The sequence below is a fragment of the Pezoporus flaviventris genome, unplaced genomic scaffold (assembly GCF_033815535.1).
Source record: "Pezoporus flaviventris isolate CSIRO_AGI_PZ_B2104156 unplaced genomic scaffold, CSIRO_AGI_Pfla_v1 ptg000007l, whole genome shotgun sequence".
NCBI classification, from domain to species: domain Eukaryota; kingdom Metazoa; phylum Chordata; class Aves; order Psittaciformes; family Psittacidae; genus Pezoporus; species Pezoporus flaviventris.
In genome coordinates, this window is record NW_026892555.1 from 87,891,160 (window position 1) to 88,027,753 (window position 136,594).

Consider the following 136,594-nt stretch of genomic DNA (forward strand, 5'->3'; position numbering starts at 1 on the left):
AAAAGAACTTAATTCTTTCTACCCTGCAACAAGTTGCTGAGTGATGCAGTGACTTTCCTAGGTCCCATAACATTAGCTGGAACCCACAGTAAAGCATTCACAACTAGAAGTGAGATGCATTTCTGGGGATAAGTAGTGTACATCTTTGGGAAGCACTTCTGAAAAAAGTGACAGACTTATTAATTAGACTTAACAGAAGGTGCAATGACTTCCTAAGGAGGGCATTAGTTTCCTAGCTACACATGGGAACTTACCTTAAGAATATGGTAACTTAACAGGGAAGTACTGGAAAGTTTGCTGTGTCCCTGTCCCCAGGCTGCATCAAACTCAGATGCCCAAATGCTGCCAACTGTTATTACAGCTGCAATTTACTGAAGTGATCCCTATGCAAATGACAGTATTTAAAATATTTTTCTTTTAGAATAAAAACATAGAGGTGATACACATTTGAGCATCAGAGAAGCAGAAATGCCCAACAGCTGTCCTGGAATTCGCTAAAATGCTGTCTGCTGCTAAATATGCACCATCTTTGCTGGACTTGAAGGGAAGTGGGGGACACTTTGGATGGAAAGGTTCACACTTTGGAGATAATGGTATAATGAGACATTTCCCTCTGGTGCTGTCAAAACAGGAAACGGAGGCTACAAAGCTCTGCTGGAGACAGCAACATGAACTACATCCAAATGGGCTCAGACAGGGAAGTGAATGGCACAGAAGTGGCTGCTCCCTTTCCTCACCACCTGCGGGGTAAGTGCCTGCCTGGGAAACCTCCCTCACTGACCTCAGGGCTCTTGCACTTCCTCCCAGCCTCCAAACGTCCTTCCATAAGGCTGCTATAACATAACTTCTTGGTGGGCTGAGAGGGATGCAGGACAGCTTGTGCACTGGGCTCTCTGCCTGGGAGCCTGGGTTTTCCCCAGTGGAATCCCACACTGCCTTGCAGAAGGAGAGGGATGTTGCTCACCTCCTCTCTGGGATTGAGCCCTCCTCTCCCTCTTTAATCAAATCATCACTGCTGCTCTAAGCTGATAGAACCGAATAAATGAATCAGCAGCACAGAAGTTTCTCTGAACACTGGCTTCTCCAGTCCTTAAGGGACGACAGAGACCTCTTTCATGATGGTAATGAAGTCCAGTATAGCAAAAGGAGCACGTTTAGTCCATGCTGTTGGACACACCCTCACTTTCAAATTCTATCAGTAACTAAGTGGAAAAAATAGGGGGATAGTTGCAAAAGTGACTTCCATACTCTTCCCTCCCATCCCCGTGATAGCTATGCTCAAATCTCCTTAAAGATGCATTTTTTTCCCCTCCAAAACAAGCTTTCAAATACCTAGTATTACAGTGTTCCTTAACTAGTGCAGTTAAAAGAGCCATCTGCGACCTTGCTTTCACAAAGTGAACGCTTGGAGTAACCTCCACTTCTGAAAATAACATACTCAGTCTTGAATATTCTCAGCTGTGTCTCTGGGAAACTGAATATGAGCTTATTGCCAGATTCTGATTCTAATAAAGTTAATGGAAATTTTGCCAGTGACTTCAAATAGTCCAGATATTACTCTCAAGGCCAACTCCTATGAAATTATCCCAGTTCAAACCTAGAGCAATTGCGCTGATTTCAGCGGGGCTAGCCTGGATTTACTCATCCAACCCGAGCAAAATCCATTAAGTCAGAGATCAGCATATGGATGAGCTGCTCCCTGCTCAGCTTCTTTGCCGTTCTTAGAATGCTCGACGGTGATGGTGGTGGGGTTATGTTTTATGAAAAGGCTGTAATCACAGCTGCAACCTTAGCATTTGACTTTAGGAGTTGGTATGTTCTTTTACAGCGGTTCAGCCTGTTTCACAGTGCACAGACACAGGCTGGTACTTCATCAGTGGGGACTGGGTGTGGAGGGAGAGAGGTACCTGCACCATTTATCAGTGCTCAGTGCCTACTTTTGCTCGGTATTCCAGAAAAAGGGGCGGGATGCTGTAACCCGTTCAGATGAACGATAAGGTTTTTTTCAGATTCAGAACAGGTACCACTCCGCTTATTTTCAGGAGAAATAACCTACGAGCTCTAAGTGCTGGGAGCGGTGACCGAAATCCTCTTTTACGAAGGAACAAGCCAGGGGAACCGCCGAGGCCGAGGCGGCCGGCACCGCTATTTAGCGGAGCGCTGCTCCAGCTCAGCAAACCAATGATAACCGACGGGACTGGAGCTCCGGAACCTGCTCTGCCCCCCTCCATCCCCCGCCACTGTCCCGCCCGCCCCGCGGGGCCGCGCTACCTGCGCCCTCGCCCGCTCCCCGCCCCGGAGGAGCGGCCGCCCGCCCCGCCGAGAGGCGGGCGCGCTGGTGATTTGCCTTTGCCGGCAGCAGCCCCGCTCCGGCCAGCCCGCGGGAACCGGGGCTGCCGCCGCAGGAGCCGCTCGCTCGCTCACTCCGTGGCAGGGGGAAAGTTCGCTGCTCTTCCTCTTCTTCCTCCTTCTCCCCCGCACACGCAGACCCCGCGGAGCCCCCGGGCAGGGGCATGGCGGACTGACCGCCCGGCCAGGGCGGGGGGCGGCCCCGCCGCACCTGAGCGGCTGAAGGGAGGGGGGAGGCTGCCCCGTTGTGCCCCGGGGGCGGCCATGCGCGGCGGTGGGGCTGAGCGGTGAGCCCCTCTGGCTCTGGCTGCCCCCGCCGGCCCAGCCGATAGCCGCCGCGGGGGGGGGCAGGGCTGGAGGGCGGCGGGGAGCCTCCCCGGGGAGAGGGGGAAGTGGGGACCTCGCCTGCCTCCGCCCGGCCGAGCGCCATGCCGCGGCGGCTGGCCTGGCTGTGCTGCTGCTGGGCGCTGCTGAGCGGCGCCTGCCGCCCCGCCGAGCCCGCGCTGCCCGCGGAGGGCGGGGAGCCGCCGCCCGCGGCCGCCTCGGGCTTCCTGTACCGACGGCTGAAGTCGCACGAGAAGCGGGAGATGCAGCGGGAGATCCTCTCGGTGCTGGGCTTGCCCCACCGGCCCCGGCCGCTGCCGCGGGACCCGCCGGCCCCGGCGCCGGGGCGCCTGACGGCGGCGCCGCGCTTCATGCTGGACCTCTACCACGCCCTGGCCGAGGGCGCGGAGGGCACCGCGGGCGCGGAGCGGGGCCACTCGTCGCCCCCTGCCCCGCAGCCGCCGCTGCCCAGCTCGCAGGACAGCGCCTTCCTCAGCGATGCCGACATGGTCATGAGCTTCGTCAACCTGGGTGAGTGCCGCGGTGCGCGGAGCCCACGCGCACGGTCCGCAGACACCCGTACCCGGGGAGGGGAGGCGGACGGCTGCTCCCTGCGGAGCGCGGCTGGGTCGGCGGTCCGCGGGGTTTGCCGGGCGAGACCTACCTTGAGCTGCACGTATGTCGGCCAGGAGGGCAGCTCGCTTCGGTGAAGGGCAAACCTACCATACCTCTTGCCAATGAGACAAAACCCCGCAAAACCCGAGGGGTACAAAAAAGAAGGGGGCATGTTATTATCATCTTCATTAATAGCATTTTTGCACTTGTTATGCTGATAGCCATCAGTCCGTCATTCAGGATCAAATCCACCCTACTCTGGTTTCTGGGCAGCGGAGTCGCGTTCACTGCGGAGCGCAAGTTGCGTTCGCTCCGTCAGAGGTCCGGCGACGCACAGATGTCTTTCGGGCTGGAGCGAAGTACAGTCGCCCCGTGCTGTCCCGTCTCCTCTTTTCTCTGAGGAGCTAAGCTAACATGGTGATGAATATGTGATTCCGTGTAGGATATTCTGGTGATTGAACCCAGGAATGTGATAAAAAACAATATGTATCTTGTTGGAATCTTGAAATAAGCTCTGGTAGACATCAACCTGTTCTTCGAACAAATCGTACTGTCAGCGTGTTACTGATGTGAAGGGCTCCAAGTTACCATGTCAGTGGGAAAGCCATTAAGCTTTTTACTTGAAGGAGCCCTCAATACTAGACTGCAATTGTAAAGAAATGGTGTAATTAGATTCAACCTAATGTGGAGAATGAAAATATTTCAGTTGGCGAATTGCAGTTCCTTTTCTAGGGAATTCCTGTGAAGCTCAAGTAGCTTAGCCGGTCGTCTGAAAACTGTCTTTTCACTAGTGCTGCCAGAGCTATGTGCCAGAACGATGACACCTGTGAACAGCTTGTCTTGTTTAAAGCAAAATACAAGTTGTGCATTTCCTCATCTACAGCAGTGATAAGTCACTGCAGTGGGAAGTTTCTCTGAGCTCCCATAACGGGTAGATGTGTTCAATAGCTTTGTGCCACAGTGTATGTGTTCAGTACAAGAGCTGGGTGGCTTTTGCTCTTGATGAAAATCCTGTAGTATGGTGGAAATGTGCCACTTCTGCTGCAAATGGTTGTTGAAGGATTTGTCTATGTTGAGATTGTGGCGACTGCAACTCATGCAGGCACAACAGAGGTGCCTGGGGTGCTCAGCCCCTGCAGCAGTGCACAGAGCCCTGTGGACTCCACGTACTGCAGTTACCCCTCTCAAGGTCTCAGCCTCCCATTTAAAATTAGCTCAGAGATGTTTAGTTGGTGCTGCTGTCTCGGAGCTGTGATGCTTTGGATTGAGGCATCCTCAAATCATCCTTCAATGAAGCCAGCGTGATCCTCATTTGGCTTGGACTCCAGGGTGTGGGAATACCATAAAGGTTTTGAGTCCAAAGAGCAGCTGCTTCTCTTTTTCTCCCCTCCCAGTTTCCCCAAACCTCTCTGTCCTCTGAATACACAGAACTGTTGCCACACTGTTCCTTGCCTTGGGGAGTTCCAGGACCTATGCTTGGAGCTGTGAGTTTAAGAAGTATGGTGTTGGCTGTAGATGCCTGTTAGAAATCCCTGTAGCACATTTTATTTAAAGGATGCAGAGCAAGGTACTTGCAAAGGGCCTGGGTGGTACCCAGAGGAGCTGATTTCAGGGAGAAATGTGAACATGTGGTGTTTTAGAAGGTATTTCACTGCCTGCTTTATAAAGCACCAGGAGAGAAGTATTAGACAGTAACCTGAAACTATGTTTCTTTTAAAAATAAAAAAACCTAAAATCATATGATTCAGATCAGTTCTGATAATTTTGGATCTAGACACTTATGTAACAACAAGGAAAATTATTCACGTAATGTAGTAAAATAGCATGATTGAAATGCTAGTTATGAGTCTCAGGAAGTATGAATCAACTGCAGAAATTTCTCATCAACTTCCAAGTTCCGAGTCATAAACCATAATGTCATTTAACGTGATTGTTTGTTACCAGAGTGTTGGCAAATCGAGGGGGTGAGACTGAACATCTGTTCAGCTGTTTTCTGTAGCTCCTCTGACGTGTCAGGGATTTTGGGGGGTCTTTCACATGTGTATTGACGTTTGCTTTTCCATTGAACAATAATTCATTCTATTGCAACGTAGAAACCAAAGGTGTGATAGGAAAGAGCCAGCCTGGGATCTATTAAAGCAGCCTATTAGATGTAGTCTAGGAAATGCAGCAAGAGATGGTGGGATTACAACAGAAAGGAGAAGCTCCTGACCTCAAGGACACTGACTATTCCAATGAAGTGTATGCTATGTGACCCTGAAATCCCACAGCTGGAGTCTCCTTATAAGCAGACACTGCTAGAATTATTTACTTGGGGTTTTCTGCATGTGATCAGACCTATAATAACTTCTGCTTCATTAAAATCGGCTTCTGAAGAGCTTTGCCTGTGTTCAACATTAAAGACTTCCCTTTCTACTACTGAAGGGCAGCTAGCAAAGTGGTGTGAGGAGCCCTTGGTGCTCCCTTGGGGTCAGGAGTGTATGGTATTATATGGGCAATACCTGTGTACAGGTGCAGGCTACCCTGAAGACGTGTGGGGCTGCATGGGTGTGAAGTCAGTGTGGGTGACCTACCTTCAGGTGCTGATAATTGCCTCTGCTGCAGCCCAGAACATTTGATGCGCCTGGTTGTGCTGGAAAGCCATCAATCTAGGTCAGCTGTGCAGAGAAGTCTTGCTTTGTCCTGAGAGTTTGCAAGTGTTAATGTTCTTTTAAAAGTGTGATTAAATTTTCCAGCCCTGTAGCCCCAAAAGAGTCAGTAGCTTGTAGTCACTGCTGATCTTAATGTGCAGTGCTCCAGCCCTTACTGACCAACACATATATCCCTTCAGTCTGGGGCTACAACTGATGTGTTTTCTGTCTGGGGAAGGCTATGCTTCCATATGTGCTCAGGGTACCAGTCCTCCTTGTCAGTGTCTTGTGAAGCCAAGGGACACTGGTGAGGCCTCAGATTATTCGGACAGCTCAGACTTGTCCCAGGCTCCAAGGTGATGTCCTGGGAAAGCTTCTTTTAAAAATAAAAAAAAAGAAATAAAATTTAAAAAGGAGGGCATAGAGGCATGGATGCTCTCCAGCTGCGGGGAGCTGCTGTCTTACATGAAGGACAAGAAACATCAGTCTTTGAAGCGCAGAGTCTGGGATTTGTCTTGCCTACCTGGTGATGTCTGCACTGTAGTATGGACTTGAGAGGTATGGGCAATGATTCCCAGTGGGGCTGACTATAGGAGAACTTTGAGTGTTCAAGGTTTCTAGGAGATGCTTAGCACTTTGTTTTATAAGGCACCTGAAGAGATGTATTGGGGAGTAGAGATACGTGTTCTGTTACAAGTAAAACCACATGTAAGATACGACCAGTTCAGGTAATTTAGATAATAAATTTAATTTATCAGCTTAGATACCAAAAAATAATTTGACAGAAAATATCATCTATCTTCAGTAAATTTGGTCCCTATTTTTGGAAGATGATCCTAAAAGTGCCTATTTTGGATATTTTCACTAGTTTGAGGCACCTGAAAAGTGCCTGTTTCTTTCCATTTCCCACATAGGAAGTCTGGATACTAGTACATGTAAGTAGACGGATATAAGGTGGATATAAGGTGCTGTGGAGCAGTCCTGTGTCAAAATGAGGAAGAAACTTTCCTGGTGATCACCCATGCCTACCTACCGTGGCATCCACACCAAGAGAAAAAAGCCACATGCTTCCCACAGGAAAACCCAAGGAATCCAGTGAGAGTCTTTGCGGGTTTCTGCTATCACCCAGATCTGGAGCTGCTGACAGGTGGATGTCTGTGCAGGAAAAGCCTGAACCCAGCAAACCCTCCAGGGGTAAGGACCATAAAAAGTGTGCTTTTTGGGTCTGGTGCCTGGTTGTCCGCAGTGTTGTGCCTTTTTGTAGTGGACGAAGAGCATGGATTCACTGTATCCCTGTATTTTTGGAGAGCGGGTTTCCCCTCTAAAGCAAGACCTACAGGTCTCCTGGGAGGACTTCAGGCAAAAGAATGAGGGAAAAGCACAGCTGTTTGCCAAGCAGTCCTACAGGCAGCCCTGAAGCTTTTCCATGTTATTAAAGTTGGGATCATGGTGAAAAGCCTCTTTGATCTTTGAATCCCCAAGCCCTAGGCGATCCCTTTCTTCCCTGCAAGACTTCAAGTATCTGCTGGGGCAAGAGTGCTCCCTTTCAGTGCAAAGAAGCCGCTCAGAGGTCAGTGTAAGGCTTGCTGTGCAAATGCTCTCTCTCCCATGGCCTATAAAGCAGCACCTTCTGGACGCGATGTCTTCCAAGCAGGCTTTTCATCTTTTTGGCAGCCATCACCTACCAGATTTCCTTCTAGGAATGAGCTTGCACAAATCCATGGCAACTTAGGCGAAAGCAACATGCTTTCGCTCCACATGGCCTTTCACAGGGGGGAAGCAGCACTACAACATCCTTATGTATGTTTCTAAAGCAGGTGAATTTTTTCATCTGAAGGATTTGATCGGCCCACCTGTCTTTTTCCTGGTATCATGCTTGCTGTCAGGGGATGTGAAATGAGGCAACCAAGATGTATCAGGGACGTTGCGTGATTATATTGATGGGACCGTACCATTCATACTGTCATCCCATCTGTTTATACTCTTGGCCACATGTTGTAAAGGTCAAGACATCTACTCAAAGGGAATAACTGGAGTGTGTGATGCTGCAGATCTGGCTGTGTTGCCAGCTGGCTGTGTACAGCCTTGTGCTCTCGGCGTGCGAGCAGCGTCCTCCACGTGTGTCCAGAGCAGGCCAGTATTAGAAATCATGAAGCTGATGATGGGAATGAGTTTACTGACTTCTGCCAAGCCTTGTATACTGGGCTTCGATGCCAAGACAGATCCCAAGCATTGGAGAGCAGCCTTACATTTGCTGTTCAACTGTTGCAGCTCAAGGTCCTCATTTATGTCATCTCCTTGAAGCAGTTGTTTGAGAGCTGCCTGCTAGTGTGCAGCTGCCTAATGACATGATTAAAACTGCAAATGGTCCTTTAGAAGTCCTCAGCTACTCTAGACTGAATTCGAGGGACTGCAGTCCTCCTTCTGCTTTTGGCAGGAGCCCTGCAAGATGCATAGCTCCTGGTGAAGCTGCTCTGCTGAAATGAGTAGAGTGTCACATTTATGTAAGGGCTAAGTGTCATCTGGACTAAGCTACTGGAACCAGACCATGTGGCATTAGTAGGACTATTCTCTATCTTGCGAAAGCTTTTCAGAGCTTGAAAATTTACCGTCTTATATTTGGGTGAAATGTTGAAGTCTTACAACAACCAACAACAAAAAGTGGTTGTAATTGGAAAAAGTCAGGATTGCCAAAGCAGTCTTGATGGATTTGACTCAGATTTGTATGTGCAAATAGCTACGAAATTGTATTTTGAAATACAAACCCAGGTGTGGGGGTTGTTTGAGTTGGTTTGTTTTTTGAAAATAAAAGCAATGCTTCCTAGTTCTTTTCCTCAAACAAGGTTGAAAATAAACCACTTCTTATGAAAAGGTTCTATTTAGGCAATTTTCTTACAGCTGGACATGGCTTCATCAGCAAATTGCTTGGGCAGCTGTTGTGGATGCCTTTTGCTGAGCTCCTGCAGGGACTTCATGCTGGAGGCTTGCACCTCTGCTGAAGAGCTGTAGGTCCTGCCTGGTCCAGCCTGGTGCATCACAGTGGTGACGTGCTCTCTTGTAGTTTTAAATATAAACTTTTAAGTGGTGTTTGTGATTTAGGAGGAAGGAAGGTGGTGTTTAGACTTTCCGTGCTGCAGAGGCATGATTCTTTTTAAGTCATCTTGCCTCATGGTGGACTTCGCGGGGGTTAGAGTAAGGTACGAGTTACTTAGGGCGTAAACAGTCCCACCGTGTGTTTCTTCTGCTGTATCCCAGCAGTTGCACAGTAATGCTGTTAAGTACAGTCCACCTACTAATCATTTAGTGTTTCCATGCGGCCATTTATATAGCGATGTGAAACAGAGAGCAAGCACTAATGCCCGCTAAAACAAATAGGGATTCCCATTTGTTTTAGTGGGCATCAGACCTCAAGAGGCTGTAAGACAGGTTAAGGACCAAAAACTCTTATGTGAGCTGGTGGAGTGCATGGAACTTTTCTATTCCAGTGGGGCAATGGTTTTAAACTGAAGGAGGTTTAGGTTGGATATAAGACAGAAATTTTTTACAGTGAGAGTGGTGAGGCACTGGCACAGGCTGACTGGAAAAGTTGTGGCTGCCCCATTCCTGGAAGTGTTCAAAGTCAAGTTGGATGGGCCCTTGAGCAACCTGGTCTAGTGAATGATGTCTCAGCCCATGGCAGGGGGTGTGGACTGGACGATTTTTGACAATCCCTTCCAGCCCAAACCACCTGTGATTCCAAATGTGGAGAGAGCGTTTGGGACTTGGGATTCTCCCGTCTGTGATACACCTAGGGTGAGGGGCCATGTGTGAAAACATTCAGCAGGTTGTTTCCAGCTTTTTCCAGCCATAGTTGGCAGAGGTTGAGGAGTGGTGCCTCCTGCCACCCTGTCTGCAGCGCTTGCAGCAGGGCTGGCCGGCACTAGCACGCCCAAAAGGCGCCTGCTCCCTGAGAGCCACGTGGTCCTGTGCTTTGGAACCAGAGCAGGTTCCTAAGGTGATGGCTTTGGGAAGGGCACAGGGCTCTAGCTGCCACAGGGCTGTTGCAGGAGAAAAAGTTTAATTAAAGAAACAGCCCCTCTGGGACTGGAGGGGTGTTTAATACATCATGTTGGACTTTGATTCCTAAAACCTGCTATGGATTTGGGCCAGTATTTCCGAACTTTCAGATACTTAAGCAACAGCCTTGTAGTGTTGAGTGGATTTTGGAGCTGGTTTTTGTTTGTCGTATTCATGGTGGGTTTTTTTGTTGTTGTTGTTGGTCTGGGTTTTTTTTCCTTGGTGATGGCAGGAGATTACTTTTTGTTGTTAAGGGCACAACGATTTTGACAGCCCTGCCTTCAGCTCTTTTTACTTTATGTTGCAGTGTTCATCATAGCACAATGACAGAATTGAATCAGTGGTAGCAACAGTGGGATTTTTTTGGCAAAAAAGGATAATGTAGACAGAGCCGAAGTGTTCTGCTAACTAAAATAGTAGCTGTATTTTCAGAGAGCTAGACGTGACTGTTTTGATCCAATGTGGTGTTAATCACAAGAATACATAACTGCTTTCCTATGAACTTTCCCCTTAAAAATATCCAGTGATATCACCTGATGTTTTGCATGAATGCTCAGTATAACCAGAATTTAGAACAGCTGGCTCCATGTAAAGGTGGAATATTCATAGGTCAAATATTAGTGTATAAATAAAAACATTTTGAAAGTGAAAACAGAAGCACAGTATTTGAAATATACTCAGCGTGCAGATGTACTTCATGGCTTGAATAGCTTTGCAAATTCATCAAGACAGTGTTAACACTTGTTCTGAAGAAGTCAAATTTCCCGACAATAAATGAGAAAGTGTTTTTCAAACAGTATTCCAAAGTTGTTATTCCATGTCTTTTAGTGGTCATTTGCAGTATGAGACACGCAAGTTAGCTATTTGAAGCCCCCCTTTAAAGAAGATATATTTGATCAATCCAAAATCTTAATGGTAGCAAATTGAGAGCCACAATTTCTTTTATCAAGTGCAGGCTGTAAAATACACCTTGTTTAAAGCTTGCACACAAACGTTCCTGGTGCTGTGTGCTGCTGTACGCAGGCGCAGATGCAGTAGTCTTATCTTGTCACTTACTGCATTGCATTCATGTGGCGTATATGGTCAAGGTATTAGACATTCTGTTTGTACAAGGGCTAAGGAGTGACATAATGTCTATTGAAGCACAAGCGTTTAGCTCCACACCAGGCAACAAGGCACACTTAAAAAGTGAGAGCAGATTAGAGTTTGTGGGCAGGTTTTGATAGTCACACCCATAAGCCAGGAGAAAAGAGTCTGCAGTTTTGGTGTGAAACGGAGCTGCTTTCTTGCACCCTTGTGTCCTCTGGGCTTTTCGGACCACTTGATAGATGAATCTGGAAGAGTAAAGCTGTAAGCAATCAATCCCAGTCCTCTTACAAGGAATAAAATTGTCCAAATGAGTTGGAAAAATGTTGGGCTGTTACAAGCATGTACCAGATGCAAAAGACTTCTCTGCCTCTAGCTTTGTAAACTCTCTAATAAAAGGTGTTTGGGCATGAACACTTAACTGCAGCATAACTTCCATTTTTTGCAAACCGTATTAAAAGTATCTGGGTTAAGGCGCTTTATTGGGGAATAAAGACATGGTTGCAGCTTTAATTCCTTGTGTCACAGTGGTCAAACTCACTCTGGCTGAATCCAGATGAGCAGAGGTTGAAGCAGCAGTCTTTAATTGTCAGAGGCTCTGCAGGAAAAAAAGGAGGAAGCGTCTTCTGTCCCTTAGCATATGCTTCCCATTCATGTTTCTTCTCTTCTAATGCCCACACTGGTGGCGTGCTCCGTCTTAGCTGTGATAAACATTTCTTGGTGCAGGAATAGGCCTTATAAGCTTTTAATATACCTGTGTCTTCATCATGATGCCAAGGCCAGTTCATCAACATGAAATCATACAATGGTTAGGGTTGGAAAGGACCTTAAGATCATCTGGTTCCAACCCCTCTGCCATGGGCAGGGACACCTTCCACTAGACCATGTTGCCCAAGGCTCTGTGCAGCCTGGCCTTGAACACTGCCAGGGATGAGGGATTCACAACTTCCTTGGGCAGCCTGTTCCAGTGCCTCACCACTTTCACAGTAAAAAATATCTTCCTTGTATGTAACCTAAAGCAGTGAGAAGCTTTTCTGAGGGCCTTGTTCTGTATGCACAATTTGGTGCAAAATGGTAGGAGTTCTAAAATTTAAGCCTATTTTATGAAATTTTTATGAAATTGTCACTTGAATATCTACACAGAGGTTTGATCCACAAGTACAGAATCCAGGTGCTTGACTTAAACAGTGGAGCTTGGAGAAGATACCTTTCATTTTAGAAACGCAACAGTCTCTTGCCCACAAACAGTCATCCTGAGACTGCATTTCAAGAATGCAGACCCTTCTGCTTAATTATTGTAACATCAAATGTCTTTGACATGAAAGGGACTAAGCAGTGGCTATGTAAGATAATGACTTGTTTATAAAAATAATTTAAACAGCATATGAAAAGGATAAACATGCATGTCCTGCCAAAATTCACTGTATGTTCTACAGGCTTTGGTGATTGTGAATCTCTTGGCTTGCTCTCTCAATTTCTTTTTGTTGTTTTTTTCTTCTTAACCCACAAAGACGAAAAAGCAGAGGGGGAAGGGAGTGAAGAAAAAGGGAGCCATAAAGCTGTTTAGGGAAGTTCTAACTTACTGTGCTATGGAAAATACTTTTGCTTAACACACTACAGTAGAGATTTTCATTCTGAGATGTCTGTGTCTTGTCTCTTGCATGTGGTAGTTTTTACACTTTAATGTTTGTAGCAGCTGTCCTGTCCAAAAATGTGCCATTCTGCAGAATGTGTAATGCTTGTTACTTACTAGACAATGTAAAAATACTGCTCTCTCTCTTATTCAGGACCTCAAAGCATTTAGTAAGTGTTGAAGTCTCACATCGTGCTCTGACAAACATAAATTGTTACTATACTTGTGTCCAAATGGCTAAGCTGAGGCTTGAAGAGCGTGACTGGGCTGGGGCTGTGATGAGGTCTCTGAAATTCTTGCTTCCAGTCCTGTGATCTAACTGTGAAACTGAGCTCTGTGTTACCATCCTAGCAGGTCCCTAAGTGGCCTGTGGAGTCAGTGGAATACTAGGGTCTTATTTGGTGAAACCTGCCCTTTCTCAGGTTGCAGCATCAGCCAGCTGGAGACCATAGGTTCTCACCTGGCATAGGCTTTAGTACTTCCCACGTGTGTACCTTGCTCATCCATGTTGCCTAGTCTGAGCCTTCTGCAGCCGTGCTCTGTTAGAGATACGGCTCCTCAGACGAGCTTGCAAACAGCAAACACCTCTGATCTTTGTGAGTGCTACCTGAATGTGAATTTCCACCAGGCATCCCAGAAATCACAGAATTGTTTGGGTTGGAAGGGACCTCTGGAGATCATTGCTCCAACCCCCTGCCAAGGCAGGGCCACCTAGAGCAGGGTACACAAGGAACTCATCCAGGCGGGTTTTGAATGTCTCCAGTGAGACTCCTGGGCAGCCTGTTCCAGGGCTCTGCCACCCGTAACATAAAGAAGTTCTTCCTCACATTGAGGTGAAACTTCTTGTGTTTTAGTTTATCCCGTAAGTATAGTTTCCTCCACTCCCACTGTATGAATCATCCTTCCACCTGTGTTGTGGTGTAGACTGGTTAAGAACCTAGTGCTTGGGGTTGAAACCATCCCTGGGGTTTTCATCCCGTACCTTGACTTCCAACGCCTTAAATTCCTCCAACTGCATTTTCTTAGCGCATGTTTCTGCTGCACTGGGACAGTGACTGGGTGCTCAGGAGGTTCTTCTGCCCAGCCAGCTCTCTGCAGCTCCATCAGGTTATCTGTAGTCCTATGGGGGCAGACACAGCTTTGAGCAAAGCCATGGGCTCTCCCCTGCCTTAGCCCAACCGCCCCACAGGTCACTTGCACATCTCTTGTGGAGAGGTGTGATCAAATGCCCTCCCATTTGTATATGATGCCTACTATTTGCCCTAAGTGGTACCTTTTGGAAGAGAACAGCTTTTCCTTTATGGTCTCTGAGCGATGCAGGAGACACTCGGGTGCAGTGGATGGTAGCATGAGCGTGAGGGCAGTCTCTGGTTTTATGTGTGTGTTGAAGTGCGGTACATTGGTGTAAGCAGGCACCCCCAAGGAGCCGGATAGGAAAAATTAAAGCAGTCAGAGGCTAGCACAACTGTTGGAAAGCCTAATAAAGGTTTGTCTGGCTTTTGGTAATACCCATGATAATGGTGATGTCCATGCTGTGGGGTGGTAATGTTTTTTGGTGATGTCCATGCTGCAGAGTCATAATGCCTTTTGGTAGTGTCCGTACTGCAAGGAAGGTAATACTAGGTAGTCTTTTGAGTTAACTGATAGTTTTGTTGAGAAACTCCAAATAAAAATGCAGTGTAATGGCTGAAGTCAGTATAATGACTCCTTTATGTTTCAGAAGCTATTGGGATTGGGTCTGCCTGATACTTTTGCTATTGCTAGTCTCAGTAAAAACAATTTTATGGGGTCCCAAAACAGTCTGTTGCTTCTGGCAGCCGGAGAGCTGGCAGTCCCGACTCACTGAGGCTTGAAGAGATAGTTCATTAATTCATGGTACTTTCCAGAATAAACATGGCAAACCTCCTCTGAAATAACAGACGGTAAATTCTCCTTGTCACTCAAGACTGCACATTTGTCTTCAGAAAGGGGCTGTGAAAGAAGCTGTCCATCTCCTAATGAATGAGAAAATAAATAGAAGAAGAATTGTGCATTGTGTCATGCTTGACATGGCGAAGCTTCGGGGTGGAATAACAACAAACCTTTCCTCCTGTCTTATCCCTGTTACATGTGGACCTAAACCAAGCAATGCCCATTGGGCAGGCTATCAGATGGAGTAAACTTTCATAGCTCTTCAGCAAGGCTCCCTGGTGGGAACAACTGTCTTTTTTACTTCTTTGACTCTTTTTGGGAAGGTGGATTTCAGCACCTCTCAGCTTTGGGTCCTCAGGAATGGGACCCTCTGGCTTCTCTGTGCTGTGGGACTTGTGAAGGTTGCTACAAGCTGGGGTTGCTTGGAGCGCACAGATGTTTTGTGCAGCTTGTTATTTTCTATGTTGGAGGTTATGAGTCAGATTACTGTTACCAAAATGTTTATGTGAAATCATTTCTGAGTCATATATTTGCATCATATACAACCTGTCTGACAATCAAAACATTCAGTGCTCAGCTAATGATTATACTAAGTTTTCCAACACTCTACTCCAGCATAACATAATTACATGGCAAAGTGCAATATATTACTTTGACAGGGTTCTTCATGCGTCTTGTGATGTCAGAAACATCATCATTGCTATTATTTGAAATTATCAGAGAAATATGGACTTTGTTTGCACGAAACAAAGTTAAGAATAGCGAGAGGCAGTCCCTCAGAAACAAAATGCCTTGCAAATGCTCCTGGAAATGGGCTTTTTCCATCTTCAAGAAAACATATTTCAAGAAGTTGTATAGTGGTTTCAGCCTTGTTCTCTCCAGAAACATGCTTGATCAGGACTTACTGGTGAATTGACAAAATAGTTGTGGATATTTACTTGGAGAAATTGCCTGGCTCCCAGGATTCAGCATTTGCCCTGGGAGGCTGTTTGGTAGTTTCTGTAGAATACATTTTATAAGATAGAACTGGAGTATTTTTAGCAGTGTGGAAGACATAAGCAGTCTGTAAACTGCAACGTAATGCATGCTGTGTTTATCTCTAGCGTAAATAGGGATTGCTTACAGAAGTATTCTGAATAATTAGGGTGAACATTTAAAATTGTATTTACCTTCAGCTGTGTGAGAACTAGGGCAGGAGTATTCGTGGCCATGTTCCAGGGGATTCAGTAACTCCTTTTTAACTGTTTATCCTAGAATGGGATGAGGAAAAACAAAGCACCCCCCCAACTGTGTGCTACGGAAACAGTGAAGTAGATGAAAAAAAGGTAGGGGCATAGGGCTGCTCTTTTGTTTGTTTTTTAAATAACTAACAGTGAAAAAACATATGGATATTGAAATGGAGAACAATTTTAGGGCTGACTTGTCTAAATTTGGTTTGCAGTCTTTTGGAATTGGCTTTGTGAGCTCAATTAAAAGTGTGAAGGGCACTGGCAGGTCCTTTTTATAGAATATCATTGCATTTCATCACTCTTAGTGAACTGGCAGTATGCAAAATGCAGGATGGATTATGATTGCATTCTTTATGTTCCTAGTGAAAACAGTATGGACAATATAGTATTGGACTTTCCTGGCTACAAGTGTCTGAACTGTGCTTAGTAATTAGAGAGTCCACGTTTGGAGAAATAAAAAGCATCCCCATGCAGTTTTAGCAAGCACCATCTCTGCTGATGTACTCTCCTTGGCCAGCGTCAGTGGCAAATGCATAATTGGACTATGAGGACCAATATATTGTGAAGTGTAGTGGAAAATGGCAAAAAAAAAATTTCAGTTGGATAGAGTCCATTTGTCCTGTGCTAATTTCTAGCCCTGTAAACAAACACAGCTGCTGAGTGTAGAATCAGTGCTCAGAGTGGTTAAAAACAGTGATGCATTGCTAGTGAGATCACGGCAGAAAAAATATGTAACATATGCGGCTGCAGTAAGGATCAAGACTATCCTCAGCTCTGATGAATTGTTTCTGTTTGTATATTTTCATCAGTTTATGATGTTGTATGGTAACTGGAATGTAAAGATGGCTTTTTAATATCCAGGCCATTCAGCTGAGACAGTTGGAGTATTAAGTATTGGTAACCTGGTTGTGAACTTTTGTAAAAAGGGTCTGAATCAGTGGCCACTACGTATACATATGTATTTTATATTTCTCTTTTTCATACCAATGTGTTATTGATTTGGTCATCTGGGCTTTATTGTTGTTTGTTTATATATATGAAGGATCCATGCAGGTTGATTTTCCTATCATTTCATCTTCATTAAAATGTCTGTAGAAGTACTGCAGTCCTGAACGAGGGACATGAGGCTTCAAACAGTAGAAACCTCAGGGCCAAGCCTGCTAGGTCATTGGCAAAGCAGCAGCACTTACACTGTAATTTGTCTTGTGGCCCAGTTATATGTTTTGACATCCCTGAGCTGACTAATTGCTCTGGGGAAAAAAAAGGAAGAAAAGAATGATCTTGGTTACTGTAGTAGAAAAGACAGCTTCCAACCTTTTCTGTCCATTGCATCGATTGTTTATTGACTGCTGAATGGTCGTCCCCAGATCTACCAGATTAGGGCTTCTGTGGCTTGACACAATGCAATTATGTAGTGTGCTTGACATCATATTGTGCATCACCCATCCCAACTGGTTATTGAAGAGATTACTTTTTCCTTCTTGGTTTTGAGAAAAGAGAAGACTAAAGGGGCTAGATAGTTCAGGTGGGAAGGAGCGGAGAGTAGATGAGACAGAATATTAATCCCTATGTATGATCGATCAGAGGAGTTGTTAGGGAATCCTCCAGTGCGATGCACTTGTATGTAAGCTGTGTGTTGAGGATGGCTGAAGTAGCAAGGCCTATGTGCTTCATGTGGGGCTTCACCTCTGACAAAGCTGTGGTGGTACCTGTGAAGGCTTTTTGCCAGGTGATTTGCGTGGTCCTTGGGCAGCTTTGTCGCACATGTGTTGCTGGGAGGCTGTGAAGCTGAAACAGATGTCCTGGCTGCTCTGCAGTTTGCTTTGGGCTCTGCAGTTGCAAGGTCTTCATGAGCTCCTGGCTCTCTGCTTCTTGTCCTGCCCCAGTGGCCTTCACAAGCTGCTTAGAAGCCCAGAGAATGGCAGGTTATCTCCTGCTGCAAATCTACATCTGCTTTGTAATATTAAAATCTTCTATGAGATAGACTTCGTCTTTTGAACAGCTCTGGTTTGAAAATTTTGGACATATCATAGCTATCTATGGCTTTGAATCGTGCAAGGCGCTTCACTTCATGCTCTCCTGTGGCGCACAGTGATGCCACCCTCTTCAGAAGCCTCTTGGGGCTTGAGAAATAATTGGGTGCTTGCATTGATGTGTACTGGACTGAGATACCACGAATTTCTCTGTGTCTGCAGGATGCGACCAGGGTCCGTCGGTATCCCAGGTTCTGGAAACTCCCCTTGCTGCTACCCCAGCTCAGCTACACGCTGGCATGGAGAGTTTAAATCTCGAACTGTCAGTCTGGCACTTTCCATAAACACTAAATTGACTCCAAGTGGCTAGGTCTAGTGCTATAAAACATACCGTTCAGGTCTTATTGCCAAGAAAAAAAAATTACCTGTAAATAGCAGACTTACAGCATAGGGGCTTGTTTCTGTGCTTATGCTTTTTACATTTCCATTTTTGCACCAGCTTGGCAAAGAGTTAACGTAAATGTCAAAACTATTTTTATGTAAATATATGCATTATCGAATCTCTTACTCATAAAGCAAATACTACTTTAAACCCACACAAAACAGCTGAAGCTATATATATTTTCTCACTACTGAATTTGGCTTTTAATAACATGGAGTGGACTGTCCAAAATAAAGTTAGGAATCAAGGGCACTTTATTTTCCAGCTAGCAATATATGTATTCTTGGCTTTGGACTGTACCAGTTTGAGATGGAAGAAAACTTGGATTTGCACTACAGATCTTCTCGGCAATTAGAGAGATCATGGTTAAATAAACATATTATTTTTAAATTAGCAAACTTTTCTGGAAGTCTATAAAGGTACAGAAAAAAGATGAAGGATATTAAGAAACCTTGAAGGCTTTGATATGAAACAGTGGCTTTCTAATGTGTTTCTCCTGCTGAAAGTGCAGCCTTGTGCCAGAAGCAGCAGCTACCTGGAGAAAAGGCTGTAATCTTCAGAGTCCCGTAGATTTCACTGATGCTTTTTGAGGAGTAAGGACAGAAAAACCTGAACTTAGCAGGTACAAACAAAACCAAAGCTGAGGTTAGGGATTGTGTACTAAGCCAAGATCATAGTGGCATGGAAAGAGATTATAAAATCATAGAATCAACTAGGTTGGAAAAGTCTTTTAAGATCATGTGCAACCATTACCCCAGAGCTGGCAAGTTGACCACTAAACCATGTCACTAAGGGCCTCATCTACATGTCTTTTGAACACTACCAGGGACAGTGATTTTACCACTTCCCTGGGAAGCCCGTTCCAAAGCCTGACAACCCTTTCAGTGAAGGAATTTTTGTTCTTCTTCCTGGGATTTATGGCTCGTCTCCATGCCAGGCGTTTTCTTGCCCCACTACTCTCCTGCCTGTGGGAAGTTATCTGAGGTCAGTATCAGTTCCCAAAGATAAGGTGGGAAAAGTCACTTCAGAAATTAATGCAGACAAGAGATTGTTCCTGAAACTGAAGAATACCTTGCCTTGCCAAGAAGCAGGGTGGAGGAAGAGGGGAATCCTCAGCTGGATCACATGCATTCTGCCATCCCACATTTCAGTTCAAAGTTTTAAGTCAATTATTCAGCAATTCAAACCATCTTTGACGGGGTTGCAGGATATTTGCCTGCTGCTGTATGTGGCATGAAGGGAACACGTTGCTATTTCTGTTGTTTCTGTTTGAATAAACCCAAGCTGTACTCAAGGAGAAAAAAGGCATCATGCTTTCTGAAGCAGATGGGCTGTGAAAACTGCCTTGGTTATCTGAGGCTGAAGGTAATGTGAAGCACAACTGTGGACACCCCCGCCCCCCCCCAAAAAAAAAAAAAAACAACCAAACAAAAAACTTTAAATGTTGAATACAAGCACAATTTGGAAGACCCACCAGAGTTGAAGCAAATGCTGCAGTTGGTCATGGGTGGGTCACATCCAGCCAATCTCTTGGGCTGGCTACTATGCATACCTGATTTCATGGACATGAAGGAGAGGGGAAACTTTGGTGGCTGGAGGAATGAACTGTAGTGCAGAGAGAGATACGCATGCAGGTCCTGACTCTCACCCGTGCGGGCAAGTGAATCTGAAGGATGATGTCTAAGAGATTCCAGTATTCTAAAAATAATGTTTTCAGCTGGTTGAAACCACAGCTCTCTCTGAGGCAGCTTTTATTTTGCCTCTTATTCCATCTTTCCTAGTTTGCATGATTCAGACCTGTGTAAGCACTAGTAATGGTGACTTGCTGCTGTGAGAGCAGTGCAGTGTGAAAGAGGCAGGGCTCACATGGGCAGGAGGTTTGCCATCACTGATGATGATGAGGAAACAAGCATGCTCTCTGTCCTAAAAGCCTTTTTGTCCGTGAGATCCCCTGTGCATCTCTGGGTGGTATCCTGCTGAGCTCCCCAGATGGCTGTTGGAGTGAGGGGTTGAGCTGCCTCCGCCTGGCCGTGCCTGGGGCGGAAACCTGAGGAAATGGTGCTGTTCTGCTTTTCTTGTGAGGTCCTCTCCTAGGAAACCTGATCATAATGTTCCTTATTCTTTCTCGTTAAATAACAGTGTGTGTTAAAAGGCTCTGAGAGTAGGCTACCCTGGGTTGTATTTAAATGCAAGCCTTAAGGAAAAAACTGAAACAACAGATGAATAAAATGGTTGTGGCTTAGCTTGCTCCATAAACACTGTTTTCCTTTTAAAATGCATTTTTGGAAGGTGAGGGGAAACCAGTTACAATTAAGTTTAAATCAAGCAGACTTTCCTTTATTTGACTGGGATGTGTGATTCATCTTGACCAGCTTTTTCTTCATGTTGAAGTCATTCTGCTTGAGCTGCATTCATTCCCTGAGCTTGTTTTGTTAACCTTGCCACCTGAACAAATTAAGCATGTGTCATCATGTGGTATTGCCTTAAGTATGTACCTGCTGGTCACAGCTGGGACACCTATGGTTTCACCTGCTTCTCTCTGTAGCCATAGGACAATTCATCTTCCAGATTTTTTTCCAAAATCTAATCTTTGAAATTCTTTTCTGGGTATTGTGCAGATTATGTGAATACACTTCAATGTCCTGTTTTTTTCACTGCTTTGAAATTTCTGTGTGTAGTGGGAGTAAGTGCAGAGGTAGTAAGCTTTGGGTCCATAGGTAGTTATCTAAGGTACAAGAGCTGATACTTTCATTAGCAGTGGCGATGCACACAAAAGGGCCAGATCCGAGCAAGAAAGGTAAATTGATGTTGGGACTAGCAAGGACCCTTAGGGCCATTGCGCACAACAAAGTTGTAGGCATTTTGTGAAGCAAGCTTCACAGAAATCCTTTCCAGTTTACCCCATGTCTCACAGGTCTCCTGCCAGCTGCCCTGGCAGGAAAAAATTAAGAGCAAAGAAGTAAAGACCAGCAACTACAGGTGTAAGCTGACTTTACATGTGAGGGATTGTCAGTAACTCAGAAATGGGTCCCAGCAGGCTCTTGCCCTGTGAAAGGCACTGAGGCTCTTTCTCTAGCTGGGATTGATATCCGATGCTTCACAGGACCACAGGAAATAAAAGCTTGGTCCATTGATACAACTCATGAAACATGGGACTACTACAGTGTAATAATGGGACAAACAAACATGGGAAGAATGGTGATCAGAGGTGATTGTTGCACTCTGACAGTACTAACAAATTTGACACCTCTGGCCTCACTTCCCAAGTTTCAGGTTCCTGTTTTAGGAGCTGCAAGAACGTGGCTAAGTAGGACAAAGCACACCCCAACTCTTCTCCAAGTTTTTCATGTGGATATGTATATGCTGTGCTCACTCTCTTGTACTTCCTCCTCAACACTGTCAACTTTTTCTTAGGAAAATCTAAAATTTGCAGCAGGAATGTGTTGGAGGTAGCTTGTGAGAGATGTAGAACATGGGTATTTCCTTGGGGAAATGTCTGCTTTTGTTGAAATTTGGCTTTTGGGTCTGACTTGTGCCATCTGTACTGAGGGTGGTGAGGCACTGGAATGGTTTGCCCGGGGAAGCTGTGAATGCTCCATCCCTGGTGGTGTTCAAGGCCAGGTTGGACAGAGCCTTGGGTGACATGGTTTAGTGTGAGGTGTCCCTGCCCATGGCAGGGGGGTTGGAACTTGATGATCGTAAGGTCCTTTCCAACCCTAACTCTTCTATGATTCTATAATAACACATGTATTAATATTTGTAGAAGCCATGACTGAATGTCATTGTTCAGTGAATGCCCCAGACATAAGTGTTGGTTTAGATGAAGTTTGACATTATCTCCTTATTATGTATATGATGAAGAATGAACTCAGATCTCCAACTCCACGCAAAGTTATTTGAAGCGATATGTGGCCAGGAGGTACCCTATATGAGGGTGACTGGTTTAACTGAGATATTTTTCAAGAAAATGAGACAGTTTAATGATAATGGGTAAAAAACCTAGAGTTTAACTGAAACAGCACTAACAGACTGTTTCTGTCTTGGAATGCAGTCAGCTAACAGTAAAGGTTTTTAAATAGATACAAAATTTAAGTGACCATACTCTTCAGAGAAAAGTAGCTAAATAAGTATTTCAAGAAAATAGTGAAGTAAAATTGCAATAAATTTTATTAGTTAGTGCACTTTTAAGGCCCCAGGACAGGAATATATCTGCATTCAGGAAAGCACTTAAGCATGTGCTTTCCTGAATAGGGACAGTCTAAAGCTTGTACTTAAGTGCTTTCCTGAACATGGGCCAAAATCTTTTAAGAGTTTATTTTAAAGACACTCTTTCCTTAATTAAAACACTTGGTTGAATTTAACAATTAGGTGTCGGCTTGCTTACTGTCACACAGCAGCTTTCTGTAAGAGCAGGCAGTAGCACGCTACAATGACTGAGGTCAGGAAGAGAAGACTACTTCATCAGTTGACACTAGGAAAGGAAACCCAATTTTTATGGGCCTCCCAATAGTTCCCTTCAGCAAGTGCCGGCCGTCTAAAATAAATTGAAGAACTCTGCTAAGAGGTGGCCCAAAACTGCTTACAGGGTCTGCGTTGGAGCCAGCCTGGGCTCAAGGCTTCTTCCCGCTGGTGCTACACAGTGCTGGAGCTCTTGCTGGTGCCGTTGGTACATGTGGCTGGACCGCAGTTGCTCTACCAGATGTTTTGTTCTGTTTATGCAGACATTACATTTTTATTCAGTCATTCCTCACTAGCATCCAGTTGCTCCTTTTCTCACTTTGGTGGCTGAGAGCCGGTTGTGCTAATGGCACTATCAGATGAGCTAGAGAAAGTGAAGTTATCGCAAGGCTGCTTCTCCCCCTGCCGAGGGCCTGACCAGTCTCTGTAGCTCTGAAAGGCAGGATGGAGTACTGCTGACTCTTTCTTGGAGGCAGACAAGTAACTTTGATGAGAGGATTTCCATACAGAGCCCACCACAGGTCCTGTACTTTGGGCATCCTTGTCCAGAAGCGATGTTGATGAAGTGCTGGAAGTGGTGTAGGACTCCTGTTTTGTTGGACTCGTCTTGTAGCAGCCTCAGCTGATCTATGGAGGAGGAAATTCACTCTTTCATTTTCCTGAGTTGGACTTTAAACAAGGTGTATATGGTTTGAAAACCGCTTGTGTTTTCTTTCTTCTTAGGCTTAGTGGACCTGCCGTTTGCTTCCTAACTGAAGCAGTTCAGTGTCTTCCACCCTTCTGCTGCCTGCACTTGGCTCCATTGTTACTATGATTGTCTTGTCTCATTTTTCTTTTCTTTTCTTTTCTTTTCTTTTCTTTTCTTTTCTTTTCTTTTCTTTTCTTTTCTTTTCTTTTCTTTTCTTTTCTTTTCTTTTCTTTTCTTTTCTTTTCTTTTCTTTTCTTTTCTTTTCTTTTCTTTTCTTTTTTCTCTTTTCTTTTTTCTTTTCTTTTCTTTTTTCTTTTTTCTTTTTCTCTTCTCTTTTTTCTTTTTGTAATTTGAGATCTGCAATTGCAGCACAGCTTGCAGCAATCTAAGCCGTTGCGTATGTGTAGCTATCTTCCTATGAGTGACACCTGCACAGGGTTTTCCTCAGGTTGCAATAACCTGGGCATTTAATTTCTGAAGTTGATAGGTGTTAGCCATGGCCAGGCTTTTAAAGGTAAAGTGAGATGCGATCAAGTCTGTGCCACATTCAAAGCTTCTCCTGAAAAATTTTCCTATTTGAAATCTCATGTGCTGCTGTCCCCTCCTTGTCCTTTTGGACATGGTTTCTACCTGAGCTACGGAGGACCTGAGGCTTGCTCTTGGTGCCTTCTGGTAAGGAGGCGAGGAATGAAGGAGAAAGTATTTTTTTGTGAAAAAAGACAAAGGAGGATGTAAGGTTTGGTAACCGAAGACTGCAAATTGGATCCCTGATAGGCTGAATTTTCCATTTTATGGAGAATGTGCCAAAACACTAGAATAAAATACATACTGTTTTCTCCGCCTTCCCATTGTAAAACTTGAGAGTTGTGGCATATTAACCAGAACCAGACACATCCATTGAGTTTCCATACTCTGAAGCAGTATAGGGTGGGGTGAAGCTGGTGTTAATAGGTCTATTCATCACAATAAATTTTCCTGGTAGATGTGGGTGGTTCAGACTCAGTGAAGAAATGGCTCAGAAGTAATCAGCCTCCACCCAGAGAAGCAGGAATTTGTAGTAGGGAGTGTCCCACATACCGGTAATAAAAAATGATGGCTAACTGAAGAGTCTTTTCCTCAAGGGTTTGATTTTAAATTCAGGTGCACTGAGGTTTAGTTAGCACCAAGACTTATTTTGATTTCCCAGCTGTTTTCTAATGTAATCACCGTAGGTAAATCTGCGTTTGATTAGGAGCTGGCTTTAGGCTGTCATCTTCTCACTTCTGTCCCACTGCACCATAAAAATCCCTATAAAATATGGAGGCTCTCGAGGGAGTTGGTGTTCTCCGTGCTGACTGACATGAAACCAGCATTTTTTGGAATTTGTGTCATTAAGTTGTACATTCTCTTCAGAAATTTATCTATTTATTCTTCAGTTTAATTGCCTTTTTTTTTTTTTTTTTTTTGTAGTGGGGCTTGGAGTTTGTAATGAGAAGTCTGTGCTGGGCGTTGTACCAGTACATAACAGAGAAAGCAGCTCGGCCCTTGACCGCTAAGAGCGCGTAGTGGGCTGACAGGAGTAACAAAAGGGGTGGAGGACAGGGTAACAAAGTGTACAGAGATTAACAACTTAAAATATGTGGCCACCCACATTAAACAAATTATTTAAAATGCATTGTGTTATGTATCAGTTATACAGGAACATCTATTTTGTGTTGTTTCGTATGACATTTGGAGATGTACATGTTTTTTTCTGTTTAAGGAAAAGTAAGATTGAACAGAATTTATTTGTGTATATGTAGAGTAGTTTTATTTGTGTATATGTAGAGTAGTTTTCAGTACCTAATCACTAATGCCATGATGGTTGGGTTTAGAACTTGGATATCTGATCATGAGGGGATGATTTGAACTCTGCTCAGTGGAGAGAAGAAGGGTCAATCTATCGTGAAATGATGAATTTGTATTGATAATTGGTCTCAGCAGAACATACAGAATCATCCTGCTTTTTGGAGAGCATGGGCATAGAGACTTGGGAAGAGAGCGGGCAAATCTCTAGTTTAGTGCGAAGCCAAATCATGGATGGAAAGGAACCTTTTCCCTTCAACTTCATCTTTTGGGAGGATGGGAAGAGTTCATGTGGGGTTTGTGACATGAAAGAGTTTCTGAGTTAAAGGTAACCTGCCATTTCCTGCCTACACTGTTTGCTGTGGGCATCTTCAGAGATTGTAGGGATAGCTTTGCATTTGGTGTATATTCTGCAGGGGAGCTTATGGGCACCCCATAGGTTAGAAGCACATTCTTCCTGCATCTGATAGATGGACTTTCTGGCCTTCCTCCTGTGAATAGTCATTTTGATATCTTCACTGAGACCAGGTGGGACTTAAATAGGGGAGATTTAGGTTAGATATAAGGAAAAAGTTCTTTACTGTAAGGGCAGTGAGGCACTGGAATGGGTTGCCCAAGGAAGTTGTGAATGCTCCATCCCCGGCAGTGTTCAGTGCCAGGTTGGACAAAGCCTTGGGCAACATGGTCTAGTGGGAGGTGCCCCCGCCCATGTCAGGGGGCTGGAACTAGATGAGCTTGAGGTCCTTTCCAACCCAAACCATTTTATGATTCAATGATTTCTTACAGTAAAGCTGATGTTTGCCTCAGCTCTGAGTTTCTTTGCAGCAATTGAAGACAGTCTGTGGAAGAATTTTGTTCAGCTATGCAGTGGCTCGTAATTTGATCAAGTAATTCTGAGATGGTCACATTTTTGTGGATGAGTGTGGGAGGCTGTGTGCCACGTCACACCCTTGCAAACTCTGCTTTTACGGTTTAAACCTCATGTTTGCTGATTACATGAACACTGAGGTTTCATTCCTAAGGCTTTATTTCTGGGGCTTCCTATTCTTCACTCTGAAGAGAGCAGCCACCTCCACCGCAGTCCAGCCAGCGTTCACAATGTGCCTTCTAGGCTGGCTTCATACACCATGTAGTTTGCACTGATGAACAGCTGGTCCTTGTGGGTGAGAGACAGTGGGTTCTAGGGTGAGTGTCAGTGCCTATGGGTTCCTCTGAAATACTTGCCATTGAGGAATTCAGATGGTACATCAGGCCCCTGGCTGGTGGTGGTGAGAAGATACCAGTGGTAAGGCAGGCTAGGGTGGGAGAAGTGGCGAGAAGCTGAGGACAGGCACCGGTGTTGGTCAAGGATGGAGGGGAGAGACGTGTTGTCTGGTAGAACAGGTGAGTTGGCAAGTTAGATGAGAACGTTTCTGCAGAGATCCCTGGGTAGATGGCCGAGTGAGCATGGGAGTGAGTAAGGTGGCTTACCAGCACCTGGGCAAGCAGGTTAGGTTTCACAGTGAGCAAGGGTGCTACTGTGCTTCTGACATTAGCTGGGACAGCATTGCAGAAATGCAATGATTTTTGTGGAAGGGATAGTAAATGGCGACATCAAAGAAGTTGAAGGAGTGTTCTTAAGAGTAGCGAGATGCTGAATCAAGCAATGTATTGCGGGAGTGAACAAGTTTGCAAAGCAAGTTGCTGTAATTTGCTGCTGTTGACTTTCACTGGTGCTCCAGGCTAAGTCTCAACCCTCTCTGCAAGGAGAGGGAAAAGGCTCTTGGGTGCTGAGTGCCAGGGTTCCTGCTGCAGGTTGTCTTTTGTCCTGTCCTCGGCCAGTCAGCCTTGGATGATGAGTTGGGTGTGTGCCTGGTCCTCTCCGCTTTCGAGCACCAGCCTGAACATCCCTGCCATGGATATAAAATTATTTCAAACCCTTCTCCAATATATTTGATGGAGGGGGATGTCTGGGCACGGCTTTTCCTTTCCCCTTCTTCTGTAAATGATAGAAAGCACCAGCTTGTGATTTTGGGGTCTTGGTTGGTAGTAGCTACCAGCATTAAGAAGATACAGTTTGACTTGAAATTCCTCATACTTCTTAACTTCAGAGGTGAGAGGTATCATTATGAGTAGTTCTTGTAACTACTTATTTTGGTATTGTGTAAGTATGAATTTTCTTGAGTTGCATTGCTGGAATTTTGGCTTTGTTAGTCAATTTTTTTCAAAAATTAACATCTAGCTTTTTTTAACAAAAGAGCTTAAGTGTTATGGTTTGGGCTTTTTAAGGGAATTATTCATTTTTCTATTGAAACGGAAATGAAAAAGGGAAGGGGAAGAAAATGAAAAAAATAGAGTGTCTTTTTCATTAAGAAAGGTTATTTTTTCGATCCCTTTACTGGCATATGTGGTGGATATTTCTAACAGTGTTCTTCTTTTTTATTTTTTTTTTAGGAGCCCCCAGCCGTATTTTCTTGGAGAAAATACTATAAGTATGGAAAAATCTTATTTTTAATTTGCTTCATTTTGGAGGGTTTTTTCTTGCTATGAGCTCAGTTTACCAATTGGAGTTACCTAGTTGGTCTCTTGAATCATTTTTGTCAGTGGATCTCTGCGTAACAGTTGTCCTTTTTTTCAAGAGCAGGGTTATGATGAGAAAACCAGCCAAAAGATACAGAGTGGGCCTAGGTTAAACTGTTTAGTCCAGACAAATTAAACATAAAATGTGCATCTCATGCACTGTGCAAAACACCAGGGGCAAAAAGTATCATCTTTTGAAGGTTGGCTTGTAGAGTGCAAAAAAAATAACTGGGTTGCTATACCTTGGATCAAATTTTTGGCTTCTTTTTAAAAATAATTGAAAAATTAGTTCTTTTCATACAGTCATGTGTAAGTATTTCTTTCAGAGTGTTGATCTTGCCTTTTCATAACTTTTTCTTGCACAGTACTTCAAAAAATTCCTTTGCTGTCTTTCTCAGATTTTATCTCGGAACATGTGTTTTTCTCATTAATTTCAGTCTTATGCATTCATTGTTTTACCAACTTTTGGTTGACTTACAGTCTATCTGCAGACTGTGTGTATCTTATTTCCAGTCGCTGTTCAGTTTGTCCTATAAGTGCGATTTCTTCCCTCACTCCCCAAAAGACTCACTTTTGTAGTGCATCAGTGTTACATTATGGAAGCCATTGCCAGTGGGTGTTGTGGAGGCCAGAGATATGAATGGTTCAAAAAAGGATGGAAATAATACATGTGCTGGTAACTGATAAATGTGATAATCTTCATTTTATAGAATCATAGAATGTTTTGGGTTGGAAAGGACCTTAATTAAGATAATCTATTTCCAACCCCCCTGCCATGGGCACGGACACCTCCCACTAGACCATGTCGCCCAAGGCTCTGTCTGACCTGGACTTGAACACTGCCTGGGATGGAGCATTTGCAGCTTCTGTGGGGAGCCTGTTTCAGTGCCTCACCACCCTCATATTAAAGAACTTTGTCCTTAATTTTCCATGAGGCTGCTAAGCTTCTGAGGGATGGAAGACTGCGTGCCAGGGTGCAGATACTTCTGTGTCATCTCTTGTCTAGTGTTTGTTCTGAAATATTTCTTACTGGCCACCCTTGGAGACAAGATGCTGGGCTGCCTGTGCCTTTGGTCTGGTGTGTAAGGCTCTTTCTATGATCTTGTGAATCTGACTTTGGTTAGGGTTCTGTAGTTTGTGGTGCAAGCCGCATGTAGGTCCTCAGTAATACAATGGTGGAAATCTGTAGGGAAATGTTATGTATTCCTCGTCTTTGTGACTGCAGTGTTCATACTTTTAAAGCTGAAGAATAGAGGTAACCACTATTAGAGGTGAGCAGAATGACAATTTTCAACCTCACATAGGCTCTTAGATGACACTAAAAGGATATTTACTTGTGTGCTGGATGAACTCCTTAGTGAATTCACTGTGCACACAAGGGAAGGATTTAGCTCTTGTGTCTTACCTGCTTTTCTGATGAACCATTTCAGTGCTCAGCAGAGGTGATGATGAATCATTTGTGAGGCTGTACCTTCTCTTCAAAGTACTCGACAACCTGGGACACCAAGAAGACCCAGAACTGGCTGTTTGCTCTGCAAGAGGGCTAAGCTGAGGCATGAAAGTAAATAAGCTTGAGTTGCTCAAGGTCACGTCACAAGGTCAGCCTCAGCCCTGTAGCAGCCTTTGGTGGCTGTGTATTTTGATTAAGCAGTTAAAATGGAGGCAGATATTTCAGCTTTTGCGCTTGTCATTGAGCATTGTGAGGAGACTGTTGGAAATTGTTCCTTTGCTCAGTTGTTCCTGGTGGTCTTTCCTGGGAGGCTTTGCTTTGGCATTGCCTTAGAGAAGCCTGCCATCAGGACAAGAGCTTGTGAGCAGACTGTGATGGGCACACAACCACGCCTTTTGTGATTTTGCCCCCATCAGCTTTTTCCCACATGAAAACTGAAGGGAGTAGGGTTGCCAGCCTTTCTTTTTGTGTATTTCTGGAGCAAAAAAGAACAACAAAGATTGAACTCCTTAGGTGGTTTTCTTGGCTGAAAAGAACAAGATGCTTAATTTTTTTTATTCTTTGCTTTTTGGTTTTGGTGTGTTGTTTGTTTTTTTTGTGTGTTTGTTTTTTTTTTGTTGGTTTGTTGGTTTGGTTTTTGTTTTTGTTTTTTTTTTGTTTGTTTGTTTGTTTTTCCCCTGAGATTTCCTTTGGAAGCCTAGAAAGATCATTATATAGATAATTTAATAGTAAAAGGAGTTGGCTTTAGTTGTTGGCTCAAGGTTTTTGAATATGTGAAAACAAATAGAAGTGTGTTATCAGACTTATGATAAAACTGCTTGATTTGGAAATGAGATGAAAAGCAATATTGATTACACAAGGCCATCAGCTGCACTGTGGCTGCAGGGAACCCCTTCCTGTTGGACCACTGGACAGATTTTGCACCAGGCAAGGTGTGTTACGCTGATGAGAAATGCATAGGTATCAGTAACTGCTATTTCAGTCCTAGACCTGTTCATTAAAGGTTCTTGAGCATATGCCCAAGTGATAAACTACGTATCTTTCAAAAAAGTAAACCCATTATTAATATGAGTTTTATGTTACAAGAGAACACACACAAGTAGTAACCTTATGAGGCAAGATTGTTTGATTTGGACATACCTACAATTAGATAAAAAAAGTGCAAACAGCTGTTTCAAGGTTTTGTTTTGAATAAACATATCCAGTCTTAGGTCAGGGTGTTTTTATGCCAAGTTCTGGTTCAAGGCCTCAGGGAGATCTTACAACTGACTTAAAAAGTCCCGAAATGACTTAGAAAACAAGAGCCAGCACAAACTGTAATGGTATGGAAGGTCATCGCTGACCCCTGGTTACCACCTTTGCCAAGTTATCGTACTGCAATGGGACTGCTTTGACTGGTCCTGGTGCCCATGCTGTGTTTTGGGGGCAATGCCGTGTTTTGTGTGATTTTTGGATCTTGCAAGAATTCACTTGTTTGGGGGCAACTAGGGTGGTGGGTCAAGTGAGTGGGCAACTGGGAAACTACCTACATGAGAGACAGATCCTGATACTTGCGTTGTTGGGACCTGGATTATAACTATTTATAGTGGAAAATTTTAATCATGTTGATGCTAGCTATTACTAATAAGAGTGCCTTTTAATTATGTTGTCAACAATTAACTAGAAGGACATGGGGTAAAAGAAAAAAAAGTTTCTCAGATAGTTCTTGAAACATAAATTTGTTTAACTGTATGTGTGCCTCCTGTCTTACTGTTTGCGAATAGTTGAATACATTGGCAGGGATGTTGGTGAAGGGGTCAAAACTTGGCTGAATATGCAGTGAATTAGAAAGTGTTTGTGTTGGAAAACAATTAGACCAAAGCAGGGGAAAGAAACATCCCTATCCAGAAGCCTACCCAAATGTCCATGTTGTGGATGCTAAGTATAACAGTTCAAGATTTTAGTAGGGTTGGCTACATGAATGAAAAGAAGCTGCAGATTTAGTGTCCACTGAACAAGCCAGTAGGTTGGAGAGTGAACTGCTGCTGTGAACTGTGTGTCTGCAGCTGGCAGTCCCTGGAATTTAATTGTAGAAAACAGTGGAGTGGATTATTCCAACCAACAGATCTGGGATGTTCACAAAGTGCTCATTGATAATTGGCAAGTGGAGACTGGTAAAAGCAATAACATGTTTATGCTGGTTTAATCCTTGTAGGGTTAGTAACTGAGAACAGCAGTGCTGTTCAAACTAACTAAAGAGCAAACTAGCTAAAGAACATTAGTTCATGAGAATTTTTTTTGTTTCATAAGTTAAAATTCAGAAAGATGCATTTCATAGCAACTTTCAAGGAGAAGAGAGTGTGATATGAGTCACCCTCACCCTCCCTGATACACCTGAGAGGTATCTGCAGCCAAGCACACATCATTCCTCTCTACTCTCTGGGCCATTTGGTTTCTAAGAGGCAAGATTTGCTTCTTCCATACGCTTCTCTTTGGTGCTTCTGGCAATTTATCTCAGACCTTAAATTTTGTTGTGGCCATTTATTACTTCTGTGTGTTCAGAACACAGATGGTGCGAGTTTGGTTTGCAGTTTTGAGGATGTAAAAGGCACTTTGGGGAACTCGGCAGAGTCTTCGACTATATTCAGGGGAGTAGGACTTCGCATATGGATAAATCCTCTGTGAAGCAGGTGTATTAGCTTGAGGAAATACTTGTCAAGGAGGAAATGCCAGTAGTTGAGCCTAGCTTGTTTCGCTTAAAATACCTTGGGCTGCTGAGATACTGCTGAATCCGGAGTCCAGGAAACATTTGCATGTTGTAGCCCTGCCCTGTGGCAGGAAGTGCTGGGAGTTTTGGGGTCCCCAGTCCCTTCGAGGTACAACCAGAGGATCTTGACCATGGTCCCCAGCTGCAGGAAAAGTACATCTGACTTAGTCCAAAACCATACTCGAAAGAAATGAAAATTTCCTGACAACTGGAAATCCTGTTTTTCCACCAGCTCTATACCTGGCTCCAATTTCATCTCTTAATGGAAACAACCTGCAAGATCCTAATTACTGGCTGACAGCTTGGGACAGAAGAGGCAATGGCACTGTTAAATGCAGGAAGCAGATTTCATCAGTGCTTTGTCAAGTGTCCTGCCTGCTCATTCATGTGAGGCAATGACTCAGCTGAGGATCCCTGGTCCAGTCCCAGGTCCCTGCCTCAGACTGCAGTATGGATGTGATCTGGATCACCTGTGAACAGATGACATGGGATTTAATGCTACCTTGTTGCTTTTATGTTGGCTTTATATTACCTGTGGGAAGCGCAGACTGACAGATGACTTGGCCTGGAGCCTGCCAATACAAAGTCAAACCGGTAGCAAAGAGTCAAGCAAGCTTAAACCACCAAAGGAAATTTTTACCATATCTTGGTTCTTTATCACATTTTTTGATTTAGTAGTAGTAGTTTTAAAGCTGGATTCATGGTTCCAGCAAACCACAGCATCAGCATTAATACTGATTTTCAACCCTTTCCCTGTTTTATTAGCTAGATCGTTTTGCAGATTTGACCTGGAGCTTGGCTTCACAGACACTTCACTCAGCACAACGAGGGGCCAACAGCAGCTATCGGGGATGAGGATATGTCTAGAATGGCATCCTGGAAGCAGAAAGGCAGACAGCAACCTCTAAAACTGTCTCTGCCACCAAAGGTTGTATGTAGGATATGGTGCTGCTCTCTCAGAGCTAAGATCTGCTATCCTGGCTCTCCAGGAGGCCCCAGAGGTTCTTCTTCTGGTACTGGCTGTTATTCCCTCCAAAGAATGGTTCACCTTCCCTTCTTCTGTTTTTTGTTGTTTGGGGTTTTTTGTGGGTTTTGGTTGGGTTTCTTTGCCCTCTTTCTTTTTTCTTTCCTTTGGGTGTTTCAAAACAGTTGTTCATGTTTTATTTCTTGCTGAAATTCCTGACAGTTTATCATTGCAGGCACAATTTACATCATTTGTTTTGAAGCCCAGCTGATGGGTCCTCTCTTGTATTGAATCTCACGAAGTGAACACAGATGATTTACTAGTACAATGTAGAACCTTTAAGTGGTGATTTTGTGTAGGACCTTGGTTCTGAGATAGGCTCATAAACAGTAACCCCAAGTGTTCTTTATTAAATCTGTGCCCCCAAAAATGTCATTTTAAGATTAAATGTAGATAGGCCTAATATAGATCTTGCACATACAAATGTGTATAAATGCATGTATATGTAAAAAGGGAATTGGATGCAGCTGTACGGAGGACAGAGCATTGGTTTTTTTTTGTTGGGCCACTACAGTATTGATACATTTAAAAAAAAAAAAGGGAAAAAAACAAACCAAAAAACCCAAACCCAACCCCACCCCCAGCCTTCTGTGGTGTGAAGACCCTCTGGGCTTTGCTTGCATCTCCTCTCCAGGTCTGGGTGAGAAGAGGTTCAGAGATTTGTTGTCTCTTAACTTCTTTTAAGAGGGTTTCCTTTAAAAATCTGTTTATGGTTGGGGAGGACATGCCTGAAAAAACATTTGCACATAAAACAGCTGTTAAGTGAATCTCCACACACTGAGATCAAGAGAACGTGAAGAAATATGTACTTCCAAGGACCTCTCTGCCAACTTGGAGCCTCCTTCAGAAAATAAATACAATCTCCCTATGAGTCTCTGGTAACTTAGTTACTGAAAAATAAATTGAGCTACTTAGACCCTTCAACCTTCTTCCCTCCCCTTCCCCCTTCCCACCAAGTCTGAAGCAAATGCATAAAATTGTGTTGGAATGATACGCACTGAAGCCAGATAGATTGCTTTTAATGTTCCTTTGGTATGTTGTCAGCTAGTCAAGTGCAGGCAGCGACGGAGTTTGTCTGTGTGTGAACTAACCACTTCCAGTAGTGCTGCTGCCGGCCTTCCAGTAGTAAATTTAAATGTCACAAATCCCTTTTTTAAACCTCCCTTTGATGCCACTTGCCAAAAAGAGTATCACCTATGAAGGGCTGTCAGAGTTGCAGTAGTGTTATTAAGGGCTTTTCCTTATTTAAAGTTTAATTTCTTTTTACTTTTCTTTACATGGCCCCAAAAGCAGAGGGCTTGCTGTGGTGGCACAACTCAGTTTTCCTCTGGTTTTATTTGTTGTGCTGTGGGGTGCTGTTCAGAGCAGTGTGCATCTAGTTGGGGTGTCTGCAAAATCCCAGTCCTCTGCTGGAACATCGTGGCCCTTTAAAACCCTCTGTGGCCGCAGCCAGAGGCAGTCAGTGGTGCGCTACAGATGTTTTTACAGTTCATTTCCAAACAGCTGCTTTTCCCTTCTTTCGTCTGTTTTTCCTTTATTTATCAAGTCCCTGAGGAAGGCTGATGGCTCACAACCCTGGCAGGGGCTCCCTCGTTCAAAGTCCTCGCACAGAGTCCTGGGGCAGACCCCTGGGTGGCACGGGGGGCTCACTTCAGCAGGTTGCAGTGAGCCAGGGCACGTAAGCCAGCGTACCTACAGCTTTTCCTAAAATGACCCAGGAAAAAGATGGAAAAGCACTTGAAATGAGGGTTGCTTGCACCAGGGGTCCTCAATGGCACCTGGAGCCATGTTCTATCTCGAAGACTCACCGTTCAAATAGGTTTTGCACCACTTCAGGTGCTTAAATGAGCTCCGCGATTAAAATATCAAGGCACATCCCCTACCTGTTATCCCAGAGGAGAGTGCACACTCACTTGCCTGCTGCTACTGTCAACCCCTGGTTTTCCCTGATGTGCTGAGATTTGTCCTGTACCAATATAGAATGTTTTGATAACAGGTAATGGGAAGCAGGAAGACTGAAGACAAGCCAGAGCGCCCTATTTGGCCAGCTGACAAAAATCCCCAGGCATTTGCGACTCAGTCCTTGGCTCATGAGCCGGATTTTTTCCCATTCATATTCCCTTTCAGCAGACAGATTTCTGTGGATTTTTCAAGGGAGGGGAGTCAAAAGATGAATCCTTTCTCCACCAGCTCTCTAACAAAGTTTTTTGTTTCTTAACTTGTTCCCAAGTCCATGAATATGCTCCATCTGCTGCTTTTTCTTTTACATTTTTTTTTTTTCATGGCAGTTCCTTACTTTGAAGGGCAAGTGAATGCTGCAGGGGGACTCTGAGGTTGTTGCAGCCCTGTTTGCTGCTGTTGTGTGACGCCAATAAATCCAGCACTGCCTTTTTTCTAAACGAGGTTTTGAGTTTTGTAACAGCAGGTTTAGGACGTTGCTTGGACCAGAAGATGCTGGTCGAAAGTTGGTTGAGGGTCAGGTCCGGCTTTGTTAATTCTGACAGCCTGTCAACCCTTTAGTCATCGTGTTGTCAAGTCTGGTGTGGGCAGATAATCACTTGTGACAACTTTGCAACGCTGAGAAATAAGGTTAATTTTTTCAGTGTGGCAGCTGGAAGGTTGGATGCAAAACCAAAGGGTTTGCTGGATGAAAATGTACAAAGAACAAATGGACAAATTTCTCTCATTCATGCTGGATGAAAGAAATGAGTGATAAAATGATTTTGCGTTTGTGCTGTTCTTTTGAAGAAGAGCTCAACTGGTTGCCCTTCAAGCTAAGTTAAATTAACTGTGTGGTCTTGCGAAACAGAGTGCAATATGCTGCAATTCTCTTTTAATAAATGGCCACCATGCTCTGGCTTCTTGCAGAGCGTATGGAGTTGGGGCAGCATTAGTATGGAAGGAAAAAGTACCAAGAGATCAAATTTGAATAGAATACATTTGAATAGAATACATTATGCGAGCTGGCAGGGAGCTCTGCGACCTGGAAAGGAGTGACAGGGAGCCTGAAGGCTGGGCTTCATCTTTAACTTATTTCTGGAGATCCTCAGCAGAGGCTGTGGTGGATGCTGCTTGCGGCAGAGGAGCAGCAGGGCTGAAGGGCAGTATCCCTGCTGGAGGTCCTGCCTGTCCAGGAGACGGGGAGAAATGGGTAGGGTTGGGTTGAGTTGCTGTCCAGTGTGTGTGTGTGTGTGTGCTTGTGCAGCAGGGAAGCCAGAGGGTAGCAAGGATCTCTGCTAGGGTGGTCAAGGCAGAAACATGGTGGTAGACTCTGGTCTGGGGTCTGAGTGCCAATGAAGGTGAAGGATGTGTAGGTAATCACTGTGAAGACATCCCCATCCCGTTTGTCCATGGAGGAGTACCTGCTACCCAGATTCCTCACATGGTTGAATCAGAGATGGACTGTTCCCTCTCCCACTTGTTGAGCAGCCTACTGCTTTGCAGGTGGTTGGGGATCTCCAAGTTGTACAGTGGATGCTGGTAAATTCCCATTTGTAATATCTTTTAGCTTAGCTCTTGAAAGTGAAGCACATAAGCAGACTGTAATAACAATAGATTGGTCTAGTTGGGGCTGGGAGAATTGAAACATTAACACTTTGCCAGTAAAGAAATAAAACCAATGTCCTGAAAATGGAGGATTACTTCTGCATCTTGCTTTTGCTGGCATTTGAGATGCATCACTTCGGTTAGAATTCCCCATTCTGTATCAATGCCAGTGATTTGCATCTCCCATGCCATGTTAAGTGGGTCCAAGCTGAACATGCCTGAATTGCATGGTACCGTGCAAAATAAAATGCTATTTCTTTGCCTGCTGTGTCAGGAGGGCCCAAAACAAGGATGGTACTTGCTAGTTAACTCACTTCCATGCTTTGGGTATTTGGCAGTAGCTTTGAATTCTTTGTTTCTCTTCTATTGTCAGGCAAAAGCTACAGCAGTTGGTTTATTTCAGAGCTTATCTGCTGTTGAAGTAAACCGTTCAGAGTTAGTGCGCTGAGAGGCAGTTTGGCAACGGCACAGAAGTTATGCAGCAAGTTTTTCCTGTAGTTTCTTCACTATTACGGCATGCAGTATTAGGAAATGTGCTATGAAAAACATTATAAGGCTAGAAAGGTGTCTTTGGCTTTCATATTTGTAAAGATATTCTTTAGGACAAAACCACTTGTTAAGGTTTATTAAGCATTTATTAAGATTTTTTTTTACATCCTAAAGTGAGACACCTTAATTCCTAATAAATAAGAGGTCTCATTTCTTTTTTTCAGTTCATGTAGACCTCCCAGTCCTGCCCAGATGTTAGCTTAGAGAGGGAGCTCCTCTTTCTCTTTAAAACCTACTTGCTTCTGATTTAGGTTTGAATTCCACAAAAGCTTAATCTGATGCTTAAACCTATATACTCAGAGGAGACTCCTTAAAGTTCAGGTGGAATTTCTACAGCTTGGAAAAAGTTGTAGACATGAATACCATTTTGGAAGACTGAGGCATTCACGGACTGATGAAACAAAAATTTGCATTTAGGTTCAACTGAATGAGAGCACTGCTTTGTTCTGTTTAGCTTGAGAAGAATACCCATGCATCTTCCTTTCTGCAACCCCTCCTCTTACAGCATTGTTACTGACTACTTCAGTGGAGGATCTGCACTAAGAAAGTTTGTCGCCTGTGATTGTTGCATTTCAGCGACTAGTAAAAGAATACTGTACGTAAATTCACCCTTAAAGAAGATGATGGGAAAGCAATTAATTTCACTTCTGTTTAGGATTATTTTTGGCCAGAAATTTTCACCAAAAAGGGCTTAGTTTCAGAATACTAAATGTGAAAATCTGTACTGCATGACTTCAGTTATTAACAACAGAAAAGCTGTCCCATATGTTTTACTGGCAGAGAAAACATATTTTTACATAATAGAATTAGAGCAGAAAATATTGTTCCCTCTTGGAAACATTATAGTATATTAAATATGAACTTGGAAGCTACATTTCCAAACAGTTTGATTCCAAAAGCTTATTAAAGTTTGATGTATACTCTAGTATCTTTCATTTATATTGGTTGTATGCGTCCTAATTAGCAAGGAAAACGTCAGTTGACAACTATAAAATTATGAATGCGTATCTCGCCACTCCTGAGTCTTCAAACAGTTCTTAGGGAATACCTTTGTTTTTATGGTGCTTACCAGTGGAAGTGCAGATTTCTTGACTAAGTATGTGAAGAAAATGCATACACGAATGACCTTTTACCCCTTAAAAACTACTCCATACTGGGGCAATCACTGACATTTCTGAACATACTGTTTTGTTTGTGTTATGGTGACATCTGGAAGCCTTGATCCAAACTGGCCCTCTCCTATTGTGCAAGGCGCTCTACATAAGAATCAATCCATGTCTAGGAGAGTTTAGAGTCTAATTAAAACTAGATGCGGTAAGTAACTTTACCTAAAAGCCAAAAGGGAATGGGAAGAGGGAGGTAAAGCGTGGTGGTTTTTGTTGTTTCCAGGTTCACATTTAAGAACCCCCCCCCAAATTCATAGCAAAAGTGTGAAAGCAGTATTTTAAGCTATGAGGCTTGTTGTTTTGCTGGGACACTTTGTATTATTTCACAGATGGATTTATACAGCTGTGTTCAGATGAAGGTTACGATGGTAGAAAGATCTCCTGGTGAGAGCCTGGACAAGTGCAAAGCTAATGGAGAGACTCTGTTGGAGTCTTGGACCTGCATACTGCAGCCTCAACTGTCATCAGCTCAGTCTGCACAGACACAGGCAGAGGACTAACAAAAGTCTCTGCACTAATAACACTCCCACTGGGTATCCTTGACCAGGCATTTAATATATGCCTTGATCTGTTGATTCCAGGTTGCTACTGTTCCTCTCTCTGCCTTTGATTAAAAGCAAGCTGCAGCCCATGTCACTGGCTGGAATGAGCCCTGTTGGAACAAAGAGCACTGCCTTGTCTTAAGCCACAGGGTTGAAATACTGCCTGGTCCTCCTTAGCAGCCCTGAGAGGCCCATTTGGGATGGACAGGGCAATATGTACTTCACCGTGCTGTTCCACTGCTGTCCTCTCTCCTCTGCCTGGGGAGATGGTAGCTGCTTCACTGCTGTCCTCTCTCCTCTACCTGGGGAGATGGTAGCTGCTTCCCTGTTGTCTGTTAAAGAGCCTTTCTGCAGGGGTTGTCAGGAAAGAGTCCATCTGAGATGGCTTCCAGATGCTGACATTTCTTCTAGAACCTGGCCTGGGAACAACCACTTACATTTCCCTCACTGTCTCCCTTGTAAATGGCTACAGACATTTCAACAGGAGTTTATTCGTTCAGGGCACGCTTCAGCACAGCAGTGCCAGTAAGGAGAAATCTTTGTGGAAACTGCTAGAAAAGTCACCATTTCAGCAGCACACCTGTGTCATAATGAACTCACTGTTGTTAGGAAAAGGAAGAAATTTCTTGCAACTCTGTACATATGAACTGAATCTTATATTCAGTCTTGGCTTCTTAAAAAGCCCACTTTTTAACATAGGATATTAGGGGAGACAGGGAGGAAAGAACTTTCTTCTTCAGAGAGATGCCTCCAGGCAGTAAGCGGAGATCAGAAAAATATTTAAAGACCTGTGTAAGCACATTTTAACAATACTGAAAGAAACCAAAGGCAAAAATCATGGTGTTCCTTTTGTGACTGCTTGGTTTTTGTTGGTGTAGTAAGTGTGCTTTTCTTTTCATCTCAGCTGTCTGGTCAGAGAGCTTTTCATGCGCACATTCATTAGGCAGAGCAAGTTGGAGTATAACTTTTTTTAGTCTCTGTCTTTGTATTGTGTTGTGTGCGTCATGTTCACGTATGCTTACATGAACGTTGAAATCAGAATATTGACTTGGAGCACGAGTAAGTTAGGATTTGATTTAAGATAGTTGACATGGAACGTGAACAGATGAGGACTAACGAATGCCCCTGTCAGGTGGGATCAGAGGGACCTCCTTGAAAAGGCTTCAGGCACTCTTAAAAATCCCACCCATAAATAATCCTGCAAAATGCCTCTTCCCTCTGTAACAGAAATCTAGAAGGCGCCATGATTTATCACAAAGCTGTTTCAGTCCCAGACTCTCTGGGATGGGTGCTCTTTTACTTTGTCTTGCTTACCCTAACTTGTAAATGAGACTCTGCGCAGAGTGAGATATAAGCCAAGCCTGTGTGCTTGGCTGAGCTCTTGTGACCATCCTTGGTGGCAGTGGTGGTTGTGAGTGGCACCACTGATGGAGAGATGGACCAGGGGTTTGTAATGAAGCCCTTGCTAAGGCTGCCATTGACACCTTTTGCTGGAAAAGCTTCTGTTCACTTTGTTGGCCTTTGGCTTAGGCTCTAGGTTTTGCAGCTGGTGCTTAATCATGCTGGCACTGAAGAGCGGTGTATTTGTTCTTACCAGCTTTCCCATTACTACCTGTGTTTATAGACTGGTGGCAAGTGCTGTAGCCTATTAGCCGTCTCTCTGTGCCCACGCTGTCTTCATAACCAGATATTTCCGCAACAGAAAAGGGGATTATTCACAGGAGGAAGCAGGTGTGTCATGTATAGGAAAGAGCATGATTAAACAGTGGTATTTTCTGCTTAAGGCTTCTCCAGTGAACTGAAGGAGTCATCTTCGGCACAGCATCCCCTGCGGTTCAGCTGCAAGGTTCAGGGGAAGGAATACCCCCAGGCTAACACGTGACGGTCTACCAGCTGCATTTTGTGCAGAAGAATGTTGCCTTTAACTAACCCGCAGGAGGTTTTCTCCTTTATGCTCATGAGCCTTCAGTGATGGAGAAGAAAAAAAATTACTTCTTCAGTTCACTGCAGATATAGTTAAGTGGTAATTCTTTTGTCATTCTTTAGCTAAAGAACCTTTATGTCTTTCCCCATGAAACTATTGGGTTTGCTTTTCTGCTGTGTTTTGCTATCCCCACGACGGGTAGGGATCTGGCCACCCCTGGCTGAGGAAGGTGGTGTGAAGGGAAGATGAGAAGTTTGGGCTTGCTGCCGTTGGTGAGATATGTTGAAATCCAGTTGATACCTGGGAGAGCTTCCACTGTGAAGTTGGGTTTTGCCTGGTTCAGTCTGAGTGCTTTTTAAGGGGAAACAAATCCAGGTGAGGGGAAAATTGTTTCCCCTTCATCAATATTTTAGGAGTAAATTTTGCCTTCAGATTCATCTGTAGAGCTATCCCTGTGGCAAAGGGGGTCAGAATTTGGGCTTTAATGTTGTGATCTACTATGATTAAATACTGAGACAAGGTACAAACAGATTTTACCAAGTCACATGTTACCTACATATTTGTTTTTTTAATATACTCTCTAATAGTTCTAAGAAATGGCTGAAAAGGTCCAGCAGAAAGCCAGGGTGTAAGTTTATTGTTATGCTACTGTTGGTCAGGCAATTTAGAGTAAAGGACTCTTTGGAAGAGCCAAAATAAGTATTAGGACTTCATGCCTCAGCTCCTTTCCATAGTTGCTCTGCATATCACTAGCAGTAATGAAGGAATAAAATTTACACATAGTCACTTCCCTCGAGTGGCTTCAAATGTGCAAACAGAATTTATGGAGGTGGCTTGTTGAGGAAACTTTTTTTTTTCTGTGGCAGATACTGCAACCAAGTAAAGAATGGTAAAATGTCATTGAAAATAATCCGTGTGTATTTTGACAGCAGCTTCCGAAACCCCCTATCTAGTCAGAGGATTATCTTAATCTGGGTCAAGAGATACAGCTGAGGATTTGCAGGAGGCAAAATCATTTGGGGTAGCTTTGTTTACTTCAGGCAGCTAAAGAGAGGTCACGGACAAATTCCATTCATAGTCTGATTACAGAGAGTATCCAAAAGGAGTGCAGATGCTGCATTTGTACTGTGCGTGAAGTCCTCTGATTGGAATGATCATTGCTAACAGGGTTGCTGTTTTGTCTGGTGGTCATCCTGGGAGCACTCTGTTGTACACCTGGGGAAAGAAAATGATGATAGAACACCAGAGAAGCAGCACCTGGGGATGGAATTAAGTTAGGGGGTGCCTGAGGAGGAGGCATGGGAAGGTGGCAGGCTCAGAGACCTGTGTTGCTGCTGTCTCTAACCCCCATGGTTCAGATATTGTGTCATGAGGATGTGGCCAAAATGTTAGGTTCCTTGGTAAATCAAAGATAATTATGAGGAGCATGACAAGCCACAAATTTTGTGGGGAGGTTCGAATGCCAGTAGCCTTTCAAATACTGGTGCAAACTGATGGATTTTGTTCATAAGCAGAGCAGTAAGGCATAGCCAGTTGGGGTTGACAGCACTTGAAGATGGTCCCTGGAACAGTTTTATGTTCTTTCTGTCAGGGGCAGGAAGCAGGTCTTTTCAATCGAGAAAGAGCCTTGTTCCAACTGGTGAAAGGGCCAGAATCGTCCTTGGAGTAATTGTATCCACTACAAAAGGTTTTTGTGTGTCAAAGGAGCCCGAACTGATTCATCAGGTGGGTGAGGGGCTTCTTTAATTGGTCTGAAATGATGATTTTGGTGATAGACATGGAGAGCAATGATGTTAGGCTTGTCTAATTGCAGGCTTTCTGAGTAGCAATTAACATGTCAGAAACGTAGTTATGCTTGAGGGAAATGCTGAAACTTTCCTTGCCTCCTATTAAAAAAAAAAAAGGCAACCACAAATGGAAGTCTCCTGTAAACTAATGCAAACAATCTGGTAATGCTTCAGGAACCTGTTTGTCAGTGGCGTGACCCACTCGTTGCCTGTTGGGAGATGGCTGTAAATAGGGCTGCCAACAGCTCTAGGTTTGCTCTCACTGAAAGCAGAAAAGATCATGCTGCATGTATGAGGCTTGTTAATACCCCTGGCAGCTGTAAGAATTTCTAAGACTATAAAAGCAGCTTATCTCCTGAGGAGGAGAGCCCCCTCACCACCCCCCTCCAAAATTAGACAGATTAACTTCCTAAGAAATGGAGAGTTATTCCACCCCAAACCTACACTGCTCATTCAAGCTAATCTCTGGAGGGCTGAAAGGCCCCTTGTCTGTGATTGGAATCATATGATAAAGCCTTGCTTGCCTTCTCTTTTATTGTGCCAAAAAGTTTGTCTTGCTTTTGATCTAGCTGAGAGCTAAAGTGGCTTTTAGTGTGTTTGTGTGTCGTATGGAGCATTTTGAGACAGGAATATTGGGTCTTGCCTCTGGGCTTCTGGCATGGCATCTCCTCGTCCCCTGCATTGTGCTCTCCTCAGGCATCTGCTGTACCTTCCCCTTCCAAGTGATGGTTAACAGCACCTCCCAGGGGGGCTTCTCCACTGACGGGTGGGATTTTTCAGACCTGGGGCAGAATGCAGACTAAACAGGGAGGGTAAAGTTGTTATCTTAATTTGCAGATTAAATTCTGCAGGGCAAGGAGAAGAGAATGCTGGAGGTCACTGTGCTCATGCCTCCCCTCCTGCATCCTGGCCCCGCGGTAGGGATGGCACTCGTGTCTACTGCTTTACTTAGGCGTGACCTGTAAAAATGCTAACAGTAAACACTGGATTGTACTAGCTGCATGGTAATCAATAGTAATCAATGGTAAAGAATAGTCTCTGCCCTATTTTTCCCTATAATCTACTAATACTTGTTTGATAGACACTCAGTTTGCTTCTGAAGAGGTCTAGCTTTGGCACAGACATTGTGAAGGCTATAAATGTTATTCCCCCCCCCCCCCAAAAGACCAACTTTCCACTTCATTAAAAGCTCAAGAGTCTTTTACATCAAAAATCTCTTGCAGATTTTTTCCTAAGAGCAAGCTCTCTTTCCTCCTCCCACCTAAAAAAAGTCCCAAGGAAAAAAGAAATCTTTCCAGTGTTCAATACATCAGGCTTGTAAAAATGTATCTAGCCCTCAGCACATGAGTGAAGTTTATGCTTCCCAGGACTGGATCCTCGTTTCTCTGCAGAGCTTTAGCAAATAGGCTTTGCTTGGATAGGCAAAGACAGCATTTCAGGAGGAGGAGTACTTCCTCCACACCATGTTTTCAGTGCTAGTGCCAGATGCTGCTGATGAAGTGTCCCCTGTGCTGCAGCAGCTGTGGGTGGCTGTTGTAGAAACTTTCTATTTCTTTCCATTCTGACATGAAGAGCCTAACCAGTGGGCTTGTGGCAGAGCCTGACTGTGCTAATAATGGGCTGGTGCTGGGGGAAGCTTATGGATGTGATAAGGGCTACAGACTCCCCCCACGTGGTTAGTCTGTTCTTTCCCAGGGTGCAGTAGATTGGTACCACTCCTGCTTTGTATATTGTTGGCTGGGATTGAGGGTCCTGGGAAAAACTTGTCCCTGAAAGCCCTGAAGGGAGAAAGAAAAGAGGAATTGCAGGGCATGTGTTTAGTTGAGCACATTTTAATTTGGGAACATCAAGGCAGCCTCCGAGGCTCGCTTCTGATAAGATGAAACAATCTAAACTGTGTCAAAAAATGAGGCTTCCAAAAACATTTGATTTTCAGTCGCAGCTTGAACCTTGGCTCCCTTCTGACCTTATGTAAATCATGTAATCTCCCTGAAGAAGCATGAGGGGCTTTGCACTTTGAACCTGTGGTTTTTGGCTCATCCCTCTTCTGGCTTTCCTGTTCAACTCCTGGAAGCCATTCTTGTTTGCTGTTGGGTTGGGGAACTGGCTGCTCTGTCTTTGGAGCATTTCACATAACAATGGGAAAGATTCATTCATTCATTCATCGAAAACATTTATCTTGTTTCTGTCACAACCTAGTTTTTGCCTTCCTCATTTTTTTGTATCTGTCTTGCTGGTCTAAAGTCTGAGTGAGTGACAATTCAAAGCTTGCTTACCTAATGTCATGTGAGGAATAAAACGTTTTTAAGTAATGGAGGGAAGACTGGCATTGTTTTCCTGCACACAAGGAAAACATGTGCCAGGAAAACACATGTTTTCCTGATACAGGAAAACGTGATGTTCAGCACAGGGGAACCTGTTATTACCCACTGAGCATGTGGTACCAGGAGGAGAACAGAGCATCTGCCTTGCTTCATTTGAAAGAAATGAAAAATACAATAAAAAGCTTTTCACACGTGGTCTGTACTATGCCACATGCACTTATTCGTATCATTCAAAAGCATTGTTTTTAAAAACTCTTTGCAGTTTTCCATCAATTGATCAGAAATATGGTAACCAGCTTTGCTTGCACTGCGTTTTGCTTCCCCCATCACTTCTGTGAAGGTCAACATGGATGTTACAGTGGTTGCTGTAGGGGATGCTGTCACCGCGGGCTTCCCTTTATTTTATTTCTTTCTGTGATAACTGTAAAAACTTCATGTTTGTTAAAACATCTGTGGCATTTAATGCCCTATTGTTTTCCTGCTTTGCAGGCAGGAAAGGAGAGATGTAGATTTTCCTTTACCACAAACCAGCCTTTGGCAGGTGCTGGCTCACTTGGGCTTGGTGTGCTGAACTGCCGCAAGTGAGTTCATTGTAAATGTCTCTAACAATGTGTATGCCTCATGTTTTTTGGATTATGAAATCATATACTGCTGTAACAGGTATGAGAAGGGCTCTGCATCCATTCAGCACAGGTGAGATTGTTATCTGGGCAGTAATTAGCTTGAATAGGACACTGGATTTAACTGCTTCCCTCTGATAACTTTGCACAGTTCAGACATTGAAATACTAGTATTTTTTGCATTACACAGGTTCTTTTTCTCATAGCTTATCTCTGTTTTAAGTGGTTCAAAATAGATGGCATTTTAATTGTGCAGCTGTATCAAAGACTCTGGAATGAAACCAGATCTTTCCCAGTGAGGGTCATGCTGAAGTTTTCATGTAACAAGAATGACTGTGAATCAAATACTTGATACTTCATTATGACGAAAGAAAACAAACATGGCATCAACAGTGGGTTTAGCAGTCTTAGCTTTACAAAGAAACTTGCAGAACCATTTAAGGCAAAACAAAATCCTAGAGAGGATCATCAAAGGGCTCAAATGAGAGCATAAAATACTGTACAATGAAAAATGTCAGAAAACTTCAGTGCCATAGATACGTATGTGAAAAATTTCAAGCTGAGCCTTCCCACACTATGGGAGGTCATCAAATAAAGCAGAGTTAGCTCTGTTTATCTCCAGGCAAAGCGACACATGACTTAATTTGGGTTTTAGTCTCATTATTGCTGAAGTGTGAAGTGTCAGGTTAAAAAGACTACACGCTTTCCACCAATAGGATTTGCTCTGTTTTAATGGGTCAGGTCAGTGCTATGGCTCAAAGCGTTGCAAACGATTAATGTTTAATGGATTTTAAACTTCGGTTCGTGAGAATACAAAATTAACCCTGTGGATATCTGTGATTGGGCTTTTTGATATTCACCCGTTTCAAGGAATACAGTGTGCCATTACTGCTGGCAATGGAGAACTGAAGAAAACCCTGAGGAACATACTTTTCTCAAACCTTATTGTTCTTCAGAAAGTGATCCTGGCAATCTTGCCTCCTCAAAGATTGCAAAGATGAATTATGTTACATAGACATGTCAGTCTTGGACTATGTGAGGAGAGCAAGTGTCTAATCTAGGTCAAGCAAGAAAATGTTGCTAGTCTTCCCCAAAGAGTTTTCCATTTCTGACTTTGCCTTCTACATTATTCATAATGCATACTGAAACTTAAAAACACAAAAAACAAACAAAAAGGAAAGAAAAAAAACCCCAAACCACCACCACCACAAAAAAAACCAACAAACCCAACAGAAAACCCCAAACCACGAACAACCAAAAACTTCAGCCAAACAAAACCAACCCCCCAGAAAGCCCTTATCCAGAAGGGCAGAGATTTCTACCCCATATTCTTGCAATTTTTGTGGCAAAAATGAGCAGATAGAATGCCCACATAATGTCCATAGGTTAAAAACACTTGATGGGGTTTTCCAACATGCCATGTATTCTCTCTGGTGACTTTTGACATTGTAACTGTAGTGCTGGATGTCTAAAATGAAGAAATCGGGCTATTCTTTTGTCTTGTCAATGATGTTACTTTCATGGTGGATTATCATAGAATCATAGAATGTTTAGGGTTAGAAAGAACTTTACGATCATCTAATTCCAACCCCCCTGACATGGGCAGGGATGCCTTCCACTAGACCATGTTTTCCAAGGCTCTGTCCAGCCTGGCCTTGAACACTGACAGGGAGGGAGCCTTCAGAACTTCCTTGGGCAACCCATTCCAGTGCCTCACCACCCTTACAGTAAAGAACTTCTTCCTTATATCTAACCTAATCTTCCCCTGATTAAGTTTTAACCCGTTACCCCTTGTCCTGTCACTACAGTCCCTAATGAAGAGTCCCTCCCCAGCATCCTTATAGGCCCCCTTCAGATACTGGAAGGGTGCTATGAGGTTGCCATGCAGCCTAAAGCATCATGTCTGTTGCTTACTAATAATGCAGAAAAAGCTGCCTAAGAAACTGCTTAATACGCTGCCTTTTTTGAAGTGGCATGAGGACAATTTGCCCTCATCATAATTTTATAGGAATGCAATAGTCTGGAGTATATAATCTAAGAGGAACAAATTTTTATGGTGGTAACATTCTTTATTCAGACCTTTTTTTTTTTCTTTTTTTTAACCCGGAGTACTGGCACATTTATTTCAGAAAGGCATAGATAATGTCAGTGTTGAGTTCTGTGGCTCTATAAAACAGTGGGGTGATGAGTTAAATTAGCGTATATTGATTTGTGGCTTACTTTTTGTATGGTTTAGTAAAAGGAAGACAAAATTAATTAAATGTCTCAAGATTTAAGGTCAGCATTCTTCTTCTAGATGTATCATCTGTTGGGGTCCTCTAATGGCTTTTGTTGTTCCTGTGTTGGGTGCCAGAGGAAGTACTCTGATCAGCAAGGTCTAATGGAGGGTTGTTCCTAAAGTGGAATTGCGAATCTCATAAATTGTTATTTCAGAGACCTTTTCAGCGTCTTGAAGCTGAACCCAGTGTGTCACAATCTGTTACTCAGAACCAAACGCAACAAATGTCTCAGTCAAAATTCCGGTTTTGAATATTTTATTATTTTTTTTCTTAATTGAACATTTGTTCATAGGAAACAGAAAGGCTAAGAAAGATGTTAATATTTCACCCTCAATGCCAGCACTAGAGTTGTCTATTTTTATTTACTTTGAGAGACAGGGAGAATTGGACAATTGGCTGAACCACAGTAACCAGCGTCACCCGTTTCTCATTATTTCCGATGCTTCCTTAAACTTCTGAAATCTTGAGACTGTAAAGAAATCATAGAGTCATTTCTTTTGAAAACCACACAGAATTTGGCAAAAATTCCAGTGCTTTCAAGCAATAATAGGATATACACTGTCATCTTTGATCCACACGTTGGGAAGGGCTTCACCCCTACCCTATCCCCATCCTTCTCCTCTTTGCTCTATAGTGTGGACTGTCAGAAGTGGTTCCAGTGTGTAACCCTTTGCAGACAGAAATAGATCAGTGTCCCCACAAGCACTAATTTGGCTGGCAGTCCTCAAAAAAAGGTTGGCAGTCCTGACATTTGTATCCCAGCTTATCTTGCTATGAAGCGCTTTGTAGCAGATGATCTGTCCTGAGGAGAAGTAAAAGAGCAGCTCCCGAGTTGGGAAAAGAATGCGCAGCATGGATGTTGTTTTTCTTTGTGGTTGAGTGCAGGCAGAAAAGGATGAAAATGTGGTTCAGAAATCGAATGCAGACAACCACTGTTCTCCTTGGAGAACTGCACAGAAAGCGTGTATGTGCAGGAGGCACTGCTGGTCACTGACCACATCCCACTCACCACCCATTAGGGATTTTCAGAATCCATAAGCAAGACAATGGCAAGAGATTTTTATCTTTATGTTTTCTTTCCTGAAGGGCAATTTATTGTGAGTATCCCTTTTAAGCTTTTGCAGCTGGTGAGCTGGGTTTATATTTAAACTTGAGGCTTCATCTGGGCTAGTAGGGGGTGGGAATAGTAGGAAAAGGTTCAATAGACAAAGGATCAGAAATTTACGCTGGGCATTTGCAAGCTCTTCCTGGGGATTTAAACTATTTGTAGACCTAAACCTTGGATTCAGCTGCCCTTATGGAAGGGGTTTTGTCTTCTCTCTTTTCGCCCCATCCCCAGCTCTTTGAGTAGAGTAGCATAAAGTTTTGAAAATGCTGTATTGAATAGTCTCAGTCTTAAAAGGCTTTGTTTCAAAGCATAGCTGGCTATGTTTAGGCAGGTGGCTTAACCCTGTTCAACATGTTACATGTAGGAGTGTGTGTCTAACTCACTTAACACTTCAGAGGTTGAGCTCTGCCCCCCTGGAAACTGTGCGAGTGCTCCCAGATAATGTCCTGACACTCTCAGCATACTATGGGGTTGCACGAAGTTGGCAGAGTGTGAGCACCTGCCAGTCACACTGAGTTTACGTGAACCCTAGAGCTGAACTAGTGAAACAGACTCTTCCATCAGTCCTCTCATTAGCCTTCCAGAGGCCAAACAGAGGCCAAAATTATCATTTTCACTCTCAGAAGCTTTCCACAGCTCTGTTGATTCTGTTTGGTGTGCTTTTCAACTTGATTCTGTTTGGTGGCTTTAGATACAACATAAAAAAAGCTTTCCTCCTTGTCCAGCGGTTCAGTGCTAAATTGAACATGCAGAAGTTTTTCAAGTTTCCAAAACTCTCCTTCCGTTGATGAACCTCGACGCTTGGCAAGAAAAATCCAGAACTTTGCCACCAGTCTCCTGGTGCTGCAGGTGAATGTGCTGGGGGAACCAGTAACTAATTTCCCTCTCGGACTTTTCAGGGTGCTATTGAGAGAGACACACTTAATCTCCTCTCAGTATCTCACCAGCAGTCTCTGGCAATGCAGCATATAAATGATCTGATGCATGTAACAAGAAGGAAGGGAAGATTTAACTTCATTTAAATTTGACTTTTGAACAATTCTCTCACTCTCTTATTTGAAGAAGGAAGAGAAGTGGATGGGGTATAAATCTGCCATGGAGACACTTCTTGCTTCCTGATGGAGGCAAGTATCTATTGCCTGGAGTTGGTGTAGCGCTGCTTGTATTACGTGAATACAGAGCCATGTCCCTCCCTAGTGAATACCTGGTGGTATGGAGGAGCTAAGAGCTGTACAATGTGCGTGCGAACTCAACATGCAAGAAAATAATGAATTTGTACATCTGTGTAAAACATACCTATTACCAGTGTCTCATCATCAAAATATCCCATCCCACTATTGTTGGTTTAGCGAGTGTGTGAGAGAGCAAGGGAAAGAAACAACTCAGTTGGAGGGTGCAAGAGCAACATGCACAACTGTCCATTGAGAGAAGAATATACAGGCAGGAGTGTGAGCATCTGCTTATAGAGGCAACTATGGTCATGGGTCCTTCCCAAAAGAAGGGAAGTGGCAAAGCAAGGATTGTCTGGGAAGTGTACAAGGCACTTCAGTTGTGCTTACACAGCTCATTTTGTCAGGGATGGCACCAGTGGTGCTTGCAAAGCACCTGCAAGTACTTGTGGCATTTCCCAGAATGGCATTAAACCGAGTTCTGGTTCATCTGTGCCTTGGGAGCAGCAGGGAGAGCTGTAATTCCAAGGCGGTTGGTGAGGGAAGGCAGTCACTTCTGTACACAACGTTTTGAGTCTTTGCAAAGATGCAGGCAGGAGGAAGAGATGAAGTTCATCTGTGGTTATACTGATGCATATGGTGATCAAATGAGAGGGAGGGTTTCATTCTTTTATTAATGCACCTATACTTGATACCATCTGCTTCTGAGCTCTTTACTGGCTATAAAACACAGTTACCTACAGTAAAAAAAAAAGGAAGTGGTTTGCAAACACAGTTTTTTTACAGTGTTACATTTGTAACATAGGTAAAAGTATAGCAAGTGCATGCTTGTATTCTAAATGAGCAGTGGAGAGAAGGTTTTTAAGAGGTTAAATAGATTTTTGGCTAAATAGATTATGCAGTATTTGATCATGTACTTTCTAGTCTTTCTGAATGTCTGCTCCTGTACCTTGTGATGTGAATGGTATTTCCTTCAAATGCAAAATTTTGTTACAGTTTTCTACTATCTATAGGAATGCAAAATGAACTCTAAACAAATGGAAACTTTCTATTAACTATGTAGACCAAAAAGCAGATGTCAGTCTTTAGTTGGTGGAGGTGAACAGCCAAATAAAGTTCAGCCAATTTTATTGGGAAATGAGGAAAATCAGGTATTTTCCAGTATTACATTGCCTTGCTTATCCAGCATGCTACTGGTATTAAAAATATAGATTTGTTACAGATGCCAGCAAAATGTTTCGTCTTGTAGAGAGAAGAGCATTGTGAGGGAAGCTACAAAATAATTTACATTCTAGTTTCCCAAGGTCTTTCCAAGGTATTTTTTTTTAAACCAAAAGCAAATAGACTTGTGTTTGGTTTTATGTCAGAAGCAAATACCTGCAATCGGTCAAATGACTTGGAGAGAGGTTGCTTTGTGGAAAGGAGTTTTCATGAGACTCTTAACAATGACTCAGGAGTGGAAAGGGGTTTTCATGAGACTCTTAACTTAGCTGTTACAACTTTGTGAAAGGTGTGCCTATCACATCTGTTAGCCAATTTGTCCTATGGAGCTTTTAGTTGAGGAACTATTTAGACTGCAGTACTTCAAATAACTCAGGAGTGTCCAGTACAGTTTTGGTTGAGCCTTCATACCCAAGCAGAGGCAAGACCTTCTGTGTTTCTGATAGCTGTTTTGGCTTGGCTCAGCTCTTTGTGAGTTACCAGAAGTGGTTTAAGTGTACTTTTGGATTCTACCTGGCAAAGCAGCAGCCTTTGGTGAAACCAGGCATGTTTCCCTGAGCCCTTTCTCTTTGCATGCTCTGACCTCCCTTGTGGGTAGTTTCAAGCAACACGATGCAAGTGCTGTGATCCACCCCTGTATCACCTGTGTTCTGCATAAAGTTGGGCTTGAATTCCTGAAGAACCCCTGCCTGTGTCTCTCTGAAAGGACCTTTTCTGCTTCTGTCCATAAGAGAAAATACACATAGTGCTCCATATACCTCCACGCAGAGGACTAACCTGTCCTAATGCTGGTGATGGTTATTTCTACCTATTGTGCCTTGAAAGGACAGTGCCGCCCATACAGGCCAATGCTGTTAAGCTTTTTGGACAAGGGATTGGTGCTGTTTTGGAGGAACTGACCTCTACAGCACTCAGTCCCTCTGCTGGTCTGCTCTCCCTGTGGGTGTAGGAGTCTCCTCAGTGGAGAGAGCAACCCAAGGGAGCACCCAGTGCTGCAGCTGGGCTGTAGGTTGGGTTGGGTGCACATCTAGGGACAAGATTTTGTTTTCCGCTGAAAAAGAGTTTTCTCTGGAGCAGAAGTGTTTCTCAGGAGCAGGCTGATTTCATTCAAAAAATAATCAGTTATACAACTTCAGAATAAATTGAGGTGAAATTAGGCTGGAAAAGAAAGGTGAGAAAGGACTCTTCCTTCACTCCCTTTCTTTGGATTTTATTAGGAAAAGTGTTGGAGTGGGCTTTCCAAGGCGCTTTGAGACTAGTAACCATGAGCAGACACTGAGGCTGAAATAGTGTTTGCATGGTCTGGCCCCACTATTGAGTGAAAGTGGTGGCAAAGGCCTGAAGGGCATCACTGGAAGCTGGAAATTGCTGTAGGGGCTTGGTAGCTTTGCATTGAATGAGGAAAGCAGAAAGAAGGTTGTTTAATTTGCAGAGCATTCAAATCATCCAGTTGCCTATGGGAAAGTCATTTCCTTGGAAGGTGCTGAGCAGCATCAGTCTGTGTGCAGAGATGATTCCCCTCTTGAAGGCAATTAGAGACAGGAGAGGGGAGCTCCATGCCAGAACTGGAGAGTTTTCAAAGGCTTTCTGTCACAGTTCCTTCTGTGTGCAGAGGACAGTTGAGTTTCTTAAAAGCTAAATAGTCATACTGCTTCAGACGCCTGTCTAAAGACCTGGACGTTGGCACTCGGTACCCAAACAGGATTTATTTGTAACACAGCCAAATGAAATATATGACTGGTAAATCACAGGTGGTATTAATCTCAGGTCGGTCAGGCTGTTAGTTATCAGACCACTGGCCATGCCCAATGCCTTTTTGAGTAAGATGCAGCTTCAGTAGGTCCTATGACAAATGATGCATTGGATGCAGGGTAGCTATCCCAGCTGCTATTGCTGCATTGGTGCTGCTCTTGTCACCATGAACAGTTATGAATAGATAGCAGAATGGCAATGGCAGAGTAAAAATACTTTTCACAAAACTGAGCCAGAAGTATGAGGTTAAAATACATATTCAAGAGGGTTTGTATCAGCTTTGCTGTTGTTGAGCATCAGCTTTTTTTAATATTCATAATAAAATCTTGTCTTTGAACATGAATATTTCTTCCCACTAAAAATATCTCACTGTGGAGTTTCTGTTTTCCCTGATTGAAAAAAAAGAAAACAAAACTCAAAATCCAAAATATTAACAGCATAATTATGAGAAAAGAATTTCTAATGGAAATACTTACTAGAAAACGTATTGTATTTACCTGCCTTTTTTAAAGTGCTGGCCTTATCTCAGTGCCTATGGTAGAGGCCAAGAGTTCTGTTTCACGCACACTCTTTCTGCCTCAACCAAAAGCAGAGTGCTTAAGCTTCTGATTTTTTCCACATGTTAAAGAAACTTTGTCTTCTTCTCATAGAAGCGGTTTTCTAACGCTGAATGGAAAGATCTTCTAACACTTTGAATAGATGCTATCCTCAATAAGATAAACCTTCTATCTAAAATATTTTCCATCTCAGATTTTCCTCTGATGAAAAGATATGGAGTGATTCTTTCCGTGCGTTTGGGTAACAGGGTGAGAAATATTGTTGCTAGAAGCTCTGCAGGATTTTGAAATACAAAGGTGTTGTTATTCAGGTTTGGGGTTTTTTTGTTTTTTTTTTTTGTTTTTTTAATGTCTTTGGATGAAAAGCGTGGGTCAGAAAGAGTCTGTGAGGTTATATACATCAACACCTCACCGAGACATCAAGCATGTGGAATTCTATATTGCAGTGATTATGCTTTAAAGAATGCCTGAAAGAATTCTCCTCAGCTACCCAAACAAGTGCACGTATATCGGGTAGTCCCAGGTCTTCAGAAAACAAACAAAAACGTCCCCAAAAAGCCCTCCTTGGAGTTGGCCTATTTCCTGTAATTTTCTAACTCGCGTAAAGTAGCCAGAATCTGTGGTCTGAACTGGTTTGTTCTGCAGATAATTTTTTTTTTCTTGGGGATTTACAAACCACAGAGAGTTGGAATGGATCAGAATAAATATTTGCTCTTGCACCTACTGATTAGAGCTTTCAAAGTCCCCAATCTTGTTACAACACACATGTGAGCATTAGCATTCAGGTAGGTTAGGTAAATACAAGGGGTTTCCTCTCTACCCACTTCTCTCCTTCTCCCCCTTCCCCATTTTCAGTATAATGGAGACAACGCTTTAAACATGGTGTGTTTTTCTTTTGGTATCCCGCCGTGTTTTCTGCCTGGCGATTCTCTGAGAGACTGTTATTGTACCAGAGAGCACATTTTTTAGAATCATTTTTATCCCTCTCCCTTAGTATTGAACATATTATTACTCATTGTAGAGCACTTCACACTGCTGTTTCTGAATTGGAGATTTCTCCAAGTATGATAGTATGATTAGCTGCAGCTAATAACATCAATTATACAACATTTAGGTTCCTGGTATTCTATTTTGACTGGAGGAAGTTCTTTACTAGGACATGCCATATAATTAATTGCCCTTTTTTGTGCATTCAGATGTATAAAGCTTTAGCCCTGCTGTCTCTACCTGAGAACAGCAGTAAAAACATTCAGTTATGTGAGCCACAACCCCACTTGTTAGGGTGGTTTAGCATTCAGGGGTAAAAGTGGTTTTAGTAAATGTGCATTAGAAAGGGGTTTGCTTGTCAGATCACCCTCCTGTCTATATATTTGTAAAGAAAGTGCATTGAGGTGCTAGACTGATCCAATGGTTGATGGTTTTCTTACTAAAACACAGAGCAAAACCATCTAGGTATGGCAGCTATCTCCTTGGAGTCTTGCTAACACTGTCACATCTATAGCGTTATCATCCTGCAGTAACTTTAAAAATGAAAAAAAAATATATATTTTAAAGGCCCAAACAAACCCAAATCTTTTTTATAACCAATGTGATTGTCACCGAGTCATAAACTAAAATCTGTGTCTGGGCAATTCAGTTGTTGACAATGAAAAATAAAAGACTCATTTTGAGATGAAAATTTGAAATTAGTTGTGGGTATTTATTTCAATCATGATCTCCATATATTTACTAAAGGTTGAAGAGTCTTGATGTTTTTCTTCAAGGGTGGCATGTGACCAGTCAAGGCAAGAGAGGAGGGCAATGATGACAAGGCTGGGTTGGGTGGGGCAGAGAAATACTGGGGTAGCCAAACAGCACATGAATCGCAGAGTGTGAAGATAGAGAAGCCAAGTATCTAAAAGCTAATGTGTGGGCAAGCGGCTCTGCTGAGAATTTTAACACCTTCTCTTTTCTTCTTTATGAATTCTGTATCCAGGACCCTGCTTCCTTAAATGATCAGTATTCAGGAAAAGGGTCAAGATAAACTGAAAGCCAGAAATGCCTACATACACTTGGTTGGTTTTAAACCAGCGAGATTTACTAGTTTCCTACTTGTTAACCTGAGGACTTGTGGAGTTAATTTATGTGCTGTTACTTTAAGACCATTTGTACGTAACTTTAATTTTTAAATGCCTAGAGCCCAAGGATTGCTTTGTGTATTTGGTGAGAGTGAAGGGATGGTGGGAGAAGAGAAAGGGGAAAAAAAAAGTAGAACTTGGCAGAGATTGTCCTGTTTCCTGCTGGATGTTTTTCAGGTGAACTACCCAGCTATGCTACTGTATTAAAATGAGTCCAACTATGTGGAACTAAGGATTATTCCACAAATCCTCTTTTAATAGTTCTTTAAATGGTGTTTTTCCTTAAGTTTTGCTTTTTCCCTATGAATTCCCAACCTGACCAGGACTTTCCCATTTTTCCCGAAGCACTGCATCTCTGGCTTTTGACTGGGCTGGGCACCCATGCTCCACAGCTGGGAAGAGGAGCTGTGTCCCCCACGGTCCTGGTGCAGGGCTGCAGCCACTGATGGATTTATCAGATGAACAGAGACATTCCAAGTATGCTTCTGGTCACTGGGGGATGTGGGAATATAAAAAATAATGAAAAAGGAAGGCTTAGAGAACAGCTGTTAAGCAAACTGGGGCTTTTTGTCAAGTTTTTTTTTTTTTGCTTAGTTTAATTTCTTTTTTAAAGGGTGAAATTCTTTACCCCTGTGCAGATTGTTAAAGATGTGTGATGTAAGTTTCCTTTCTTTTTAAATACATGTTTTGAGAAGCTGAAAAGCTGCAGGTTAGGTAAAACTATTAATGACAATTCTGTGACCTCTGCTCCAACCGCCTGTAGCGGCTGCAAATTTTTAGATGTCTGATGGCTGCTTGGCTGTCTGCAGCATCATTATATTGGTTGACAGCAGATGAGATTTCAGAGGTAAAAAAGTCACCTCCCAAATTACAGCCTGGTGGCATGACCAGTGAGCAGATGAAAAAATAGGATTTCAGTGGTTTGATAGGGTAGGAGACCTGTTTTTACAACTGAGGCATGCCAGGAACCCACTTTGGTTGGTTCTGGCTGCATCCCTCCTGTGGGTTGCATAGAGGACAATGTGCCTGGAGTTCATCCTGTCTAAACCAAAATCTGTGTGGTGATAAGCAGAAGGGCTTATACCATGGTGCTTGTTAAGCGAAGGCTCTGGGGACATAATGGGTAGGCTTCCCCCTTCTGCTTCCACAGTTGTCTGCTTCTGATGGGTGCAAGGCAGATGGCAGGGTGGGAGGAATCAGGGTGGCCAGTGCTGGGGCTCCTTAAATCTCCGTTTAGAGAGGGTTGGCTTTGCTTGTGTCTCCTCCAGTCCCCAGGGCCACATGTGATGCCATGTAGGTCTTCAGAGCTGTGGCATCTTCTTACCTTGACTCTCCTGGAGACCATTTGCTTTGCAGCCATGTTGAACATTGGGAACTTGTGGCATTTCCAGATCATGATTTTATTCCTTTAATTCTTGCCATCACTTTCTACCCTCTGTAGGTGCAGGGCTTTCTCCTTTCTCATGTCTTCTCTTTTCTCTGGCTGATACCAAGTCCAGTGTCCTTTGTGCTCTCCCACAGAGTACCCTGCCAGTTCCCCGTGGTCTTTTGTGGTTCTTTGGCTGGATGCTGTTTAACGCAGTCCTTTGGAATTGGAGCCCTATGTAAAATACTCAACACTAAATAATAAGTGACACAACAGCATTTCATGGTGTCCGTTAGAGTCATGTCAGTGATGCTGCTGTTACAGTGTGGTGGCATAGACTTCGGGACAGCATGACAAGCTGAAGCTCAGCTGATTTTTTCTGTGTATCGGTGTCTCGAGTGCTGGATTAAACCTTTTCAATAATTTATAAAAACCTTAAGCACTCTGGGCAGAACTTTTACAGGGAGTGATTACACTGTGTTCAGGAGATACCTCTTTCAACTGGGCTATTAAATGAAAAGCTGAAACCTGCCCGTGATGCTAAGAGATGAGTGCTCAACAAAATGAAAGCATGCAACTTACCTTTCAAGCACTTTTATGATGCCAGCTTTCTTACTTGTTGGTTGATTCAGTCTTACTGATGAACACAAAACCTCGCCTGTGAAAAAAGCAGAGAGGGAAATGCCCATAAATTAAAATAAACCAAAACTTTCTCACTTTGTACAACCTTGGTTTTGAAATTTAGCTCAGACGTGCGAGTGAATTGGTTTGGGCTGCCTTAAATTCCTGCGGAAGGGCAGATAATTTTGGGAGATGATGCAGGATAAGCCAGGCAACTGCTACACCATGTAAAAACTCCTGAAAACGTTTCCAGACCCACTCAGTGCACCCGGGGCAGCTGTGCACTTCCAGGGAGCTGCGTGCCGGTGGCCATGCCAGCAGGAAATATGGCGTGACCTGTGGTGAGCCTGGAGGGTGGGAAACGCTGCGAGCAGAAAACATTTCCACGGGTGGCTCTAAGTGTCCCAGGCAGTTACTGTGTGGGCATGGAAGCAGGAGTAAACATAAAGCCAAGGGAGCAAACAGGAGCAGAGCATGCTTTTCCCTCCACGTGTGTAGCTGCGATGTGCTTCCCATCGTGTGTCCCTGCTCCCAGGCTGACAGCATTGCCTTCTTCCCTGAATGCTGGTCTGCGTGCCTGAAACCTGGCTGTGAAGTAGAAATGGTTTTTTGGAAAGCATAATATTATTTTAATCATAAATTATTTGGAAATGCAATACAGAAATAGCTTCAGATCAGTTCTTCCAGAGGGGTGTTTTTGCAGTCAGGGTATTTATCGACTTCTCAGTGGGAACTGCATTAATATTGCCACAAAAATGCAAACAGTAGTGCCTTTGATAAAGCAATTTGGCATCTCTTAAGCAGAAAGATGTTTTGTTTTCCTAAGATACAGCACTGTTTTCAGTGCAGGGACCTGTCGTATGTGCCAGCATATGGTAAGAAAATACCGTTTTTGTTAACATTTGTGTTTGGAAGCTGTGGGGAGAGGACGAAGGAGGCGGCTGCCTTTGCGGTTGCAAAGTGATCTCTGTTATTGCTAGGGGACAGCACAGGAAGCACAGAAGTGAATGCTGGTTGCAGAGATGCCGGTGGCCTGCAGTCAGCCTCCCGGGCTTAGCTTCCCCCAGACTGTTCTGCCAAAGGCTCTCCTCCTCCTCACATTCACTTTAGCAGTTCCCATCATGTGCCGGAGCAAGGCTGGTCCCCACTGCCGCCTGCCTCCCCAGTGCAGTGTGGAAAAGCTTTACTGGCCATAAAGTAGACATCTCTGTGGATACTGTAAAAATGTCTTTTAGTACTTTCTGTTGTCCCATGGGTATTGCATGTTTGGTTAGTGCATTATTTTGATTTTTAGACTGCCTTTGGTTCAAGAATCCTGAAAGGAAGCTTTTGAGCAACTGTTTTAATCTGATTTTGTAAGCTGATTCCAGCTTGATTCCCAGCACAAAGAAACAAAGAGGAGCTCATTGTATTTTTTTGTCCAAAAGTGAAAGGTCCCCCTCCTTTGAAGATCTTCTATAGAGTTTTATGTTTAGAGAGTGATTTGCTATTGTTTAAATTTAATCTCCATAATTACAGTGGGATTGGATTAATGATGGGTTATTTTTCTGAGTCATTATTTTCTGGCACTTGGGTATTGAGCATAAAGACAGGTCTTCATTGGATGTAAACTAGCATCTCTCCAGTGAAGTTAGTGGAATAATTCCACTTTATATTGTGGTGGCCCAGATTTGATATTATGGCTGTTTCGAAGAAAGCACCCTTTTGAAGTTTGTTGGCCTCGAATCTGCTTATTTTTAAGTTGTCTTGAATCTTGTAGTTGCGTTATATTTACGGTAGCACAGCTAGCTGTTGTCTCTAGACCACATCAGCTGGTCCCACGCAGACCAACAAAAGGTGAAATGTCAGATTCAACCGTAAGCATCTTGGCTTTTTTTTCCTGTTTTAAACGTGCTTTTTACCCCCAAGAGCGCAGGCAGGAAAAGTTCATTACTGATGTCTGGTGAGCTTTTACATGCTCTTACCTATGTGAACAAACTGTAAATCCAGTGGCGATGTCTGGAAAGCAGAGGGAAGGACTGCTCCTTTTTTGAAATGAGCTATGTTTGCTCATTCTACTTTTCAGAAGGGGGTGAAGAGGGAAGGGATCTAGGGAGACCTTGTATGTAGGAACATAGCAGCGGGAGCAACAGGCAACACACTTGATGTAGGTGGTGGATTTAGGATGTCTCTGCAGTGGTATAGAGTGCATGTCTCTTTAGCCTGGTATCCAACTGACAGTGGCATGTACTATACATATGTATGAAAACCAGACACGTCAGTGATTCTTTCCCTTATGCATCCCCTCTGCTTCCAGGAGCCATCTGTTTTTACTGCCTGATTGCTTCAGGTCCACTCAGTACAACTTCTGTTTCCTTGTTAAACACAGAAAGTAGCTGTGAAGCCTTTTAGTGTTCTGTTCTTTCCATTTAAGATGTTAAACTGATATTTTGTACTCTTTGGGTTGTTCTCTTAGCTCTTTTTTACAGAGTATTTAGGAAATACTGCTTATTTTAGTAATAAAGGTCAGCTTTAACTAGTAACACTACTTACCTAGTTGTGATGATCAGCCAGTGAGGTGGGACTCTTGATCAAGAGACTTGGTGTCTTTGGGAGACTTGGTGTCTTTCTTAAAACTGACCTAATAGGTTTGGAAGAATACAGAAAAGCCTTTAGGCATATCCTTGGTATTTGTGCTTAATAAAAAGCATGCGCTGCAGGTCCCATCCATGTTGATGCCTGTGTCTGATAGTCTATATAAGCACTTTTTATGCAATAGAGGCAAATTGTAAGACCCAGATGAAGCATGAGTCTTGCAGTCAGGTTGGACATCCTCAGCCTGGATGTACGAAAGGCTTGTGTACCTGAAAGCTCGTTTTTCTGTCTTCCCCTGTCATGTGTCTGTTAGTCTTAGGAAAGTACTGCTAACTTCTATATTAATCCTGCCCTATATGTTGATTCTTACTGCCTTTTGCTGCTTTGTACAGCAACTGTGGCCAAGGTTGAGGGATTTTCTTAAGCTTACATAAATTTTGTCCTGTGTAAACTATTGACAGTTATAACTGAAGAAATTCTGGTGATGGAAGCTGTAAGGTTGCAGCAGTAGATTGATTATATATGTACATGGTCCTTTTATTAAAGGGGACTGTTGGAGCTGTGGTAATGCTTAAAGTATTTGAGGTGTGATCCACCACTTCATTGCTCCAGATGTGATAAATGCCATTGACTTAATGGAGAAAACGGCGACGTAAACCAGAAATTGCCTCTGCACTTACTGTATAGCTGTGGTGGTGAGTCTCCCATTAACATCTCCAGTTTTCTGGGGCTTTTTCATTTTATTAGGTGGTGATCATGTATGAAGGCTGAGAAGAAATGAATGGGAATGGCTTATATTTGTACTCAAATATAACTTTTGTACACGTGTGAACATGTGTGCAAAACTCATAAGCTATGAATACTTTTTATGAAGGTTGCTTTTGCTGGAGTGAAATTGCAGTGGTCCTGCAAAACCAAGTCATCGCTGAAGATCTTGGGGTGCAAAAGACTCTTCAGAAGTTTCAGCCTTGCTGGAGACAGGACGAATGCAGAATGTCCCACCCCAAATAATCATATCTCATTCATTTGCAACCCCACTCCTTCTCTGCCCCCTTCAAGAAGGCAGATTGCTGTGGAAATTATTAATATAAGCAATTGATTTAAAAAATTAATTTCAGACCTCTAAGTTATAAGTATACATATTAGTATTTTTGGCATAAGCTCCTAGAGTATGAGCTAGAGACTTTCTTAAGCCACCATCAAGATTCTCACCTGAGCACCTGGCCTAACACAGCTGAGAGCTGGAGAAAACCACCAGTATCACGACATTTGGTGCTGCTGTTCTGAGTGAAAATTGTGTTTCCGCAGGAGAGATGGTTGTCCTGTTATTTCTGCATACCAGTTACTTTAGATCAAAAAAGATGAAGATAATTGCTATGCTTGAGGAAAGTTTATTTCCATGTGTGTCCTTAGGGTTATATTTCCTTTGGTCCAAGGTGATGTGACACAGTCAAATGGAAGTTTATTGGTATAGTTACCAAAATAGATGCATTGTGTTAATTTTGTAATTAATTTGTGTGTGTGGAGTGTTTTTAAAGTAACAAGTATTGTAAGCAGTATGTTATTTTTAAACCAAGGACATTTTGTGCTGAATTTGGCTATTGCAACACTGAGTTAGAATTAGAATACACAAAATTCAAAACCACAGTAACCGTAATTTTGCCATTCTTGCCTTTTTAACTGCTTGACAATAGTGTTGTGTTTGTATAGTATTTAAAAATATTTGTTAAGGGGAATGTAAAGAGCTACTGGCAGGCTTCTCTGTTAACTGTTTGTGCATGCTCAACCACCCTGCTGTTATGAAAACTCTGGGGCAAATACTCCCAATGTCCACAGCTCAGACCCTGCTTGTCATTGCAAGTGAAGGAGCAGCCAAAGCCCCAGCTAGGGTGAAGGCAGAGATCTGCACAGTGGGGCTGACAGTCTGTTTTGCTCAGAGGACAGAACACCCATGATGGGCTAAAACTTCTGCTTACAGTCTCCTTTCCCAACTCACCCTGGTACATGCATACCTGGATCTACAGTATCTAAGGAGCTACTCTGTCAAATGAGTAATAATGTTCAGGATAATATAGCCTGACCATGAGGATGAATTTTATACAGCTACAGTTCATGTAATGACACTACAATCTCTCGTTTTGCCTGGCTTTGTCCTGACGTTCCAGCCAACTCTGGGGAGAGGTTATGGGAGGCCAGTACTACATAGGACTGCTTGCTTTCAACCTGCCCCAGCCGTGAGCCGCTTGATTTTCCCTGCAAGGGCTTTGTGCAGCTGGGGCATGGATGTGTCCATCTTAAGACAGAAATTAGCTTTGGATTTTACGTGTCACCCATCAGAGTGACCTGAATGAATTCATGTGGGAAAAATAATAACTTGGAAAGCCGCTTGAGAAATTCTCCTTTTTACTGTTGCCTTGCATTTTGGTGTGCGCTGTCTGCGTTTTGAATACGAGGTCATCTGATGCATTGAATCGTGATAGCAATACAGACTGGGTAATCCTGGGAACCTTCCCTTTCCAAATTTTACTGTTCTAAAACTTGACTTCTTTGTTAAAAATGAACAGTTCCCAGGGGGTAAAAGCCCCCAGAGAAGATCTGTTGGCATTTTATATTTTTAAGCTGTCTTGCTGAATGAAAACAGTTAATTATTAACTTGATGGGGCGACAATGAGTATATAGAACTTAAATATCTCACCACTCCCACAAAGAAAAAAAAAACCCACCGCACCCTCCATTGTATCATGGGAAGATACATGGCCAGAAAAACTTTCCAACTCGTTAAACTTTTATACTGGCTTCATACAAGCTTAATGTAGACTTTTTTCCATCCTGTGATGTTGTAGGGATGCTTCTGACTGCATCTGAGGAGTTCACCATCGACTTAACAGTGTTTCTTTCCGAGCGTGCCTTTCCTATAATAGAAAAAAAGCTAAATTACACAATCTGAAGGATAAAAAAAAAGGTTTCCTTGTTTGTTCCAGGTTGTTTATTCTGTCAAGCCTGACAATGAAATCAGTCTGACAGTTTCTCCTGTAATCAGTCTAGTCAGCTTCTGTGATTGTGTGGGGCATTTGGACAAGGGCAGGGATAAAGGAAGAAAGTTTTAAAAACAGGAAAATACTATTGTAAATGTATCAGGCAAGTTATAAACTGGAAAAGGGTACTTGGAGTCAAGCATCATGCCTGCTGCTACTTTTGATGCTCTGTGGTAGATGTTTTGGTGGGATTTCTTCCCTTTGTGGCTTATGTTTCACTTTTTCAAAGAAGGGTGTGGGAAAATACTGATTTAAAGGACTGAAGTCTGGCTATATAACTTTTAAACTATGTATTTTGTAGTGGAGGGGAGGCTGCTGTAGCTGACTTGAGGTTGAAAAGGAATAACAAGAAGTGATGTTTGGGCTTGTTTTGAGCCCTCTGCCAGGCGGGACAGCTCTGAGCTCTCCCTTGTGTGCTTGGAGAGGCCACGTAGCATCTCACCATGTGGGGCTGTAGCTGGCAGAAAGCATCAAATATTCCCTTTGCTGTTTCTGCCTGGTGTAATTTTAGTTTTCCGGCACCCTGATAGAGCTTTGCTGCTTGCCCTGGCAGTGTCCTTCCCCTTGCTCTTCCTGATCCTCCTTTATCGTGTTCAGCTGTGCCCACAGGTCAACTTGTCCCCGTGAAAGCACGGGAGGGGACGTGGGTTTTGGCTGGTCATTGCACCCGCGACCAAGGACTTAGCAAGTTCTAAATTGAGAATTGTTGCTTCATGCGCGTGTCTTTCCAAACCCGTGGATTTAGACATTCCCTCACCATTAATTACATCCTCTCGTCTCACAGCAGCAAGTAAAAAGGCTAAGTTGGGCACGTCGTCCTGCTGCAGGCAGATGAAGGTATTTTCTTGTTGGTTGGATGCTTGCAAGTTTCTGACAGTATGTGGCCATGCAGTTTTGGGAGGTGCATCCTGCAGGGCTCGCCTCAGGATGGGAAGTAACCAGGCAGCTCAGGCCCCTTCTCAGAGGGTGTGCATTTGAGTGATACCAGCCAGTCTGGTATTACCAGTCATTCTCAATTAAAAGCAGGGGCAGGTGCTTCAAAGGTGAGCCCAGATTGTCAGTAACTGGTGGCCACCTAGGTAATTCCTAGGTGGCACTGGAAAGTGATTCGTACCATCATTTGCCTTGGTGCAGTCTCTGATGGAAATGCTGGTTTCACCCCCTCATTTCTGTAAGCCGTAGGGTCCAGTCACCTGTGTTTGTCAGTCTTTTGACATCTAAACTGCTCAAACATATGCAATGCACAACTGCCAAAATTGGCAGTAGCATCCGGCTCTGACAGCAATTTGCAGGTTTGCCTGTTTGCCCCATGGCAGCTCTTAATGCAGCATTTCCAAGTGCAGTGTCCCACTAAATGTTCGGCAGCAGTCACGCGGAGGTGAAAAGATTTCCAGGCGAGCTTCAAAGAGAAGGATGTGACTAACTGTCTCATAGGGAGCCAGGACGTGGACCCAGCCAGATGAGGCAGCTCACATGAAAGGGCTGCCAAAGGAAAGGGAGAGGACACAGACAAAACTGGGGCTGGGGGATGAAGTGGAGCAGGCAGTAAGGAAGGATAGAGGGGATAATCTCCATGGGCTGTTCCCAGCAGCCGGGAGACGTAATGGCTCTTCAAGGAGGTAACCTGTGGACAAAGCAACGAATCTTAAGCTTGCTGGCCGTTCGTTGTTCCTGGCTCCACTGCAAGGCTCTGCTGCCTGTCCTTGGACAAGTCACTCTCCTGGTGACTCAGTATCCCAGCTGTAAAATGGGTATTGCTGCTTACCTCATGGGATGTTGTGAGGGTGGGCTCATGGATGCCTTTGCAGTTTGATGTGTTAATTGGGAGGGGTGGGAAGGGGGAGAGAGCAACAAAAAACAAAGAGACAAACTTCCCTCACCACCTTCTCTTCTGAATGTAATCGTGTCCCTAATGACAATATAATGACGACTTATTCATCACTGAGATACACTCCTTCAGTTGCACTGGTGGGAACAGTTTTTTGGCCTCATTTTTTTCTCATGAGGGTTTTAAAGATGTAATTTTGTATGTTTATGTAATATGTTAATGTTTTAAGCAATTTCTAATCGAAAATTAGAAGAAACGATGAACAATAAATCAAAGTCAGGTTAAACCAAGATGTAATCAAGTAATACAAGAGTGGAACTAAAAGTATAATTTGGAAAGGGAGCCTCAAACAGAGAAAACACAAATCCTGAGGCCTGAAGAAGGAGGGTTCTAGTTTGCGTCTGCCTTAAACCCGATACCTGATAGCGTACCTGAGGAGGTCTAAGACCAGAAAGCCAAAGGGGTCACTCCTTCTCAGCTCTCTGATTCTCAGATAAGCTTCTGCAAAAGGAAGGGGATCTCTGGTTTACTTTAACCCTTATAAATGTCACATTAATCTTATTCTGTTCACATGGCAGTCTGATGGCTAACACACAAAACCAGGAGCCAGAAAACAGCAGTTTTTAGGGCAGTTAGGGAACTGGTTGACCTGCTGCTAACACTTTTTTCTGTCTGTGCCTTCATGTGCTAAAGCAAAATGGAAATAATTGTCTCCTCTTTTGGAAGAGGGATGCAAGGCCTAAAGAAATGCTGTAAAGAACATGGAGATCCACAGGTGGAAAACCCTGGGGTGGTCACAGCTTCAGATCACAGGAGCAAAACACATGGTCATATTTCACCTGTCAAAGCTGGCTTTGCTTTAGAAAACAGGAAATCTCAAAGGCATTGGCTAGAGAAGAGGAACATTCATCTCTTCTCAGTACTGCATTTGAAAGGCTTTAACAACATAAGCTTTCCTGGCACTTGCCGAGCTATCTTTGGAGAAGAAAATAGGATTTTTAGGGTTTGTTTTTAGTGAGGAACAGGTGGCAGCATGTGGAAACCTGTTGTTAAATTTTAGTCATGGTCCCTTTTCCCTTTTCCTTTTCCCATCTGCAGTTGAGTACGACAAGGAGTTCACGCCTCACCAGCGGCACCACAAGGAGTTCAAATTCAATTTGTCTCAGATTCCGGAGGGCGAGGCCGTCACAGCCGCTGAGTTTCGCATCTACAAGGACTGCGTTGTGGGGAGCTTTAAAAACCAAACCTTCCTTATCAGCATCTATCAAGTGCTGCAGGAACATCAGAACAGGTATGCAGGAAGGGGCTCGCTCTGTGCCACCAGTTGCTGTCCTGGGGAAAGTTAAGCTTGCACATTCATGTTGAGAGGACTGCTAAATAAATACCAGGATTGTTCTCATTAATGGGGTTTTGTTGTTTCCTTGTGAAAAATGGGCATGGCAGAGTGCAAAACGGACCTCAGCTGCAGAAAGTCCATGGTATTGTAGTCCACGTGTTGTCTTTAAATAGAGCAAGAATCTGCTGTGAGGCAGTAGATTTTTAAACCAAAGTTGTTATGCTGGCGTTGCTCTTGTGTACTGAAATACATCTGTCCTCTTTCAACCTAGTACTACTGCATAAATAAAGCATAGCCTGTTTGAAAAATACTGGCAATTAGTGCAAACTTGACCTGCATTCAGCTGGACTTACATTTAAGTAAATAAAGCAGAAAAAAATTCAGCATGCTGACCACAGGTACAAAATCACTCCTGGGCTTTCAGTGGCAATGGGGGAGGCAAAAGACAGGGGCAGGGTAGGAAATGTGTTACAAAAGTCCAAACAAGTGTAAATGGAGTAATTAATTTTAAAAGGGTGGTGTTTAGCATGAGGGAATCACATAAGGCTGAAAGCTGGAAACAAAGGTCAATTAAAAGTCAGAGTAATGCTGTGGTACAAAAGCATTTCATTACTTCTGCTGAAATGTGTCAGCACTGTAACTGTTTCTTTTCTCTCTGAAGGTTTCCTGGGTATTTGCCTTTCTGATCCTTCTTTCTACATCCTTTCTGTGTATATCATTTTGGGGGGATCTGCCTTTGATTTGCTGTTGTGAGGACAGCATCAAGTAGCTGGTGGTTGTTCTGTGGGGAGAACATCTGGGCAAATGGAGAGAAATACTGGGTATATAGGCGATGGGAAGAAGGTGTTAATTTTAGATGATCAGCGTTCCCTTTGAGCTTTGAGTTGTGGGTTGCTGGAGTGCCTCCTTGGGTAACGTACGTGCTGGTTAACATGTTACATCAATGCCCACGCTTGAAGAGCTGGTGGAAGTCTGGATGGTCATGCATATTTCCTAGATGTTAGCTGTATTGTTCATTTAGAGCCACACTGAATAAAAAATGGTGAGTGTTGGTCTGGTTTAGATTTCACAAGTAGAGATTCTACTTCTGCAGCTGGAGGAAAACTTCTGCCAAGTGTCTGGAAGCGATCGATATGCTGCTCTGTGATGGTCACCAAAGCAGGGCACAGAGTAGGAGAACTGTCAACTTTTATGTGTATATAGCATTTTTTCAGAGTAAAGTCAGCAAGCACTGTGGGAACGAGAATAAAGTACAGGATATGGCCCCTAATGTACCCTGCTCCTAAAACTTCTGTGAATTCTTTTTTCTGAAAGGGGCTGTATGCAGCAATGATGCTGGCAACTGGTATCTTTGTTTTGAACACCATGCCAGAAACCTGCCAAAATCGTACTGCATTGTGAAGCTGGGACACATGTCCTATGGCACTGGCTGCTATGGCATCTGCAGGTCCTGGGCATCACTGGGTGCTAGAGAGCTCCCTTCAGAGAGAACAGAGGTGTCAGCTTGTGTGGGGATCACCAGGGTGGTCTCTCTCCAGAGCTGGCGAGTATTTCAGGTCTTTCAGGTCCCTTCCATCATGTTCCTCCTGCTGCTGCTGGCTTTCATGGTGAGGGGATCCCGCTGTTGGGACTGGGAATCATAAAGCAGCTTCCTCCAGGTCCAGACTGCCCGCAATTCACCGTCCCTCCTGACACAGGCTAGGCGTGAACTGCTGACCCAGGGATGAGTGTCTGTAGTTCATTACTAACCTCTGACTCATCCAGTCCCTGAAGGCTCCCTTTCTGTTTCTTTTTCTTCTTTATTTATTTATTTTTACCGGTGGGAAGGAGGGAGACCTTTGGCTAAAGAAACTTGCGCTTCGGATGAGTCTAAAAGGACTTGTCACATCATCTGTGCAGAGGTGGGTAAGATGTTGCTCACAGATTCTTGCAGCTGTAAAAAGGATGTGCCCTTTTCCACCCTTTTTAGCTTAAAGGACTCTTTCATGTTCATGTAAAATATAAAACCACATACGAAAACATGTGTGCTTGTGTATAAATAGATGCCTGTGTATATATTCTCTGTATGTATCTAAAAGTGTGTATCTATTGATAGTCATTTGTATTAATTGTCATGTATATATTAAAAGTATACAGCTGTTAAAAGACAGATATTAGAAGCTACTTACCACTCTCCATTTGTACCTTCAGTTGAGGTTCTGACTCTGTAGGCTACTGCTGCTGCTGCTACAGATTGAAACATGCAGCTGCATTGGTGACCTGGGTGGGCTTTGGCCTGTAAACATTCTTGAAAACAAATACTAAAAACTTGCATCTAGCTGTTCACTTATATCTCTGCGGGGGGGGGGGGATTTTTCTGCTGTGTCTTAAGGAGCTTTATTCAGCTCATTTGGGTTTTGATTATCAGTTCACTTACATGCTTTTACTGGGGGTGGGGAGGGAAATCCAAAGTGATTTTTTCTCCTCCTTTTGTCTCAGTAGATTAATTTGGAAGATAATGTTTTCTTTTCCTCTTGAGAACACTACAAGGTTAAATTACAAGAGGAGAAGCACTGGGTTTTTTGAAGGAACTCGCTAAATATTTGTAAGGCTTCTGTTGCATTTTAGCAGATATTTTACGAGCCAGAAAATAACAGCTGCCTTTGACTTAAAAAAAGATTTACTAAAAAAAAGTTATGTCACACTTCCTTTGGACAGCCTGATATTTCCTGGCATTTTATGACACTTTATTGCATAAGGAAGAGTCTGTACAGATCTGGAAGTCTAGCTGGGGAACCAGCAGGTGAAACAGAAGGAGTTGACATAGCACATTTTTCCATCTTGTTCTGCTGACAAATATTCCTTCTGGTCAGGAAAATTAGTCTCTGAAGGCCACAGAAAGTGCCTGTTCAGTCAACATTGGCAGTCTTCATAGAAAGGTCAAAGACACCATGTTAATCTTGGCTTTTATGAGGTTAACAGTTGTCTGAGGCGATTATTGGTAGCTAATAAAATACTTTTGGGCACAAATAATATTTAACAGGGCAGCTGGCATGAATGGATTTAAACCAGCAGTCTGCAACAGAAAGGCAGCATGCAGCTCTGAGGGAAAACATATAAAGAAAAAGAAACCTGCCTGTTCCTCTCAAAGAAATGAGTTTGGGAGGGCAGGAGATAAGAGGAAGCTTCAGTACACACAGATCTTCACCAAAGCTCAGAGACTGGACATATCCCTTGGCTGCAATTACGTGTAATGAAGTGGCTTAATTCAGTGTTACTTGAGCAAAGGAAAAAAAAACCTCATCTGGACAGTTACCACAGCATGAGCGTGTGACTCCAGCCCAGATGTGCGCGCTGCTGCATGGAATTGCAAGGCACTGCTGGCTGATCCCTGATGCCTAAAAAAAACCCACCAAGCCTGAGGCTAAAATTTCTTGCCAGTTACTGAATTATCGAACTGATTTTTGCCACTGTAGACAAGGTTAAAAGCAACGATTATACGGGCCCATTCGAGACTGTCTCCTAGGTAGGGGTGTATGTGGAGAGAGCATGAACGATCAGAGATCAATGCTGACTGAAACAGCACAGAAGCTTTGAGGAGAAATTTGACCCTTTCCTTGTTCAAAGCCATCAGAAATACGAGAAGAATACTTGTGGAGGTTCCAGGCTAAGAAATGCACATTGAGGACAGTGTGGTCTAAGTACATTCTCTCTTAAAAGCAAAAAAATTTTTAATACTGACTCACTTGTGTCAGTAATATTTTCATCTCCCCATTCCTTCCACCCTTTGCTAAGGTAAAAAAAAAATAGTGCCTAGAAACTAGGCTTTTGTTTTCTAACTGAACTGCAGCTAACGGCTACATTTTGTGACAACGCAAATTGCTGGAGCTGTCAGTGGGATGCTGTGAAGAGATTAATGAAATCCTCAGGATGGGTCAAGTTTGTGGCCAGCCATCAGCAGTATACATTTCAGATTGCGTGACGAAGCAGCTTTACTGAACAGGGCTGATGTCTGGTTTGCTCTGAGGGGGATGACTGTGGGTTTAGAAGTGGGCTGGGGACTGAAGGGCCTGACGTGGGGAGAGAGAACAGGCAATACCTCTTCGGGACCTTTGGCTTCTGACTCCCAGAGCTTAAGAGACTGGGCTGTTTGAAGGCTAGGGTGGATTTTTCTTTTTACCCTTGGTATGTGCAGAGAGCAGGGAGATTTGCCAAAGCACCAGTTCAGGAAGACAAGTGGCATCAGCTTCCAGCTGTTTATCTCACCGTTACCATGTCGGGGGGGGGGCATTTAGTTTCAACAGACAGGAGCTGCGCAACCTTGAATCTCCTCTTTTTTGGTGGTAGCGAAGCACAGCTAAGTCCTGCACATGGGCTTACGTCTAAGGTGTAGCAATGATTTTGTGGAAGAACCAGCAAAGCCCTCTGACTTCTGATACCTCTTGGGAGTGGATTGCCATGTAAGTGAGACCTTTGCAAGGCAAAGGAAGAAATAAGTTTGTCCTTGGAAACAGCTCATTAATTTCTTTTTCCTTCTCAAAAGTTTCTCTCTCTCACCCAGAGAGGTGTCAGGTCAGGACTAGGGAGGGCAGTTTATGGTTGATCAAAGATATTAGGCCTTGGTTTGGATCATCAGTATGTTTTCAAGTTTAAATATCCTGCTAATGCAGACCTCGGACCACTCCCACACTGTCCAAACAACTGATCTATGAAAAACACAGTGGCCTGTGTTAGTGATCAAAGGAAGATATGGTACCTTAATGGTCAAGGTTTATTAAACAGTTTTGTTTGCACCCAGAATGAAATATGAGGGCTTGATGTGCAGAAAGATTCTCCTGTATGATAAGACACGTGTGGACCCATAGCTGTGCCTTGCAGAGTGACTGCCTGGGGAGTATGTTCTTCTTCTACTGAGCACTAATTCCTTAAGGGTTAAGGTGCTCATTGGTTTTTAGCTGCCAGTTACAGTGGTAGTAAAGTCTTCCTCTTTGCGACAGGATATTTATACAAATGTGATCCGAGCGTCTAATCTAAAGGGCAAATTGATTTGCCGGCAGTGTTTATAGCTTAGAAAATAAATAACTGTCCTCAACTGCGTTTTGGAGTGGGTTGTGTAATACAAATGACAAAGCTTAGCATCAATCTGTTTCAAGTTGGGGTCAGATTTGTATATAGTGTGCATATATTTGTATCTGATAGAGCTGTTTCCATGATGCTATGGAGAAGTGTCTATCCACGTTTCAGTTCAGCTCCCACTGTGGGGATGCGATTTGTTGTGGTTTAGGGTGGCTGCTTTTTAGTAGTTTAAAAGTCAGAGTTTTTCTGGATGAAACTTACTGGTTCCATAGCCAGCTGGCTTTTTCTAACAAAATGAAAAAATAGCATATCAGTGCCTTATTTCTTTTCATGAAAGACAAAGATAAATTATTACCCTGTTCCCTCTCACCCGTCTTCATGCCTCAAAGTGCATTTAAATTCTGAGGTGTATTATTGTAGCCTTCACTGCAGCTAGAATACTCCTTAGTCCATTAAATTAAGCAAATGAGAAACACATCTTCTGTCCCTGTAACGACTTTTTCTTTTTTTTTTTTATGTTCTTGTTGGTAAAATGTTCATTCCTCAGAGCCTAAAGCTCGAAACCTTGAGCTAGATGGGGGGGGACACCTTTGCACTCAAATATCAGTGTTGGCTTTGCTGGGGATTATAACAGGCCTGTAGGCTGAGCTTCCCACAGTCTTCGCATGGGGAGACAACATCCACTAGTTCTAGGCTGTCATCTTCCACTATTTGCCAGCTGTAGCCTTGAAACTAGTGTCTCGCTTTGCTGCTCTTCCAGTGAGTCTACAAGTCTTAGCCCTCTGCCCTTGCAGACTTTACTGCCAGGGGCGATGCCTGCAGTGGTACAGGACAGCTGCCTCAGCACATGGGAGCTCTTATCAGACAGAAAGGTAGTGGTGTGAGAGCTTACCTCTCCCTTCTGGTGTGCCCCTGTGTCTTGATACGTCCAGGATGGCTCTGCCCTCCCTGTGCTGAATTGCAGACCCCTTCCAGAGTGTCCCAGCATCCCCATTGTGTGCTTTTTCCTCCACTGGCTGTCAGTCTTTGCTAATCAGTGCCCAGTTGCTGGCCTTCTATTTCACCTTGAAAGTAGGTGTCATTGTAGGTGGACAGCTCTTGGTGTTTCCTTTGAAAAGGCTGCAATTTCGAAGTTTTATCTATTCTAGTTATTAGTCCGTCATTAGCGGATAAGAGCAAAGAAACTTGCTAGTTTGCTATATGCAGGCAAATTTTTACAGAAGGTTGATGTCAGTGCAAACTAAAGACTCGGATCCCAAGGAAGCAGGAGAGTATTTAGAAAGTGCGTTAATTAAAATGTAAATCCCACACACTTCTGTGCAGAATTCCCTTTTGAGAAACTGCTGCTAGGCAGTCTAGACTATTATGTCAACTTGTCTTTGAAGAAAAGTAAACAAAAAGGTTCAGCTGAGGAAAGTTTTAGAGACTTACAGTAATTAATGCTTTGGTAAATGGCTGTTGATGCGTAACAATCCTTTAAACACCTGGGTAATCGCGAGCTTTGAAGTTAGGCCAAAATGTTGTTCCGAGATCCGTAATTAAAATAAGAGACCTTTAGCTTGGTCATTTTGAAGGTGAGATTTCTGTTTGTTCTCACTGCCTCCCTGGTAAAACTTCTGCCTGGTTGGGGAAAGAAGGCCAGGGAGGGTGGGAAAGTAAAAAACCTACTTCAACAGATGCTTCTTTAAATTTAGCTTTTTATAGCTTTGGTGTTTTTCCTGTAGCAAAGTTCCATGTTGTAATGTGTACCCAGAACAGAGAAATTATTTTAATGTGAACATTTCACTAAGTATAGTAACTGAGATTAAGCACTTGACCTGGTTACTAATTTGACTAAATTCTAATCTAATTAGTGTTCAATTAAAGAGAATTAGCACCCGGAGACATTTTGTTGAAAGGTTTACACAGAGGTTTCAGTTAACAAAATATTTATCTTACAGCGGGAAAAGCACTGAAGTTAAATGCAAGCTGTTTCTCCTGTAAATGCCCTGGGTACATGGTTGGGATGCCGGCGTTAAGAATAGTAGCTATATTAGATATTTATATCTGACAGATCAGCTCGCTCTCCGAGGACACTGGAGCTAAATCCTGCCTTCTGAATTATACAGGCCATATTTCTCCAGTAAACTGTGTACTTTCTGTTTACTCCAGCCACTTGTGATTGCTCTGTTGACCTTTGCTTCTCCATCCTCCTCTAGAGTCCTCTGAAGGCCATGGAAACACCTCCATTTATTTCCTGGGACTTGAGACCATACTTTAGGGCCCTGATCCAGAACAAAGACCTCCTGTTCTGAGTTGGGAATCTCTAACTTGCAACTTCCCGTTTAATGTCCTCTCTTGTCTCAGGAAAGTTGTTTCGGGTCATTGCCTCAGTTTCTGCCATTCTCTTGCTTTTCATTAATAATCTAAGGTTAATACATATTCTGCCTGCAGCACCTTTATTATGAAAATCATTAACCGAACTCATCCAGATGGTTAAGCACAGTGAAAGTAAAGATGAGACTGTCAGTCACCATAGTGACAATGAGATGACAGCAGCTGTATAAAACCACAGAGGCAGGTTTAGACAGAGAGGATGTTAAAAAGCTGCCTGATTTGGTGATGAAATTCATCCTCTGTACACTGAATTTCCTGCTGTGCAGGTGCCAGAGGTCCTGTGATGTCCTTTGACATGTGGGGTTGCTTGAGCATTAAACCTCTGGGCTGACTCTGCTTTCTTCAGCCTGTGTTGAGAGAGCAGGTATTCCTCTTTGCTCAACGATGCTGGCTCATGTATTTCTTCTGCCCTTTCTTTTTCTAGCTTTTTCCCCATTCTTCTTGCCCCCTTCCTGTTTCCCTTAGGTCCCATCTTGCCTCTGTTATTCTCAAATGCTGAAGTTTTCAAATAATCCATTAATGTGACCACGTACATGGTTACATGCTTTTGTTTGAAGGGCCACTGCCAGCCTCACAGCACAGGATCGATGTCACCAATTAATGACTAGGAATTCAAGAGTTTGTTGCATGCACCTTGCACAGCATGTGATCTGTTTCTCACCTTCTTGTCCACTCTTGAGATTTTGCTTTGACTATGGGCTTGTATCTACTTGTGCGTAGCACTCTCCAGCATGGTATCTTACAGCTTCCTACGCTATTTCTTGTTTTGACATGGCTATAAGGCAAAGCTAGTGATGGTGTTCTCATCATGCAGATGAGAAGCTGATGCAAACACCCATGGCAAAAATGGTCTTTGCCAAAATCGTCCAGCAGTCCAGCAGCTGGAGTGGCAATAAGGCTGTGTAGCAGCTTTAGGTCTCATGCTTCCCACCTTTCTTTTGCAGCCCTGTGAGAGAGGAATGAAACAAATGTGTTTTCTGTGGTCTTCAGAGAGCAGAACGGGGGGGGGGGGGGAAGAAAATTCCAGTTGTGAAGATTGGAGCAAGACTGGAAGTGTAAGACTCACATCACTGACATCTGTCACTATGTTTGTTGGCAGCTGTGTTGCTGCAGATGACAGTGGTAGCGGGTTGAAGCCCTCTGTGAGCCATTGGTGCAGGAAGATTCCAGTAGTTTCCCTACTGCTTCTAGATGCAGAGGGATTCTGAGTCAGGGATAATGGGCCTGATTCACAGAGGTTTGGTGGCCACAAGTGCTTTTTACTCTCTTTTCTTTGCAGACTTTTTCCCTTTATCCAGGGTCTGTCCATCCAGTCCTTGCACGTCCATGTGTCCCCCACCACTGCAGCAAATCCTTCACCCTTCCCCTTCTAAATAGATATTCTTTCTTTCCCACCATGGGCCAGCATGGGAGATCTCCCAGTCTCCATTCCAAGATCAGACATTGTACAGCCTTTTTGCAGGAGTAATAAGAACATTTCTTCTTGGCTATGTGGCTGTAGGGAAAAGCAGTTTGCTATCAGTTGGTACATGGTATCTGGTTTATCAAGCGGGTAAGGAGGGAGAAAGTATGTTCCCTGCATACAGAAAGTCCAGAGGATTTTGTTGCTAAACTCTGAATCTCTGTTGAGCCTGTGTGGGCGGCAGTTTTCAAGTTCTTCTGCTTGACCAAAATTCAAGTGATTTCCTTAAAGGAGGAAAGACATACAACATTTAGATTATGAAAAATACAAAGGAGTGGTTAAAGACACTCAGCTAAATACTTGGGATTGGTTTTTATGTGAGTAATTTTCTTCCCTAATTTTGTTGGAAAGAGGTGACTCTTTTAAAAACCTTCATGCCGTAAAACAAACTAGTAAGAAACTATATGCAATTTTGTGCAGCCTGGTGAAGTTTGGGTGGCAAACATTAATTGAAAACAGGCTTAAGCAGAAAGTATTAGAACGTGTTACCTGCTAGTGTTTCTAGTATGACCAAACCATACCTGTGGGGTGAACCTTCAGTGTTGGCTTCCGGTCAAATGATGCAGAAGTCAGTTGAATAACTGATTGAAAACAAGTCCTGTATGAGACTTACTGCAAAGAGTTAACTGGATTGGAGAGCCCCATTGTCCATTTTTCTGCATGTTACAAAGGAATTGAAATCTTTCCAAAATGAGTGTGACATACTGGGGTAAAGTGGAGCATTCTTATTTGGTGGAATTGTACCATTGCTTTTACTTTCGTGGAGGACACTAAGGTGGGGCAGATCCACTGTAAGGCAGGTCTGAATTTTAAGTGCACCTAATCATGATGGCGGTTCAGTCTCAGGGCAGGGGGAAGGTGTGATTTGGTAGAGAGAACTGCATTTGGACCTGAAAAATCAGAGATGTAAGTACACCGTAGGAAATGACTGGGTTCTGTGTGGTTCAGCAGCATGAATCTGAGGATTATAGTGGATCACAAGATGAACATCAGTTAATAGTGTGAGTTTTGTGAAGAAGCCAAAATCATATTCTGACATATATGAGTAGAGGCATAGTCTGTGAGGTGCATCAAATGCATCAAGTCTGTGAGATGCACCTTCCTCTGCACTCAGTGAGATCAAGTGAAACACATTCAATTTCCTGGAAAGGTGGAAATTCCTGAGGCTGGAAATCTGTAAGATCATGTCAGGCAAACATCTCTCTGGAGTGATGTGGAGGTAGTTGATCCTGCCTGGAATTCAGGGGAATGTGCTAGATGATGCCATATGGTGGTGCTTTCAGGCTTTACAGCTCTCTCATATCTGCCTTCCCAAAGTGCAAGGCAATGGGGAACGTAAACGCTAAGCCTCTCATGTTTTTGAATATCTGACTACTCCCATGTGGTTGAGTGTTCATGCAGGTTTGCTCTTAAGGAGTTCCCAATGGCTCTCCAGCCAGACATGTTTGGTTTGGGGGGATGTAATGCTGAAGTTACTCTACTCTGGAGGCTCCAGCAGGCATTGTCTGGAGTGGATGAGTGCCAGGAAGATTATGGCACTTAGAGGAGGGAAGGTAGGAAAGGAGATCAGAAAGCAATTGGTGTGAGGGGGAATGTCAGGTGCTGGGAAAACCCCTTTTTGGATATAGTCCATCTCAGGCACTGGAGAGGACCAACGTGTAAGTTCTATTCAGAGGTGGGAATGACCTAGCAGTTCATTCCTCTCTTAAACCTGGGCAGGGAAAGAGTGGTCTCAGCTGCAGCTGCTGTTTGTGGTCTCCTTTAAGCAACACTTCAGCTTATATACCCTGCCTGGGAAAGCCCAACTCTTTCAACCCTAAGGTTTCCAAAACATGTAGCAGCTGGCCAGCCCCAGATACTCACTGCTGTTGGAGGTGAAGGTCAGAGCTGTTCCTGAACCCTCTTCCCATTGGAGGAGCCATGGCAAAGACCCCTGTGGGAAAGGCTGCTGAGTCAACCACGGAGTGAGCGGCTACCAGCAAGGCAGAAGAAAGCCTCTATGCTGTAAAAATAGCTGCAGTAGGAGCCCTAATATACTTAAGTGCTTATTTTTCCACATGTGATCTCATGCAAGCCAAGCTGCTGGGCAGTATGACATAGCAGTTGGCCAAAAATAAAACATAACTCAATCAAAATGTTGTTTTTTTTTCTGAAGTTAACCTTTGATGGGTGGAAGCGACAGGTACCTGTTTTCTCATTTCCATTAAGTTATTGTTAGAAAAAAAGAAATCCAGGGAGGAAGAGAGGTGAAGATGGGATTGACACCCAGTATCCATTTTGTGGTGATGGCCACAGGCTAAGGATAGGAATTGTAGCACAGGAAAGTTATGCCTATAATACTGTGGGAAAATGTACATGGTGCTTCTGGGTGCTTCTCCAGCTGATTTCATTGAACTCATTTCATTGAGTTTTGATAGGCATTTAATGCTGCAAAAAAACGTATGTATAGACTTGATAACATTTGAAGGTGAAGCCTATGAATGAGACCCAGTGCCAAGAGCCTGGGAACAAGGTGCTCTAATCCCTGTTGATATGCCTTGGAATAATGTCTTTATAGTGACCATCACTGCTTGCTGCTTGGCCTGTTGAGTTTTATTTTTTATTTTGGTCAATTATGGTTTGTTTGTGTTTTGGAAAGGGGGCTGAAACCATGCAACACCTTTGACCAAGCCATGAAATGCCTGGAAATGCTGTTAGTTTGAGCACTGTCCTACTGGGCTAGCATTATACTCTTCAGGAGAAGAGTACCTTACTAATCCCTTGCTGGTGGAGAATTGAACAGATCTGAGGAGTAGAATTGCTTTTCTGCAGCCTAGAAAATAGTGAAAAGCCTTTGTAATCCTGAATTTCACATGTGCAAGCATGTGCATTTCATGGCAAAACTCTGGATACAGACAGGCAGATTTTAGGTGTTGTTTTTTTTCCTAGCTATTAACATCACTTCTAATGATTTCAAGTTTTGTTTCTGTAACAGCAAAAGCCAGGGGAGGAAATCCCAGACATCACAATATTATCATTATGCTTTTCCTCTGCAGGGCCTCTGACCTGTTTCTGCTGGACACACGGGTGGTGTGGGCCTCAGAGGAGGGCTGGCTGGAGTTTGATGTCACCGCCACCAGTAACATGTGGGTGATGAACCCTCAGCACAACATGGGACTGCATCTGAGCGTGGTGACTCGGGATGGTAGGTTACGGGCGAGTTAATGCAAGTCACCTCACAGGTCTCTTGTATGATGTCTAGACGTGGTGCTGACAGAGACCAGTTGTGATATGGGGGGGGGTGAGCACCCTGCCTTTGTAGGCAGCTGTAGCCAACAACACGAGCAACAGTCTGAGGGCACATATAGAGGGCTGTCAGTTCTTGGCTATCCCATGATGGACATGTCTTTCCTGATGAGTGAGGTGAGGTGTCTCTGAACAGTACCAGGATGAGCTGGTGCAAGTGGGCTGGGGTAGGGCACCAATTCTTGGGTTGGAGGTGGAAGGGGGCATGAAGCTGGGGTTCCAGGTGGGGTGAGGTTTAGGGGTTAGAGGAAGAGAATTGAGCAGGGTTGTGGGTATGCACCTCCCCGTGTGGGATTATGGCAACCCTCCTGGCTGCTGCAGCTGCCATCACTGCTCCGATCTCATCAAACCTGAGGTGGGAGATGTGCACTGGAGAAGTGAATGCAGTCTCTGTGTGGGGCTGTTTCCTCTGAGGGTGGCTGCAATGATAGCATTTCACAGTCCACAGAAACTTTGCAAGGTGGAAAAGAAGAGAAGAAACTGCATGAAATTAAGTGTTGGAATATAAACAGTGGGGAAGAATAGGATCTAATGAGCAGAAAGTGACTAAAAAGATGACTATGACATCTGTTGTCCGTAGGAATCGGTCTCCAACCTTAGGTTTTCTTCCTATTGTTTCATGCTGGAGTTTGATGCACCTATGGGGTCAAGTGAGACCAGAGGGGCTATCCACTGTTCTCCCTGAGGAAACGTTAGTGCCAGCTTCCACCTTCCTAAATGGGCTGAGAGCTGTCCCTGTGCTCCTGACAAAAGCACCTCATCTCTTTGCCCTCTGCTCTCTCCTAATCCCATCTCTGCTTCTCGTGTTTCGTGGGCAGCAGAACTAATTTCATGACACATCTGGGCTTTGTAGTTTACATATCTATCTGTATACCTTTTCAGTGCCTAAACTGAAGTAGAGATGCCATTGGGGTACCAAAGACCCAGGTGCTGCAAGCCTCTCATCCAGGATGGATGGGGTGCTGTCATAAAAATATCCATGGGTCATGGTGGCAGGAGGGGAATGCTTAGTGATTAAAAAAGTGAAGTATGAGCAGGAAGAAAGGAAGCACTGCTGATGAGGATGCCAAGATGTTGGATGGAACAATCCAAATGCACTTTTTGTCTAACACTCCGCTTTCTGTTTGGTTTGAAGGTTTCAGTGTAAATCCTAGAGAAGCAGGCCTTATGGGCCGAGATGGCCCTTACGACAAACAGCCTTTCATGGTGGCCTTCTTCAAAGTGAGTGAAGTTCACGTACGGACCACTAGGTCAGCAACGAGCAGGCGCCGGCAACAGAGTCGAAACCGCTCTACCCAGGCTCAGGATGTTTCCAGGGTGTCTAGTGTCACAGGTAATGATCCAACACAGGTCATCATCCAACACAAGCTGGGCCGACTTCTTGTCATGTTTGTATTTGCTCTGAGTGCAGAAGCAAGAAGGGGTATGTAAGCTGGGATGCTCTTGGAGGAGCAGGTTGTATCTGCGAGGAAATGGAAGAGGGGGTCTAACTTAAAATGAGACTTACAGGAGACCTCTTGAATCCAGGGTGGAGTCCAGACCCCCATTTGAAGTTGCGGGCATTGAATTCATGGGGCTGAGGTGTTTTAACCCTGATTCTTGTGCTTCTAGGTTGCTTGCCATGCAGCATTTGCCCAGCAGTGTATAGTAGGTGAAATGCATTTTCAGGCAGGCAAAGAGGATTGTCTGTTTGCAGTGGAAATGTTGCATGTTGCAGGTGTTGTACAGCAGCTTTGTGAGTGCTGTTGTGGGCTGGTGGGACAATACAGTAACTCTGAAATTTTGGCAAAAATTGTGTGTTCTGTCTTCTGAGTCTTGTCTGTTTTCTAGCCACTGTTCCCCGCATCACAGTGCTGCGAGTTTTTCATTCACTGAGTACCTTCTTTCCTCTCAAACATTTCAGCCTGTTCCAAGTTACTTGATTAATTTGCTTATGCTGCCCCCTTCATTTCCAATAGGATCCCTGCTTTTCCTGTGTCTAGAAATGAGTATACCCCAAGGAGGAGAGGTGGCTGTATTTTTTACTCTATGTCCAGACACAGCACAGGGAGATAAGGCAGCATTGCCAAAGCTTAGCCAGCATGAATCAGTAGGCTGTTCCCTTCTCTTGCATGTGCACCCGAAGAGGCCCCACGCGTGGCAGGGCTGGAAAAGTGTTCACTCCAGGATGAAGCAGTATGTGAGCCCAGGGGTGTTACCCTGAAGGCTGTCTTGCTCTTCTAAAGGTGCTGTGATGCATGTGGACCCAAAGCAGGTGCAGAACTGGGATGCTGTAATCCCTTTGTGTGCATCAACCTGCCTGCACATCTTCCTCTCATTATATCTTACATCACATCAGATTTTTGGTCTATGGTCTTCCCTGAGCTAGGATTGAGACTGCCTATCAGGGGTTGAGGGCAGTTTTTCTCCTGGAGAACAAGGCAGCTGGCTGGTGTTGATGTTTTTTGTAGATTGAACCTTCCTTCATGTTTGTGAATACACAGGGCTTGCTTTCTTCAGTATAAAAATGGACCCGTTTCCCAAAAGATGCTGTGAGTTGAGGTGGAGTGGTATGTTTAAAAAAGCCCTATTTACTATCTAAATATGGAAAGCATTTCAAGTCCTGCTGTTCAGAGTGCATGAAGTATGCTGCTGGGCTGGTACAGGATCTGGTGAGCTGGCAGTGGGGGGGTTACATGAAGCCATGCTGCTACATGCAGGACTGGGACCCTGCTGTGCTCCCTTTGATGTGGAGCTGTCGTCCTGCAGTCAGCACCAAGTCCTCAGATACTGAGGTTATGGCTGTGGCATAAGAATCTCAATGGTCTGTATTTTTTCACCAAGGAAGCTCGTTTCCCTGTATTATCAACATGTAATTATGACTGGCTTTATATAAAGCAGAACTGAGTAACCCCCATGGCTATAAACTGCTTTGACAGAGAGTCCTGCATCAGTGCACTTCTGGAGCCAAGCTCTGTTCTTCTGCAGAAGAAGGATGAACAGGAAGAATAAGAAATATGTTCATCTGTTGAGGTGGAAAACCATATGCCAGTTCTAGCCCAGGACATGGAGGAGGAATGAGGTGGATGGGAGGAGCATGCAGGTGTTTCTATTCTGTTGGCTGTAAGACCTGGAGGTCCTCTCTCGGCCATGTCTTGAAATGGGTTTAGCTTGGGCTCTCAGACTCCAGGGCTGCCCCTCTAGTTAACCTAAAGAGCTGGGGACTCAACATAACAGGTAGTGAACCTCGAGCCTAAGGACTTTGCTGCTGTACAGCCAGCTCCTTCATGACTTACAGTTCCTGTATGGGGCTGTCTCTGTCCAGTGGTGATAACCCTCCTCTTCCGTCAGACCTCGGGCACATCCCTTCCCATCAGCCCCTTCTTATGGAGAGAGTTGCATTTAAACATCTGACTTGGGCTGCACTGTCTGCTTTGAGTGAAACTCACGCAATACCCCTTTTGGGGTCCTCTGTCGCCACCCTTTCGCCTCTGGAGCTGCTGTGAGGTGTTCCATGAGAAATGAAGGGGCTCTTCTAGTGGCCTTTCCTTCCAGCAGACATGCACGGCACCAGGCAGATTTCCCCACAAACACGGGAAACCGAATACCACAAAGGGCAGCATGCAGAAACACTGAAGGCAAATAAGGCCAATTGCTTCCATGATGGCAAGGGTCTTGTTAACAAACATCATCTTGCGGCCAATCTTCCCTTTAGTAAGAGCACTCAGATGCAAACTGGAGCGGTGTGGCCAGCATTTCTGTACGTGCCTTCACATGCAGGTCCACGTCAGCCCGACATCTCCCGTCTTCCCACCCAAGCAGATCGCTTTCATGTGAAGTGGGCTGTTATTAACTGTGTGATCAGTTTACACCAGCTTTATCCGGACAAATCACCAAAGTCAAACACCAAGAAGAAGGGGCTGGCCTCGGAGACCTCTGTCAAAGCTATTTTGAATCACAGAAGCAATTAATTACTGTGTGGAATTTGGTAAGCTGGCACCTTGGGAGCAGCAAGGGTGTTCTCAGACGGATGGACCTCAGTAAATATTTATATATTCTTTGCCAGCACTTAACGTGGGAGAGGATATAGGAAATCTAAGGTGGGTGCATAAGTATCTGTAGGAGGAAGACCATTAAGTCAGGCTATTCTCTCTCCCCTTTCAGCAACACACATGCCAGTGTCCAGCCTTAAGAGAAACATCTGTGCTCACAGAAAGTCAGACTTGCGTTCTGATGAAGGCAGACAACATTCAGTTTTGTAAATCTCTGTTTTAGACAAAATAGTTTGCAGTATGATTAAATGCAGTGTCTTGTAAATGCCAAGCTACTGTTTCTGAATTGCTACATTCAGGGGGGAAAAAAAGACACAATTTTGCTAAACCCACAGTGAGCTTATAGGAGCTCCCTAAACTCACTGAGATTTTGGAGGTCTCTGGCAAACAATCCTTGCAAATCATGTCGTGGCGATGTAAGCTGGGCTGTGGTGGCTATTTGCAGGGACACCACCCCCCCCTCCCCACTGCAGGCTGCCTCCTTTCGGCCCTCCTGGCTCCCCATGGCAGGGCTGCCTGGAAGGGACATGTACCCTGTTGTCTTTTGGCAGTTGGATCTTCCACTGCAAACCACCTCGAATGGCAATTTGGGTTAAAACAGGTGAGCATGATGGATTGGGGTAGCTGATGCTGCTAGGCTCTGGGGAAAATGTGGAGGCCAACTTCAGTAGCTCAGTGAGCTCTATCTCACCAGCAGAAACCCTTTACTGTGTGGGTTCTTCTCCTTTTAGCCTGCATGTACATCCAGTGTGCATGGTGGTAGGGCATATGTGGAGCCCCAGACCATGGGGAGTGGATCATTATTATGTGCATCTGTATTGCTGCATTTTTTTCTCCAACTCAGAAATCCACTGCTAAGGCTTGATTAAAGGTTTGTAACATCCCTAAAGTTCAGCTACAGTAGATTCCATAAAGTAGACCTGGTAGGCAAACATAGCAAGAAAAGAGGGCGCAGGAGCTTGGGGTGAGGGCTAAGCAGGGGACAGGGCAAATGCCAGGAGAAGGGATATTTAGTATGTCAACATTTAAGAAGGAAAAAAAACTGAGTTTGGGCAAGTGAGAATCATGGAGTACCGGGTTGGAAGGGACCAGTTTTTCTTGGCAAAAGCACAACCTAGACAAGATGGCCCAGCAGTCTGTTCAGCTGAATCTTAAAAGTGTCCAACATTGGGGAATCCACCACTTCCCTGGGCAGATTATTCCAGTGGCTGATGGTTCTCATTGTGAAAAATTTTCCTCTTGTGTCCAATTGGAATCTGTTTTCTGTATGATTCCTTGTAAGAAGGGAGTCTCAGTCTTCTTTGTAGCCACCCTCTCAGCCTCTCCTCAATGGCTTCCCAGCCCTCAGTGCAGAGTGTGAGTCAGGTCACTCCAGCTACTGAGCTGAACCGATCTTTGGGGGCCAGTTTCAGGCAGTGTGAGAGCGGACACGTTCATAACATGTTCTGCTTCATGTAGCTTGTTAAACAGCTCTTTTTTTTCCCCTTGTGTTTTCTTAAACTTGTGATTGCTCACAGCCTTCCTGCCCACTCCTGTTTTCTCTGCCTCCCTTGCCTTCTCCCCTTTCCTGTAGCTGATCTGGGTAAGGTGTAGCTGGATTTGGAATGTAGCATCATTCTGACCAGTTGATTGCGCATAGATCGACTCCACAGTAACTCCCTATCAAATACAGATGGTTTTCCTCTAAGAAAACTACGCATGTCCCATTGAAGAACAACGAAATTGTGGTTTTAGGTACTTAAATGAAAGCCTTTGACCGCTCAAAGTATCTTCTGCTCATTATGTTTCCCCTCGTTATGATCAGATCATTTGGAAACATCTCATGCTAGAAATCTGCTCCTGGGCCGAGCCAGGACTGAAAAGCTTCATCTGAAAAAACCCGCCACACCCTGGTTTCTACTGGGTATGTCTGGTTTGAAAATAGGAAGCTTGAATGGAGAGCCTCACCCCTGTCCTTGCTACCGAGTGCTCCTGAAAGAGCGAATGTTTATGCTGCAGCAGGCTGTTAACCAGCGCTGCTCACCTGATGAAATCCGTGATTGAAGCGAAGCTATTGAAAGCCTGAAATGCAATCCTTACAGTTTAAAACCCAAACTGCTTCTAAAAACAACTCTCTAATCTTTGGTGGTTTGGAGGGTGGGTTTGAGGTGTAGGGTTTTTTCAGCCCTCAGTGTTAACTGTACCCAGCTGTGATGCTGTGCTGCCCTTAATGTCAGTTGGATGTACTTTTAGTATTATAGTTTTTCCTTTGAATAAATATTTGCATTTGTAGTTCCCAAACTTTGGGGGGGTGGTGGAGGGAAGAAAAAGAAAGGCTTATTCAGAGCCAAGGAAAAAGCCACTGAAAATATTTTTCTATCCCAGCTGCCGCATCTGGGGAAAGCTACACTGGGAGGGTGCCCTTTCAAGCCGCATTAGGGGCGCTGGGGGGCTGGATAGCTGAAAGGCTCAGGACAGCGGGATGCAGGCACATCAGCATGTGGCATCTGCCTGCTGATGGAAACGCCTTTACTTGCAAATGAGGCGTGTGAGAGGAGAGAAGGCCCCTGTGGGTAAGGCACTGGAGGAGAACATGGCCAGTCTGTGTCTGGCTCTGGGATGAGCACACACATGTCACCGCGCGGATGGGGACCGGGGCTCCCACGCTGCTCAGCCGAATTTGCTGCCATCTCTTCCTCTTGTGTTTCCCATGGGGGCAAAGCTTGGGTTCGACAGCCGCAGCCGGTGGCCAAGGCACCCACCTGCAAAGGTGGTTTCTGTGGCTGCTGCGCTGAGGTCCGACAGCCCCGTGAGGCGTGACGGAGTCAGACACTGCCCATCAAGGCTGGATGTGTGCAGCCACCCAGGGGTGAAAGGCCCTTCTGTCACGGCTCAGCTCCTCCGCGGTTCCAGGTGTTCGTGTGTGGAGCCGCTTCTCATTCCAAATGTAAATGGGAAATTCCACTCGCAGTCAAAAGCTACACTTTGTAGGGCCATCAGGAGCAGCTCCTGCATGGTTGAACCATCCTCATACATTGTGCCATGGCAAGGAGGAAGTCTATGGTCAGGGCTTTGCACCCTGTGCCCTCACTTTTCTATGCAGTGTTGGCACTAAGGAGCAAGTTCATGTTGACAGCGCATCAAATCCTGTGTTATCTGCAGATAAGCAGGTTATGGGAAGGAGAAACTTGTTTTTCAGAGCATTGCTTGTGAAGGTCCAAGAGTGGCAGTGATGCATTGAGTTGTGTGTGATGTCTGGAGCAGGCTGGGGGTAAGGCACGGAGAGGGATGGGGACATGGCTTCACTGCCTATTGGACATCTTAGCTGTTTAAGGACCAGTACAGGGCCACAAGGTGATGATTAACCTTCCCAGGGTTGTAATTCTCTCGGTAAGTATGTGCACTTTGAGCTTAACCGCCTAGGGTGGCACACGTTGGAAACCACAGCTGTGGAAGAGGGGTGAGTTTGAGCACCCAGCAGGGATGCTCAAACAGGCCAGCCTGTCCCTGGCTGAAGGAGCAGATTTATTTTTAAGAAGTCATTTTACTGGAGATGTTTTACAAGTGCTGTTTGTCAAGCTATTGAAGGTGACTGAAGGAATTATAAGCAAGTCACTGTTCCTTGGGTGCTTCCATTCCCACAGGCATCTTAAAAGCTTCAGTCCTGCTTTGGATGTCCCTCAACACCCTTATCCTTTTGGCTGCTGAGGGAGCTGCTGTTTCTCACTGCTGAGCCCACAGCACAAACACATCTGGCCAGCTGTGCCCTCCAGTGATGCTCTGCCTGGTTTACTTTCTCAATTCCTGTTTTGTTCTTTTTCTCTTAACAGATTATAACAGCAGTGATCTAAAAACAGCGTGCAGAAAGCATGAGCTTTACGTTAGCTTCCAAGACTTGGGATGGCAGGTGGGTGATGTTTCTCTCTGGGTAAACTAGACATTTTGTTATGAAATGTTATCTAAACAGTGTCACGGTAATTCCACTCGAGGCTGCCATTATGCTTTAAAATGTCCCTTGTGTCTCCTCACTAAAACCAGTCACAGGGAAGGGCAAATAAATATTGATAGTTGTGACATTTGATAAGATCCAGAGGAAGCTTGATACTTTATGAGATTCAAATACACCGTCATTCTCTGTCACTCATGGGAGTCACAGTACGGGCAAGGGCTCATATTCATGTGCCTCTAATGATAAGGAAAAAAATCTGATGTTAAGCAGTGATTTTAAACAAGTGAAGTTTTTTTCTAGTGATCAGCCCTAATTTTAACCTTGGCCATTGTATTGAAATCCTCCCCCTCCTGCCCCACAATTAGCACTGGCTGCGGTAGGTGGACTGAAGACTGGGTTTAGTTGCAACACCATGAGCGAGGCCAGGGAGTTGTTTAGAGTAAGTCATTTAGGACCATTATGTATAGAGTGTCAGCAAACATCACGTTTCAAAGAATGCCCTCATGGACTCTTTTTAATTTATTTATTTGTTAAAATTCTTTCAGTCAGCACTTCTGTGAGGGAGGTCCCGTTTAGATCAGCCAATGTTTTTACCAGATTGTAATTCAGGATGCCAGGGCTACCCCTGCTGCTTCTCTAATACCCAACACATGAAAATCCTCTCCCAGTTAATGGGACAGCAACATTTTTTTGTAGCTTATGTCAACTTCAGCCCACTGGCCACAAACACTGCTGCATACTGACTCCATTCCCATTACTTGCTAGTGGCTTTTCTTTTTACTTGTGCACAGTCTTTCCACCTCCTCCCTAGCTTGTTTGCCCTGCTTCCAGGCAGGACGTGTGTTCCAGTTGTGAAGTTCATGGACTAGAGGGCACTGCCTTCACCTTTCTAGTTGCAAGAAAGGTAAGATGTTGCCAAAGAAAGGCCACAGACCAACAGGAGCTGGAATGCAGATCCTACTGCATGATGGGCAGAAGCCCCCTGCAGTTGCTGCGTACTGCTTTCTCCTTCAAATCTTTTAGCAGAGCACTTCCCTTATACTGCATCAAACCTCAACTTTAATTACATGGTCTGTACTGGCTGCTGCAGTAGGAGAGTGACTGTCTCATGAAAAGAAGCTCGGTTTACCGGGTGCAAATTACGGGTCAGCTAGTACAGAAAAGTGGAGGAGTGGTTTTGCTATGCCCAGGTATTCTTATGTTAGCAATCAACCAGCAGACATGGCTAGCAAAGCTGCAGCAAGGCTCTGGCTGCTTGGGCCTGCTGTAGCAAACTGCAAGCTAACCCAGGTAATTGTTGTCTGGTAAAGGATCTAAGAATTGCGTGCATGTGAAGTGCACCAGTGCATCCTCCTGCAGAGCCTGACACCAAGGGAGGTGAAATGCCTCCTGAGAATTGCTAATGGTTTTAATTTACCTTTGCCTCTTTTGTGTCAGCAGCAGAGAAGTTGTAATTAAATATCCCCTTGGTGAGGAGTCATCTTCTTCCATAGCATGGCATAGATTGCCAGTGGGGCCACCTGCTTGCACATGCAGCGCAGGCTGGCTGTCCTGTGTCTCCTTTAGGAGACTGGTAGAGGTAGAGAAGCTGTTACGGTGCTACTACTTCCCACCTTAGCAGACTAGTCTCCCTGTGTAAGAGCATATAAGGTAGAGTGTCTGTGAGCACTACACCAGTGTTTTATATTGCCATTCTGGAGCTCCCTGGTTGAACTGTTCATGTGTGCGCACAGATGCATGTACATGACTTTCTCCAGGAGGTAACGCCTCCTGAAACAGTGACTCAGCCTCGGAAAGGTACTTCAGCTAGAGGGCCTAACCTGCAGGAAATACTGGAAAATAAAAGCATCCAAACCACAGTCCCCACAGGGCAACCCAGCAAGAGTTTTAGGAATACAACTCTTAGTTCATGGCAGTAAAGATGCGCACAGACGTGCACCATTCTTTGCACATTAAAATCAGTGTGTCCATGGAAAAGTGATGGCTCACAAAAAAACCCGAACCCTAACAGCTTCAGTGAAAACACATTTTCACCCTCGAGAAAAAAGTTGGTGGAAAATTTTCATCTGCTCTTAATTGCATGCAGTTGTCTGTACAAGTTGGCAACTCTTTAATTTGAATCACGTTCTGTTTGTTTCCTAAAAAGGACTGGATAATCGCTCCAAAGGGCTATGCAGCCAACTACTGTGATGGGGAGTGCTCGTTCCCACTCAACGCCCATATGAACGCAACCAATCATGCCATTGTACAAACTCTGGTAAGGATCCAGAAAGCTCGATGCCAAAGCAATAGGTGAATTTGTAAATGAGTTACAATTGTCTCACTTGTATTTTCTTTTTGGCAACAGGTTCATCTTATGAATCCTGATTATGTTCCCAAACCATGTTGTGCACCTACCAAACTAAATGCCATATCTGTTCTTTATTTCGATGATAATTCTAACGTAATCTTGAAGAAATACAGGAATATGGTAGTAAGAGCTTGTGGATGTCACTGACAAACAGTCTTCACATGGACTATGCGATTCTACCATGAACTTCCACACCACATTCCCTGCTTCGATGAACTACCTGACCTTGGAGGAAAAATAACTGATGGACCACCTTTCAAAACACCATGTATGTGCCTTGTGGGAGGAAGGAGGGGGTGAGGACTACATGCTGGGGTGCGAGCAAACTGCTGGAATTCTTACCGACTGACCCCAGCGCCGCGGTGGCTGCTCAGCATTGCAGAGCCGGAGCGCGCAAAGCAGCAATATGCCCACACATGCTTTATTTGTCTGGGATGGTCTTAATCTCACATAGTGGCTTGGCATTTAGCAGTTTTGGATGTGTGCTGCAGTTTTACCAGATGGGCACCGGACACCCAAAACAACTGAGTCTTTTTAGGGAGATGGGGAAAGATGAGGGGAGAGACAGGAGAAACTAGAGTAAGGAAGGTGGTGTTAGTACTTCAGGCTTAGAGCATCCATCCTGTATAAAATGGATACTAAAAAATTCCTAAGATTAGGAATTGCCTATTGTCTAGAAGGACCAGTTACTACACCTAGCCTGTTAGTCTCCTGAAGTCTGTAATCATCTTAAATCGTGCCAAAGCAAATGTTTCAGTTCTCTTATTCTCCAAGCACAGTTTAAGTCAGTCTGATCCTGTGTAAGGTGGCTCGGCTGCATCCTGTGTTAGAAACATTAGTGTGAACTCAGGCGCTGGCTAGTCCTTCCCATTCACTACTAGACTGAGCAGTATGACTTCATACACTTGTTCTTACGCAACTTCCTTCCACTCCCCACGTGGAGCTGCCTCATCTACTACCACTTGCCCAGGAAAGAAGAGGGGCTGCTTCGACAGCTGTAATTCAGATGTAAAAGTTTAGGGGCCATTCGTTCTCTGGCTGGACAATTTATTTACAGGAAGACAGAATGTCAACAACATAGGCAAGTCTTTGGCCAACCTTCCCCAATCAACTCACGCAACTAACAAACTGGTATAAAGGACACATTCGTAGCGTAGCCACCGTTTGTCTAGCAGAAGCTAATAGCAAATTGTTTTGATCAATATTAAACTTGTATTAAATGCACTTACCTCTAATTCTTGCATTTAAAAGGCTTCTTGTAAATACAAGCTATAATTTATTGCACTTGTCACTGTATATTCATTGTGCTGTATCATTTATAGAAAGACTGCTTTTTGAAAAAGTTTTTATTTAGAAAAATCTCAGTGTAAACAATTGTACCACTCTGATTTTATACAAGAAACTCATGAGATTGTGCTTCACTAGAAAGTTGTTAAAAACATGATAATAAAGGCTTCCTTTAAGGCAGAAGTATACACATTGATCTAATACATCTGCCAGTACAACACTTAGCTTTCGCTGTGGCTTTTTCACCCTTACACATTTTTAGATTGAACAGAAACAATGTTCTGGACAGACAGTGAAGTACCAGGAGAAATTCACTGATTTAAAAGTTCATTGCTGGTTTGCCTTTTTTTTTTCCCTAAAAAATACCCAACCTACTCCATATGATGGACAAAAATCAGCATCTTGACAGCATAGTCAAATTAGCCATCCTCATTCCATGAGTTTCTGTGTGCACGACATGCAGAATTCAGTCCTTGGTTTGCTGTTCTCTTTGTATCGTGACAGTCTCTGCAGTGTAAATTCTTTGGCTTTCAGTTATTTCTGACACGGAACACCTTATGCACCAAAGAATAGATCCATATTATAATCCAAGGCACCATAGAGCACATGGTCCTGGCATTAAAACTTATCAATGCTTACAGCTTCGAAAAAGGTTAAGGCTCAAGGAAGAAGAGTGGGGAACTATTTTACACTACTGTAGAAGAGCTGAATGGGGAAAAAAAACTAAACATTGTACTATTCAACACAAAGTCTGGATTCAGGCGAGGGTAGGAAACACATGTCATCAGCTCTGAAGTCTAACTGATCATTTAGTATTAACGGAGCAGTTATAATAGCGCCTATTCACTTTAGCTCTATATAAGTAGAGCATAGTTACTCCTCTGGAGCTGGACAGAAGCAGCCTACGACAATCCACCTGACACATGTACACTATGGCATCAATAATGTTCAGGCACATGTTACAGTACCATCACTTTCATTATGGCTAGACCTCCCATGCTGAGAGGATTAACAGGTAATAACCAGCTCAGGGTGGCCTGGTATCTTCCAAAGGTGTGTGTATTTTCAACCTCCCATGACTTTCCATTTCTTACCAGAGCTATATTAAGACAAACAAGGTATAAGTACAGCTGTAGAGGCAAAAGTGACTCAACACCGTTGTAGCTTTTACCTTTCTAGTAATGGTAGGCAGTTTGTAAGGATTACTTTTGAACCAAATTTAACCTGAATACAAAAATATTCTGCTGGTGCCCTTAAGATGGTTTTCTTCATGTATTTTAGTCTCAAAGGAAACCATTTACACTTCATTGCGGGAAGGCAGAAATGCAGTAATACTACCAATGCTGAAAATATTCTCAATTTGCACAGTAACTACTTGTTACTTTTCCTTTGCACACAGGGTAGGATGTCTTTAACACGCACACACAGGGAAGATACCGATGTTTAGTACATTCAATTTCCTAAAAACAAACAAAAAAACCCCGCCCTAATCCCCTCCTCCCCCCAAATATACTATTTGAAAATTAGCAATGATTGAAATCCCTCAGCTACTGTACAGAGACAGCCAGGGATGGAGCATCTAGACTTTTATTACAGTTCATCCCTTGCCTGACGCAAGACAAAGCTATGCAGTGATTCAAGATCTCTCGTGCCATTGTGTTCACTGACTTTCTTTCCACCTCGGAAAAGCAGAAGTGTAGGATAACCACGTACCTTCAAAAGACACACACACAACAGAGACTTGTTACAGATGTCAAAATGCACTGGTATCCTTCACTTGTATTTACCTGACTCTGAAAAGACACCAAACCCCTCTAACACAATAAGCTACTTTAACTGAGAAAAAAAGCACCAAACCAACCCAACCACCACCCCAGAATTTCCAGTTATCATATTCACAAAGTCCAAACAGACATGCTTATTGTATAGTGACAGAGAGGTGCAATAAATAAAGCTAATCAGAGCAACTTGGTCTAGCGGGCGGTGTTCCTGCCCATGGGAGTGCGGTTGGAACTAGGTGATCCTTAAGGTCCCGTTCCACCCAAACCGTTCTATGACTCTAGGATAAGTGACTGGGATAATACATGTTAATCTAGGCTCTTGGAATGGCAGTTCCAGACCTACCGTCAGTTGTCTGCCTACCAGCACCAAAAGACTTATTTCCCCTAGAAATAGAACTTTGCATCAGCTACAAGAAGACTGCTTTGGTGTGCTCTCACAGAGGGAGGCTTCTTAAATTAGGGACTTCTTCAGCTTCATGCAATAATGACCAAGTCTGACAAACAGGCCCGGAAAGAAACTGTGTCACCGGGTGCTGTTCTAACTACCTCTTGTTTGGCTAACGGAGAACACAGCTGTGCTGTCACCAGGCACCTGCAGCGTAGCAGCAGCTCTGCTGCATGCTGGAGCTGCTAACGTTTGGTACACAATACTATCCTGTTCATTTCAGATCTTTCACACTTACAGAAAATCTGCTGCAGACGTTACGTTCCACAGTGCAGTCTACTTCTGCTATTTTGACATCAGTCAAACCTGGAAATTGCTCTTTGGCAAGGTTCTCCCAAGTTGGAGCCAAGTTCTTACAGTGACCACACCTAGAAACAAAAGAGGGAGATCTGTTTAGCAGATACACCTTTCAGTTTATCTCCACTGTCTTGCTGCAATGGCTGCAAGTTTAACCAGCTGCCTTTCCTATCCCCCAGTGATTTGGCCCTCCAACTCCCTTGCACTATTGTGTCACTAAATGAGCTAAGAAAATGAGTGACTTTATGTAAGTGAAGCACTGAAGTAGTTTCTGGCTTTCATTCGTCTCATCTGGAATGCTATTTTGGATGTCAGTGCATTAACATTTTACCCTACAGAAAATATGAAGCCAAGTAAAGACGAGCACAGAGGATATTTAAATGAGGAAAAAACCCAACCAACAAACCGACATTTTAAGTAAGGCATAGCATGTCTGTAGTACAAATTAAATTTTCAGGTAGCATGTGCTAAAGCTACATAGCCCAAGTTTAATTATTTATGAGATTTTAATTTCCCTATTAAATTTCTTCCAGTTCCTAATGACCTCCTTGTCCAATATATAGTAAAGAATTTTGTTTGTATTTTGAACTTGGCTTAGCCAAGTTCATAGCTTGAACTTCTTACTACTGCCTGCCTTCAAGAATAATTCCCAAAGCACTTCAGACTTTAAAGCTGTACTGCTCATTCTATTCTAACCCAGCTGCAGCTTATTTGGGTTAGTGAAAGAGCCTCGTAATTGCCTTGAGACTGGATCAGGGCATTTACAAAAATAATAGAAGATGTCTCAGCCAGAGTTTTCTTAATGCAAGCCAGTGTATATTTGAACCACCTTGTTAATATACAGTGACAGCATAAAAGCATTTCTGACCATGCACAAAAACTACTAGAACAGGCTGATTTTATGCTTACTATGCAAGTTTACATTAATATTTATCCAAAACAAACAAAGACAGAACTAGCAAGCAACATAATAGCATTTGCTGAGCCCTACACAACTTAATCCATTTGGAAGAGGAAAAGGTCCTTTATATGCAGAGCACTACAACTGCATACATAAGCCTGACTTTCAATGTTAAAACTAGGATAGCAGCTACACAAATATAGGAAGTATTTTACTCAACGGTGGATTTCTGAATATTGCAGCAGGGAGCACACTCTGGTTTATGAACCTGACTCTCTGCACCCTGAACCACCATGTCTCAGCTGACTACCCGACACTGATGGTATCTGTGAGATCCAGCAGCACCCCATCAGAATCTCATGAGATGAGGATATAACTTAAGTGCAGTATTAGTAAGAAAAGTTAATTAAAAAGGGAGCCTTTCTTTATCATCTCAAACTTTTCCAGAAAATTTTCTCAGACAATGAACTCCTATATGTGCCAACAAGCCCTGGGTTCACAAATCAGACTAAGAGCTGCTTTGTACACAGGTGTAAATTGAATTTACCAGCCAGTTCTGCTGGTGGTGTGGTAGGAGCGCAGGCACAGATTCCATATCAATCCCTCACAGCACACAGAGGGGATAAAGGGAATGAAGAAAGAGCACTGAACATGAAGGGGGTTATGTATGTGCGTATGGGCAGATTTCTTAACACAGTGGTGGCAGATACTTGCCCACATCCAAAAGCAGGTCTTTCAGATATAAGAGAGTACAGAAGTGGCTCTGAAGCAGTAAACCACACAGGTAAAAAAGGTGACAACACTGGGAAAGACTGCATCATTGAGATTACATAACACTCTCCCTGGTACTTTTTGCCTACAATAAGAAACACATGCATGCCTACTGCCAAAGTTAAGCTGCAATCTTTTGATACTCCTGCGTATATTTAAACATGGGTTGCATTTGCTTGTGTTGCTTTGTAATGGTGACCTTCCACTACCATAAACAAAAGATCTTTTTATATTTCATATATAGCGTTAATGGGATGGCTAATGATGAAATCAGTGATGTGTTATCTTTCACACAGCGAAATACAGCTTTATCTCTTCCCCCTCACCAGGCTTCCTTCTATTGACTGAGAGAATGGTCAATGGATGAGAAAGACAGCATGTAAGTTTCATTAAATTCATATTTTAGATCCAGACAACAAATACAATACTACACAAAAAGACCTAAATGCAGTGTCAGTTTAGGCCAGCAATAACCCTGAGTAAGAGGTACAAACTTACCACGGAGCATAGAATTTAATAAACGTGATCCCCCTAGCAATGGTTGCATCAAAGTCTTTTTCAGAGAGAGAGAGCACTGTAGCCTGTTCAAAAAACAAACAAAAAAGTGTCAAGACCTTCTGTATATGCAACATCAGCCAGATGAGCTTTTAGCTACCTGAAAGGGAAACTCAAACTGCAAAAGATAATGTTACTGATAATATAAATGAGTAGCAGGAGTACACCTCACTTTTACTCCTCAGTTACTTTCCTCCCCTGGAGAGCTGTAGACAAATGCGTATTTCACACTGAATCTCATCCATAATTGGAAAAACAAAACATCCCTGTTTTCAAGGGATTTGCCTGTATCCAAATTTTAGTTGCTGAGGAAAGAAAAAAACTAAAAAAAAAAAAAAACCCACCACCTTCATTATAATACACTGCCATGAAAATGCTTCAAGGAACAGCCCTGAGAAGAGTTGGCTCAGAGCACATAATGGCCATCTGAGAGTTTAATGAGGTATTCAAGGCATACTATGATGTCTTGACAGCTGTTCTCCCTCTGCTATATCCGTGCATTGCATACATAGAACACTCTTACCAGAAAGATGTATTTGCCTGTCAAGAAAGAGGACATCACCACACCACACTTGCACGGACGCCAGGAGTAATTTTTACTCCTGATAACATCAGGAGCAAAGGCATGGGAGTGATGGGAGGCTTGCACGTATTGCTTACGGACAGTCTTACATGAGAGCACAGAACCATAACAAGTTTCATTTTTTGTGTGAGACCCTTAAGGGTGGGAGGGAATAAAAACCAACCAAACAAAAAAAAAACCCCAAAACAAATCTCAAGCCTATAAAAGCTTCAAATTCAAATGAAAGCAAAACAGCAGTATAACTGACAATATTACCAATTCTACTTTAAACATAGTAAGAGTTTTATAAAGAGAAGCCAAAAGGAAATCAAAATCACAAATTACCCATTACCTTTAAACACTTCTGTAAAAAACTGCTAGTTCATGAAATTAAATTATTATTTCATTAAACTTAAGTGTTACACCCTCTAAAGAATTATTTAGAAATAACACTTCCTAATTATTAAATAATTACAAATAACTTAAGAAAAAAAATAGCAGTAAATAGTATTCTTCTATTCTGAATTTCCTAAAGGGATATCGGATGTTGCAGACATCATTTACAGTCTAACATACCAAATCTGAAAAACCCATAAATGCCATCTTCCCCATGACCCATATAGTAAAACAAATATTAAAGAGCCACAGATGACTATCAGAATAGCAATGTGAACTATATAACCGTAAAAATAAATTTAGTATTGGATAGCTCAATTTTAGCTTGGTTTCTTAAGAAAAGGCATCTTATGCAATCACATAGTCCAAGCATCTTTTGATCACTCTGCCTTAATCCATTTGGATGAGTAATTTTAGTCATGTCTGGTAGGAGAGAAGTCTCAGGGACACAGCAGTACAGCTTCTGTGAAACGACTGGCAAGTACTTGGCCTATGTAAGACATGGGGGAATCCATGTAGGGGCTCAACACTGAGACAAAAACTTGGAGTCTGAACTCAATTGCTTTTGCTGCCTGTGGCACCAGCTGTGGGCTGCTGATGGTAAATGCTGTCAGTGTGTGCTGGCTACATGGGCTAGCACCTTGTTTCAAAATTCACGAAAACAAAACTAGAACCAAGGTGCACGAAGATGGGCAACCCTAGTGGCATCCAAAGCTGTGTTGTACAGTTGCAAAGGCAAGTGGAGCCCTACATTGTGCCTATTACTTGGCAAAAAGTGCCCCCACAGTTCATTCCTGTTTGTATGTGTGCTGGTGCATGCGAGGTTTAAGTAGGAATCTGCATCACATGTGGTTTGCATTATCTCTATAAAAATAGAAAGACAACTAATTACTTTCTGCACTGTACTAACACCAGCTTCTTGGGATCTCCCAAATATGAGGTCAATTAAAAAAAAAAAAAATTGAAGGGCATGAAAATTGCATATACATATCATGTTTGGTAAGCCACTTTATGCAAGATGAGTAACTGTTAGAAAGGTCAGCTGGGAAGGGCAATATTCTCCTGTGAGAAGCTGCATATAAACTGCATTTCTATAATAATGTTGATGCTTTTTAAGTACATAAGATCATTCTGCATCACAAGGGAGTGTAAATCACAAGGGAGTGTAAATCACTGTCCCTTATTTTCTAGGCAGAAGTATGTTTTCCACATTTCCTAACAGAGTATGCTTGAGAGCCATCCTTAATTTCTCAGCCTCACCAATTATACATTCATCTACAAGAAAAATGGCAGATGAAATACCAAAGTGATTATAAAAGAAAACTACACAACATCAAGTACAACTATGCAAAAGTGATAAAAGTTATTCCTGTCAATTCCTTGGCAAAACTCACAACCCCTGTAGCCTACAGCCAGGATTAAAATAAGCCTCCCAACCCAAGGAGTATTCTTGTCACAGGACACTTTCCTTGCCACTTTTAGATCAGTCTTTATAATCTTTGCTTGTTTATTGTTTCTGCAGATAGTTTATAAGTATAGGACCCTGGCTTTTTTTAGGGGCTTAGCAGCATGTGCCATCTTCCTGGGTTCAAGTGAGAATCTTGCAAGAAACATTCACCTCCATAGTGATGAAACATGCTGTCATACTGACCAAGATGCCAGCAGTTCTGCAGGCCAAAAAAGACCACACTGCTTCTAGCTAAACCATAAAAACAGAGCTCAATTTTTTTTCCTTCTCCTTTATTAACCTGAATTCATGAGGTTAATAAACGCATCACTAGGAATTATGGTCTGATTCCACTCATTAATTACTAAAAAAAATAACCAGGAAAGTATCTGGTACAGTTCACATCTAGAAATCGCCAAGCTATCAGAGCGAGAAACTCATGGAAGACTCAGATGGGCTGCTGAAGCAGTTTGAACATGTCTAACGTCGCTGCAAAGTGCAGAAACACTTACCTCAACATGGGGGGGTTCTGTGGGTGGCTGCGGGGCTTCAGCAGGTTCATCTGCTGGTGGCTCTTTCCCAGAGCTCTGTAGTTGGGAATCCACATATTCCTTTAAGGAGTCAAAGTCCCTCTTCCCTTTGTACTGGTCATTCTACAATTACAAAATAGTTGTGCAAGTGTATATATGCAGTTAATCTAGCAAATAAATAATTAGAAAATAACTTCCAGAAAAAACTAACACAGCCAAATGTAAGCATATTCACAATAAATATGATTAGCCAGTAGTTAAACCTTTCCACAGCATTCCATACACTCCACATCTTCAGGATTTGCCATAGATTCTTCAGTCCCAAAAGGGAACAATCTAAAATTTCCTTGAAATGAAAGGTGGTTCAGAAACATAGAAGCAAATTTTAGGAACTTTTCCACCTTGACCCTCATTTCTCACTCTAGTCAGATCTTTCAAGGTCTTTGGTGAGTTTTTTTAACCTAAAAGCTACTGGAAGGAACAATAGCTGCTACAATAAGTATCTATCACTGTTTCATGGTGGTATCTGTTACCATGCGAGCTCTGTTCAGTGCTTTGAGAGGGCTGAAAGACTCAACTTGCATGTCACCTGACTACATAGCTGCCAACCAACACACTTGTCACACATTCTTGGAAAACCCAAACAGTAAGGCAATGGTCTCCAGGCAACCGAGTTAACCTAGGAGCAAGAGACAACAGCTGCCTGCTGTGGGGCAGGTATTTCCAACAGCACCAGTCTCATGAAAGTAAAGTTGCATTTCTGAACCTGCACATAAAGCCCTCAACCAGCAAGATCTGTGAGAAGCCATGGTTTGCCTTAGTTGCTTCCCCATATCTCAGGTACTTTCACAGCTCTAGAGAACAAGAAATTAGAGGACCTCTGAGCAGTTTCTAGTCATTCAAATCCACTGCTGGCCATCTCCAAACTGGCTCTTGCGTGACTGCCCATACTGTTCTTCGTGAAAATCAGTACTATTTTCTCTGTTCAAACACGAGATCATCTCTTGGAGACACTACATATCTATTTTGAGTAGAATTCATGAGTTTTGATTCCATGAGGTGTGGGCTAGAAGATACATTCCCTCTCACAGATGAGGAATAATCTTCAAGAAACAGCATACAATCTTCCATATGTTGGAAGGAGGAAAAGACGCCTCTTCAACTCTTTCCCACATTTTTGGAACTCTTTCTGACACTTTTGTCATTCATAATGTTACTTGTAACTATAGCTACTTTCCCCACACTGGTCTAAATCACAGAAGAATTAATCTGATGAAAGATGCCTGTACCTGCTTGTTTGCATCCATTTCAGCAGGGCAGTGGCAGTGCCCACTCATTCCTCCCAGGGTTTCTGCTGCATCTAACCAAGAAGTATGGTGTGATGCCAGACTTGAGTTATAACAACAGGGCTGGATGGCTGAAGCAGTTCTCCTCCTCCTCCCCTCCCTTACTGAACAGTGTAAGAGCAGCAAGAGAGATTTCCAGGAATTTCTTGATCAGATTAGTGGAAAACTGTTGGAGTTTTGTGGGGATCTTTGTGCTTGTTTGTTCTTTTGTTTGAATATATTGTATCAGCCCATGAAAAAACATGTGATTCTGGTGTCAGTATGCCACCAGGGAATACCACACTGCCAATGGAGAAAAGCCAGCCTGATGTCAACCAAAATACATTGTTCAGACCAACAGCTGAGATTCAGTTTTACCAAATACAAGAGCAATGATCTGACTTTTTCTTTCACTGCACTCCTGATGAAAATAACTGAGCAATTCAAACTTCAATAATTACAAAGGGTCAAGAAAAAATATTGATCTGGCTGGTTGAGAAAAACCACAGCTAACTTTTCTAGATCAAGACAGTATGGTTCTGGCAAGGTTATCTTGCCATCTGAAAAATAAAAACAAACCAAATAGGTGAAAAACTATCCTGGATAAACAGCAAAACACTTCCCACATTTAATTAACTGAAAACACCTCTAACCTTGGGCACACCACGTTTGACTTGAGCATTCCCTCAGCTTCCATATCTGCTTCCAACATGCGCCAGGCACCACTGCTCAAGATCATGTATTTCTGGTGTGAATCAGGCTGGAATTCAAAAATCCCAGCGCTGCTTCATTAAATTCTCTGGAGCGTCTGATCTTACAAGAGTGCTTATACCAAACCTCACAGGCACTGGTATGTGTTTATGGTTAATTTCTCTTTAGAGCACCAGAAAACTGCCACAGGCAGCAGCCAGTAAACTGGACTGAGTAGTAAAACAACTCTGACACTGTAGATGTTCAAAAGGAATGCAACATGAATGCAAAGCCCTCCAAAACTCAGCAAGTAACAGCTGAAAGAAGAGTTGTAGGTTCTCTGCATGCAGACCTGTTTTTATTTCTTAGATTGGTTAGGGTTGGAAGGGGTCTTAAAGATCATGTAGTTCCAACACCCCTGCCATGGGAAGGGACATCTTCCACAAGATCAGGTAGCTCAAAGCCCCACCCAGCCTGGCTTTGAACACTGCCAGGGATGGGGCACCTGCAATTTCACTGGGCAACCTGTTCCAGCATCTCACCACCCTCACACTAAAGAACTTCTTTACATCTAATCTAAATCTACCCTCTTTCAGTTTAAAGCCACTACCCCTTGTCCTGTCACTACACACCCCTGTAAAAAGGTACAGATTTCTTGTAGGCCTCCTCTAGGTACTGGAAGGCTGTTCTCTAAGGTCTCCCTGGCTTGTTCTCCAGGCTGAACAAGCCCAACTCCCTCAGCCTGTCTTCACAAAATTGTTGCTCCAGCACTCACTCAGATCATCTTTGCAGCCTTCCCCTGGACTCACGTATTTAATTAATCTTGAAAGTGTGAAGCATATGATAAGCAACACTACTATTTATATGTTTATTTGCTGCTGTTCATGTACATGGTATTTATAAATATTTTACTTCAGAATATTGTAATTTTTTTCATTGCTACAAGGAAAAGTGCCAACTGGGCCCACAGGACTTTCACAGTTATACGAAGTGTTCAGATTTATAAGAAGGAATTTTTTTCACTACTGAAACATCACTTAGGTACCACTTACAGATGAAAACCTTCTGATACACACTGTGAAAATTACACACTTTTAAAATTATTTCTATTTCATCCATGGTTTTGTTTTCCGCAGGAGGTAAGGTATTAAGATAAAGTAAACACCGATTTCTCTTGCACAGTAGAATAACTGGAGATACTGTTTACAGATTTATGAACATCATATCAGTTAGTTGCAGAGCATAAAAATATCATTTATTTGTGGATGAAATATACTTCTTCCAGTATCCAACTGAACCTCCACCACCTTTTCTCTCACAAGCAGACTTTCATATATACCCTCTTGATCTAATTTTCCCATGACACAAACACAGTCCAAGTATTATTCAGAAAAAATGATCTTATCTTTTGCTGAGCTTGCAGACTCACCTTTTCACCGTTCCTAAACCACAGGAGCGTGGGATAGCCACGAACTTGGGTTTCAGAGCAGACTTTGGAATGCTGGGTACAGTCGACCTACAGTTTAAAAGAAATAAATAAACCAGAATAAATAAATAAATAAATAAATCACTGAGCGCATAAAATAAACATACAACAAGCATCACAGCCTCCCTGATGTTTACAATCTCAGAAAAATACAGGAACAAGCAATACAAAGGTTGGCAAAATTCAGTACCAAGTACTGCCTTGAGAATGATTATGTCTGCCTTCCGAACAGTGGTTGGGTTGTATAACTGAGAGGCTCTGTGTCCGCTTGATTATTTTATTACTTTGTTTTAGGAGGGATCAAGGAGGGACAAGAAAGAAGTAGCAGCAGTTGCAAAGAACAATGAAGACATAATTAAATATTACAGTCAAAAAGTACTTGGTACTCTCAATGAATAAAAATCACTGCATGGACAATAAGATACAAAATGCTAATGTGAGAGAGCCTTAAAATGAAGATATATTGGCTCATCCATTTTTTAAAAGACTACTCTTTAAAGACTTCAGAAGGCATGTCAACAGCTACCAAGTTAACTTTACCGAAAGGGAAGTTCCAAGTGCATAGTGACATTCAATTCTAATATGTCATAAACCAACCTGTGAAGTTATCAGTTAATCATCTTTTTTTGAAGCAGGAAAAAAAAGGTAACTTCAGCATTGGAGTCACTGCTTGACACAGCACTTGGATTATGAATTTTACATTAGAAACACTTTGCTCCAGATGACTGAAGATCAATTCTAAAGATCAAAGAGCATCCTGTCAGTGGTATCTCTGCTGTTAAGACACTATCCTCCCAAAATACATGATGGTCATGGTTCAACCTTCTCAGTTGTGTTTCCTGTTTACTTACATACTTACAATCTTAGCCAAGACATGTTTCAAATTTTTCACAATTTCACAAGGCATACAGTTTCATAAAATTGATTAGGTATCCAGACAAATCTCAGTGGCTTTATTAAATGGAACTACCAGTAAGAATAACTGCAAACACGACAGACAAGTGAATAAAACAAAAATTCTGGAAATTTTTTGTTAGTTTTTCTCTGAGTAGCAGAGAATGATAACTTCCAAGAAGCTGCTTAAGCTAAGCAAAGATTTTACCAAGCAGCAAGCAAGGTTCTCAAAAAGTAAATCAGCAGATGCAACATTTGGTACAGACAACATCAAAGGAGCAATAGCCTGCAGTATTTTATTCTAGAAAGAATTCAATTTTATATCCAGGTCTCAATTTTTTTCATACATAAATATATGTATGCCTTCTCTATGAAGTTCAGCCATGCTGACCTGCTCTACACCTGCAGCGTACCTTAATTTGTGGATTTTCAAAAGCATTAAAAATAAGAAAAGTCAAGCTCATCACCCCCAGTAACAACTGAAAGTGCTATGAGGGCAGAGGCAGGGAAGACAGCTGGGTTTTTGTCCCTCTGCAGGACTGACAACACTGCTAACCACTATGCAGTCTTTCAGATCACTGGTATCACTTGGAAAGCTTAAGGATATGGAAGTTGAGCCCTGTCAGTTTTCCACTGTTGGCAAGTACAGAGGGATTCACATCATGAGCACCTGGACTTAGGTATGGGTCAGCAAATAAAGCCAGTAACTGCAATTGCCAGACCACCTCCATACCTCAGCACAGAAGTCACTCCACGTACAAGTAACAAGCTCCCATGGTAAATACACCACAGAACCTGGTTATCAACCCTAAGAGAAATAGTAAAGCAGGACAAGATATCAGTTTTTAAGGTGAAGACCTCCTGAAACCTTTAGAAAGTTCTGGGGAGGTAAAGGGGAAAAAACCCAACCAATCAAGAAATAATTCATCGTAAGGAGCCCTGTAGATCTAAAGCTTGTTAAGGAATCCAGTGTGTTAAAGAGCAAATTAAAAGTCACTTTCCCATTCAAAATAAATACTGACATCTATCGAGTTCTGAAAAAGGGGAAGCATAATAAAAAACAAATCTCAAAATATTACTCCACGCATATGAAGTATTGGACTTATTCCCGTCTCTCTCTCTCTCTCAAACACAGGAAGCTAGCTATGGTTCTAGCAAGTCCTTGCTTAAAATGAGGGAGTCCTGTCAACTGCGGATGTATGGGGGGGGGGGGGGGGGAATCACCAAATTAAAATAGAAGCTGTGACTATAAAAGTATTTAAGAGGTGACAAACAAACAACTGTCGTTTGCAAATCAAAGCACAAAAGCTATGATACTTGGCTGAAATATGCATTCACACAAAACATCTTTTAGATGAAGAGTACTTCACCTACCTTGCCAATCTTGACAGTTTCTGAATGCTCAAAGGCTTGAGCCAGCTGTTCCCAGGTTGGGGCCAAAGCCTTACAATGACCACACCAAGGGGCAAAGAATTTGATGAAGTGATTACCTTTTAAGTCGAAGGGGGAAAAATAAAGAAAAAAAGAAAAAAAAACAAAACACATTTAACTCATTTGGAATGAATTTGGCTGCAGTTAAAGACTAGGTTCTAATCTCAGACTGCAAATTTATCATGGTATTTCCTGAGTTAAAGATAGGAAACACTGTAAATCAAAGGCCAGGACAGAATGCTTCAGCAATTAGGTTTTCTATACTGTATGCAGTCCCAGTGTTGCCAATTTCCCTGAAAATCCAAAAAGCTTCACAACTTAAAGCCAACAAATGAGATATTAAAGCTGATAATTTTAACCTAACCAATTGCCAAAATGTCTAATTCTATCATGTCCATCACTTGACCTATTAGAGAGCAGAAAGAACCACCAAGGCATGTGTGTTCATAACACCATAAATGAAAGTAATTATTAGACTTAAACTTACATATTTATTAGGAAACGCCGCTGCATTAAGCCAATGAACTACCTAAATAATTTTGTTCAGCTTTACATTCTCCTTTTTCTGCCCTGCTCTTTGCATTTTCATGTTAACTACTCAGGAATCACTGCCTTTAGTAGACTTCTGCGGTGGTTTATAGAGACGTTTAGCTTAAAAGTATAAGCTTAGTTGCAGAGTACTATTTCCTCCAATTTCCTTCAAGTAATTTCCTTCAATTGAGATTACTATTAATTCAAGATGCTGCACTGTTTTGTACATATCAAGGCAAGACTGTTAATATGAACTAAAAATGAACTTTATTAAAACAAAGAAAAAACCTAATTTGAAGGAAACGCCAGCAACTGGAGAATGGCTCTTTCTAACAAAAGTATTCATAATCCTTTGAAGACTGCTTTTGGGCTGATACTACTAGAATTCATTTCCAATTTGAGGGCTTGTTCACAACAGGAGGTCAGAGGAAAGACGCCACAAAATAACTAGGAAATGGAAACTGCAGTAATACTGTACTGTAACTTGCCTGGTTTGCAAATTGAAGACTTTCAAATTGATTGACATGCTTTGCTTTGGTCAAGTGAACTGCAAACTGAAATTTCTTATGAATAAATGTCTAGCCAAAATCAGCTATTCCACGCCACATACTCTATGATATACCCTCCTCCCTGATAGAAACAAAATCTTTCTTACCCTAGAGCATGAAAAAGGTAAAGGGAGACTTTTTAAGAACAAAAGTTAACCTTCCAGCTGGAACTGCTAAGCCTCCTGCTAAAATGGTTTGATGTCCAAGAGGAGACTGGTGATGAGTGGCACTCCTCAGGGGTCAGTGTTGGTAATGGTGCCGTTCAACATCCTTATTGGCAACATGAACAGTGGGATTGAGTGAACCATCAGCAAGCCTGCCATCAACACCAAGCTGTGTGGTGCAGTCGACGTGCTGGAGGGAAGTGATGCCATCCAGAGGGACCATGACAGGCTTGGCAGTTAGGGCAGAACAAACCTCAGGAAGTTCAGCAAGGCCAAGTGCAAGTTCCTGCACCTGGGTCGGGGCAATCCCAAGCACAAACACAGGCTGGGTGGAGAATGGATTGAGAGCAGCCCTGAGAGGAAGGATTTGGGGGTACTGGTTGATGAGTAGCTCAACATGACCCAGCAGTGTGGGCTTGCAGCCCAGAAAGACAACTGTATGCTGGGCTGCATCAAAAGGAGCGTGACCAGCAGGTCAAGGGAGGTGGTCCTGCCCCTCTACTCTGCTCTCATGAGACCCCACCTGGAGTACTGCATTCAGCTCTGGGGCTCCCTCAGAAGGATGCGGGCCTGTTGGAGCATGTCTAGAGGAGGGCTGCAATGATGACAGGGTTGGAGCACATCTCCTGTGAAGACAGGCTGAGAGAATTCGGGTTGTTCAGCTTGGGGAAGAGAAGGCTCTGGGAAGACCTTATAACAGCCTTCCAGTACCTAAAGGAGGCCTACAAGAAATATGGAGAGGGACTTTTTATAAGGGCATCTTGAGATAGGACAAGGGAGAATGGCTTTAAACTGAAAGAGGGTAGATTTAGATGAGATATGAGGAAGAAATCCTTCACTATGAGAGCGGTGAGGCACAGGAACAGGCTGCCTCAGTAAGCTGTGGCTGCTCCATCCCTGGAAGTGTTCATGGCCAGGCTGGATGTGGCCAGTGACAGGGATGTTGGAACTAGGTTATCTTTAAAGTCCCTTCTAACCCAAACCTATGGTCCTATGACATTGAAGTACTGAACTTTTTGTAATTGAAGTCAGAGAGGCCTCAGCAGCTTTAGAGATGATCATAAACCTGCTCAGCCACTGGATATGACCATGAGAATATCTCCTCTGTGAATGCAAACAGATATATAAGAAAATTACAATAAAAATATTAAAACATTTACAGATACACTAAACTTAGCTATCGTCTCAGACTGTAAAGTTTTATAATGCTTAGCATCTCCCTGACAGCTTGTGGAAAAATCCACAAAGAATTTTGTTGTAATTATGTGCTAAGCCACACAGGCTGGGAAATTTTAAGTTACCTGCATAAAATGCTCTTTTACACTTGAAAATATTTCTAATCAATGAACGATTGCTTTAAGAAGCTCAAGTATCTACCTCACTGATGGTATCACATGGATACAGAAGATAATTTAATCCAGCCTTTGTTTTTTAGGAAAACAGATATCATCTGTTGTTATGACAGCTCAAGTTGTATGGTAAGATTCTGCTCATTCTTTAAAAAAGCCACCATGTGGCTGGCAAAATTTCCCATGTTAGGTATTGATCCTGGCATTAATTTAAAAGCTTCCAGACAAAATATTTTTTAAAATGGCCAAACAAGTGAAGTGTTTTACCCACATGAAATTCTGGAGGAAGAAAGCTAAATAAGTGGCCAGACTGGAGTGGGATGGGGCAGTAAGGATGAAGTGGGTGGATTATATTTATCCAGAACAGCAGCCTGGGAGTAAAAATAAGCCAGCACCCAGTGAAAGAGGAAACTGGACTGGCAAAAACACAAAGTGAGTGGCAAGGCACTCTAGGAAAGAAACAGTTTAGTCAAGCAAGCCCTGCTAGGTTCTTCCATGTGATTATGTGCCTTAATTTTACTGCCTTCTAAGTGGGGTGGTTTTCTTAAACTTTCGCATGGCGTGCAATGTGAAAACACACTACTACATTTTTACACAGTCTGTAACTTTAATCCTCTTTCACTAGGCATCACTGGAAAATAAAAGTGGAAAGGAGGTACCTTGAAAACTAATATTTATGTTGCAGACTTCCTACTATTGATGTCTCTGTAAGCAAGTGTCCCTTGCTCATGAGAAAAATAGTTACCTTCTGCTATGTGCATTTTGAAATTGTCTGCTGAGAGTTCGTACATTCCCTGCTTAGGTTCAGGGGCTTTTGGTGGTTCCACATCAGGTTCTGCATCCTATTAATGAGAAAAAAAAAACAAACTTTTATTTGCCTTGTACAGTAAATAAACAACATTTGATTCCTGTATCACACCATTCTCTGGTAGTGGTGTAAAGTCTGAAATTTTAAATTCCTAAAGCAATGTCCTTATTTAGGTTGATTTAGATATCTAATGTTTCCTAACAAACAACTACTTGAAAGCAAAATGTGAAAAAGACAACCACACAGAAAAGAGCTAGCAGAGCTAGCAGTCACCGGAATTTCACCATGCTGTAGTACAGTGACGGAGCACAATAACTGTTACAGCATTCATCACATCACCATATATTAGTATTCTTAGATTACATAACAGTTCCTTCCTAGCATCACACGTCTGCCATTGCACCTGTTCCAGTGGTCTCTGGGCTATTTAAAAATAGCTGGTGAAAAAGATCTTTTCTTGCTCCCCTATTGCCAGAGAGAGGGACCTAATGGCTCCATGAAGACAGCAACAATGGGAAGAGAGCACACACTTCACAGGTATAACCTGCAACAAAACCATTGGCACTTCAGCAAAAGCAACTTTCTAGGTATGAGGGTCAGAGATGGAATGAATTTAAGAACCTCAAGGTACATGTCTTCAAATATTTCAGCATTTAATGTTTAATTATTAAAAATACCATGTTTGTTTCAACATAATCACATTCTAACTGTGGTTCAGCAATTGTTATAGGTTTATCCAGATTAGAAACAGCAATCAAATTTAGTTTTAGGCAAGGCCTGGCTACTTTATGTAAATGCTATCCCTAAACTCAAGGGTTTTCTTAGTGATGGTATTAAGTTAACTTACCTAACTGATTATTTTAAAACCTTTCTTTAGGCTTCAACATTATCAGACTATCTGATAACTGATCTACAGACAGCATTCATGATTTCAGAGGTAATTAAGCCCAACACAAATGCAATTTATAATGCATTATAGCTAAATTGCTTTTCTTAATCTATAAGCATTACGGCCTACAGGTGTCAACTGAATTAACACTAAGAATTGTATCTTAAAACATCAAAATGCTAAGCATTTAAAACTACGTTATGTGCTGTAGTTTTAAATACAGGAAACAAAGGGCAGGTTACAGGATGACACTTTTAATTACTAAGCTGACTTATATGGAAGCTGCCCCATATTGTTATTGCCATCTGACTGTTATTCTCAGGAGCAGATTTCCTCCTGGAAAATGAAACCTAACCTATAGCAATTATAGATAAGCAAGTTTGCAGGAGCAAATATTTCCATTTCACTTACAGATGGTTCCTCATTTAGTTTCTCCAACATCCAGTTTTCCAGTGCCTGGAAGTCCCTAGGGCCTTGATATTTCAGAGGTTCTTGTCCTGGTTTAAGCAGCTTCAGGCTAAAGGATCAAAATGTAGAAAAGAGTGAGGTGAAAATTTGCACACAGGAAGCATTCTTGGGAAGCAAACATGTTTTGCTAATCCATAGCAACACACCTCAGGCTAAAGTAACAGCTCTCTTGACTATTAACATCAGCATCAGGCACCTCCCTCAACTTAAAGGGTCACAGCTAGAACTCAGGATGCTTTTTTTGTAATTCCCACGTAAGCTTTTAAAGGATATTTTAAAAATAGCAAAAAGAAATACCATGTTAAAAATCAACATAGACTAATATTATTTCAGCCAATAAAGAAGTAACAAATAAAACATTACAGTGTTCAGTTCTAAGGTTATTCATTCATAATGCCTATGAATCCTAATTCAGTTTGTCAAAAAGCATCAATTTTGTTTTGCTCAACCCTCTACATCACCAGAGTAAAAATATCCAATGCTTATCTTCCCAGGAATTTCTTTCTCACATTTCATTCCATGACTACTCTTGGAATATAGGACTTTTCATGTGGTATTAAAGTGATTAAAAACACGCTCAAATGAGTCAATAGGTCAAAGAGACTACTAGGAGGGATTCAAGACTTCACGATTATTGACATTTAGTAACAGCTATCAAAACCTTTCCATAAACTACCTAAAGCGTTTACTATTAAATATTTAAGTTAAAATTGGAAATATATTTGGTAAAGGGGCAATACTGACTTCTGACCTAGTGTTATGTTTAAAGCAAACCCTAGTTTCAATCACTAATGTCAACTAGCCCTCAGTTCTCCTTTGCCAGCTGTCATTTTGTACTGCTTTTTGTTTTTCTCTCTCTTCTTGTTCTACAGTTGGAAAAAATGAACGTATGAAAGTGTTGAAAAAACACATAATACAAATATATGCAAAAGAAATAGGAACTCCCACATCCATTTGTTATTTAAGGTATTCCTGAATGTTCTTTGTGATGATAGAAAGTAAGGTGTTTTTTTTTTTTTGGGGGGGGGGGGGGGGTGGGCAGGAAGCAAGTTCATAATAAGAAGGAAACAGCAAAAATGAAGCAGAACATCTAAAATGCACCTCATGGCAATACTTTTGAAAAGTAACAAGAAAAAAAAAAAAAAGAAGCTAATCAGCTTAAAGAGCCATCTACACCTTTATTTTCTTCAAATGAGAGTAAGCTTCTCTAGTTCAGTTGAGAGAATATTTTGTAGCACCAAATAATCCTGAGACAACTGTACTAACAAGCAAAGGGATCTGCTCAGCCAGTTTTACTCTCTGGGGGATGGAAAAGGGATGCAGCCTTTCCTTTGACGGGTGTCTGGAAAAGCAGTGTAGGGACCAGCACATCCTGGACTTGCGACAACCCCTCTGTGCCCAAGGAAACTGTGAAATTTCCTTTGCTGGAGGTTTTTAAAAACAGGCTAGTTCAAAACTGACTCAGACAGGAAGAGAACTGATATCATGAATTCCCTTTCATCTCTGTAGTTCTATAACTAGCAAATGACTGCCTTATCATTTACGCTTTTCAAGCAGACAAAAGTGAGTGCTAACTATTCCTAAATATCCAATGACCTTAGAGGGTGGGGGGGGGAAGCAATATGTCCATACATCTTCTTCTTATTTAAAGTATCTGCCAATCTGCTTTACAAGGGATAGCACCACAACATAATCTATTCAAATATGCAGACACAAATACTCAGTTTTGGGGATATTAGAACAGAGTTCTATAGTCATTGTTTCTTAGTTTCACTAGTGGAACTAAGACACAAACTGCCCTTATGGCAATTCCTGTTTCAACAAGGACTTAGCTATTTATAACTCCCAACTTCTACTCAGTAGCACTCATCTGTGTCAAAGTGGGTGCAGCCAGGAGCATGTGTTAAGTTCAGGCTGTTACCGAGGTCAGGAGTAACGCTACACGAAATGAGTAAAGGGTGGTGGGAAACCAAAAATACAGGCTGCAGGAGGGCTACAGATGACTACATTCTCCACCTATTCCCACTGAGATGAGTAATCATTGAAGTGGCTGAAACAATCCCATCCATTTTTGCAAGAAGCTTTAAAAAAGACACAAGTGAAAAAAATCCCTCTACTCTGTGGCAGCTAAAAAGGGAGCACATGTGTTTAACCCAGAAGTACTATACAAGCTGACCTCTCATAGATATTCTAGATCATGTTCTGCCTACCAAAGTTGAGGTAGTAAGCCATATATCCTTTATAACAGGATAAGTTTAACAACCTCAAATTCCAAGTGAATTTCTCCTAGATCAATACATGCAAAATTAACCTAGAAAAGGTCTGTACAGCATCACCACTGCTATGGTAGATAACAGTCTTAATCATTTTATGAGGATTAACTTCACTCAAAAATTTAAAAGATCATCTATACATGAATTATGAATGGTGCAGTATACTGACAAACTTGTGACAAGTTATTTTGAAAAGTACCATTACCAGAGATCAGCTCTATCATGCATATCACAGCTGTGTAATGCACTGTTGCTTGAGAAAGAGGTACTCTTGGAGAAAAGAAACAGACAGTTCTGGACTTTGTTTAAACACAGCCATCTTCCAAGACATAAAACAGCTTCTTTAAAAGAGTAAGAGTAGTATGTATCACGAGTCTTGGCAACATGGTAAAACGGCTTAAAATGAACGTATGAAACACACTAGAAAACACAGCTTAGAAGTTAGCTTCAACAAATTGGCAGAGTATCATTTAAAACTAAAAGAGAAACAGGAGTAGACATCCTTTTATACTTACGTAGGGTATCCTCGGACGCCAAATTCAGAGCACAGTGGAGTATCTGTAGTACAATCCACTTTAACAACATAGACCTGTGTGTTTTCCATGTTGTTGTATTTATCTCCCAAATCATTCCAAGTTGGCTGGAGGCGCTGACAATGTCCACACCTGCGACAGAAGGAACAAGAGCTTAACAGTTGCTTAGAGGGGAATGAATCTGTGGAAAAGTCATATGCATAATGGTTAGAGATTTTGATGCATTTAAAAACAGTTAAGTCAGAAATCTTCCATACTCAAGCACTGCTACACTAAGCAACAGTCAAGACTACCAAGAATTGTGGGGCACTGCAAACAGATGCAAAAATCAAGAAATGACAGCTTCTTGCTACTATCTTTTTACATTACAAAGCCTACTGAACACCCCCATGAATGTAGTGAGGGTATTAAGAAATGCACTCAGTCTTCCAGCTTTCTAGAAAAATCCTGCGAGGCTGTCTAGCTTTCTTTCCACTCTAACATTTCAATACACTGCATATTTTAGTGGCAGGTAAGATGATAATAGTTTCTAGCCTTATTGTAAGGCCACTCATGCTTGTGCGAGTCACAGGAATTGTAACTCACAAGCCACAAAACATATCAGGGCTGATATTTGGACAGAATTTCTCAAAATCCTCCTATACCATGCTTTGCCCCAGCAGCATACCACCAAGTATTTACATCTGCATATACACAGAAAAGTGTCCTCATACAGTTGCTATAACAGCTGGCTCCCAGAAGCAGAAAATCATCATTATTCTCACAGTTTTCTTAGTCTTTCAACTCATTATAGTAATACCTTATTCCTGTAACTAGATGAAAACTTTTTAAGGAATAGATTTTCATTTCTCTTTAATGGATGCTTTTGCCAACCCTGTAAGACATCTAAAAATACGTAATTGGATTAACAGAAAACATTTTCTACCTGACAGTATGAAAGCTCTTATCGCCCTTTGCATGACTTAAGCAGTCTGCTTTGTAAGTAACAACCAAAACACTATTAGGACTTTGGAGAAAGTTGCTCCCATTTAAAACATTTTCACTTACACAACCGGATTTGAATCCACTTGTAGAAAAGCTGCATGGGTTCACACCTTCCCAGGTATCCTGATATCATTAGGAAAAAAAACAAACCAAACCAAACCCCAATCCCCCCAAAAATACAGATTTACTTTAAGATAAAGAATGTCTTCTGACCTTAATAAGGTCCTGTAAGTCAGGTGCAGCATCTGGGGGATCCCCACTATATGGGGAATTCAGACTTCCCATATGATCTTATTCTGATCACCATGATCTCATCATGGTGAAGGGACACCATGTTTTATTACTAAATTTAAATATTCCTTAAATATTTAACATCAAACTGAAGTCCCTCCATGGTCAACTCTTTCGTGGAGCTTGACTTAAAAGCATTTTGGATTCCATGGTCCCTTTGCCTAGCAGTCATGGGGATTTTAAAATCCAAGTTAATACTGACTGCTCTTAAAAAACAGAACATGGAAAACTAGGTAAGGCAATCTCAAGCAATTTATACATTAAGTCAGTGGGGTTGGAGGAGCAGCCAGAGCTGCAATGATGGAAAACTGGACATCAATGAGAAGTCCTGCTGTTCCCTCCCTTACATGGGCTAGGAAGGTGCAAGCTATTCATAATCTCTGTTTACAAATGTAACTGAAGATCCAAAAGAGACTAACAAGGCTGTAGGAAAGGCTCATCCTTCTGAAAAACAAAACCAACCAAATCCAAAACTCTACTTCTTGTATGCCACTAACATCAGGAAATACGGGTGTAAGAACCTGATTTGTAAGAGTTTGCAGATAGGTTGCCCAATTTAAATCTGAGCAGCCACGTGCCACAGGTGTTCATGCATGGAGATTATTTTGCTGTGGTAGTATCTATAGAGTACCAGCCTGCTGTACCTCATGTTGCCAGGTCAGTGCTCCACCCACAGTACCAGCACTTCTCATCTGCAAAACTGGATGGTGGACTTCCTGGCAAAATAGGATGTAAAGGTGCATAGGGACCATATATGTCAACCTGCAGTAACTGATAAGCTCTCTGCAGTCAGTGAGGAATACAGACATTCCTGGAGGCCCTCAGAAGAGCTTGAGCTCTGCAGCTAGCAAGGGCAGCTCCACAGTAAAATACAGAACAAATGCTTATCCAGTTAAAAATGTTGGTAGACCCTGGGATAAACAGACATAATGGTACAAAGAGCACAGGACCAGTCTTGCTCCAGACAGAAGAACCCAGCTAAAGTAAAATCCAACCAACAAGAGTTACAATTCAACAGCAACAACCTCTGGTGATCAAGTCCAATTCAGCTAAGTGGACTTCCAGAGGTTTACCAAGAAACCACGCATGTTGAAAAGATACGTAATGGTCACAATAACACAATGGAACTACTCATTTGAGGTTCCTTCCAGGTAAGGAACCATGGGAACCTCATTCCTCTGTAGACATGCAGCTGGCATGGCCAACATCTTAACAATATCTAGTGTCACTAAGAGAGTAATCTGCTCATAGTTCTGTCACTTGCCAAGTGTAGCTACCAAGGGGGACAGTTTGACAACTAAAGACCTTAGACATCCGATGACAAATGACTTGGAATGCTCTTATCTTTGGACTAGCCCGCAATATTTTAAACAAATGTAGGACACAAATGTGTACCGCTGCTGTTTGGGAGTGAGGCCCTCAGCAACATTTGTGTCAAGAATCTGGAAGAGCTGTGTCGGCTCCAACCCAACTCTTACTGGCAGCATTGACAATGCAACATTAGCAGCATCCATAGCAATCTGATAGGAAATCCTAGCTTAATGTTGGATTGTTTGGCAGGCTTCTCCCTTGTAACTAAAGGCATCAGTGCCAAAACCCATGCCTCTCTGAGAAGCATTAGGAGATTAGCACATTAATATCACCTAGGAATAGGGCAAGAGGCTCTAATATAGCCTCCGGGGCTGTCAGGTTGCCACCTGATCCCACTGACGATAAAACTACTGGTGTGAGTATAAGCACCTCTCTCAAGCACTCAGATGTTCCCTTTGTCTTTCTGTTCCCCCTGGACCTGAAACCTGGCCCTGTTGCTGTCTGTCAGAAGTCCATACTGAAGGCCCTGAAGACCCAGATATCTGGAGGACACTTGCTACAGGTAAGAAGAACATCCAGAGAAGCCACAAAAAGCCTGGGAAACAACGCAGCTCCCTCACTCTTGAGCTGAGCAGAGATCCTCAGCCCTCACAAGGGCACAGCATGGTCGAGGTTTACAAGGCCAGTGTACTCTTTGATGCACACTGAGGATGTGCAGCATACACTGGACTCTGCAACAGCCCTTTTGGCACAGGATCTCCCACAGTGTGCCGAGACAAAGCCCATCTGGTTTTAGGGATGTCTGTGAAATAATCAGTCAAACCTCAGCCAGGCACACATATTATCACCTGAAAACAGAACAGAGCAGAAGCACTCCTGCTCTGCACAGGCATTTCTTAGGCCTTACAGCAGTCCCAGGCACAGGTCCTTCACCAGCAAGTCAGACATCCTCCGCTTCTGTGATCTTCAGAGAACAAAAGCAGGCATCTGCTCTTTCAAGCTTTTGCTTAACGTTTTCATACTGCATAAACAACATGACATTAATAACAAAGTAGGAGTTCCTCAGTTTTGAAAGGAAATCTTTCTCTGCTATCGATTTCAAAGAGCATCATGACTCACACCTAAATGGTACTGTGCACCAATGGTTAACTTAGGATCAGAACATTACTTTTGCACATTGTTCCCTTAACTAAATTCAAGAAAATCTGGAGAAAAACAAACCAAATCAATCCTAACAACACAACTCCCAGTAACCTACACTGGATCTCAGATAAAAAGTGTAGGGGAAGAGATGAAGAAAACAGAAGACTATCAACAACCACTAGAAAGGCTCAGGGATGAGAAGTACTGCCCCATGAGAGTGTAACATCCAACAAAACCCTGCTCTCCCACGCAACTATTCTTGTGTCAAATGTACCAGTTCTGGCCATAGGCCCACTTGGTCTCTTGCCAATCTGAGAACTCCTCAGCTGTGCTATGGGTACCTGCAGCCTTGGGAACACAGCACTATCATTACAGTGCTCTCACTGCACATTTATCTTTAAATTCAGTGATTGAAAGAGAAGACAACTTGTTGCAACCGAAGCACTTGCGAGACTTGAGAACACACGGTAAATGACGGTCACCAAATCGCAACCGCTGCCACACACAGAGGCCGCGGACTCTCGGGCTCTTTGAGGAACAACGTGAAGCTGAGACCGGGGACCGGGGCCAGCTCCAGCCCATGAGAACCGGGGCTGTCCCAGCTTGCCCCCTCACTGCCCGGCCGAGCAGTTTCACCGCAGGCCCCAAGCGGGAGGCACCCACGGGTGTTCACGGGGCCGCTTCGGGTGCCTTCGATGCATTCCGCTGCCAAGGGCCCTCAGCAAAGAGGGGGCCACCGCTGACCGGCCCGGCTGAAGCCTCCGACAGCGCCAGCACGGCCACGGAGGCCCGGTCTAGGCACACACGAGGCTTCAGCTCTCCCTCCCCGGCCCGGCGCTCAGCAGCTCCCGGCTGCCATTAAACGCGTGCCCTCCCGCCGCTCCCAGGGGGAAGGCGCCCGCCCGGCCCCGGCTGTTGGAACTCGGAGCGGCGCGACCCCGAGGCCTCCCCCGCCGCCGGCCCGGCCGCCTCCCGCCGCCACGTCAACAGGGGAAGAGGCGGGCAGGAGTGCGCCGCGCCGGGCCGGGCCCAGCTCCGCCGCTCCGGATACCCACCACGGGGCGAAGAACATGACGAAGTGGGGGGCGGCGGCGGCGCCGTGCCGCAGCATCTCCGCGCTGTAGAGGTGCCGCCCGTGCGGGTCCGGGGCCACGTCCGGGTCCACCTCCGCCGCCGGGACCGGGTCCGGCTCCGGGCCCGGCTCCGGCTCAGCCCGCCCCGGCCGGCAGCAGAGGACGGGGCCGAGCATGGCCAAGGAGAGGAGACGCCACCAGGCCGGGCCGGAGCGGAGCAGAGCCATCGCAGCGCCGAGACAGCGACCGGCCAAAGCCCCGGCTTGCTCCTGCCGCCTCTCCTCGCCCCGCCCGCCCTACGGCTCCCGCCTCCCGCTACCGGCCGGCCCCCCTCGGGTACCCCCCTGCACACATCCCCCTGCGCACGCTGTCCGGAGCCATCCCTTCTGGGGATAAAAAATGAGAAAATAAAATAAAACAATGTTTTAAATACATTACGTATGTATTTATGTTTGATGTTATTTTTATATACCGTATTATTTGGTGGTTTATATTCATTATATTAATTGTAATTATGCTAATATATAAATCTATATTTGCATTTTAAAAACAACAACATAGATTTATATTTTAATATACACACAAAGAGACATACCGTGATGAAGCCTTTAAGTAAACCAGTGAAGAGGCAGGCAGGGTTAATAACGGTGCTGTGCCTCTGGGAGAAAGCCCTGCTGCCCAGGTCCTCCCTCCCCGAGCCGTGCCCAGCCTGGATAAAGACTCTGACCCTTGGCTCTCCTGCCTGCTACCAAGGGAATGGGTGCTCGCACAACTGGGGGTTGCTTGAGTTGCAGCAGTACAGCAATAATCAGTAAATAATACTAATAAAAGCAGCAAATAATAAAGATGGGGCTTTGAGCAACATGGTCTAGCAGAAGGTGCCCCTGCCCATGGCATGGGGGTTGGAACTAGATGATCTTTAAGGTCCCTTCCAACCCAAACCATTCTGTAATTCTACAATAGTATGAGATAGCTGGAAGCTGATACAACATAGGAGAGGGGGTTGCTTTTCTATAATTGCTCCAACTTCGGTTAATTTCAGTCTAGATGTTAACTGCAAGTCCTTGAGCTTGGGGTAGTGAACCAGTTAAAAATCACCTGGTTTAACAAGAAAATGCATTCTGATGAAAATGTCAGGTGACTAAATAAATCTGCATACACACAGACACGAGCATACGAGGCTGACCTTTGTACTTTTGCAGACATCTGTGCTGGTATAACACCAGGGCTTGTGCCCAGCAAGATCAATGCAGCCTGACACCGTTCCTCTCTCTGCCAGGCTGTTGCTTGCAGTCAAAAGCACTAATGCTTTCAGATAGGTGGAGTTCATACTATATCTTCCAGACTTCTCTCTTCCCCGCATCCTCTCTTCCCTGAACTATCCCCTCTAACATCACCTCTTCCACGGGAAGCACCAGGTAGGAAGGAGCTTTCTGTGCTGCCTGTGTACACATCATGCAACAACCATTTCCTTGCCTGGGCCAGTTTCCAGTTAGAGCCAAGGCTGGGTCTGGTTGCTCATATCACTTTGATGCTACATCATCTTTCCAAAGGCCATAACTAGACCCAACAAGAATCACTTAAAAAAGTAAAGAATTAAAATTAGAGATATCTTCTACTTTCAAAAACTATCTACCTCAAAACTAGGCTCCTAACAATCCCATGTGTACATGAAAGAGTTACAAAAGACTCAAACTATGTTTATTGCCAAACAAGAAAAAGGTCAAACATAGGTTGTCCAGAAGAGTAGCTAATCACCAGAATTAGAATTTAAGTACGAATCAGTAACCTTAAGTACAAAGCAGCAGCCTTTTCTTTAAACAAGGTTTATTTCTGTGCTTCAGAATAAGTGATTGACTAATCATGAATTCAAAAAGAATTAAGAAAAAAAAAGGGCAGATTATTTCCCCCCTTCAGCATATGAAAAAATACCAACAAACCCCCTTAAACAAAAAGGCAGTTATCAGAGAGGGTAAGAATGACTAATTCTCAGACCTTGAAGAACAGTGTCCTGATACAACCAGGTGGGCTGCCTAACCACAGAAAGCACCTCACCAGTTAAGCAAGCTGGTTTCTTTTCCGTACAAGTATATTTTTGGTCTTCCTTTTTTCTCTGTATATCTACCACATTTAAAATTAGACTTTTAATTAAATTAATGATCCTCTTAATTAAAAATAGATTAATTAAAAGCTATTTTAAGTAATTTTAATAAATGTCTGAATTTAAGGTTTCCATCTAAGATACAGACCACATAAAAATGACATTACTTTCAGTAGAAATATGAGTATAATGGTTCAACATTCCTGAGACGAATAGGCAAAGATTACAGTTTTGCTTTTGTAAGTTAGCAAGAAGTACTGCTAGGGCAGAACTGCTAATAAGAATAAATCTTTCTCTGAGAATACTTCTTTCCATAAAATGCTAATGAGATTAATATTGCTTATGTGAATTAGTGTTTCCTGCTTGCTGATTTGGATCTTGATTAAAATTCTGTTACTGTCCACCACCTCGATCCATCTCCCTTTTCTCTCTGTCTTTGGATCTTACGAACTTCTGTTCTAGCTCTCATCCTCCTATTTCTATTAACTACTTTGGGAATACAGCAAGGATAGGGAGAAAAACAGTTGAAGCAGCTTTGCAGGTAGCCTGGTGGCAACTGCTGTCTCTCAAAGTATACTTTGATAAACACCCACAAATGTTTCACACAATCTAAGCCACATTGATATCACATTATACAAAGAGAAGGCACATCAGATAAGGGTGGAACACAAAAGACTTCCAACATCCATATTCCTCTTACTATCATCTCCCACCTAGTAATCCTCTTACTTCTGCACTCATACTATCCCTCGGTGCAGCATGCCAACATCACCCAGCCTCCTGCTTCTCCAGTCATCCAGCCTCTGCCTCCTGTGCCCCAGGTGCTTTGCAGGGATAATCAGTCCCTGCTTGACAGCAGGAGTTTCCACCCAGCTGCAAGTGACTGACATCCAGGAGCTGAACTCCTCAAGTGCTGTCCCAGGCTAAGGACCAGACCACCACCGTGGAGCACCTGAGCAGGCAGGAATGGTCCCATTGGTGAAGAGTCACCAGAACCAACTGTTCTTACTGCACTTACAACACTTACTGCAATTGCTCCTCGCAGATGGACAGTTCACAGGAGCTCGTTGTAGGTGACAGCATACATCTGGGGAGAAAAGCATCAAAGCCTGTCAAGCTACAGGTGGGAGTTGATGTTTGTAATAACTGATCTAAACTAATCACCTAATCAAGAGAATATTGCCAATACACAGGAATGAACCTGCATTGTTTATCAGCAAGATGAATTTATCCTCGGATGTCAACAGCCAGTACTGATTATGACTCCTGAGAAGTCCTACAGCCCCTGTATATGTACACCGTTTCCCAAAGTCCTTCATGCTCTTTGCCTCAGTTCTGTAAGGACAATTAACGTCAAAATGTTTGCAGAGGAATAAGCCTGATACGTCAAACCCAGCCCACTGCCTCTTAGCTTCCACTGCCCAGTCAATCAGCTCCCATGGCTAAGAGGCACCGGCTCGTTCCTGGTGCATGCTTTGGCCTGCAGAAATGAAACTGTACAAACAAGTTGTTTACCCACATACGCTTGGGCAAAGAAAGTCCTTAGTTTGCAGCATGTGCTCAGGGGGGCTGTGTATTGCGTAGGCCTCATGTAAATGTTTTGTAGAACCAAGGGAGTGTAGGACCGGAGAGGACCACAGAGGTCATGGAGTTTAGTCCTTGTTCTAATAATAGCATCATACAATCCTATTTGCAAACTGCCCTAGCACTACAAGTGATGGTGTTTTTAGGCCTACAACACTCTAAAAGTTAGCTCCTTGCCCAGGATTATGAACTTTTTTCATAATCAGCCTGTATTTATTTATGGCTTATTCATACCAGGGTGTTCCTGTGCCAGCCTTATCATTTAGATTAAATACTCTTTTCCTCTTTCACAGTATTTAGAGGTAGAAGTGGCATCCTTTCTTGGCTTTTGTTCTGCTAGACTAAACAAGCTAACAGCTCCCATTCATTCACAAGTACCATCCCACAAATCTTCCTCACAAACCAGACTGGCAAATAAAAACAATCAATCATCCTCTCATCCACTCACACACAGCTGAGCAGCAGATGCATTTTAACGCCTGCACGTCTTAGTTGCCTTATCCCTGACATTAATGCATCCCTAAAACAGGATTTGCATCTTATCTAAGAGTTTGACTGCTTTGCAGATGTTTCCCTTTCCATTCAAGTCACAGACAACTACTTCCCTTCTATGGCCCTGAAGAGAGAAGATGATGTTATGTATGCATTCAGTTTGGGGTTTTTAAAATGTGACTTGCTTTCTGGCAATCAAAGCAACCTACAGCAGGTGATTGCCTTGCTTGATAGAGTCCAGAAATAGATGCTCTGCAAACCAAAGCCTGATCCACACACACCTCTGTGCCGCACTTTTTTCTCTTCTGTACTATTCAAGTAATACAGGACTACATGCAGGTGGGGAAAATGACCCCTCAGAAGCAGCTTTGTTGCTCTGTTTTTCTCAGCTTCCCTTTCCTCACTTATATTTTCCCCATCTCAAGGAATTCGCTAGAGCCAGTCTTGTTTTCCTAAGAGCTTCCTGTTTCTGATACGTATTTTGAAACAGCAGCTGAAATTGTGTCAGCAGAGGATGCTAATAGCTGGAAACAGTGAGAGAAAACAAGAAATTTCCCAAGACCCTCAAGGAAGGAATACCTATCACATTATCCAGCCCCGCTAATGAGGTCTTTGAGCAGGAAAAGCTGAGGTTTACGATTTTAAGACCTGTGTTGGTCATGTTGAGCTTTCCTGACTTCTGTCATTCAGAAATGTCTTAATTAAATCTTTTCCATCTTGTGAAAGCGGTGTGTACACACTTCTTTGCAATGCTTGGTTTTAAATGGAATAAAAATAACGTTTCAGGAGTTGCTACGGTTCCATAAAAATTGCTCTGTTCTGTTCCATTCCTTCAAGTAGAAACTTGACTATATAATTGACCTATTGTACTGGTTTTGTCTGAGATGGAGTTCAATTTTCTTCATACAGGCTCTGTAGGAAGGGCAGGAAGGGAAGATGAGGAGGGGATGTTGCCCTCTATGTTAATGACTAGCTGGAGTCCGTGGAGCTCCAGCTGGGGATAGATGAGAAGACTATGAGTCAGGATTAAAGGAAGGACATGTACAGGTGATATAATATGGGGGGTTTGCTACAGGCAATCTGACCAGGAAGACAGAGTGGATAAGGCCCTCTATAGACAGATAGAAGCAGCCTCACTTTTACAAGTCCCAGTCCTCATTGGGAACTTCAACCACCCTAGTATCTGTTGGAGATAAAGTGGCAAAGCATAAGCAATCCAGGAGGTTCCCAGAATGCACTGATGATAACTTCCTTCTCTAAATGACAGAGGAGTTATGCTGGAGGACCTTATTCTCACCAACAAGAAAGGGCTCGTGTGGAAAGTGAAATTCAAGGACAGCCTTGGCTACAGTGACCATGAAATGCTGGTGTTCAAGGTCCTTAGGATAGCAAGGAGAGTGCACAACAAACTTGTTACCTGGACTTCAGGAGAATAGACTTTGGTCTCCTCAGGGATCTGCTTGTTAAAGTGCCCTGGGACAAAGCACTGAAGGGAAGGGGGGCCCAAAAAGGTTGGTTAATATTTAAGAATCACCGCCTCCAAACTCGGGTCATTCCTTCCATCAAAAAGGAAGTCAGGTAAAAACATCAGGAGGCCTCCATGGATGAACAGGATGCTTCTGGACAAACTCCAAGCCGAAGAGAAAGCCTACAGAGGGTGGAAGCAAGGATGGGTACCCTGGAGGGGATACAGAGCAATTGTCCTCGCAGCCATGGATCAGGTTAGGAAAGCTAAAGCCCTCAGGGAATGAAACCTGGCAAGGGATTTCAAGAGCAATAAGAAAAGATTCTATAGGTATGGTGGTGATAAAAGGAAGACTAAGGAAAATGTGGTCCCTTTCCAGAAGAAAATGGGACACCTGGTTACTTGGGATATGGAGAAAACCATGACGCTCAATGACTTATTTGCCTGAGTCTTCACTGGCAAATGCTCCAGCCACACCACCTAAGTCACCCAAGAAGGCAAAGGCAGGGGCTGGGATCATGAAGGCTACCCACCATAGGCTGGATGGTAACACCCAAAGAGATGTGGTCAACAGCTTGATGTCCAAATGCAGACCAGTGATGAGTGGCATCCCTCAGGGGTCAGTACTGGGACTGGTGCTGCTCAACATTTTTGTCGGTGACATGGACAGTGGGATTGAGTGCGCCCTCAGCAAGCCTGCTGATGACACTGAGCTGTGTGGTGAGGTCAACACACTGGAGGGAAGGGATGCCATCCAGAGAGACCGTGACACACTTGTGAGGTGGGCCAACACAAACCTCAGGAAGTTCAGCAAGGCCAAGTGCAAGTTCCTGCACCTGGGTCGGGGCAATCCCAAGCACAAACACAGGCTGGGTGGAGAATGGATTGAGAGCAGCCCTGAGGAGAAGGATTTGGGGGTGCTGGTTGATGAGAAGCTCAACATGACCCAGCAGTGTGGGCTTGCAGCCCAGAAAGCCAACTGTATGCTGGGCTGCATCAAAAGTAGTGTGACCAGCAGGTCAATCGATTGCGATCCTGCCCCTGTACTCTGCTCTTGGGAGACCTCACCTGCAGTACTGTGTACAGCTCTGAGGCCCCCAAAATGAGAAGAGGCAAGTCCAGAGGAAGGCCATGAAGATGATCCGAGGGCTGGAGCATCTGTCCTATGGAGACAGGCTGAGTTGGGGTGGTTCATCCTGGAGAAGGCTCTGGGGAGACCTTAGAGCAGCCTTCTAGTATCTAAAAGGAAAGGGGGGCTAAAAGAAATCTGGAGAGGGACCTTTTACAAGGACATGTAGGGATAGGAAGAGAGGAAATGGCTTTAAACTGAAAGAGCATAATTTTAGATTGTATATTAGGAAAAGAATCTATGATAGTGGTGAGGCACAGGAAGACAATTGCCCCAACAAGCTGTGGCTGCTCCATCCCTGGAAGTTTTCAAGGCCAGGTTGGATGGGGCTTTGAGCAACCTGGTCTAGTGGAAGGTGTCCCTGCCTGTGGCAAGCAAGTTGGAACTGGATGAGCTTTAAGGTCTCTTCCAACCCTAATCATTTTATAATAATAGTTCTTATTGTGCTGTGTTTTGGATTTGTGACCAAAACAGTGTTGATAACACGGGGATATTTTAGTTATTGCTGAGCAGTGTTTACACAGCATCAAGGCCTTTTCTGCTTTTCATGCTGCCCTACCAAGCGAGCATATGGGGGATGCACAAGATGTTGGGACATAGCTGGGACAGCTGAACCCAACTGACCAGGGGGATATGATACTCCATATGGTGTCACAATTGTCAGTAAAAGCTGGAGAAAGAAAGGGAAGAGGAGGCATTCAGAGTTACAGCATTTGTCTTCCCATATCAATGTTATGTATAACAGAACCCAGCTTTCCTCGGGATGGCTGTGCATCTTCCTGCTGGTGGCAAGTAGTCCATAAATTCCTTATTCTGCTTTGCTTGTGCACACCTGTTTTGCTTTACCAGTTAAACTGTTTTTATCTCAACACAGGAGTTTTCCCTTTTTTACCCTTCTGATTTGCTCCCCCATCCCAGTGGGGGAAAGTGAGCAAGAAGCTGTGTGGGGCTCAGCTGCCCACTGGGGTTAAACCACAACACTTACCCAAAGCAAGATCCTTTTTTCCAAACATATTTCCCCACCCCACCCCCCCCCTTCTTTTTTTTTTTCCTAGTTTGGGGAAATCTTCTAAAACTCCAAGAGTTTTCCTCCAATCACATTCAAAGACTGCACTGAGATTCTTTGATTTAATTCTTGTTCATAGCCATTGGCAGGCACTTGAAACAAGTGTGCAGCAGTGGCAGCTGCTAGAGCACAGCTGACTTTGAGACATCAGACAAAACCTGGAAAATCAGAGCAGCTTTTACTACACATTGTATTGTGTGATAGTATACAAAATATAGAGAAAGGGCAGTTTTACCATAGGCTACCAAACTCCACTGAGTCAGTATAGTGCTGCCATTTGTGTTAGCCCTGATTTTTGTCCCCATGATTTACAACACATATTGGCTATTTTAGTCATTTGTATCTCAGGCGTAACACCTAACTTGCCATGTAAATGTAGTTTTCTCAATTACATTCCACTGTTAACTCTACCTATAATCCACCAAAAAAAAACCAAGGACAAACTCATATGTATGACCCCCAAGAGACTTTTAAAGCTCAGAATACAGCAACTTGTATTTTGACAGCTGTCCTTTGAATCCCAAACTATAACCCCTCAGGGGACATAGCATTATGTAATTTTAGTGACAGCACAATTGTCATTCAGCTAGAAAGAAGGATATTGTGATCTCAATGGAAAAGCGATACTGCCATCTGTAAGCTTATAGCCCTTTTTCTTTGGTAATTTGTACCTCTCATGAAAGGTTAGGAGTGGAAATTACTACAAGCTGCTGAATAAAATGACATCATTTTGCCACCCACAAAATGTTACCAGTTTGACAGCCTAGAAAATGGCAGTAATGCCTAGCAGTAGGGAAAGAGCAATCCCAAGGCAAGCGAGCACTCTTCTTTCTGGAGGAAACCTATGCTCATTGTGTTGGCTGACCACCATCTCTGTGGGACTGTGACCACTGTGGCCACAAACTCCAGTTTCAATAGTTGCTTTCCCCACTGGCTGCAGGAAAGGAATATGTAATTGCTGGAAATGCTACTGATTATTACAGTTCAGTCAAATGAAACAGAATTTTGCTTTCAGGCAATTTACTCTCAATTGTAAGCCACTATGGTGCAAAATTAATAAACAGCGAAATTAAGTTCTGCAATTAGAAGTTGTTAGGAAGAATAGGATAATATAGATTGAAGATTTCATGGATCATAAAGAAAGAATTTCCTGTCTATTAATTCTGCAGCTGTTTTAACGTGCTTCTCTGAGTGATGGAATACTGGAGGCTATTTTTTTCCATGGTTGAATTCTCTTCCATTACACTGCACACACCCTCTTAAGTAACCTGCAGCTGCTTTTATCTGCCACTATGAATGATGGTCCATTGTGATATTTGACACATTAGAGAGCCCTGTGATTTCTCCACATACCCCAAATAAAACCAATCTAAGCTCAAGAAACAGAGGCTGCAAGCATAAGTAGGTTTTTAAAATGTCCTGAGATATCCAAAAGGTGAATGTGGATTAAGAAAAAAGAAACCGAAAAGCATTTATATGGACAGAGTTACTCACTCATCATTTCTGGCCAGCTCCACATGCTGTATAGCAAGAAAACTGGTTTTAATTATTTTTTAATCAGCACTTTTTTCCCTGGTCTGTCCTGTACCCGTCTGGTGGCTCACAACCAGCATATTCCTATATCCACCCAAAGAAAAGTTGGACTCTGATGTTGCTCTTTCAAAGCCAGCTGCAATTCCTAATAAGAGCAATTTTTTTAACTTGGTTTTTCTCTTCTGAACTGCAACACCACCTCTCTTTAGAAAAGAAGACCCGAAACTATGGAGGACTTTAATTCTAACTGACAGGACTGCCATTACTTAATGTTTGTTTTATACTTTCAGTATGTCACTTAATATAATTTGGATGTTTTGCAGCACTAATGAACTTCTTTACCCTGTAACAGCTGATGTCAAATGCAGGATTTATAGTTTAACAGAAGCAAAGAGGAATTCACAGCGATTCAAGAATAAAGCAAATAGCCAAACTTCTAAACGCAAGTTAGCTGATTAGGATTTAAACACAGATGTCTTCCTTATGTGCACTTCAATCCCTTGAAAACTTGCCTTTTCTGTTGCTAAAATCTACAGTTTTGCATTTCTGGTACAAGGACTTTTTTCTTTCTAGCTCTCACCAAGCCAACAGCTTCTTTCTTTATTTTTAGCTCTTTATCTTACTGCTTTGTCTTACACCTTCATACCCATACTTCTCAGTATTTCCTTTCTTTGGCTATGGAAGCATATTAATTAAGAAATTACAGCCTATCCTACAGATTGTAAAATTAGCTCTCCAGATATCACATGATGAATGAAAGAAATATTTTAAAAACATATTAAATACTCACTGTGTTTCTTTCTAAATCAGGCTGTCACCCCCCTTTCTATTTCACATATATGACAAACCCATCGAAGACACATAGAAAAATAACCTACTGGTCATGGCTCCCTTGGGTTCACAAAAGGAAGAGGTCTACAGACAGGCTGTTACTACACACCACGAGAGGAACAGCACAGCACTGGTAGGAAGAAAGTTTGGAGACAGTTAAGGAACGTAGTTTGTAAAATACATAAGATGGGAGCAGCAGGGTAAAACAAGAAGAAAGGAAAACAGGCATGGTCTGCAGTACAGCACAAGAATTTGTGTGGAGAAGAAATATCTGAGTTGGAAAGGCATAAAGACATGCATGTTGTTTGGGGCAGCCAGGTGTCTATCCATATAGACAAAGGAAGAAGAAATCTAAAAGAAGCTACAGCAACCTATGTGTGCCTGCTGCAGGACCTAGGATATACTGCAGGAGAGATGGTGCCTGGCCGGGAATTGTGTGTTCTTAATCTGTCAATCAACTGGAGGGCAAGTGTTCACGAACGTAACTTAAGAGCATGAGAACAGCTGTAAATTACCTTGTATCCTAGTTTCAGGTAGGATAGAGTTAATTTCCTTTCTAGTAGCTGGTGCAGTGCTGTGTTCTGGCTTTAGTCTGAGAACAGTGTTGATAACACACCAATGTTTTAGTTGCTGTTAAGTAGCACTCGAACTCAAGGACTTTTCAGTCACTCATGCTCTGCCAGTGAGGAGGGAAACAAGAAGCCAGGAGGGAGCACAGCCAGGACAGCTAACCTGAACAAGCCAAAGAGATATTCCATACCACAGCATGTCATGCTCGGTATATAAACCAGGGGGGCTGTCTGGGAGGGGCTGATTGCTGCCTGGGGACTGGATGGGCATTTGTTAGCAGGTGGTGAGCAATTACCTCATGCATCACCTGTGTTTATTGAGTTTGAATCCTCTCTCTCTTTTTGTTGTTGTTGTTTATGTCAATTATTAAACTGCTCTTATCTCAACCCATGAGTTTTGCCTTTTCCCAAATCCCCTCTTCATCTCACTGGGGTAAGGGCAGGGGGCAGAAAGTTGCTGGCTGGGGTTAAGCCACCACACCTTTGTTGGGATACTCTACCTCAGTCTGCTGCATGAATCAGTGACTGCAGGGCACACCATGCTCCGCATGGCAAAATGTTACTTGCTGGGGAACAGCCAGTCTGCCCTTATAGGGCCTCTCAGAAAGGACTGTCAACACTTAGAACTTTTTACTGATCATTATAAGGCAAGGGTCACCAGAGTGACAAATGTTTTAGAAGATGCTAATTCCTTGTTAAGCTGGACATTTTATCAAAGTCAGATATAAAGTCACACACTTTAAAACAAGGGATCATGCCATAACATAGACAGTAAAGAAAGGTGTTCAGGAGGCAAGAGCTTCACAAAGTGCTCAGGAAGCATTTAATGAGAAGGCCAGAGACCAAACATGGTGGGACATTTCCCTAGAAACCCAGGAGGGGGAAGGGAGAGCATTCGTGGTCAAAGGCAGCAGGAAAAGAGAGAGGAAATGGGAAATAATAATGTCACAAAACATCCCCAAAAAGACAAATCTTAAAAAAAGATGAAGTCATCAAGGAGTCCAAAGCTAGCAGAGAGGCATGCCATCGTTCCCCTGAACACAGAAAGTCATCTAGGAACGTTATGGAAATAGGTGTAATGGGGAGACAAAAGAGGATAGGACTGCAGCTAACAGTGGCTGACTTGACTAGACAATGAGTTAGCCAAATTAGCTTTTTCTAGCTTAACCTGAGTGATCTGTTTAACTCCTGCTTGGTAGAAAAAGACTTCAAAACATCATGCATGTTAAGGACTGCTTTCAACAAACGCTTTACCACTACCTCTTCACGAGATAGGAAGAGGGGCTGTGGTAGGATCTTTGGAGTTTGTTTTGGACACATGTAGCCGACGCAGTTTCATCAGCTTTTCTGTCATTCTCCTTATGTGTCCAAATGGTTCTCAAGCAGAGACTTATGTTTTAGGAGCAGTAACTGTGTCCTTGCCATTTCAGTTTGCTCTAAGCTGCTTTAGCCATCAGAGGTTTTGGAATCATCATTCTCAATGAGAAAATTTGCTCTTTTTGTAGACAGAATTTAATCTTATCTCATGAAACATGAGTGTGGTTTTGGTGCATTTAGTGTGCTAGAAAAGTATTAAGTACCTGTATTTCTGATCTAATCCTTGCATAAATACCACCAAATCAGTGACTGTAGCTTTAGGCATTCAGCCAGGGAGAAATTAGTTTTCTGTGCTGATGTTCTCAATGGAAAGCTCAGGTACCTCAAACAGTTTAACAAAACTAAACATGCTAGTTCTTCTGTGAAGTTTCAGTCTATGAGATAAAAAACAAACCCTTCCTTGATTGCCATCTTGCCAAGATATATAGACCATATGTATGCCCACTACTAGAAAGTATTAAATGAAATATTATTCTTTGATGTGAGCTCAAACACAATTTGTTAAAGCTCTGCTTGTAGGAAATTAAAAATCTTGTAAGTAGGCAGTGGCAGTCATGGATGGCTTAGAACATCAAACCTTTGAACAGTTAAATCTATTTTCTTTCTCCGCCTCATGCAGAAGAACACGTAATTTGATCATGAAGCAGGGAGGTACCAAAGATAGCCTGGGAACATTCAGCCAGTAGCATAACCACCAAAATCCCAGTCTTCACTGAAAACCCTTCACCAGGAAGTACTGTTTCTCAAGCACTATTGTGGGTCATAAGATTCCTCGTAAAGACAGGCACCGGCAAACACCTCTCCGAAGCTTCATTCTCTACAAAACTGCCAGGTAAATAAAGTGCATTTATTCCACATATTCTCCTACTTATCTTACTTTTTGAAGGAAGATGGGAAGGGGGAGAATCTCACTCTGGTTTTATGATATTAAAAATGTATTTATCCTCACATATTGCTTATGAACTTGTACTGTTTATACTGACCCATGATTTCATGTGCTCAAAACCAGCAATTGGCTCAGGCGCTGACTTTCTTCTACACTAAAGAGCTCTGAGCCCCTGCCATCATAGAAACTGAGCCGTAACTAGTTGTTTTTCATGTGTACAAAGCACTATGCGGAGTCTGTGATGGCAAGCAGATATTATTGCTAAATAAGTAATTCAATATAGGCATTTACAGGTCATTCCTGCTGGTACAGGGCACGTGAAGCACTGCAAATCAGACATGCGTCTTGCCATCTAGGAAAAAAAGGAAAGCACCTTTTCTCTCACACCGGCAAGATGCCCTGAAAAGTGGATATACTTTTTATCCAATTTACAATGTTATCTTCCAGAAATAAAAGATTATTTGGGAAGACTAACTCCATTTCGAAACAGTATCTCAGAGTTTTACACTGCCTTCCAGAAACATTAGGATAGTAACAGGCAAGGGCTAAGCATGTTTTGGATGATAGGAGCAGCAGAGAGAGGAAACCCAAGGTTAAGATGCAGGACTTGTTCACTCAATATTTAGTCAGTGTAACACTTAGTTCAGATGTAATAATCCAGTCTGCATATATTTTATTCCATTTCTAGTGTAAAACTGAAATAACGCAAGCAAAGAACAGAACTGAGTCTCCTACCTCCTGTGCTACTGAGTACCCACGCTTCAAAGTATTGTGGGGAAAACTACTAAGAAGTGATAAACATTTATCATTCAGGCTTATATGTCGAGGAATATTTCTACTTAAAGACTCATGTGACAATCTTTCTTTACTTGTAAATATATACCTGTTTCTAGGACCTGCAGAAGCTTTCAGCAAAAAAGGAATCTCAGACTCTGAGTTAACCACAATAAAATGAAAGGGCATAAAACTATCAATGAAACCACCTTTTCCTTCCATTTGTGAATGAGATGGATCTGAATGAAGGCTGCCATAATATCAGCAGGTTGGTGTAAGTGCTGGAGGAATGGAAAGACATTTTTGGCTGTGCCTCCGGGAAAGCACAAGCCACCCTTTGCACATGCTTGCAGGATCTGGATCCTGTTCAGTGCACAGAAAATCTTCCTTGAGCGGGCAGCACCTGTGACAAGGGCGCTTGTTTCATCCACCAAGATGTGATCCTGGCTGCAGTTTCTTCCCCTGTTATCTCAAAGTAGAGGCAATATAAGGTTCTCTAGATAAGGCTGTGTACATACGGCTTGTTTACAAATGGAAGCTATTTTTTAATGGAAGATCCTACTTTTAAGGTGGATCTTTCATTGTAAGCATGTAACTGACAGGCAGCAGAGCAGACTTGAGCCTCCAGCACTCTCAGCAGGCAGGTACTGCCTGCACCAGCCTACCTCAGTCATCATCAGCTGAAGTATCCAAACTGAAGCCTTCAGTGCTGCCGGGTTTGGAGAGACACAATAGACTCAAAACCTTCCTGATGAGTACAGTGACAAGTCTGCACTGCAGTTTTGCCCTACTGAAAATAAATTTATACTCAATCCATGTGAGTGATGTGAGGATTAATTTTTGAATACTTTCAAATTAATTTGGAAAAAAGGTACCTTAAACAGTAAATATGTTCTCCTGAGCACTCTGGATAGCAACTATAGGAACAAGTTCTAGCATATGATTAACTTTTGCTTTATTCTTCCTCTAACTTTGTTGCTTCCTGTTCCTTGTAACATATTCATTCAAACTACAGTGAAGTTACAGCTGCTGTCACACAACTCTACTTGGACATCCCTACTGTGCAGGGAAAGACCAAAACATGGATTTACAAAATTTGAGAAATCATGCTGAAAAATAAGCATTGTAATATCTGTTATTACCACTAGCATCTGTTGTCACAGTGGCATCTGGCTTGGGACTTCTGTTTGCTGATAAAGTTCTGGTACCAGAAGAAGTCTTGCTCCTTGATACAGCTACAAAAGTCAACACATATCATTGGCTTTATTACAGTGAATCACTCTTTCAAGCCTTCACCTGCTCAACATCTGACAGTTAAAGGAGACTTATTATTTCAGGTACTCTAACGTAGCAATTACGCTGTTGGACTACAGTTACTACAGATTGGAACCCAAGTCATAAATTTGAGATGCTTATTCAAACTTCTGTAAAGTTGGAAGGCACTCAAAAAAATCAAAGGCTTCGGGTCATTTCCATCTTTATCTGCTTGCATTGTCAGTGGCCGTCCAAAATGAGACACTGCAAAGAAAGAGGGGAGTATTTACATGCTGCATTTCTCATACTGACATGCCTTGAGTCCCACTGATGCAAATGGACCTGGTCTTACGTTGTAAACTATTGATTTCACATGGTAATATTGTACAATATTGCCTGTCTGCTATTTGTAGGAGGCACCTCCCTGATACACCAAGTACTTTAAGACATCGCTTTTCCAGTCACTGGTCAACACAACGAAAAACTAAAAAAGAAAAAAATAAAAACCACAACAAAAACCCACCCCAAAACCTGTCTTGCAATTATTTTTAGTCTTTAATAAGTTTTTGTATGTTGTTAATTAAGGAAAACTGCTTCAAGAGGTGTCCTGGGAAATCAAGGAATGTTAAGGCTGGTGTGCTCATTCCCAGGATCAGATGTTGAGCTCTGCAGCAGTGTTCCAGAAGAACACCTGCAGAAAAATCGAAGTAGCTTTGTCTCCCTCGCTCCTCACAGCCTTATTCCCCTCCACTCCATGAGGCAGCCCTGACCTACCCACAACAGGCATTTTCAAGAGTACCCTATAAATGCAGTCCTGACACTGGGGATACATTTGAGGTTCATCTCTCTCCTCTTTGCATGCCCATGTATTAAGGAACCACAGCAGCTGCTGAAGGCCAGTATCAGGAATGCAACCACAACACTGGTCTCCCCACCATCTCATCAGGGCACTAGATGACACATTTCTTGGAATATTTCAACAATGTAGGCAGGTTATTCTTTTTGCTGAGCCCTAGGTCCCAACTAAACACCTTTTAATGCTCTGAGTATCCTTCCAATGCTGGACCACTCACAGTTCATGAACAGGAGTCCTCCCTGAAGTAAAGGCAAAGCTCTGTGAGATGAAGCCAAATTCAAGCTGATGTTTCAGCAGCTTCCAGCCACCACCTTCTGAACTGTCCTTCCAAATCAAGCTGCCATCCCACACTTGACTCTTTTTTTGCTGGGGGCTGTCCTGGTGCTGTGTATGCACAATGTCTGAAACTCTGGGAAACTTTCAGTGTCCTCTGCATCAAGAAAGAAAATTGCTTTTTCATGAGTGCATTTAATTACTAATAGAAAGGCATTGTCCACAGGCAGCTCAGAATAGCAGTGTTTGTTGAAAAATTAAATCTCATAGATCTTTAGCTCTCTAATCTGTTTGGATCCATTAGAGGACAGATTCTGCTAAAATCTACAGAAGTGGGTTAAGCTAGAGGAGATACCGATTTGTACTTGGAGGAAGGGTTATTTGCCTTTACCACTTTCAAATGCTATTTTTAAGTAACATCAGGTGCTCTTTCTCAACCAGTGTTCAGTGCTGTTTGCTTCCCAGTCTCAAAAACACCTTCCAGGTGCATTTGCTGAGTGTTAGTAGATTAACACACTGGGGAGGGAAGACAAACCACAAGCAGCTGCATCTGCCTGTGTGGAAAGACTTCTGTAAGTGTTACCCAGCTTTTAGAGTCCTTTACTCCATGAAAAAGAAAGGTTACTGCCTGGCATAGCTATCAGATACACGTTTTGGATGTATTCTTAAGTAATTTGGCGTGAGAAATGGATTGGAGAAAGATGAGCTCAACGCTTAGAATCCTCTTTGAGCCAATGTTACTGCTGTACATAAAGAAGCAGCTCTAAGAAGCTGAAGAAGTGGAACATTCATGGATGGTATCCACCCAAAACTGAAATACCAGGATGCTGCCAATGCCAGTAGTGGCAGGGAGTTCTCTCAAGCTCTTTAAGATAGCTGTGGTGTGAATATAGCACAGTAATCTGTGAGAGGATAAAAAGTTCTACCAGTTGCCTAAAGTAGCCTGAGGGCATAAATGGAGAAATTATAAACTGCCATCCAATATGTTTGGTAATCATGGCTGTGGTGGAAACAACTGACAGTCTTGGCACCACACATTCGAATCGCCTCCATTCTGAAACATAACTTCCCTTGTGGGCTCCTTTTACTGTTACTTGGGACTGGCTAGCTTTTCTTGGCCTTTCCAGGTCAGGAAGTTAGCAACAGCCTTTTGGAGCTGAAGCATGCTCTGCTACACACAGTCCTGCTGCACCCAAAGTGGCCATACATTTTGATCTATTTTTAGAAAGACATTTATGACAACGCTCTCTTCTGATCTCATGAGAAGGTGTTTAACTTCCTCACTCCCACCCTTTCTCTTGGGAATCCAGTGTAGTCCATGTTATAGAATCATAGAATCATAGAATAGTTAGGGTTGGAAAGGACCTTAAGATCATCTAGTTCCAACCCCCCTGCCATGGGCAGGGACACCTCACACTAAACCTTCTCACCCAAGGCCTCATCCAGCCTGGTCTTGAACACTGCCAGGGATGGAGCATTCACAACCTCCCTGGACAACCCATTCCAGTGTCTCACCACCCTAACAGGAAAGAATTTCCTCCTTATATCCAACCTAAACTTCCCCTGTTTAAGTTTTAACCCATTACCCCTTGTCCTATCACTACAGTCCCTAATGAAGAGTCCCTCCCCAGCATCCCTATAGCCCCCCTTCAGATACTGGAAGGCTGCTATGAGGTCTCCACGCAGCCTTCTCTTCTCCAGGCTGAACAGCCCCAACTTCCTCAGCCTGTCTTCATATGAGAGGTGCTCCAGTCCCCTGATCATCCTCGTGGCCCTTCTCTGGACTTGTTCCAACAGTTCCATGTCCTTTTTATGTTGAGGACACCAGAACTGCACACAATACTCCAGGTGAGGTCTCAGGAGAGCAGAGTAAAGGGACAGGATCACCTCCTTCGACCTGCTGGTCACACTCCTTTTGATGCAGCCCAGGATACGGTTGGCTTTCTGGGCTGTGAGCGCACACTGAAGCCGGCTCATGTTCATTTTCTCATCGACCAACACCCCCAAGTCCTTCTCCGCTGGGCTGCTCTGAATCTCTTCTCTGCCCAACCTGTAGCTGTGCCTGGGATTGCTCTGACCCAGGTGTAGGACCTTGCACTTGGCATGGTTAAACTTCATGAGGTTGGCATCAACCCACCTCACAAGCGTGTCGAGGTCCCTCTGGATGGCATTCCTTCTCTCCAGGGTATCAACCGAACCACACAGATTGGTGTCATCGGCAAACTTGCTGAGGGCACACTCAATCCCACTGTCCCTGTCAGTGACAAAGATGTTGAACAAGACCGGTCCCAACACCGATCCCTGAGGGACACCACTCATTACTGGTCTCCAGTCGGACATTGAGCCATTGACCACAACTCTTTGTGTGCGGCCATCCAGCTGGTTCTTTATCCACCGAGTGGTCCATCCATCAAATTGATGTCTCTCCAATTTAGAGACAAGGATGTTGTGTGGGACAGTGTCGAAAGCTTTGCACAAGTCCAGGTAGGTGACATCAGCTGCTCTACCCCTGTCCATCAGTTCTGTAGCCCCATCATAGAAGGCCACCAAATTGGTCAGGCAGGATTTCCCCTTAGTGAAGCCATGCTGGCTGTCACCAAGCACCTTGTTGTTTTTCATGTGCCTTAGCATGCCTTCCAGGAGAATCTGCTCCAAGATTTTGCCAGGCACAGAGGTGAGACTGACTGGTCTGTAATTCCCCGGGTCATCCATTTTCCCCTTCTTGAAAATGGGGGTTATATTTCCCTTTTTCCAGTCATTGGGAACTTCACCTGACTGCCATGATTTCTCAAATATGATGGCCAGCGGCTTCACAACTTCATTCACCAGCTCCTTCAGGACCCGCAGATGGATTTCATCAGGATCCATGGACTTGTGCACGTTCAGATTTTTAAGATGGTCTCGAACCAGATCCTCTCCTACAGTGGGCACTAGGTCTTCATTCTCACAGTCCCTGTGTCTGCCTTCCAAGACTTGGGTGGTTTGGTCAGAGCCTTTGCCAGTGAAGACCGAGGCAAAGAAGTCATTCAGAACCTCAGCCTTCTCCAAATCCTGTGTAGCCAGTTCTCCCGAGAGCTTCCTGAGGGGGCCTACATTCTCCCTAGTCTGTTTTTTATTTGCTGTGTACTTGTAGAATCCCTTCCTGTTCCTTATTTATATGTTGTTACTGATAAGTCAAGAAATTTACAAAACTTTAAAGAACTAGACAACATCCATCCAGGATGGAGAATTGTGTTCCAGCTTCCTCAAATCCTTGTAAAAAAAAAAAAAAAAAAAAAAAATATATATCTATATAATCTGGCTGAAAAACACAACTGAATCTTAGGCAAGGTTAATATGATGACCCAAAGAGGAGGCTTAAGGAGGTACTAGATGGGAAGGAAAGAGTGAAAACTCAATAGGCAAATTGATTTGATAGCACAATATTAAAATAAAAGCAGTTAGTTTACATCAAGTGTCAAACCAGTTGCTAACACTTATATAGCTGAATGCTTAGAAACAGGAGGTAAGATTATAGGCTGAAAATCCCAATACTTTAAGGGCAATGAATACTAACGGTTTTTAAAGCCATGTTGGTGACATGTTAACTCTGGGCTGATGCTGGGCACAAAGGGGCTCTCAGCCACCACTTACCATGCTGATGTGAGCAGCACCTGGTCCCATCACTCCTTTTGCTTCTGCTCCTCACCTGGTAAAGCCTGTTGGGGCACTAATCTTGCTGCCAAACACCCAGCACAAGGGAAGGGCACCACAGCAACAAGTAGCTGAAGGTGGGGGTCACTGCCAGTCCCTACCTGGAGTTAAGGCAGCCCATGTAGCATCTCTAGCCCTGGCCCTGCAGCCCCTGCCTACTAGTGGCTTCCAAGTTGGCACTAGGTGCCATCACTAGGTGCCCCAAATGACCTTGCACATCATGGCAGTCTCTTTACCAGGAACAGGAAAGATACAGTCAAGAGATGAATTTCATTCATAGAACAGACTGCATTGATTTCTCCCTAGAGTGTGGTTGCATTTTGTAAGAAAAGTATTTTTCAGTTTGTTGATTTCTTATTTTGCCTTGTGATCTAATTGTAGCTTTTTCCTTTGCTTCCCTGGCACCACACTGGCTATTATTTATTTATAAAGCAAGCAAAAATGGGCTAAAAGGAAAAAAAGATATGGGAAAGGTGTGGTCTCTTCCTCTAGTAATACCAGTCTATATGTGATGGGACAAAGTGGAAGAGAGAAGACAGGAGGTTGAGATCAGCTCATAGACAAAGATTAAAGCATGTACAGCATTTGTACAGCATGTACAAATTTTGTAATGGTGTTGGCAATGCAGAGGAAATCATTACTT

At 43.2% G+C, this 136,594-nt stretch overlaps 2 protein-coding genes across 2 annotated transcripts; one reads left to right on the forward strand and one right to left on the reverse strand.

Annotated features, from left to right (window-relative positions):
* Positions 1–2,365: 2,365 nt before the first annotated feature.
* Positions 2,366–90,412, forward strand: BMP6 (bone morphogenetic protein 6). The gene is made up of 7 exons (XM_061449429.1): positions 2,366–3,204; positions 66,181–66,373; positions 78,347–78,495; positions 79,732–79,929; positions 86,437–86,513; positions 88,702–88,812; positions 88,903–90,412. Exons 1-7 carry the CDS (start codon positions 2,778–2,780, stop codon positions 89,050–89,052), a joined length of 1,305 nt encoding a protein of 434 aa, XP_061305413.1. The 5' UTR covers positions 2,366–2,777; the 3' UTR covers positions 89,053–90,412.
* TXNDC5 (thioredoxin domain containing 5) lies at positions 90,234–116,361 on the reverse strand. Its single transcript, XM_061449430.1, has 10 exons — positions 116,051–116,361; positions 111,249–111,398; positions 108,404–108,509; positions 107,041–107,137; positions 103,647–103,762; positions 101,322–101,408; positions 97,860–98,000; positions 94,886–94,968; positions 92,657–92,786; positions 90,234–91,905 (listed from the first exon to the last, which is right to left on the reverse strand). Exons 1-10 carry the CDS (start codon positions 116,293–116,295, stop codon positions 91,783–91,785), a joined length of 1,278 nt encoding a protein of 425 aa, XP_061305414.1. The 5' UTR covers positions 116,296–116,361; the 3' UTR covers positions 90,234–91,782.
* Positions 116,362–136,594: the final 20,233 nt, after the last annotated feature.

Bases quoted from the DNA above. Each gene is read 5' to 3' on its own strand.
- TXNDC5 (XM_061449430.1), bottom strand. From the start codon at position 116,295: ATGGCTCTGCTCCGCTCCGGCCCGGCCTGGTGGCGTCTCCTCTCCTTG. The intron at 108,510-111,248 runs GTAAGTATAAAA...TTGATCCTTTAG, and splicing joins GGCGTCCGAGGATACCCTAC to CCTGAAGCTGCTTAAACCAG. The intron at 94,969-97,859 runs GTAAGTGTTTCT...TTTTTTGAACAG, and splicing joins CAGAACCCCCCCATGTTGAG to GCTACAGTGCTCTCTCTCTC.
- BMP6 (XM_061449429.1), top strand. From the start codon at position 2,778: ATGCCGCGGCGGCTGGCCTGGCTGTGCTGCTGCTGGGCGCTGCTGAGC. The intron at 79,930-86,436 runs GTAATGATCCAA...TTCTCTTAACAG, and splicing joins CAGGGTGTCTAGTGTCACAG to ATTATAACAGCAGTGATCTA. The intron at 86,514-88,701 runs GTGGGTGATGTT...TTTCCTAAAAAG, and splicing joins TCCAAGACTTGGGATGGCAG to GACTGGATAATCGCTCCAAA.